We start from the raw sequence: 144,179 nt of genomic DNA, 5'->3' as shown, positions 1-144,179 counted from the left end.
TATGGAATAAAACCTATTGTTACGATGATAGTAAATTTCAGTTTTCATTATCCACGTAAAAAGAAAGAGATGCATTGTAGAATGACAAAGGGCGACACAAGACTTATGAACATCAAACCAACACAAGAACTAATTTAGCGCATTGTTTTCCACAAACATCCACATTGTAAAAATGAATGGAAAAAGGGAAAAACAGAGCCGCTGCGAATGACACAAATTCCCTCTCTCACCACGAGCAACCAGTGATAACGGATGGCAGCCACAACAGTGCATTTCCTTTTGGCCAAAACGAAACGCCTCCAGACATAAATGCCTTCTGCCGGCCCATGCTCGCAGCAATATAGCATTGGGGATAATGGGTCGTGGCAACACAAGTGCAGTTCATTTTAGGCAGAAATATAGAGAAAAATAGCCTCCAAAAGTGCAATGAAATGAAATGAAATTGTCTGCATTTATATAGCGCTTTTCAAGTCAAGACTTCCCAAAGTGCTTTACAGTGTGCTTCACATTTCCCAATAGCGGCCGTGCAGCCATGTAAGTTGCTAACCTGCTTATTGGGGGCATTAGGGGTTCAGTGTCTTACCCGAGGACACTTCGACATGTAACACGGAGGAGCTGGGATTCAAACTCCGATCTCTTGATCCCAAGACGAGCGCTCTACCTCCTGAGCCACTGCCGCAATGTGTCGGTCCCCTCCCACAGCAGTTTGGGAGTGGGGATAATGGATTGCGGCTGCTTGAGTGCAGTGTATTCTTTGTTGTACAGAATGAAAAACAAAGAGCAACCAGAAATCTGTTCTTCTTGTCCCTCATCGCAGTAATATGCTGTCAGGGATATGGATGCAGCCACAAGTGCAGTTCACATTTGGGGGGGACAGAACGGCAAAAAACAAACAACAGGCCCTACAAAAATGTGATCTTCCGGTCCCGGTTTGCAGCAGTATGCGATTAGGGAAAATGGACCGTGGCTGCACCGGGCCTGATAAAAATGTGCTGTGCCAGACCCTCCTCACAGCCATATGCGATCAGGGATACCTGATGGCAACCGCATGAGTGCAGTTCACTTTTTGGTGGTCTGGACGGCAAGAACATGTGCTCTGCTGGCTCCTGCTAGCAGCAATATGTGATAGGGATAATGAATATTGGCTGCATGAGTGCAGTTCACTTCTAAGGGTAAAGAGCGTAAAAAAGAGCCACCAGGGCTGGCAAAAGTATGCTTTGCCAGTCCCTGTTCATAGCAATATGAAATATGACATTCTGGACTGCAGCCACACAGGTTTTGTTCACTCTGGAGGTACAGAACAGCTAAAAATAACTGCTAGGCCCAACAAAAATGTGCTCCGTCAGCCCCTCTCGCAGTTCAATGCAAACAGGGATAATGTATTGTGGACTATTTTAAACCCACAATCTAGTATGGTGCGCTAAGTAGCGAGGGATTACAGTAGATGCAAAAAGAGCGTCAACCGAGGTATCTTCGCCAAACCTCCACCGAGCTCTCATTTCTCATCTATCTTACTTTCTTCGCAGAGACCTTCTCCTCCGCTCCCTCCAGACACCTTTTGACCCGAAACTCGACTCGGTGGATCCTGGCCCCACTAACACTCAATTCACCTCTTCGCCTCTCGGCAACCCCAAAAACTCTCACCCGGTTCGAACAAACTCACCCCTCCCTCCCCCTGTAACCCGAAACGCACCTTTACACATTGTCACACCCCCACTTTTCCACAACACACAAGTATGCACGGAGCGCTGCAAGTCTCCCATAACTTCACACAGGGTGTCGAACTTGTGACCTGCTTTTCTCAGAGACCTGCACCGACCCATTTAACACACACAAACACAATCGCACACGCACAAATTACTTTCACTTTAGTCAACCCGGGAGACTGAAGTGAACCAAAGCGAAAAAGAAGAGAACTTGTTGTCAATACTGGTCACTTAAAACAAGGACTGACTGGCTCAGAGAAACTTCCTTCCACAGCACCAACCTAAACAAGAGCATAGGACTGTGGAAACAAATATATATTGAAGGCGAGAGACAATTCAGATGACTCGCCACACGTTCTTCTTGATTACTAGTTCAATCATCTTTTAAGAGTGGAGGCACCTTGTTTGATAATAATGAACAAGGGACTTTTGTCAGAGCCGCACACAGCTGGATTTTGAAGGTTGTATGATAAGATAAGGGTGGAAGACCATTGCTGGGAAGGTACTAATACGAAAGAATACAGCAAGTAAATACTCCACTCAAATATGTGGATGAGCATAAGTGCGTTTATGAGTAAGTTATTATTGAAGTAATACTGTGATGAATAAATAATAAACTTAATATAGCTGAAAAACACAATTTACTCAGTGACCTTTTTTTTCCAACAATATCCTACCGATGTAAGAGATACTGAGAACTCCCATTTTTTTTACTTTATTTTTTTAAATAGCTACTGTTATTGCACTGCTTTTAATTGCACTATTGTTCTGATGCATTTACAACTTAGACCAGTCTCCAAGCGCCTTGTAAATACGTTCCTAGTTATCCAACATTCTTCTTTTATCTTATTTTTCTCTTTGAAGTATTTTATGACATGTTTATCCAGGAGTGCCACGTCTCAATTTGTTGTAAACAATGATGACAGTAATGTTATCAATGACAATAAAGATATTATCTAATTATGTCATTCGAATTTATATGTACATATATTATTGTATTTCCTGCTCTCCATTATCTGTACTGTTCATCCTCAATAGAGTCACGGTGACCCTGGAGCCCATCCCCAGGAATCTTTGGGCAGTGGGCAGGGGACACCCTAAACTGGTTGCCAGCCAGTCGCAGGGCACACAGAGACAAACAACCCACTTGCTTATTCACACCTAGGGACAATTTGGACCCGCCAATCAAACTGACAAGCATGTCTTTGGAATGTGGGATGAAACAGGAGTGCCTGGAGGAAACCCACACAAACACCGTGAGAACATGCAAACTTCGCACAAGAAAGCTGGTCGCTGGATTTGAACCCATGACCTCAGAACTGTGCCACGGACGTGCTAACCACAACTCTCTTATTTTGAAATTGCGTTGCTGCTAATGTCATTACACGATTGTTCAGATGCACTTACAACTTTGACCAGTCTGTGAACACTACCTTGGAAATATCTGTCCTCATATCCTTTTTTAAACTTATTTTTCTCTGTTAATTATTTCAGGACATGTTTATCTTGGAATGTCTCGTCTTACTTTAATAGCCATCAGGGTTGTACACTACACAAATAACTTTCAGTTCAGTTTCTTCGAGGCTCCGGTTCAAATTTTTTGGCTATATAAAAAGAGGGAAAAAACAAACCCAAGTGGATTGAACTGAACATACCTAAGAATTTGAATTATAATCATTATAAAACATGCTCATTATCTTATACAAAGGCAAGATCTCCATTATTACATCCTTTTTTTTCCCAGTGTTGTGCGCTTGTTTGGGGTGGTGATGGCCATAAGTGAGAAACTATCCCTTATCCCATTTGTCCTTTTTTAAGGGATTCGTAGTATCTGCCAGAGGGCAGGAGGTCAAGGATGTGGTACCTGGGTTGAGAGGAGTCCTTCATAATGCTGTTGGCAATGTTCTTCAGGCTGGGTGGAGAGCAGCCGATGATTTTCTGAGCTGTGTTGATGACTCTCTGTAAAGTTTTTCTCTCTTCAGCCTTGCTCCCAGCTTACCACACCATGATGCTGTATGCTACTACACCATGTACCCAGATACATCCTTGATGGACACTAATGGAACTAAACTTGTCAAAAGGAAGTAGCCGTCAACGGCAATGAATGTGCAACAAACTAAATTATCCACAGACTATAAATTAAGGGAACTTTTTGTTCTGGGTACTCAAATTTCTACAAATCTTTCAGTCCAAAAGCTCCAAAAATACAAGTCGCCGTCCGCTGCCAATTTCCCGCCAATCAACTACAACGATTCCCGTTAAGGGGACGCTAATGTTAGCAATGCTAGCGGTGTGAATGTTCCTACTATTTTTCTTCATAAAGCCACTGACAGCGGGCTTACCACTGACGACAAGTTATGCTGCGGTTTGATTCTGTGATACTCGGGCCTTGCATCGTGGTCAAAATGTTGCCACAAAAATGTTTTATATAACTTTATGGGCTCATTTCTTAAATTTAGAGCGCCCTGTCGCATCTTATGTTACCTACTGTCTGATTTCGTCGTTGCGCGTGTTGCTACAAGGTCTGTTCTTTTTATTTATTGCTCTCCGGGCTCTGCTCGAAAAGCAAATCTCTAGCTTCAGCCTCAGTCTGACCCGAGCTCACGCGCCGGAGCGTTACGTTGCGCCAGTGGTATCATCGTTACCTCGATCCGACCTGCGCGCGCCCGAAAGTCGGAATCGTTTTCACCTATTAACCCCGTCAACTCTCGACTCCCCACAGGAGCAACTTTCACAACTACGTGTTGGCATGTGTGATTTTACGTAACGCGGCTTTGTCGTTAACGCTCACCTAATCCCGACCTTGCCGCATAAAAAAAGAAAAGAAAAAGAGTGTAAAACAAGTGCTTCAAAGCAGCTGCGGTCCAGTCGCGGCGGCTTGAAAACAAAATGCGAGACTACGTACGCCAACTTCTGGGAACGTGAAGGAGATAAAACTGTCAAGACACGTTAAGCCCACACAAAATGATACTGTTTTCGTATATCCATAACCAGGTCCCGCCTGAGAAGCGGCCGTCGAACAGTAAATTATTGCTACATATGTAGAACAGTGGTTTTTAAGCACTGTGCCAGGGCATACTAGTGTGTCATGAGTCCTTGTCTAGTATGCCACAGGAAATTGCCCAATTTTATCTTTGCAAAAAGCATGCTAATCTATTCTATTCTATCTGTTCTTTTCGGCCGGTGATCAGTCCACTAACCTAAACATTTATCTATATCACTGAGGCTTTGAAAATGGAAGAAAATACCAAAAAGATGAAAGAATTGCAAACCTTTAAAAACAGGTTAAAAATATAGCAAATTCCTAAGTAATAGCCAAACTTTTAACTGCAATGATTAATCTGTTTTACCTCCTGAACCACGGTGACCATAAAACAACTCTTATTTTAGACAACATAATAATTTAAGCTTAAAAAAATAATGAACAAACAAATAAATTAAATTGTTGCTTTAACCATTTTGACAGACAGTGTGCCTTGTTACATAATTGTCAGCCATCTTGCCTCTTCCAAAATCCAATCAAATAAAGGCTGGGCAAAAAAAAGACAAAAAATGGCACGATTTGGTCATTACCATTTTCCATAGTTGGTATTCTTCAATGTTTGGTTCACAATCACTTGTGCCAGTATGAGGTCACTGTTATGCTTTTGAGAAACCCATAGAGTGATCTTGGATTGCCTCTTCTGGAAACGTGTTATTTTTTGTTGTTTAAAGGGAAAAAGGAAAAGAAAAACGCAGAACTTGAACGGCAGCACAGAAGCTCTCATTCAAATGCTCGATGTTGATCCTTTTTGGTTGTTGCATGTCATTCACGAGCTGTCTTGCTGGCGAAAAAGAGGGTACTTTGGAGGGAGAACAGCACAGTAACCATTTACGAATTAACTCATTAATTTTACTGGTGAAACCAGATGCCATCATGTTAATTTATGTTCTATGAAATATTTTTTTTATTTCAATGTATTTAACTTTATCCATCCATCCATTGTCTTCCGCTTATCCGAGGTCGGGTCGCGGGGGCAGCAGCGTTAAAAGGGAAGCCCAGACGTCCCTATCCCCAGCCACCTCCTCCAGCTCATCCGACGGGACCCCGAGGCGTTCCCAAGCCAGCCGAGAGACATAGTCTCTCCAACGTGTCCTGGGCCGCCCCCGGGGCCTCCTGCCGGTGGGACATGCCCGGAACACCTCCTGAGGGAGGCGTCCAGGAGGCATCTTTATTAGATGCCCGAGCCACCTCAACTGGCTCCTCTCAACGCGGAGGAGCAGTGGCTCTACACCGAGTCCCTCCCGGATGACTGAGCTTCTCACCTTATCTCTAAGGGAGAACCCAGCCACCCTGCGGAGGAAACTCATTTCAGCCACTTGTATCCGGGATCGAGTTCTTTCGGTCATGACCCAAAGTTCATGACCATAGGTGAGGGTAGGAACGTAGATCGACCGGTAGATCGAGAGCTTTGCCTTTCGGCTCAGCTCCCTCTTCACCACGACAGACCGGTACAGGGTCCGAATGACGGCAGACGCTGCACCGACCCGTCTGTCGATCTCCCGTTCCATCCTACCCTCACTCGTGAACAAGACCCCAAGATACTTGAACTCCTCCACTTGGGGCAAGACCTCCTCCCCGACCCGGAGGGAGCATACCACCCTTTTCCGACTGAGAACCATGGCCTCGGACTTGGAGGTGCTGATCCCCATCCCGGCCGCTTCACACTCGGCTGCGAATCGCTCCAGCGAGAGCTGAAGATCACGGCCTGAGGAAGCCAACAGCACCACGTCATCTGCAAAAAGCAGTGACGCAATGCTGAGGCCCCCAAACCGGACTCCATCCCCGCCAAGGCTGCGCCTAGAAATTCTGTCCATAAAAGTTATGAACAGAATCGGTGACAAAGGGCAGCCCTGGCGGAGCCCAACCCTCACCGGGTAAGAATCTGACTTAGTGCCGGCAATGCGGACCAGACTCTGGCACCGGGCATACAGGGACCGCACAGCCCGGATAAGACTGTGCGGTACCCCATACTCCCGAAGCACCCCCCACAGGGCCTCCCAAGGAACACGGTCGAATGCCTTCTCCAAGTCCACAAAACACATGTAGACCGGACAGGCAAACTCCCATGCACCCTCAAAGACCCTGAAGAGTGTATAGAGCTGGTCCAGTGTATTTATCTTTATCTCTCACCTTATTTTTAATTCCATGCAACCCAGAGCACCTTATATATGAAAAATATATCACTAAAGACTATTTTTGAGGTACTCCCTGTAATCCAGTGTGCCTTATAGTGCAGAAACTACGGTACATTATTTATCTGATCGTGTTAGAATGTATTAGTTTAGCTTTCAGATGATTCAATTAGTTTACTGAGCTATACGCGTCATTATAAATGTTTGAATGAACCTTCGGCTTGTAGCAAAATGCTCATTTGACTTTGACACCCCTGCAATACTGCTGCATCCAGTGGTCAATGTAATACAAAAAAAAATTCATCCCAACCCGACCCGAGTCGCTGGTATATAATACCGAACCCGCCCAAACTAGACGGATTATCTTGATTTGATAACCGAGCGCAAAATGAACCTGAAGCTTTAACTATCGCAGATTGGGGTTTACACAGGTCCAAGTCCCTCAAATGACGTATGCCGCGCCAAGATAAACAGTTTGACGCCGAAGTGTACGTTTTGGCGACATGCAGCGAACGAAAGTAAAAGAAAACTGAATGAAATGGAACCGAAAAGAAAATCATGTTCTGCGGGTTACAAGCTGCCAATTGTGAAATATGTATCCAAAAAGCAGAAAAAAAGTTTGTAAAGCTTTTGAGCTATTGGCAAGAAGCGGAAATGACGTCTGACGCAAGGGAGGTGGAAGAAGTAAGCGGCGCGTCTTTTACCCTAACACTAAGAATGAAATTTCTTTGGTTTCAGTAATTTGGAGTTTGGCAAGCATTTCATTTACCAAACTGATTACTTGAGTAAAAGTTCAAGTATGATGTTCAGATCCTTCACGAAGCGGGGAAAAACAAAACTAAAGAATAAAACAAAAAACAACGAGAGAAAACCCTGGCCAGCCCAACTTAATGTCTGACATTTTAACCCCCAAATTCTGGCCACCTTCGGGTTGGGTTCAGGCCTGGGCCCAAGAGCTTACCTTTAATACACACTGTCCCTTTAACTTTCATTTCTATGACAGACAACGCACAGTACCGGATACTAATGTTAGCATAGCGCTAAAATCTCCTGCCCGCTGCTATCAATAAACAGCAGCTTGCACACCCCAACGGAGCTTAATCGGGCATGTTTATGGACTGTACTTCCCAAATCCATTCAATACGTGGACTGAGCGATTAGGGAATAAAACACTGGACCGTGGGTACAGTAAGATCAAACATCCAGTTGGATCCCCCATCTCTGTCTGTCCCTCACCCCCCTCAGGTTAATTGGCGGATCCAAATTTTCTTTAGGTGTGAATGAGCGAATAAGTTATCTTTCTCTGGCTGGCAACCGATTCAGGGTGTCCCCCACCCACTGTCCGAAGATAGCTGGGATGGGCTCCAGCACCCCCACGACCCTAATGAGGATAAGCGGTGCAGATAATGGATGGATGGAATATTGATGGATGCGGCCAAAGCACAAATATCTCCTCAACATATTCAAATATCTTAAAAAAATATACAAGTAGGCTATTCAACTAAGAAGGGGATAAAATGGCAAAAGCTTGCTTGATTTTCCACATAGCGGATCAATGATTTATTAGCGTTAGTGCGACATGTTTTCTCACCCTTTAAATTTGGCTGAATGCTTACGCGAGCACTCCCCCTCAAATGGAAATAAATTCAAGCAGAAGACGCGAGCTTGTGGAGGCCAAATGACACACAAGTCGAGTTCTGGTGATTAACAGCTGACTTGTTTGTCCACAAAGCCAAAAAAAGTCATGCACGACTTCAGCCCAACAAACCAAAAGCAGTCCAAAAATGCAGAGGACATCAAAACAACATAACCGCACAAACATCTGCAAATGTGTGTCAGGGATGCTACGCACACACGTGTGCGCACTCACACATATTGCGTTGGCACTCGCTCGCCAAAACATCCCAAGTTACACAACATTTCCAGGAAGACATCAAAGGTTGCGACCTCTGGAGCGCACAAGCATCCTGCACGTGATCAGATACGATCTGTTTTATCTTCTCATTGTCGGCTGCAGAGGAACCCCTTGCTACTCGGCTGGGCGATGATGTCACAGGGTCAATGGAAGGTGGTGGGGCCAGACCTATGGCTGAACTTAAGTTTAGGAGGACCGATCCAGCCATATATAGAAATCATCCATCCATCCATTATCTGCACAGCTTATCCTCAGTAGGGTTGCGGGGTTGCTGGAGCCCATCCCAGCCATCTTCGGGAAGTGGGCAGGGGACACCCTCAACTGGTTGCCAGCCAGTCGCAGGGCACACAAAGACAGACAACTCAACTTGCTTATTCACACCTAGGGACACTTTGGACCAGCAAATTAACCTGACATGCATGTTTTTTGAACGATGCAGGAAAACAGAGTGTCCAGAGGAAACCCACGTAAGCACAGGGTGAACATGCAAATTCCACAGGGGAGAATTTGATCCAATGACCTCAGAACTGTGCCGCGGACGTGCTAACCACTCATCAGCCGTGCCGCCCATGTAGAAATCAATGTATGAATAAATAAGTACCAACAAAAAAATTCCGTATCGATAAATGAAAGCTTGAATAAACCACATAGTACCTGATAAATTACATAAATCAGGCATAAAAGGAGAAAACACAGTTTGTAGTCAAAATGTATAGTTCGAGGAGAAGATGTTTTAAGGGTAGGGGTGGGGTATTGTAAGAAATTCCCTGAGTGAATCGAGCATTTGAGATGGTGGTGTGAAATATATCACTGATCAAAATCACAAAATGTTGGATGCAATGGTAATCGAACCCGGTCAAAGCTGAGAAAGCGCCAAACCCCATTCAGTAGACAACCAGTGATATAGATTATGTATGCAAAGACATTCTATTTTATCTCAGTATCACATGATGTTTATTCAAGGTACCAGAGACAAATCTCAGATAATGGAGAAGACAGAAAATTGTCCGGAAAGATAGAAATAAATACAAAAAACAGCTACCAATGAGGAAAACAATGCTTAAGTGTATCTGATAAGGAATTGGACTTTGAAGGACATTAAATAAATACATAGTACATTATTTGTCAGTATTGTGTTCATAGTTGAATCATGGCCGCATGTATTTAGCAAAGTTTGTCACTTTTAATGCCTATTTGAGCTGAGAAAATTCAGACAAGTTTTCTAACCGATTTTTTTTAAATGAAAAATTAGGGTTGCATTATTCATACATAAATAAGGACAGTATATCCTCCGAACCCCTCTCACCCTTTTATGCATGATAAACGCAACTTTTGTATATATTGATGTAAGTCGCTATTTGTTACGTCATTTTTTTTATTTAGGTACCGTATTTTCAGCACAATAAGGCTCAACCTACAGAAATATTCTTTTGTTATATATCTTTCATATGTAAAGCACATCGGACTATACGACGTATGGAATTAAATCTACAGTGAGGGCTAGGGTTGCACATAAAACAAAAAAATATGCAATTGCTTAACATTGGATGCATTGGGAATCAAACTATGGTCTCCTTAGCAGCCTGGTGGTTACAATTCGGTGCTCTTACCATGAAGAAATAGTTTGTTCCCTGGTGCCACCGTTGTTATACAATTGTGGTGTGCGATAGTTTATTTACTAATCAATATACATATATATCTATATCTATCTATCTATCTATCTATCTGTACATATATATACAGTATATATCTATATCTATATATATATATATATATATATATATATATATATATATATATATATATATATATATATATATATATATATATACACACCGTATTTCCCGCACTACCATCCCAGCCATCTCCAGGCAGTGGGCAGGGGACACCCTGAACTGGTTGCCAGCCAATCGCAGGGCACACAGGGACAGACAACTCACTCGCTCATTCACACCTATGGACAATTTGGACCTGTCAATTCACCTGAAATGCATGTTTCATGTATATATATATATATATATATATATATATATATATATATATATATATATATATATATATATATATATATATATATATATATATATATATATATATATATATATATATATATATATATATATATATATATATATATATACATATATATATATATATATATATATATATATACATATATATATACATATATATATATATATATATATATATATATATATATATATATATATATATATATATATATATATATATATATAATGTTTTGAGGAAGCCAGACATCAAGACGATCGTCTATGAGATTGTGAAGCCCACTTTGGGCTTCCTTGGCACGCCCATTGGAGGAGCCGGCACACCATTTTCCCAGAGACTCCAACGTCGTTTCACTTAGTTATTTTGTTCCTGTTCATTTTTCCCTCAAGAAATGAGTGTGCATAGATTGTTGGGTGAATGTAGGTTGTGTTTGGTTAATGGAGTCAGATAACGAATTTGAACGATTTGGTAAACGGTACATTTTGATAATGAATTCCCAACAATGTCATACATTTAGAAATGATGTGACATATTTGTGCGTCCATTTCTTCCTACAGCATATATTTGTAGCTATTACATATACATTTTCTTTCTACATAATGCAGGATCGGTCCAGCATACGAAGTCACGTCTCATCCGACTTGGCAAGAAGCGGAAAAGAATTTCGAAAGAGCGTCGGAAAACCCCGCCGTGACCTTTTACATCGGGGAGATTTGCCTAAACACTGCCGGGATATTCATCGGCGTGACATTTCAAAGTGTACTTATGAAGGATGTTATGTGTACGGGCCTGTTTGCCCGGAGTGTGTGCGTGCTTGTATATGCGTGTTTGTGTCAGGTGTCAAGTTTACCCCTGGAACGACCCAAGCCGGGAATGATCCCATCTCAGCGGGGGAAGCCAAAAAGTGCTCTTCTATACAGTGTGTGCGCAAGCGTGTGTGTGCGCATCTAACCCGAGGATGACTCACGAACCATCTGGTGGCCAGATGCAAATTTCGCCCCTCCTCCCCCTTGATTTTCTGCAAGTCCCCTTAGTTAACCTGTGAACTTTGACCCGTGCTGCGTGCAACGGAGCGAATTTCTGGTCAAGTTCAATTGGAGAGGGCGAACGTCGGAAACGCTCGTCGCCGATTGATCGGAGCTCGTTTTGGTTTTGGCCATGAGGATGCCGACCTGGTATTATGAAATTGCTATCTGGTGCCCGCAACCTCTCTCCCACGATTTTTTTCAATGAGCCAAAAAATCTGACTCATGTTGTGTTAGGAATTGGCACCACTAACCATTGTTAGTCTAACTCAGTCCCGACCAACAAAAAGAAAGGAGTATCCCTCAATATAGTTAATAAATCATCTTAACAAACATTATATGCATCCAAAATCATATATTCCCATTGTAATCCCTAGCTTCTTCGGACTTCTTACTTGGTGGCCTCAGTTCGTCTATCCATTTACCCTGATCGCATATTGCTACGAGCGGTAGAGGGCAGACCACACTTTTGTCAGGCCAGGCAGGTCTTTTTTGCTGTGATTCCCAAAATGAACTGTACACATGAAGGCTACAATCCATTATCCCCTATTACATATTTGTGCAAAAATGGGCTGCCTTTTTGGACCTGACAGCTCATTTTTTGTCGTGATTTCCACCTAAAACGAGGTGCACCTGTGCAACCGTAATCCATTATCCCCAATTCTGTATTTTTGCAAGGGGGGACCGGCAGAAGCCACTTTTTGGGGAGGCCTGACGTTCTGTCCTGCCTAAAATGAAATTAACATTTGTGTCAGAAGTTCAATATTTCCAATAAACTATGGCTGAGAGAGATAATTTGTGTCATGTGTGGGGGGGTTCTGTTTTACGTTCTTTTTGCCCTAAATGGAAAGCAATTTGATATTATGGGCCCTCAGACACCTTAGATATTACATTTTATAACCTTAAAACGGGCCACTAGAGACCCTGCTCATTTTTTCTGTTCTTTCTTCTTGAAATGAACTGCACCCATTTGGCCGAAATTCATTATTCCGGCTCGACTACTGCTGTGAGCAGGGACAGGCAAAAGGCACTTTTTTCGGAAAGCGTGCGGTTCTAAAATAAAATTTGTTTTGGCCGCTATCCATTATCCTCAGTCAACTACGGCTGAGAGCAGAGGCAGAGAGAAAACTTGTTTGATGCGTTGGGTCGCTTTTTTTCCTGTTCTTTTTGCCTAAAAAAAAAAAAAACAGCACCTGTGTGTGACCAAAATCCATTATCCTCACTCCACTATTGCTGCGGGCAAGGACCTGCAAAGGCACTTTTGTCACAAAGCGTGCCGTTCCGGCTTGCCTAAAATGAATCACACAGTGTCTGCCAATGCCCATTATTCCCAGTCAACTATTGCTGAGCGCGTGCGCAGAGAGAAAATATGTATCATGCGTGGTAGTTTTTTTTCTCATTAGTTTTGCCAAAAGAGAACTGCATCCGTGAGTCCGTGATCTATCATAACCGTTCCACTTTTTCTGAAAGCAGGGACTGCCAGAAGAGACTTGCCGCATTTTGGTTTTAATAACAACTCATTTCATCATTGGTTGAAATCCAGCAAGCATGTTGGTTATGGCTTACTTAAAATGAAATCCACTGTTTTGGCAGTCAACCATTATCCCCAGCCAACTATTGCTGAGAGGTTGGACAGAGAGAGCAAATCTTTTTTACTGCATCCTGTCTCTTTTTCTCATTTTTGTAGCCTAAAATGAACATCAGCCATGAGGCCACGATCTATTATCCCCGGTCCACTATTCCTGCAGGCGAGGACCTTCATAGGCTCTTTTGTCAGAAAGTGTGCCTTTCTGGCTTGCCTAAAAGAAATTGCACTGTCTCTGCCAATATCCATTATCCCCAGTCGTCTATTGTTGAGAGCGTGGGCAGGGAGAAAATTTGTATCATGCGTGGTGTCTCTTTTTTTCTCATTTGTTTTGCCTAAACCTGTGAGGTCGCGATCTATTATAACTGTTCCACGATTGCTAAGAGCAGAGCCTGGCAGAAGGAACCGGACACATTTTGGTTTTAATAAGAACCTCTTTCATCATTGGTTGAAATCCAACAAGCAGGTTTGATATGGCCTACTTAAAATGAAATCTACTGGTTTGCAGTAAACCGTTATCCCCAGTCAAGTCAAGTCACATTTATTTATATAGCCCTTAATCACAAGAATGTCTCAAAGGACTGCACAGGATTACAATTACACAATTGCACAATTACCTGATCTTAAACCAGTCAACTATTGCTGAGAGCAAATTTGCATAGGGTCTTTTTCCCGTTCTTTCCGCCTAAAATGAACAGCAGCCGTGCGGCCACGAACTATTGTCTCCAGTGGACTATTGCTGCGAGCGTTGCCCAGCAGAGCTCATTTTGAAAATGGGGTTGGTTACTTTGCAAATTCTCGCATATCGCAAGGGTTTGTGGTCCCCATTAATCGCAACAAACGAGGATTACAGTACTGCCAATATATCACCTTAAGCACGAGCGCAAGTACTTTTGCCCTCTCGGCCCACGTCTCAGCGGGATATGAAACGGGCGATTCAGCGACCAAGGTTTGGAACTGAGAGAGATGCAAGACAGTCAATGGAAACCTCCGCGTTTTTGACCCGTTCACTTATTTTTAGACGGGACGGCGTCCAAGGAGCGTTTATGGGCCTTCAAACTCTGCGCTGTCATGTAGCGGCAAGACGAGTGGGGAAATGTATCCGCCGGCCGCCGCCAAATAGTCCGAAGCGTGCAAACACGAGAGACACACTCCGCCTTTGTGTTGCGGTGAAAACGAGCCGGTCAGCACTCGCTCGGATTCCCGTAACCAAAATGGTTTTCCTTTTTTCATTTCACGCTTTCTTCATTCCTCAAAGAAGCGTGACTGTTAACATTCCTCCTATTTTTATAATTTTTTTCGTACTTCCAACGACACGTGTCCGTGGGGATGGTTCGCTTTTTCAAGGAGTCAGTTTCCATCATGTCGCCCACGTGGCGTCAGGGGAGCGCCGTGTTTGGAGTCTTTTCAAAGGTAACCCAAATTGGGTTGAATCCGGACAGATCTACCACTTGAATTAATCTGATCAAACGTTGCTTGATAAAAAAAAAATTGTTTTTGTTTTTCTAGAAAAATAAAGCAGTTTTTGGGTCAGTTGGAGTTGTTGTAGTATGACCCATTTTTCGGGATTTTATAAAGGGAAATGACCTAATTTAATGAGTTTTTAATGAAGTCAATACATTGTTGAAAATAAATGTGGTGTTTTTTTATTCATATGTGTTTTGGGGATGATATCTTTTGGGGGGTGGATGGTTAATATAAAACAACCATTGTTTTTGTTTGTCTTATTTAAAACGATAGCCCTAACCCTTGATCCCCTGTTCATCGCTCTTTGGGTTTGTGGAGTATGGATCGCGGCAGCATTAGTGCAGTCCATTTTAGATCGAAATACGAAAAACAGGCGCCTGGCCTAACAAAAGTACACTCTGCAGTTCCCTCTCATGGCAATATTCGATCAGGGATAATGGATCACGGCCTAATGAGTGCCTTTCACTTTTTGTTGAACACATACCTGTCAACTTCAACCATTTTCTCTCCTTTATTAATGATTGCATTTCCCCTTATCAAGCAATAATAAACATTATTTACTCAAAGCCAGACAGAAAATATTAGCAATCTATGATTACATTTTTAAAAACAAAAAAAAAACGATCAAAGAACATAAAATATGGGGAAATCGTATAAGTTGACAGGTATATGGACATGACAGCAAAAAAAGCCACAAGGCCGAACAAAAATGTGTTCTAACCTTCCCACCTTGCAGCGATCAGGGATAATGGATCGTTAAATAACAGTAATGCACTGATGCCACAAGGTACAATGTGTGAGGGATTGCAGTAGGTCATTGTCAGCAATAGTAAAACAATAAGACCTTTCGAGACAGTCCTGTATTGGCAGTACAGATGTAACGCTAATAACAATAAGTGTGTTTCAATTCGCCTCAGTTTAAATCAAAAGGGATTTGCCTGTCCTGTGAAGTGACACGTTCTCCATGCAGGGCTGGAGGTGAGGAGGTCGGAAAAACCGCAACTACAAGACGCTCCCGCCTCCCTTACGCCACGCGTCCAAACCTCTTATCAGGCCTCCTGGGGTCACCAGGAGCTGCCTGCCGTAAATCAGCTCCATAATCCTCCTGTGCGTCCTCAACTTGACTCCCGTCTCCCGTCTCATCTGTTTGCTATTCCGCCCCAGTCATAAAACTGCCGCACGCGCATCATCTGCCTCACCTCCTTCCCTTCTCACCTGATCGACACATTTGTCACCACTAATAGTCAGGTGGGGAACGCCTCATCACCAAAACAAGACGGGCGACATGTATGTAGTGCGTGGAAAACATGTTCCTTTCCTAATTATTTTGGTTGTACGGGAAGACTTTTCTGAGGAAAACAACGCAGCGCCAAAAGCAAGGGTTTCAAGCTAATTTTAGCTTAGGGGCCACATGGTAGAAAAACATTCTCACAGTACTAGTGGATTAATGGCATCAAAGGTGTGCCTCAGCTCTAGGGTTGGTGGTCTTTTTGGAGGCTCACAATTAAAATATGATTCCAGGATGTAAGATTTGACTATATCTGTGTATTGTTTGTTAATGTTACATCCATTGCAACCTGGTCATCTTTTTTATTGTATTCTTTATTTTTAGTTTATTTTATACTATAATTTAATTATTTTATTCTGAATTTAATCTTTTGTTAATGCAATATCCACTGCATCAAGGAAGGGGGATTACCTCACATGCGATCCCTTCTCAAGGTTTCTTCATTTTCCTTATGCTGATGTTTTTGAGTTTTCCTTGCCCTCATGTAGGTTTTAGATCAGGAGATGGTGTAGTCCGCAATAGTCTGTGGTCTGTGCAGCCCTTTGAGACTCCTTGTGATTAAGGGCCACACAAATAAACATAACTTGACTTGACTAGACTGTAAATTATTAGAGTTTTTTTCCTTTACTAAAATTTAATCTCTTGTAGTGTTTATCAAATGTGCATTTGTTAATTCATTTTCTCTACAGCTAGTTTTAATATCTAATATAGAAAGGAGCTAAAGCTTATTTAAACTTTTGCCATTTTATTTTCTAATTTTGTCTCTTTTGGATTGCTTTGAACAATGCTTGACTTTCATTTTCAATAAAATAACATCAAGATGGGTTTCCGCAATGTTCTCTGGTTGATAAATGGTAGTCAGCAACAGCTACAGTGGGTGCTTTGCAAGAGGTGCTTGGCCTTGGCGACCTTCAGAGTACATATTTAAAAGTCATTGTGTGAGGCGATGCAGCTCATTTATCTCTTGCTTCTTTGAGCATTTTCTTGGGGGTGACATTTGGCCCTCGAGCCATAAGTTTGACAATCAGGCCTTGAGTATAAAACAAGGAAAACAGCGAGCCTCTCTTTCTCACAACTCGCTGACGCCTGAAAACATTTTAGATGTCATTCTGGGAGGATAAATTAGTTGATGTATTTGCCAACATTATTCACATAATTCATAACAGGAGGAAATGAAGAGGTTTGACTGTATTTTATTCAATATTTACAATGTACTCACGATTTTTCCTTTTGAATCTAAATTGAACAGCAAGGGAAGTTATCAATGAAACACGTGACAGTTTCTTTTTGGTATCATCTGAGTCATTGTCCAGTCACTGGAGTTCTCTTAATTCCCAAGGAACGATGACAAACAAATGAAATTACAAAAACAGAAAAAGACCACTTCTCACATCAGTGTTGCAATCCGGCAATCTAGTACGGTTCATAATGGGAATGCCAAAAGTGCCCTAGGGCACATTTTATGTGACGCTCATTTGTGATTTCCTCTGACGCAGTAGTAAACGTGCGCTAATCTTTGCAAACAATTCTGAATGTGCGGTAGTCTCAATCTTGAATGGTCTCATGATCCTAAAAAAATAACCATGACAACTTGGTGTAGAGCTGAAAACGGCTTCCTGAAGCCAATGGAGTCGATGCTAAATTCACCATGCTAATGCCGTTAATAGTGCGCCAGGCTATGAAGGTCAGTACAAGTTCAGTGACTGGATCCCTGCCCACAGGACATCCCAAAACCACAGCTATGACTTTTTGTACGCGTTCATGGCTTTTCTCGCCACACATTCAGGGACCCGGAGGAATGCCCGCCTCTCATCTGTTTGTTCAGATTGATGAGCCGGCCTCGCCCCGTCACACGCACCCAAGCCGGTTTCTCCATTTGCGGGTTCCTATGAATAGCTGCGCTGACCAGAAGCATGCAGCATCCTTGGCCTGGGCCCAACTTCAACCGAGCGTGTTTTGCTTGAGCTCAGCCATACAGACGCTCGCCAAAACAAGTGGTCTCGCTACCGCCGGCCACGTGTGCGTCGGAGCACGCGTGCGTCCGCCTGTCTGTGTGTTTTATCTTCACATCAGCCCTGAGGGTTGATTCATGCGGGATGGGAATTTGGAAAAATGACCCAGTTTTGACCTGGTTTTCCATCAAGCTTTCGATTCAACAGCATCCCGATCCATCAGAACTGTATCCCCGCTTTTGGTGCCTCCTGGTCCAGTGGCCTGTTTAAAACAGGCACCAGAAGAAGGTTCTCGATAGAAATACTCTGGTTTGACCTCTGGCTGACCTGCTGGGATTTCATGCTAACACATGAGCGTCATCGCTCCTCAACTTTGATCTCTACTCTGAAAAACCAGCCATAACTCAAGCCCCGCCCCCTTTTTACCCCACAGATATATTGCGTCACACTATTCAGGTCTCGGCTCCGGTTGGTTGTGGTGCACGCGACCGCAATATTTCTCACCAGAGTGCGCGTGTGTGTCTTTGTGTGTGTGTGTATCTTTGTGCGTTGAATGAAAGGAATAAATGAGTCATATTCGTATGTGGCGGTTGTGGTGGCATTTTCGTGCGTTGGTATCTTCCAGGAGACCGAAGATGGAACCTCATGCCCCAGCTCTGAAAACGTGCAGCGATTTTGTTTACCTATGCACAGAGCAAGAAAGTTTACTATTGTTTGGTATTCCCTCTTTTGCAATTTTTTAGCATCACTACATTTCCATTATTTTTTTGTTTTTTTTAGAACTTAACCTTTTTTCAATTGTCAGTCTTTCATCTGATTTTGAGCACGCACCCATTGTTACTTTGTCGCCCCTATTTAATGCTGTAATCCCTAGCTTCTTCGGAATTCGTACTTGGTGGCCTCTGTTCGTCTATCCATTTACCCTGATCGCATATTGCTACGAGCGGGTCCGGCCGACCACACTTTTGTCTGGCCAGGCAGGTCTTTTTTGCTGTGATTCCCAAAATCACCACATGAGGGCCACAATCTATTATCCCCTATTGCATATTGGTGCAAAAATGGGCTGCCTTTTTGGATCTGACAGCTCATTTTTTGTCGTGATTTCCACCTAAAACGAGGTGCACCTGTGCAACCGTAATCCTGTATTTTTGCAAGGGGGGACCGGCAGAAGCCACTTTTTGGGGAGGCGTGACGTTCTGTCCTGCCTAAAATGAAATGAACATTTGTGTCAGAAGTTCAATATTTTCAATAAACTATAGCTGAGAGCGGGGACAGAGAGAGAAAATTTGTGTCATGTGTGGGGGGGTTCTGTTTTACGTTCTTTTTGCCCTAAATGGACAGCACCCATGTGGCTGCGATCCAGTATACCCTATTCCTGCGAGTGAGGGGCAACGGAGCCCATTTTAGAATTGAGGAAAGGCGCCTAGTTTGCGTGGGCGTTCTGGTCCCCATTAACAGCTTTAAACTGTTAATTACAATACACTATGTATAGAGAGTTCAGTTCGGATTTCAGAAAATGTATTGTGATTGTCAGAGAACAACGACACTTCGTTTGGAGCATGCAATCATCCATTCATAATTAAAAGAAAATACAAAGATCCATGAATGTTCAGAATAAAAATAGATAAAAACCCAATACCGAAATATAACCCATCTTTTAATGTGTATTAAAGAAAAAAGTGCAGACATGGTACCATAAAAACTCAATAGAAGCATAATTAAATCAGTCAATGTTCAATTGCAATTGTGTCTGACAGTTACCATCGTTCACTTTGGAATTATGATAAAAATAAGTAGTGAGTAATGATTGAGTACTGCAGAATTGCAACCAGTTTAGCCATTGTCAGTTATATAGTCTGAATTCAGTTGTACATTACTAATGCGAACATTCATTAGACTGACAGTTCATCAGCCTAGAAATGTAGTTACACCTATAGTCAAGCGAAACAATTCTAAATCTAAGCGTATTTGAAATAATGTGAAAATCCCCTGACATTTAAGAGCCGCAGGGAAGGCCTCACTTGCCCTGACACTGACATTCTCATCGACGACACTGCCAAGTGATGACACACAATCATTAGCATGGCGGGGACAAAGTAGGGTCGGAGTTGTCTCCCGAGGTCAACAGTAGCTCAGGTTTCACATTGATCACAGCAGAATTTCTTGCCGTGTCGCTAAAAGTGTGTGTGTTGGTTTTGGGCGCCAGGGATGTGTGTATCAGAACCGCAGCATAGCCCGAAGACAACGTCACTTGGCAGGCGGACCCGAGCCCAAATGTTAACGCTTGTTGGGACTGCCATTGCTAACGCGCACACACACACACACACACACACACACACTCAGACACACTCAGGCGCAACAATCTTAGCCCCGCCACTAAAAGCAGCCCTACCTGCTTTTCTTTTTGTACACACTGCACGCATATGCACTTTTTTCCACTCCCTGATTGATGAGCGAAATAAATATTTCGGACTCGCCTGTCTCTAGCACCACAGCAAGATGAATGTCTCTGAGAAGGGACCGTTCATTTAGTAGCCCTCCATTCATTCCCACGCGCACGCTGTGGTACGTGAGCGGTGTGCCAGAAAAATCTGGGCGCATCAGCAGTTTGCGCGACGCCCGGAGCTGCAGCCAAGCAGGTCGCCTCGCGAGTGTAAATTAGCAACAGAACGACAAACGTTTCCAGGAGAATTGGAGAATTTTGGGGTTCAAGCGAGCCTGCGAGTATGATTCAAACAATCGAGTCTTGTCTTGAACTTCACACAGCACGGAGTGCATATTTGGAACTGTTGACATTAGGTGAACATCCTTATCAGTGACCCTTATTTGATTTTAGGTCACTTGGTTTGTTACGTGGTAGTTGAAGATGAGTCTTGAAAAAGTGCTGCACACCAGTGTCGGACCCACAAAGCCAGTGATTTTACCGTTTTAGAATTAGAAGTTTTTTATTGTCTCTTTTAAAGTTACTTCATAAGTAAAATAACACATTCCGCATGGCATTTTGACCATTTGAATTTCTTCTAAAATGCTCCATACATGGCTACATGAGAACAAAAAACATAAAAAGCAACATATGGCCATGTTTCAAAAAATTGACCTGACCAAGCAAAATGTCTGGTTTCAGCACCTTAGGTCAGCTGAGAAAACACAGACATAAGAACATTACATTTTGATAATTGAGTGAATTTCTTTACTAGGACGCAAACAGTTGTCCATTAATTTGATACCTGATTAGTTTTTGTACCTCTGATTTAAACATTGCGAATATTATAATAGAATTTAAAGAAATATTTGCTCTCCAGTATTCCATGACAAATATACTATTTCTTTTAGAATTTTAATTATCTTTATTGTCATTGATAACAACGTAGTGAACATTACTTACAACAGTAGTCCAGGCTAAATATATCGTAAAAACTGCATTTATTTTGTGTGCTTGTTTAGGAAATAAATTGTCTTTTGGCCTCTTAGTCATTGTTTTAAGGGATCTGTAGCATTTTCCAAAGAGCAGCAGGTCAGATAGTAGTGGCAGGGTTGACTGGAGTCCTTTACAATGTTGCCTGCTCTGCCGCAGTATCACTAGCCGGTAATGTCTGCCAAAGTGGGCAGAGAGCAGCCTATGATATGGATATCAGTTAAATATCAGTACGTGTCAACGCCATATGGGATTTGCTGCATGAGCCCGACAAAGCAACCAAGCTGTAAATCTTGCTAGGTATTAGCCACACCCCGGCCCAGACAGCAATCCTCAGCTTGCTTCTGTGGTTTTGGACCCGGTCACGTCCCGGAATATAATCCATTGATACAAGCGCAGACGGATTCACACAGAGGACAGAGAACTTTTCTTCTCTTGAAATGGACCGCGTCTAGCCGACGCCGCAGGGACGGCCTTGCCGTCGAGTCTTGGGTGTCTGCTGGTCATTTTTTTCTCTGACGCTGACTTGCAATTAGATAGCTCGTTAAAACAATACTGGACGTGCCAGGGGGAATCCTCGGCCAGCGCCGCTGTAGACTTTGGATCCAGCATCCTTGCATGAATGTCAAGTCTTTAGCTTTATTGAGCTGAAGTATACTTGGTGGAAACCAATTGAGTCTGTAATGCCAGTGAAATGGCAAATGAAGCCCTTAAAGAGAAAAACATTTGAAGATGGGATAAAGGTCCATTTTTTGTGAGGTTTATTTGCTTCTTCAAATATCTTAAATGTTTGGAATAAATCATGGCATTTGCACGTTACAGCCAAATTCACTACTCTCTGTTTGGACGCAGGGTCATGCATGCATCCAGAGCAACAATGAATGTTGACGTCTTGATCCGCGCCCCGTGGAAAAGATTGGAAAAAGATGAACTATGCCAGAAAATGAAAAAAGTCTTGGAAAGTATTTAGGAGGGAGTTGGGAGAAACTGTCAGCTGATTTGTGCGAGGAGCTTGTAGCTGTCACAAACATTTGGAGAAAGTCGTACTTACTGCAGCAAAATATTAAGGAAGTTCACAAATGTGCCAAAGGACAGGCAGAAAGAAGTCATTGTTCCCTCTGGAAGGCCGGTGAGTGTGCCCGATGACATCATAGCATCGTGTAAACATGCGCAACCCATTAAAATCCAGATTGTTGGTCAATACGCGCTCCTTCTGTCCCTTTTGTCGATTGCCTCGATTGATTTATTGCGGTGAGATGATGAGAAAAGTTACCGTAGTCGGGGGTATCCACTTTCACCTTCCTGGAAGCGCAATGCTCTGGTTACTATGGCAAGAGCCTGCGCTGATCATTTCCTGCTCGCCAGTGTCGGATGTCGTGTGTCAGGACGTGCGGTTTTCGTCATCTTGAAACACTTAGCGGCACATCTTTGAAGTGTTTGTGTGTGAAGGTACGTATGAATGTGTAGGTGTGGTTTCTCTTCTCCGTTTCCTGTCATGATGAAGAAACCTATGGAAAAACTTCCGCCCTGGATTTCTCAGCCGGCTTGACCTTGGACCGTGTTTTTGGCGCTCCCTGATGAATCTGAATATGCTCGCATGTGAAAGATTTTGTGGTAACGACCCATTTTACTCACCTGGACCTTTGATCGCACCGATCCTTAAAGTTGAGTGATATTCCTCTCACGCTGTGTTTGACAGTAAAACACATTACTGTACTTTTGCGAGTGTAAGGTTTAATCTACAAAAGGTGCAGTCTCAGTTTCTTGTGCCATTGCTTCATTTAACATACATAAAGCACACCTGATAACAAGGTGCGGGCTTTACCCACACTCCACCATTTAACGTTATCATGGGGTCCTCTACTATGTCCACCTTACACCAACAATGCACAAACACACAAGTGGGCGTGATTAAAAATAGAGCAGGTACAAAACTGATTTTGGTTCTGCTTTATCAAGTATTGATGACGAAGAACTAAAAATGTTGTAACCATCAATAGGTTTGGGCATTGTAAATAAAATAGATAATATAGACAGACAGACAGACAGACAGACAGACAGACAGACAGACAGACAGACAGACGGACAGACAGACAGACGGACGGATGGATGGATATACTGGAGATATACTATTCCCCTTGTGGGACGGGGCTAGAGTCAAGAACACATTCACATTTTTGACTCTTTCTGGGAGATTGATACAAAGGAGGGGATTCCCAGCCCCCTCGCTCAACCCATTTGATGTGTTGCAACATCTCGTTGGGAGTCACTAGGTGACCAAACCCCCCAATTCCAATCCCTAAGGCCGAGCGCCAAGCAGGGAGGCAATGTGTAAAAATGTTGTAAGTCTTTGGTATAACCCGGCCAAGCGTCGAACCGGCAATCTATCAATCTCGGGGTGGGCGCCCTACCCCCAAGGCCACCGAGCTGGTTTAAAACAGATAATACAAGCACAGAAATAGAGTGTTTTAATACAATCAAACCCAAGAACATTGTTCGGTCTTGTCATTGGTAGGGACCAAATCATAACCGAACAGCAGTATCACGTGAAATAAGAGAAAGCCCCAGCCTATCAAATTGGTTTTATGAATTAGCGCTTCAGAAACATTGATTGATTGATTTTTTTAAGTAATCACATAATGTTGGTGGTGACAAAACAATGAATGTATTTGCTTTAGTTGTTTTGTCCCATCGACTGTGAAGCCCGGCGCAGATGTGGGACCATCAGCGATACGCCGTTGGTGATCAGCACTGTCCCCTGCTCACCAGACAGCATTTTCAGAAATGCTTCAAGTTGTGTACATCACATGTTTAGGATCAAGTGACTGTTAACAACGTATGTTACGTAGCGTATTTTGGCGATTTTATTAAACGTTTTTCATGGATATGTACGTGAGAAGTAATGCATGCTACAAGAAGACAGCATGCCGATGCAAAGGATACCGTGGAAAAGTACTGTCATCATTGAAAAACTGCCACTCAGAAGTGTGACAAAAGCAAAATCAGTGGTGTTGACTGCAGATAGTCAGTTGTGGGCCGGGCCTAAGATGGTCACATAAAAAGGCACAATTAGATGGTTAAGCGTGGAAAAAAACGCGATGTTCTGAAGAACACACATGTCCGTTCTTTCGTATACAGTCAAGACCCACTCGACCTCTTTAATGCTCTCATGGTGTCCCCTACTCTCTCCGCCTCACAAATCAAGACACACGGCGCACTGCACTATGAGGCACGTCACACATTTTGAAGAAACCTCAAATACTTTAATGTGCGGTTTATACTAGTGAAAATATGGTTATGGAGTCCGATCACAACTTTTTTTACTACATGTTTTATTGCAGGAGTACATTGAACAATCACGGTTACAAAAAACAACCAAGAAAAAAGACATTCATAATTGAACTAGGCAACATAATATTTCCAACGAAAAGAAATTCAAATATATACAATGACGAACCAGGCATCGGGAAAGACAAAATGTAGTTGCTTGGCCCTTCCAAAAATAGTCTCACCCTCCAAGTGCTTTGTGTTTTTCCATAATTAAAAATTCGGCAATAAGAAGTCTGAATAATATAACGCGGCATAATTACAATAATCAATGAACACTATAAACAATTTGAAACACCGTATACACAATGGAAATGAAATACATAACATTCTATAGAAATCCAGTATTTTCCTAAAGACCTTTTTTTATTTCGGCTCAAACCTAAAATATACTCTAGTGTAGAGTTAAAAAAAAAATAGAACAGCAATAATATTAATATTAAGATACTTAGTCGATAGCTGATGTTCCCCGTGATTGCGAGAAATTGATGAAAAACAACAGTAGCATGTTAAAGTGTGTTTCGCTTTTTACAATATGCAGCTCTTAAATGTATACTTTTTCTATATTTATGTGTGAACTGTTTTAGTTTTCAATCCTGCACTAGATAGCTAGTTAGCTAGTGAGAAAACCAAGTGAGTTTGAGAAAAATATCTGGAACTCTCTGTGAGACGTCCATAAGGCAGCAGCAATGAAAATACTTGTCTTCTGTTTTCCTGAACAAGTATGAGATTTTTTGTATTTGATAAGGCTATGAGCCATTCTATTGGTCATTCTCTGTCACTTAGTCAAACCCTTTTGATCCACTCCGCATGGTTTTCGGTTTTGTTTGAGGGTTTGCTCAGATAGGGTGGTCCCGCTACGTTATTTTCTTGATACGGTCGTGTGGAGCAGCAAAGAAAACTAAACACAACGAGACAAAGGTAAGCAGCGTTTACATGTCGAGTGGCCTTTTTTTTCTATTACTGGCTGTTGTCTGTTATCAGAGCTGTGAGTAAACGAAGAAACCGGTGCTAGTTTTCGTCCGGTGCTTTACATCGTTAATAACTTCCTGACGGAGTAATCTAGAAAAGTATCGGACTGGGGGGCAGCGACTCATCAGAAATGCATTTATACCAGGTGTGTGCACCAGGTGTGGCCCGTGAAACAAAGATGGTGGAAATGTAATGATAATAAATACAGTTGTACAATAAATAGTACAAATTTGTTGTTGTTTTGGTGCCTGCCTTTTTTTGTTCCCCGTGTCCGTTCGTGTGTGTCTCATAGCCCATGTAAAATATAATTTTTAAAGAAGCAATAATGTGTATTCCGCTCAAAGCCATTGTTAAAATGGCTTGTTTCTTTTTTTTTAAACTTAGTATTTTTTAATATTATTTGTCAAGTAATTTATCCAATTTCATGCAAGAAAAAACTGGGCTGGTTATGTTGTGACTTGAGTTTATTAATGCATGATAACTATTTTAGTGCTTCAAAAATGTGACTTAACATATTTCTTTTAATTCTCAATGTTTCAGAACCAGTTTGATGAATTGGTCTATTCATAAACAAATATAAAATTAAATGCAATTATATAAACACATTGGTCAACGTGTATACTAATTAATCGATGTAGAAGTTTTCAAGCGAATGTGACCAGCCAATCAAATGGTTTGTACCCGGATTTTAACTGTTAAGTTTTCGAGGGAAAAGTAGTCAAGACAAATAATCCAGAAAATTATTTTGAAGATGTTTTGATTTGGAAATAAAGTAAAGGCGGCCCCCGGTTGACTAGATCTTTTCGTCTACGTTTAGCCTGAAGTAAGTAATTTAGATGAAGCAAATTCGCCTAGGGTTTTGCTTCCTGTTCTCAGGTACCCTGTTTGATCCGTCAACCTTATAAAAACTTTATTCCCCCCCCCTATCTCGAAAACACATTACGTGTTTCATTGATATTCCAGCACTTTTTTGGAGAGCAAAATCCTTATGGCAGCTTCCCACTGCCACGGGAACTGAATGTAGAAACGTTCCTTTTAGTCTGAAAAATGCAGGGTCCTTCTTTTTTTTAGTCCTTCAGTCAACCTGCCACCGCCGCCTTCATACGGTGGCTCCAAGCAGCTCTTCCGACTTGGCCATGATCTCGTTCTGATTGGAGTCCAATCCGTAGAACTTGACCTTCAGCCCATCCACCGGGTGGACTACGGGCACGGTGGTTATGCGGGGGAAGTTTCGCGTAGCCAACTCAAAGCGGCTCGTGCTCGCCAGCTCGATGGCCAGGATGCGGAGAAACAGCGTAGCCAGCTGCTTTCCCAGGCAGGACCGCACACCCCCGCCAAAAGGGAGGTAGTGAAAGCGCCCTTCCTTGTCTTCGCCACGCTCCTGGCTGAAACGGTCGGGGTCGAAGGTCTCCACGTCCTTGAAGACGGACGATGTGTCATGGGTATCCCGGATGCTGTACATCACGCTCCAGCCCTTTGGAATCTGCACCCCCTGCAGGCCAAAAAGCAGCAAAAAATGTTTCGAATAAGGCCAGGAAATAACCGCTGAGAAATGGGACATGATTAGTAATTTAGAGGCAATAAAGTTCCACAATTCACTCGAGACGAGCTCCATACTTACGTCGAGTTCAAAGGTCTGCATGGCGGTACGGTAGGCCCCAGAGACGGGTGTAAAGAGTCTCAGAACTTCTTTGATGACACAGTCCAAGTACTTGAGACTGACGATTGTGTCCAGACGTAGTTCAGCCTCGGGGCACAGGCGTCCATTGTGGAGGAAACCCCGTGCCCTCAGCTCCTCCCGGAGGCGCTCCAAGACAGGCGGGTGGCGCAGAAGCTGCATAATGAGTGAAGTGCTGGCACTGGCCGTGGTAGCGAAGGCAGCAAAGATCAGCTCGATGGTGGACTCCTGCAACAATGTGCCAATATTTTAGACTTCACAAGAAATGTCGTCAAAAAGGCTTTTTTTTGAGCAGGAAGACCTGGGCAACAGGATAAATAAAACTGAGACTTTTTACTGTCTACACGACAGGGCCTCCCCCATTTCACTCTTAGTGTGTGTGTACAGGAGGCCTCTTTCAGAACCCTCCAGGGGGAGTGTTGACTTATTTTTGGCCCTGGACTTAACCCAGAAACCGCAGGCAGAACGCCCGAGTTGAGTTTCCACAGAATTCCTCGGAACGGTTGAAAAGGTAAACAGAGGGTGTGTCCGTGTATGTGGGAGTGTGTCTCATGTTCTCGCGCTTGTTTGGATGATTGATGAGTGACGCGACAAGTGCGCTTGTGTGCGTCCGACGCGTGTAAAGAACCTCACCTTGAGCTCCTGCATGGTGAGCTCGGTGCCATTCTCCTTGGCGCTGTCCATGAGGACGTCCAGGGCGTCGCTGTAGTCTTTGCCATGTGTGGACAATGGCTTCTCCCTGATTGCTTTCTCGATGCTCTTTTGCAGCTTGTCGCGCGCTCGAAGACCCTGCACGAAGGCAAATGTAATTCACATCCGTTTTTTCCTTGCACATTTATTACAACTTAAGCCAGTTTCCAAGCACTACCGTGTAAATTTTTTGCCTATTTTCTGGACATTATTTTATATTATTAGGTCTTTGTTTCGTGTTTACCCTGGAGTACCATGTTTAATGTTGTTGCAAAGGCTTGTTGTTTACTACTTTGTTATCAATTACAATAATGACAATTCAATCCGTGGATGCAGTTATCTTAGCACATGGCATGTCGTACGTACTTTGCGGTAGCCGCTGAAGGGCATGTCGATGGGCAGGCTGAAGAGGTTGTTGACAAAGTCCTGGAAGGTGGAGAACAAATGCCTCATCTCTTCCTCGGAGACTCTGAATCCTAGCAGTACCCTCACTGCCATAGTGAAGGACAACCTCTGGCTTTCCCTGAAGGACACAAGCCAACATTCAGGATGGAGCTAGTCTAGATTGCCACCGATTCTGTTAGTGGGTGGGCCTTACCTGTAGACGTTGATGGGATCAGGATTGGAGCTCCAGACTCGCAAGCTCTCCTGGATCACCTGCTGGATTTTTGGAAGATATGATTCTAAGGCCTCATGGCTGAAGACTTTAGCAAAAACCTGCAGAATCATATAAAGGAAGTAGGGTTAGCATTATCACAGTAAGCAGTTAAGAGCAAATATCTGTTACTGACTCAATTTGACTCAGACTCCTTAGAATTTCACTCTAACTTGACTGAGACACCTTGGAATTTGACTCAGGCTTTACTCATACTCGACTATTGGACTGGCAACATGTTTAACAGTGACTTCAATCTTGTTTTGTGGATTTTTGTGGTCTTCCACATATAATGGAGGGTTCTGGTCCCTGTTTACCAAAATAAATGATTAAGCTTTGTGACTCAACTTGAACTTGGTAAAGGTGGACTACAGCCCTGTTTTAAAATATCTGTATCTTACTCAAGTTGTGTTGCGGATTAGGTGAGGTTGTGGGCAGAGCACTTTTTCTATCAGTCAACGGTTGCCAACAGCTTCGCCACGGCTGCTCTATCCACGGCAGCAAGCGTTTTTTCCCCTTTAAGTCAGCGCAACTAAAATGTTGTTTACCCGAGGGGATGATTTACTGGTTTGGTATCTGACACATAAAAATGCTAACGGCCTGATGGGAAATGTATAGCGTGATGGCATCGTTTCGATACATTATTGCAAAGTTTTCCACATGAGAGTTTGTGAATAATGAGTGACTAGACTCTTGGGTATGTTTGGGGTTGTAGGGATATGTTCCTCTGTTCCCACAGGGATGGGCCAAGTTTTTCAATCGCAGGCTTCATTGGGTTCGAAAACGGAGAGAAAAAAATGACTGATAGAATGATTCAATTTTTGGTCCACAAGTTAAAATTTTTGATTGATTACATTTTTTTTAATTCCCCTCTTTTCATCGGAATACAAGGTTTCAATGAATTTGAAATCAACAACTTTAAGAAACAATTGAGAAACAACAAAGAACAAAGGGTCAGCCGAGAAAAAGCTGAAGCTTATCTTGGTTCCAAGTCTAAATACTTTTCACAATCATGCTTTCAGGAAACCAAAAGGTCATATTAAAACAGAAAAGGAACCATATCTAATTTTTTTTTTGTTAAATCTAATAGTCATGTAATATTTATTGTACTTTTTTCTATAATTTCCATTTGCCATTTTAAACACTTCAAAATTATCCATACATTTATTCATTTAAAAAAAACTTTAATCAAAACGAATTAAAGCTAGATAATTTGATCATCCAAATTTGACAATTTCTTTGAAAAACTCAAAATGCAATTGGGATTTTTCCGTGTTTTTATTGCATGAAATGAATGAATAAAAGAAAAAACAATAGCAATTACAAAAATGGTAGCCAGCTATATCGTTTTTATAGGTGGACAAAAAGGGACACTGGGGATAAAAAATCCATCAAAACCAAAAACATGTTTTTTTTTTTTAGTAGTACCTTTTTTTTTCAAAATGTATACATTATTGTATTTTTATCAATTTTTATAAAAAATAGTGATTATTAGATCAAATAGAACGTCTTTGCGAACGTAATCTAGTGAATAGGATTTGGCGCTCTCTTAGCTCTGACCCGGGTTTTGATTACCATTGCGTCCAACATTTTGCGATTTTTGCTCAGTGATATATTTCAATTGATCCATCATTGCAAAATTACGGTAATGTACAATGATAAATCCTTGTGTATATTCCCACTCAAACTTTATATTCTTTTTTAGGAGAAAAAAACGTACAAAATAAGTAATCAGTTTTAGGACAAAAACACTGTTTGTTTGAAGTGCCCAAATTAAAAATCTACTCAAATTTTGAGACTTTCCAAATTTGGCATGGTACGCCGCTGTGGGGGTAGGCAATTGTTCAAAAGTCTTTCTGCTGCACCACAAAAACGTGACTGTCTTTCTGTAGCCTGAGGTGCGCACGCGCACACGCACGCACACACCAACACACACACAGTGCGGTATGGTGAGCGACACAGACACAGTGGTCCTAATAACGTCCATATGTCTTAAATTATATGCTTTAAGTGCTGTGAGCTGCTGGTTCCTCAAACATGTAAAGACTCCTTTATTCTTCTCACCGCCCTTCTTTTTCCCCTTGCTCCTGCCTCGGCCCACCTTTCCGTGATTGGTTCTTTCTACTTCTTTACTAACTCTCCTGCTCACATTTTACCTGAGTTCAGATAAACAGCACATAACCAAGAGGACAAATGTTGAAAATATAACAATGCAATAGGTGTATGCACAAATTGGTCAATATTAGGAATGTCCTAACGTAAAAAATAGAGGCCAGGTTAGGACTAGTTTGCTACCATGTGGCAGCCCCCTCTACTGGCTCAAGGCCTGCAGGTGCAGCAGCAGATCATAAATCCTCGTGCCTATTTCATCGATAACTCTCGTCAATACAGAATGGTGCCTCCGCTTATTCTCCCCTCCGTGGTGATTTGCAAGTCCAGAAACGCTTGGGTGAACAAAACGAAATGTCCTGAGTTTTTTTTTGCAGAAACAACCCTGCAAAAATTGAATCATGCTTTAGTTTTTCTTAAGTACAAGAGATATCTGCAAAAAATATTGGTTTCAAATTGAAACAAGAAGAAGGATTCTTCCTACTAAACGGTTTGGGTCAATTTGTTGAGAACAACCCTAAAAAATGTGGAAAATGTGTCCATATGATTAAGAAGATAATTCAAGGTTGTAAAAAAGAGTAATTAATTCGCTTTTTTTTTAACCCACTTTCTAGGTAATTTTACACAAAACAACCCAGTTGTTTGAGTTGTTCTAAACAAGATTAAACAGAATGCTTAGTGCAAATTGTGCCAATTTCCGATCTACCCAATGCTTGGGTTAATTTGACCCAATGTCATAATTTGTTTAGCAGAAACACCCACACAACAATTGAATCATGTTTTTTGTTTTTGAACAATAGAAATATTTTTTTCCTAAAAAGTACTTGTTTCAAGTAAAGAATAACAATTGGTTTATTCATAATAATCAGTCTGGGTCCTTTTGTCTGGAGCAACCCAAAATGTGGTTAGTTTTGTGTAAAATCATCTAGAAAAACAGGTCAAAATGAGCCAAAAAATAATCCAAGTTTGGGTCTAAAATGTGACCAATCCAATACAGTTGTTTTTTTACCCTTTGTCTCAGACTAAACGACCCAAATATTTGGGTTGTTCCAAACCAAATGACCCACACTGTATTGCACAAAATGAATATTTTTTACATTTTTATTTTAAACGAAGTTACTCTTATTTGCAGAATTGTCTTGAACCAAAAGGACATGATGCCATTTTTGAATGAGTGAATGTTTCTGCAAAACAACACAGGACATTGGGTCAAATCTTACCAAGTATTGAGTTGGTCCATTTAACCCAACTTATTTGCAAATCCAACTGTTTCTAGAGTTAATTTTGAGGTTGTAGTTCCTGCCTGCATGTTAAACGCCTCCTGAGAAAGCCCCTCTTTGTCCCTTGCTAATCAGGGGACCATTACATAAAGTAAGTGGTGTGGTTGGAGAGCCTAAATTAGAACCCTAACTTCAATGAAAACCCTAACCATTGTTTGAAACCCAACTTTGAAACACCGCACACTTTGCAGGGCCCGGATTAAAGAAGGCTGAACTCTCAGGTCCTGGTTGTCCCGCTGTTACGCCACAGCCGACCCCACCCACCTCTTGCGCCAGGGGTGGGAAGTGAGAGGATTATTTACGGGAAATTCATGGGTTGCGCTTTTGCTAATTTGGGCATTTATGTGTGAGTGTGAGCTAGGTAGACATTTGCCCTGGGGATGAGGGGATAATGTCAGTAAGTGGCTGATTACTTGAAATGGACCCATCGAAGAAAAGGAGATAATAAGTGGCGTCAGTGAGAAATTAGAGGGGAGGTCAAACCAGAAAGGTTCTTTCCACTAATTTTCTCTAAAAACTGATTGAAATATACAGTGGCCCCTCTACATACAAGCTACTCTAGTTACAGGTAATTCAAGATAGATCTTGCCCGGCATTCAAGAGAATACAAGTTCCGACAATTTCCAGATGCTACCACTAGAGGGCAAAATGCTAGAGACGGCTTTTGTTAGCATGTGTTTTTCCCACCAACAGGAACAAAGAGAAAAAATGGAAAGAGAAAGATAAACAGAAAAAGAAAAACAAAGAGAGGGAGAGAAAGAGTGGGGGAGAGGACAGAAAAAGAAAAGGATAAAGAGAGAAGAAAAGGGTGACAAAGACAGAGAAAAGAGAGAAAAGGAGAAAGAGACAGAGAAAAAGAGTGAGAGAGAGAGATAAAGAAAGACACAGAAAAGGAGAGAAAAAGAGAGAAAAAGAAAGGAGAAAAAGAGGAGTGATTAAATAACAGAGAAAGAGAAAATTAAAAATAAAAGAGAGAGAAAAGGAAAGAAAAAAGTATGAGAGAGAAAAAGAAAAAGAGAGAGACACAGTGAGAAAAGGAGAGAGATTAAAAGCGAGAGAGAAAGCGTGAGTGTACAGGGTACGATAAAGAGAAAAAGAGAGAAAGAGAGGGAAAAATAAAAAGGAAAGAGAAAGAAAAAAAATGGGAGAGACAAAATAGAGAGTCAGCACTTTATTGACAGGGATCTTGAAAGAGCTAGCTCGTAGAGCCGTTTCGTTCACGAAGGACCCATCACTCGTACACTCACCTTCCTCCTCTTGCGGTGGATGTCGCCGATGCTGTTGGCGAGCGAATTGGGTCCGAGCAGGGCGGCTGTGCTCTGCGGCCAGTCCACCGTCACCAAAGTGTGCTCGCCCATCAGCACTTTGCGCACGTTTTCGGCGCCCGTCACGCGGATCAGCGGGCGGCCCAGCAGGTGGGTCTTGAACACGTTGCCGTACTTCTGCCTCCGGGACGCGTGGAAGCCCGAACCCTGTCGCAAGGGAAAGGTTAAACATCGGTGTTAAGCGGGGGTCACACGGACGCCGTTTTTCGACTCCTGTCCTGTAAAAAAGGGCCGAGTGTGGGCGTCCGAGGCAGTTCAGCATGTTACACACAGGCGCGTTATTCACACACACGTGCGGTGACACGTATGCTAGCAGTAAATTCATAAAATTCACAAAAACGTGCAAAGTAAACAAACATGGCCAGGCCGAGCTGTGACAACACTAACTGGTTTGACCCTGGAGGCCTCTCGGGGGAAGAGATATGCGTGAGAGTTACACAGAAAGTACACGACGACTGCGAAGTGCCAAACATATTTCTTGGTGGGTTCGTGTTTCTGGATCCGTAATTGCGTCTCTCAAATATTTGGAAAGATAACACTCCAGAACAGCAGAGGGCGGTAGACTGTAAACCCTTGGTCTCAAACTCGATTTCCTTGGGGGTCGCCGGAGCTTGGGTCTGATTGAGTAACCCTATCTATCTATCTATCTATCTATCTATCTATCTATCTATCTATCTATCTATCTATCTATCTATCTATCTATCTATCTATCTATCTATCTATCTATCTATCTATCTATCTATCTATCTATCTATCTATCTATCTATCTATCTATCTATCTATCTATCTATCTATCTATCTATCTATCTATTTATGTCTGTTTTTCCACCCAGGAAAAGGGGGGGGCGGAGTTTTCATATGACCACCATCTTTTACAGGCAGTCAGGTAAGTCACCTTAGATGTGAAAAACAAAAAAAGCTGACTAAGCAGTTTTGGGTTTGTTGACTCGGCATTTTTTCAGCAAGGGGGTGACTCATGAGCTGCTTTTAAACTTCCATTCTCCAGTTTTCATTTGTTTTTTCCCTGGATTCTCTGCATCGTGAGGTTAATGTTTTCCAAACTATATGTAGACAACAACACATTTGGGCTGTCGGTACCCAAATTTCAGGCTTTTAGTCTCCATCTATACTCAGTCTTACACTTAAGGGTTTCCATTCTCTTGTGACAAACAACCCTATACTGCATTGTACTTTATTTGAAACGTATGAATTAAATTTACTGTAATTGATTACTAGAAGAATAGTATTGTAATCCCTCGCTACTTCTCGCTCTGGTCTTGGCGGCCTCAGTGTATCTTGGGTTGAAAAATATTACACCATCCATTATCCCGAATCTTTAATTGCTGTGAGCGGGGGCCGGCAGGGCACATTTATTTGTCCGTCCTGGTGGCCTAATCCACTAACAAGTGAACTGCACTCATCCGTCTGCGATCCAATATATTGCTGCGAGAAGGGACTGGAAGGGCGCACTATTCTCAGGCCTGGCAGCTCTTTTTTTACCGTGATTTACACATACATTGGAGTGCACCCCTGCGGCCATAATGCATTCTCCCCAGTCCCATATTGCTGCGAGCCAAGACTAACAGTGCACATTTTTGTTGGGCCTAGAGACTCTTTATTTGCTGTTATTTGCATTCTTACCATAATTTCTAAAAGATTCAAACAAAAATTCAATATTGGCGCAAAGGTTGCCTACCCACTACAGAAATAAGGTCACCAATCAAATATGTGCACACATCTCCTGAAAGAAAAAGAACACATCACAGAATCTGCATCTATGATTTGGTTGCCCAGTATTCACCATTTGCAACCAGCAAAGCTTGATTCGGATAACAGTGTGTATTATTCTAAGACTAGATGCCAAAGTATTGTGTCATACAACTGAAATCGAGCGCTACAAAAAGGCACAAACTACATAGAGTGATCAAATCACACCATTCTTCTTATGCTTTTGCCAAACATTTCGCAAGGTTTTATGGTTTTTGGGTACACGTAGCAGAAGCAGAATGGCTAAAAACTATGTCCTGTAGCATCACCAATGTAGCAGCCACCATTAATGGTTATTGCCACTTGTATTAGAAATGCTGAATAAGTTTTAGAGGCCTTCATATACAGTTATGGATTTATGCTAGGAGCAACTACCATAACTAGGATTAGAAATTAGCATTATGGCTTATAATTATGTCGTTTGAACGTTTACAAGATAGTTCATGTACTTTTCGTTATCATCAGTATCAATACTGTTTTTTGTTTGTTTTTTAATAATTACACAAAAAGACGCTAAAAAATATACACTTTAAACATAAATAAACAAAGAACATTGGGAAATTATTAAAAATGTCAGAATTTGACTCAAATGAGTTAACAGCAGCCATTTACTTAATAATACCTTAATTTTGTTTTGGAAATGCTTACCAAGCAGTTCAGGAAGAGGGCAAGTACTTCTTCACAGGCCATTTGAAACATTACAGGGGTGAGGGGGGTTTGGTCCCTTAACCCCTGTGGATAGCAAGACTTCACTATTTTTTCCGTGACGCGCACGTTCTTGTCGCCCACTATTGAGGCCAGATGCGGCTAATTAGCATTTTGTAATTGCGCTAACCCGCCTCAGATGTGGGCGCCTTTGCCGAGGTGTTCGGAAAGATGACCCCCGCAACCGCTCCCAGTGCCGGAAAATTGACATTTTAGGAATTGCCGCACAAGAAAATGATAAAGAGCACAATGATTGAGTACTGTAATCCCTTCTTTATCACGGTTACTGAGGACCAGACCCCCCCGGTATGCGAAAAACCGCCCCCCACACCGCTTTCAGTAATAGTCGACTAGAAATAATTTGTCCCTACCAAAGCAGTGCAGTTCATTCTAGGCAGCTCACAATGGCATACTTCAGCTTTCTCACAGCCACTGGTCTCAGCAACATTCGACCGGTAATAATGGATCACAATATGTGTGTATTTCTTTTAAGCCAGTCCAGAACGACACGCCACCCGACAAAAGAGACTTGTACTGGTCCCCACTCGCAGCAATATGCAATCGGAGATAATTCATTGTGGCCGCACGAGTGCAGTTCATTTTAGGTGGAAGGAACGTCAAAAAAGACCAGCTATGCATGACGTACTTTGGCTCCCTTGGCAATACTCCACTGAAGATAAAGGATCCCAGAAAAACGAGTACAGTTCCTTTTAGGCGGTCAACAATGCCACACCTCAGGGGCCCGTATCGAATACAAATGATTTATGCCAGCCCCGGCTCTCAGGAATAGTCGACTGGGGCTAATGGCTCGCAGCCACATCTGTGCAATCAATGTAGCCAGGTAAGAACAGCACACCTCCTGGCAAAATTGCCTACTGGTCCCCGTTCGCAGCAATATGCGATTGGGAATAATGGATTGCGGGCGCAAAAGTGCAGTTAAATTTGGGTGTAAAGAACGAGGATGGGTAAAAGAGCTCCTACACATGACACAATTTTCCCCTTTTCCAATGGTTGACTGGATATAATGGATCGTGGCCATCGCAGTGCACGTTATTTTACGTGGGCCACAATAACACACTTGAGTGGGCTGAAACGAGGAAGAAAAAAATGCGTTCTGCCGTCCCCTGCTGTCAGCAATAGCATATCGGGGATAATAGATCTGTGCATTTTATTTTAGGCAGGTCAGAACAGCATGCCTCCTGACAAATTACCTTCAACTGGTCCCTGCTCGCAGAATAAGGCGATTCGGGATAATCCATCATGTCTGCATAAGTCCGGTTCATTTGACAAGGAAATAAAATAACGGCAAATAAGAACTGCCAGGCCCGAAAAAAACTGCCAGCCCTTGCCTGCAGGAATATGCGATCGGGGACAATCAATCACGGCTGCACAAGGTTGGTTTATTTTAGGCAGAGATGCAGTAAAGGCAAAAAAGACCTGCCAGGTTTGACAAAAGTGTGCTTTGCCTGCCTTTGCTTCCAGCAATATGCGATTGGGGACAATAGATCGCGGCCGCCTAAGTGTTGTTTATTTCAGGATGTAATACAGTGATGGGAAAAAAAGAGCTGACAGGAAAATGCGCTCTGCAGGCCCTGACTTGTAGCAAAATGCAATTGACAATGGATTGCGGCCGACTAAGTGGGGTTTATTTTAAATACACTGACGTCAAAATGATCCGCTTGGCTTGACAAAATCCGCTCTGCATGCCCTTGTCTGTAGCAATATGTGGTCCAGTTAAATTCTCGCAGCCTTACCAGTGCAGTTCTCTTTTTGGTGGACAGAACGACCAAAAAGATCCGCCAAGCCCGAAAAATGTGCGCTCCACCGGCCATCACTCACAGCAACATGTGAGTGGGGGATAGCGGTTTGGGGAATTTTTTGCTACCCGCAGTAGCGAGGGAATACAGTATAGCGGGAGTACACAATTTCAAATACAGTTTTCTTAATTAGAAAAGAATATGAAAAATAATACTTCACCAGGTCCTGTATGCTTTTTTTTTGACTACACACCCACCAGGTTGCCGACTGGCCTCTGGAGCCCTCAGGCTGTCAGTGTGTTTTCCGAGCTACATTTTGCTGCCACATGGATGTGGAGCGCTTTAGTATGTCTGCTTGGCATTCGGGCCCGCACGTGCACGCACGCACACACAAGGAGTGCAAGGGGAGTTTCTGCAGACGGCCAGACAAGGCTCCCTTTCACACTCCCGAGATACAACATCAGATTGATGCGTGTGCACGTGCGATACATTACTTTACCATTTTCCATTTATTTTGCTCCATTTTCCACACATTTTGGCAGCGTGCTCAATGTTTTCTTACTGTGTATGTGCGTGCATGTGTGCGACGTGGAGGACATTTAGCTAAAAAGGTGAGAAATTGGCTCACTCCTTTCTATGTCGCAAATCTGGCTCAAAGACGCTGGCAAGCATGGAAAAGTTGTGATGTCATGACGCAAAATAACCATGACCACATACAAAGAAGTGTTCACACGCAAAAAAAAAAAACAAAACAAAACAAAAAAAAATATATATATATATATGTATATATATATATATATGGGCAGCACGGCGGCGCAGTGGTTAGCGCGTGTGCGGCACAGTTCTAAGGTCTTGGGAACCTCCTTTGTGGGTTCAAATCCAGCTACCGGACTTCCTGTGCGGAGTTTGTATGTTCTCCCCGTGCTTGCGTGGGTTTCCTCCGGGCACTCCGGTTTCCTCCCACATTCCAAAGACATGCATTTCAGGTGGATTGGCCGGTCCAAATTGTCCCTAGGTGTGTATGAGCGAGCGAGTTGTCTGTCCCTGTGTGCCCTGCGATTGGCTGGCAACCAGTTCAGGGTGTCCCCTGCCCACTGCCCGATGATTGCTGGGATGGGCTCCAGCACCCCCGCGACCCTACTGAGGATGAGCGGTGCAGCTAATGAGATGAGATGAGATATATATATATATATATATATATATATATATATATATATATATATATATATATATATATATATATATATATATATATATATATATATATATATATATATATATATATATTCTTGTAATTCCCTACTCTTCAAACTACCCGAAAATAGATTATTGCAATTCCCTGCTCTCTGGATTTCCCACGAGTCAAGTCAAGTGATGTTTATTTGTATAGCCCTTGATCACAAGAAGTCTGAAGGTGCTGCACAAATACATACTATACGTAATGCATTATTCTTGCTTATGTATAGAAAAATGGCCCAATAAAAGAGTCATTTGTTGGACATTTCCACGAGTTTTATCTATATATATATATATATATATATATATATATATATATATATATATATATATATATATATACAAAAATTAGTATTGATATTTTATTACTTGACTTTTGTTTTAGAAAAATGTTGCTGCTAATGTCATTGGACCATTTTTCATTGCACTTTACTTCTAATGCCATCAAACCTAGGCCAATCCCCAAGCACTACCTTGTAAATATCTTCCTATTTTTCCTACATTCTTTTTCATCTTATTGTTAAGCTTTAAAGTCTTTCGACATGTTCAACCTGAAGCGCCACATCTAATCTCAATCGAAACATTGATTACTAACTTATTATCGATTTCAATAAAGACAATTCTAATTCCGCGCACTGAAACAGGGAAATGGTCACCTCCACAAAGCGTCATCCGCACCCGCTGGCCCAGGGTCCGAGCGAGGGACACTAAAAATACCAGCCTGTTCTGTTGGCCTTGGCCCGTTGGCGAACTTGCAGCGGGCCTTATAAATGTCCCCTTTGTAGCAGCGTGGAAATGTCCAACAAATGACTCTTTTATTAGGCCATGACAAAAAAACACAGCTAATTATGTTGACTTAGATCTGCGTGCGTGCATGTGTGTGAGCATGTTAGACGTCTCGGTGATGCTTAGCAGAGAGAGACAGTGGGGGGTTCAAGTTATAAGGGAGAGTGGGGGGGTGCTGAAACTGCAAATAAAACCAGCCCATAGCACAGCACCACAGCTTTATTTGTCTCCAGAATGCGCGAAGGACGTCATGTGACAGTGACAAGAAACCGAAAAACAAGTCAGCCTAAATAAACTAGAGTGATGGTTTCTCTATGCAGAGGATAAATAATACATGCCATCACACCATTTCATACACAAGGCCGGGGTTCGGAGGCCCAGAACTTCTAAAGAGCAATAACGAACCAAAAAAACATGTCTTGAGCCTCAAAAAGTAAAATCCCTGTTTTTTATATAAAGAAAAAGGGGACTGGTACATGAAAATAAGTCTAGAGAATGGGAGGCTTGGCACAAAAATGTTAAATCTCTGTAGTTTTTGTTCTTCCTCGTTTTTGTTTACACTACACAAAATAGCATATGTGTCAAACTCAGTTTGTGATGTCTGCCGGACAAACAATGACCTGCAGTATTACAAAAGTCCACTGGGTGTCACCAAAGCCGGGCACCACTTGCAAAGCACCCACTGTAGTTGTATTTTCAGACTACCATTTATTAACCTGAGAACATTGAGGAAACTCATCCAGGATGCCTGAAGAACATGCCGCCGATCCAAAAAGAGATTCCACGGTGAAAAAGAAATACAAATATATCGACCTATGATTTTATTTAGAAAGATTAACATCGTTTTGAAAATTAAAATGAATGAATTATAATACCATTTTTTTAACTGGATGAAAGTTTTTGGTACCACTAGGAGACACTAAATATTACTCATTGTCTCTTTAAAACTTCCAAATCATTAAATCAATCATTTGAATTACTATGTATTAAATTATTTATATTTATATTCCCCCAAGTTAAATCAACTGTTTTGAAAATAAATTCAAATATTTTTTGGCTTTTTTATTATTAAACACTATAAGGGATTAAAACTTAGGGAAGAAAAAAATACTTAGGAAAAAACGTCTCAATAATCAAATCTTACATCCGTAAAAACCCCAGCCCTCCAGCTAAGGTGCACTTTTTATACCATGAATTTACTAGTCAGTGAGTCTGTGAGAATGTTTTTTCCATTTTACCCCTTAATGGTAGAGTTTTACACCCCTGCAATACAGCGACATCTATTGGTCAAATATTACACTATGTCCCTTTAAAAAACTAGAGTGATAGTTTTTCTTGGCAGAAGGATAAAGAATATGACAGCCAAGCAACAACTATGGTTGGGAGTTTCAAACTCACCACTCAACCTGGATGAAACCTGGGCAGAATGTAGTTTAAATGTATTCTCTTAAACATGCAAAATGTGATGGATATCGTATAAATTCTAAATGTATTTCATCTGGATTTTACAATTATATTCAGAGACCCTGCATTTTGAAAAAGAACATGTCTTGTCGTGTGACATCATCGGAGGAAGACCATCATACAAGCAAGCCAGTCGTTTGTATTGTTTTTCGTGTTAATTAGGTTTCAATCCAAGTTTGGGTTGTTTTTGTGGAGAATGCTTAGACATTCTGTTGATGCAGTAATCATACAGCAAAGGGCGAGCGGCCAAAAAAGGAAAAAATAACAGAGACCTAACCGAGACCGGCGGAAAAACGTGATGCTGGCAGACTAAAAAATATGCAGTGAGCAGCAAGGCTAAGAGGGAACTAACAACTAAAAGTGGCAACAATGGCAACAAATGTAAAGCCAGCTGGGAATAATCAATCAAGGGACACAGCAATACAAACTGGCTGACACAAGGCTAGCCAGCCAAACAACACACAGTGGGCAGTTAACGAGCGCCAACCAAAAGACAACAAAACAGAAAAGTCCTCCGCAGCCTCGGTGCTAACGGGGACCTAGCTAGACAGTATTATACCAACCGCAGCAAACGAAAATCCAAAATCATCTACCTAAAAGGAGGCGAAGGCAAACAAGAGATGCACGCTGCAGCAGTAGAAGGTAAACTTACCCCATGCAGCTTTTGGAGGTCAAAGCATTCAACTCCGAAAAACCGGTCACAAGCACCCCAACGACAGGGTCAGCAAAGTTCCAGTATGTCCAAGCAAAAATGAGCGGTATGCAATCGCTCCTCACTACAATCGTTGTCTGTTTCGGAGCTGCCTCACATGTTTTATTAATGGAATTCCACTTTTTAAAGGGTGTTTTGTTCCTTCAATGACGTCAAACCTTAAAAGCAAACAAGTCAGATGGGCCGACTTGTAACTAAATCTCTCAAGTCCCCCGGCGTGTGGTATATTTTGAAACATATTTGCATAATTGTAAGAAGGACTTCTACTTGTTCTGTGCCTAATTTAAAAAAAAACTGTTCGCGACTTCGCGCTTAAGTTAACGCTAGGTTACTGCTTCATGGATTTTGTATTAAATAGAAATGTCTTTATTGTCATTGATATCAACGTATTGTGCATTGTGTTCTGCAGCAGACAGCACACAGCAAATGCTACCACGGGGGCAACTACTATGTGTGTGAGCTGGGTGGGTGTGACTGTGTGTGTGCGACTGTCTATGCTGGTGTACGCTGTCAGTTAAACAGTGGGGCGGGCGCACAAGTCTTTGCGGCCACCAAAACTTTTTGCGAAGCACGTCGACAGCGAGCACTTAGCAGCCCGTTGCATTGAAACGTAATTCACCAATTAAATCTGACTCTGAGGAAAGTCAGAGGAGCACAAAGAAATCCTGATCACCTGCGGGTGTTCAGTAGATTGTTATCAGCTCCGGTAAGAGGCGGTGTCAGGAGAGAAGGCAAGGTACAGCCTACTGCGGATAGGCTGCGTAAAAACTCTCACAAACTACCCCTATCGAGCCTGTATCTCACAAACGCCAGATCCATTACCATTGATAACCTGGAGCTCCAACTTGTAGCTACAATTGAGACGGTTGACTTTTAATCATTGAGAAGACCTGGGTCAATCCGAGGATATCTGATGCTAGTCTGCAGCTAACCAGCCACTCTCAAAATCATTTTTTTACACTGAAAGTAGAAGTCCTCTAATTTCTTTGTACTTTTGTTATTTTTCATTCAACTGAAGTCCTGCGGTCTGTGTTTTTATTTCTACATCTACAATAGTTATTTTGTCACAGTCATATTGTTTGCGGATTTTCACGTTTTGGGGGAATTCTGGTCCTCATTAACCGCGATAACCAAAGGATTATGTACCTTTAAAAAAATAGGAGGTGGGGGGGTTCGTTGAGGGCCAGGCAGTCTGAGGACAGGGGGCAGCCAAAGGCTGCGAGGGAATTCCTTCCATCTTTTCAGCTGTCAATCATTCAGAGATGCCAGGGAACCTGCGCTGGGGCGCACGTGTGTTGGCGCGCCTTTGAACGCGGACACGGGGCCTCAACTCCACAATGATACCCGTCACCTTGCCGTCACGCCACCGCGTCAGGAAAAGAAGAGGAAGGAAGGAAGAGAGAAAAGGAGGGAGGTGGACCGGGGAGAACACGGCCACCGATTAGCCCACAAGGGCCTCGGATAGTTGAGCCAGAACACGGCTAGAATGCGGGCTGGGGGAAGAGAGAGCCGGAGCGCCAGAGAGCTGGCCCCTGACCCGAGGACATTTCAGAAAAGGAGATTATGCTTGTTGAAAACGCTTTAAGCGCTCACCCCCGAGACCCCCGCTAATACCCCAGACACACATTCTGCGGCAGCGAGGCGTGCTCCTTCGCCGCCTCACCTCGTCTGCACAAATGCAGAAAAGACGGAGGTCAGGTGATAGGAATTCGACTTTAATCTCTAGATTCAGTTAAAATTAAAAATAAATCTGCACTATAAGGTGCACGGGGTTATAGGGCCCACGATCAAATTTCTGGTCAATTTGGGGGTTTTGGGTGCGCCTTGTAGTACGGAAAATACGGTATTTTAGAAAAATCTAGTCATAAAAAAAACTTGAATAAGGAGTTGACCGTTTCTTATTCCTATTCTTACTATAGGCAAACTGTCGTCCATTAATACGGCTAATTTAGAGCACCTTCGTTATCAACCACAAGTGCTGGAAAAAGTTAGTGCACTCAAGAAAAATATATGGGGCCAACTGAATTTCCTGGGTATTTGTGTGTATAATGTGTGTTTGGCGTGATCTAAACAAAATGACCGAGCTTTTCAGTATAAAATAAACCATTTTTTTCCTTTATTTGTTTTTATTTTTTCATAATTCTTTCTTAAGATCCAGTAAAAATGTGAGCAACCTATTACTTGATTATTTTAACAATTTTTCTGGGTCATCATGGGAAAAAAACAGCCAATTGCTCACATTGATCCGGACAAAATGACCAAGACTAAAATAAGCCGTCGTTTTCTTTCATTTTAAACAAAAAACAATTATTCTACTATTTGTTTGCTCAATTATCTCTCATTTTTGGGTAAAAAATGGAAGCAACCCATTACTTCAAGTCAATTTGAACCATTTTCTGGGTTGTGGTGTGTAAAATGACCCAATTGTTTGGTTTAATCCAAATAATTTGTTTAGTATACAATAAACGTGTAATTTTCCTTTTATTTCAAACAAAAAAATCTCTCTCGAGTTTGGAAGTGACACAATGCTTGTTGAAAATTCTACAACCACTCATCCCGAGACCCTCGCTAATACCCCAGACTCACATTCTGCGGCAGTGAGGCGTGCTCCTTCGCCGCCTCACCTCGCCTGCACAAATGCAAAAAAGATGGAGGTCAGGTGATACTAATTCGACTTTGAAAACTATATTGTTGGAAAAAATTGTTGAGGTGTCACCGTTCAGTTTTTCTAGTCTTTTTTTGGCCAACCTTTCTTGCGGCTACTTTAGAGCGACTTTGTTATAAACCACAAGTGCTGGAAAAAAGGTTGTGGAGTGCACTCGAAATACACAAATGGGACTAACCCAATACTTAAATAATTTTTTGGGGGGTTGTTTCAAAAATACAACCCTAAACAACACCCTTATAAATTGTGGGGATTTTTTTTAGAATTTTCTCCAAGATAATTCTGCCAAGAACACTTACTTGGGTTGACCCATTTTTCTGGGTCGTTGTGTATAAAACTACCCAACTGATTGAGTTCATGTAAACAAAATGACCCAGACGGTTAGGTATAAAATATTTTTTTCATTATAAACAAAAAATACTCGTTTTTTTGTGAAACTCTCTAGAGAGATGAATAAAGTATCTATCTATCTATCTATCTATCTATCTGTCTATCTATCTATCTATCTATCTATCTATCTATCTATCTATCTATCTATCTATCTATCTATCTATCTATCTATCTATCTGTCTATCTATCTATCTATCTATCTATCTATCTATCTAGGTGCCCTGGTTTTCTGGGTCGTTATGTGTAAAACAACCCAAATTTTGGAGATATTGTAAAAAAAAGTGATCCAGAATTCTTTGTAAAATAGGAATGAGGTATTTTTTTCAATTTTAAACAAAAACTTTTTTGCAGAGTTGTCTTGTACAAAAAAAACAGAAGAAGAAACTGGGATTTGATTGACAACTGACTGGAGGACCAGAGAAACAGCTTGATTTTTTTCAACTATAGTTTCGATTGTCCTTTCTATTACAGGGTTTGAAATAGTTTGAAATTTCATTATCCAGATAATGTTGGAACAGTGTTATGAAATAAATGAATTAATAGTCCAACAAGATTCCAACTATTCGTCCAGGGCTCCGAAGCACTTTACTGTGAAGTGTTAGATCTGCACATGAAACTGAGTAAGGTGGAAAGTTTAAGTAGGTTATTTTTTTCCCCACTATGATTTTGAATCTTCCTTTTTCCAGACTTTTAAAAAATTATTATTACGGGGGACCTTGAAGTCTAAAAGTTCGAGTTTTTATTATCCAGATGTCAACCCTGATTGCCTTAACTTCAATCTATTCTGTCAGATACGGTCTTAAAACTTTGTGGGCCAGTCTCCAAGCACAACCTTGTAAATAGATTTGCCTATCTATCTTAACATTCTTTTTTATGATTTTCTTTTCTCTTTTTTTATCCTGGAATGCCACAACTAATCTCATTGTACATAATGTTCACTGTGTTAGTATCAATGACAATACTGACTATTCTAAAAAAAAATAGATGATTCTAGTCCCCTGCTCTTTGGATTCCCAAGAACTATGAAGTTAAAATGGAGCACGCTGTTCCCAAGCGTACGTAATAAAAAGAACAAACACCAGCGCCAACTCCAAAAAGCCTGCGAAAGAAACACACTCAACAGGTCACGAACTGAATCTGAGACACTAATAAAAAAAATTCTGCCACACCTACGTCGTGTAATGCGGTAATGGAACCTTCCAAGGCGACGCGAAAGGTTCTGGTCCGTTTCATATATCTCCCGGTGCCCGTTTGCTTTGAATGCGTTATGCAGAGAGAAATCGACAACTTTTTCCCACAATGCCGTCCGTTTCGCCGACACACTCGTGGATCCGAAATTAAGAGACAAAGGCAACTTCATCGAGTCGAGAATTCGGAGCAATTGTATCAGTGGGTGTCAAAATTATGCAATTGTGCAGTTATATTTTTAAAGTTTGTGAAATGATGGAAAAGAATGGCGAAGAAACTGTCACGTGAGCTATTCTCACTCAAATTATTTAAGTCAAGAAAAAAAAAAATCATTTTCGTGTAGAAACAAATTCAATCCAAACAACTAAAGAAGCTTTTGTGGGAAGTATGATACAACATAAGAAATTTGAGTCATTTTTTTTGTAATTTGTGAAAACTTTTGGGTGGCGTGTTACCATTTTTGCCTATCATTCGTTTAAGCCAATGGAAGCATTGCATAGAATCGGATGCTATTGGTAGCTTGAGTCTTAAAGCATTCATAAATGTTAACAGGTTTCCATTCCGTTCCAGTTTGCCTTTAAAAACATATGTCTGGTTCTGGTCTAACGAAAAGGATTGCTTTCGTTTCATGGCCAAGAAAGCAAATTGTTCTCGAGCTACTCTTTTTTTTTTCTGCATACATTTTAGCATTTTTCCTTAGTCCGTTGGGTAACCTTTGAGCATAGGCTTAAGATTGATGGCAAGAGTTTTAAAACCTGCCAAAAAAAGAAAATCCCCTTTATTTAAAATCCCTTGTGGATGCTAGAAAATATACTTGGTGACAGGAATGAGTGGAGAGGTGTTGTAAAGGGATAGTGGGATGTTTGGACGAGTTCTAAGGGATGGGCAGGGCACCTATATTATGCGGCAGGGGTAAACCAGTGAAAGCTGTCGGGCCCTGCTGTTGAACAGAAGAGTGTGTTGTGTCACTCTGACCCGAGTGACATGGCCGCTTTCTTGTGTCCCGTTTCATCTGGAGGGACGAAAGCATGACCAACTTAGGTGCCGAGGTGCCTAACTTGTTTGGGTGTTTGGGCATTTGGGTTGGCCATGGTCCAAAAATGTTTGTGTGTTTTTTGATATTTTATTCCCTTTTTTATTTTCTTTATTGTATGTGTTTGTCTTGCTGTCGGTCACCCCTCTTAAGGGATATGACCAAGGTAGATAGATAGATACATTTAGAAAAAATACAATGCTATCCATTGAATCATGTACATTTTACACTCTAGAATATTCTGTGTTAAAAAAAAAGTCAATACTTGGGTCAATTTGACTTATTTTTCTGAGTTGATTTGATATAAAACGACCAAATTGTTTTGGTTGTTCTGAACAATTATAATCCAGACTGTATAGTATTAAATGAAGAACATTTGTGGGCGTGTTTTTTTAAACAAAAATATTTTTTTGTAGAATTCCGTCATAACAAAAAAAAAAACTAAAACATATCACATTTTTTATGGGGGTTCACACTCGAAAAAGTTGGGTTACATTAACCCAACTGAAGAAAATGGGTCAAATCATCCCAAGTAGAGGATAGTTACCATTTTTTAACCCACACCTGACTTATTTTTAGATGGTTTTAGAGTTTAGACTGAAAGGTGGTGTCCAGATTTGAACTCTGTGATACTGTGTTCTGATCACTTCAAATTGTGTAGGCCATATAACAATTTTTGTACAGGAAAAAAATAATAAACAATAATTATACAGGCAAATATCACAAACGTCAGATATTTATTTTTTAACTCGTTTTTTCAGACCTTTCTCATCTTGCTCATTTTGGCTCTATTCCTTACCATCTCGGTAACCGGTAGCAAACAATATATCATCATATATTGCTAATATCGTCAGGGTACACTAGCAAATGTTTTCCTATATTAAGCAGCACAATATTTAATGCAAGTGGGGAGAGAATTAAGAAGGATTCTGAAATGTTCATGTTGTTTATTTGGTAAATAGAATAAAGTGCAAAGGCCCCACCGTTTAAAGGATCCGAATTCAAACCCAGCTAACGGCTTCCCTGTGCTGAGTTTGCGTGTTCTCCCTGTGTCTGTGTGGGTTTTCTCTGTGTACTCGGTTTCCTGCACCCACATGCCAAAAACATGCTTTACAGGTCGATCGGTGGGTCTGAATTGTCCCAAGGTATAAGTGAGCGAATGAATGGTTATATGTCTGTGTGTGTCCGACAACTGGCTGGCAACCAGTTCGGGGTTTCCCCTGCCCACTGCCTGGAGACAGCATCCCAGCAACCCTAATGAGGATAAGCGATGCAGAAAATGGATGGATGTTTACACCAATAATCTTTGCTCTACATCAGTGGTCCCCAAACTACACCATGCCTCCACTTTCGGTCTGGTCTCCTGAACAATATCAGAGAGAAGTTTTTCGCTCATTTTTTTTTTTTTTTTTTTTACCTAAAAAGAACTCAAAGTCCTATTACACGTTTTCAGTTGTACCAGTATCCGAACCTGAGTTGCAGTGCCGGTAGATGACGAACGAAAAGACGATGTGTTTTATCTCATTATCACAGTATCTTCAGTTGTGGTGGCAGAGACCAATTTCATCGTGCATTTACCAGAGATTTGTCAATAAATATACTGTTAGTGTAACATGTGAAACAAAATAAACACTTGTCCCTCTTACCAACTAAAAATAGTGTGATAATGAGATAATATCCACTACTTTTTCACAAGTCATCTACATGACTAGTCGGCCAGTGCTCTGACAACTAAGCTGAATTTGGAACTGTTGGACTGTGCATGGCACGACCGAAAGTTGATCTTCAATGGACATTTTTTCTATGAAGAACCCACAGAGTTTATGGAATTATTATCTATTATAGTTTTATTATGTTTTTACTGACTTTTGTTCTGTTGAGAACCCTGAGAAGGTTATTTGATTATTATTTTTTTACTTTCAGTCTTTTGCTCTGTGATAAATCCTGAAGGGTTACTTGATTGTGGCTTTCTGGAAAACAATATTTTTTACATTGAGGCACAAACTGACGCCGCTTTGTGATTTTTAAGTTTAAAATGGCTTTGTACAGGGAATTGCACTTATTAATAAGGGGATCAATTGACTGAAATTGATAGGTATGATATAATAAGGTCATTAATTGCCCGAAGTAAACAATAAATGAAGAGCATTTCTAAATTAAACTAACTTGCTCGTCCTTTGTTAAACTTGAACGCGCGTAGAACCTAACCCCGGGCTCGGATGAGCCTCTTCCGACCTGTCAATGAAACCTCGCGTTCCAAGCGGCGTGCGCAGCGCGCGCGTAAAAACGCAACCAGGTGGTCTGAGGAGAGTGCCGGTGGGGGAAGCTGCTTACCTGCAGGAGCCAGTGGCACGTCTCTCCAATGAAAGGGAAGCCCATGGAGCCTTTGGGCATGGGTAACTTGCACTTCTTGTCCCGCGTGGCGATCCAGCGGAGTTGCCACAGTTGCTGCGACACGGCGAGCAGCAGCGCAACGCACAGCGCGCACGCCGCCAGCGTGGCCAGAGCCGACAGCAGGTCGAAGGTGTCGAAGAGCATGCTGGGGCCGGGGGGGAGGTTGGCTCGCTTTTTTGGGGGGGATAAGAGATGGCTCGCTCCTAGCAATCGGACCACCTCATGGCGCTTGAATGAAGATGATGAGGAGGATGCTTGTGCCGCTTCTGCTTGTGTTGTGCGCGCGCGTGTGGGCGCACTGTGCGTGTGTGCGTCAGTCAAATGAGTGTTTATATAGCGCGCGGGCAGCGGCCAAGGTCTCCCTCCCTCCCTGCCCCTCTGCTCCACCTCCTTCGGCTCCTGGAGGACCCCCACCTCACCCCTCTCTCGCAGGGGAGGAGTTTTTTTTTTTTCGCTCCCCCCGTTTGTTGCCACTTTTTTATTCTTAGCATACAAAATGCTAACAATGACAGCAGTCCTTTTCAAAAGCAACATAGGAGACTGTTGCTCCAACCCTTGCCAATAACAGAGTGGGCTGAGTACATCATTAGGAATGTCCATCTTTGATATTAAAAAGTGCAAAGGGCACCCAGTTTGATATGCATATGTAAAATTACTATTTCATCACTATGTTATTACTATGTTACTATTAGCCCAATTACAGGAGGTAGGCTTAAATAGACTAAGTCAACCACTAAGAAATATTTTTCTAGAAAATCACAATGACCCAGCACTGGTGAGCTATTTCAGAACAGGACGCCGGGGACCTCAGCTTGTACCATATTGGGGACCCCTGCCTTAGACTGCAAATTTCCCAATAGATCTTTTACAATCATAATAATTGTTATTATAACGATAATAATAACATTATTAGTCATGTATACGTTATATAAAATACAGATTTAATAATAATAATACATTATCATTTTGTTTGTAATTATTACTATTGATTAATTGTTATCATTATTATTATTATTATTATTATTGATCCCACAACACAAACGATGTATTTAATGTGGCTGCGAGCCAGGGAATGTAAATTATTGTAAAGATTAACTTACGTGTAAAGTAAGCTACCATTTTCGTCCGTTTAGCATAAAAAGGTATTTTATCCGTTATTTACCCGATTTGGACATCGGGTGAGATCACTAAATTGATGATGGCTTTGATCACTAAATTAAAGTCGGAATTTTGCTTATTGCAAATACCTTTTTGTCAATAGGTTGGTATCAACTGATACGAATTCCGTCGTTCTGCCTCAACAATGCGTGCGCATCCATAGGCTACGTCACACTTGTTTGCCAACAAAGAAATGGATCTGTAGTACATTACTGTTGTGTTACACTTTTTAATGAAACATTGCGTCATTACAAACACAATTGGCATGCACGAATACAAAGTTAATAGTTTTCAAGGGAACAGAAAGTGCTGCAGATATCCAATGAAAAATAAAATAAAAATAAAGAAAAGAGAAATATGATATTTATGACGGGGCAGACACATATGCATATTATATATAATTTGCACATTAGGAATGTTTATCATATTCAAAGATTTAACCAAAAAAGAAATTCGTTGACAACATTTTGAAAAGTGTATTTACATTTCGGATTGTTTTCTGTGGATGAAAAAGATTCCCGCAACGTATTTTTCTTTTATTGTTCTTGTTTTGTATAAGTCCGAATGTAATATGATCCCTCGATAAAGTGGTAGGAAAAGTGGAAAGGATAAGAGTGATCCAGAGCTGAATATCTTGCCAGAACTCTCGTATGAATTGGATATGAGAAGAACATGTGGTATGTGGTTTTGATATCGATGCTCCGAAATGAGCAGATGGTATCTTCAATTTGAAAACGGCATATTAATCATTCTTTTTTTTTATCTTTTTCTATCACTTGCCATCAAATGTATAACGAATTCAATTTTTGTTTTGTTTCTCTGTGTGATCTTTGTCAATATGAAGTTATTATTACATTTGCTCTCTATAATTCCCTGTAAAAGAGGTGAAGTTATGTGGGGGTTTAATTGTTGATATTTCAGAATTTCAGCTGTTATAGAGACAAATTGCTTTGAAATGGCATTCAGGGATTTGCTTGATTCCGATTTGGTTGGATTACAGTCCAATTTGCATTTAAATTTTTCACAACTGGAGGAAGAGTTAGTTGCGTGCTCGCATTATGTCAAATGTGGAAGTCATCACCTGGGCGCCGGAGTTGTGAAAAAAATACTTTCTGACTAGCTATGAATCGGAGAGAACTCGGGGAGTAACTTTTCACAAAATTTGTCTGGAGAAGGAAAACGAACAGGAATTGAAGACATCGAGGTAGGCTTTAAGACGCGCGTTGAATTCACGCGTCTTTGTGCGCTGCGCTCCTGCTTGTTCAGACTGAAGCTCAATGTCGCCGCCTCGTGGACACTAAGTGCATAGCAGCGCGCTAAATTCCTGTCCTTATTCATCGTAACTTAACATTGGGTAGCGCAGTGTGAAAGAGCCGTAACAGATCCAGAAACAAAACAAAAAAATATGCTTGAAGATAGAGAAAAAAAATCTATGTTTTAAACCTAAAAAGGGGCAGATTCATACATAAAAGATAGTCATTTAATATTTACTATGAATTCAAAATATTTTTAAAGCATTGGAAACTGTTAAGAATTGTTAGGATCCAGTCGACCAACTTCCCCCAAAGGACGCTAAAGGGGAAACAAACTGGAGGACCCCACACCTGTTCATCAACACCTCATCCAAGTAAGGGACGCAGTATTAATAGACTGTGCTGGCAGTAAAAGCTGCCGAATCATTGGTTGCCCTTGATGTCCCTGGTCTCCAACTCGAGTCGCAACTTGCTGAACCCCAGGCAGGTGGAAAACTAATACTCAAGGGACCAGGTATTGTCCACTTAATACATAGGGGAACATTTAGATGTTTTTGGTTTATTTAATACATTTGGTTTCTCCTGGCATCCATTCCTGTTTACATAATTGCTTTGGTTTCCTGGATTTTCTTACTGCTATTAATAAACCGCTTTAACTGGTTGAATACCAAGTCAAATTTAATATCTAATTTGCATTTACATTGTGAAAATACTAACGCCAGGTATTGGTATCGGTGAACCTACCAGCTTGCATGGATAATTGTCACAAGCAGATATCAAGTAATGAATTTTTTTTTTTGCAGTGGAAAGGGCATTGTAAGGACATATGGTATCTGTATTGAAGACCACTCAAGCATTGGATATAGATATCAGTCCAAAAACAATTTTGAACACCCCCATTGATTCGGAGAGTGGCCTCGGAGTAGTAAAATACCTCTTTGAGAAAAAAAACTACCATTTGCTGGCAGCAATAGTCGACTGGGGATAATGGATCGTGGCCACATGGGTGCCGTTCATTTCAGGCAGAAAAAACGTGAATGAAAGCCACCGCATCTGGGAAAAATATATATGTATGCTTCAAGCAATAGACAACTTGGGATAACAGATCACAGCCAAAATTGCAATTAACTTCAGGCCGGGCCAGAGAGGCACGCTTCCCATGTGCCTGTTCACATTTAGGTGGACAGAATGGCCAAAAAGAGCCCCGAGGCCCGGGAAAAATGCGGTTTTATGACCCCAGCTTGCAGCAAGATGCGTTTGGGGATAATGGATTGTAAAATATTTTTTCAACCCGTAATGCACTGAGCCGGTAAAGTAGTGAGGGATTACAGTGGTTTTTAAAGGCAGCCACGGTATATTCCGTTTTGATTCGACTACAGCACGGAAATCAAGTGACAGAGGACATCTTTCCCGAGGTAAGACGGGCTCCTCTTGTTCCTCAATAATAATGACAAGGGCAAACAAGTGTTATAACATTTATTGTGAAGTGAAAAGAAGCGATTCCCATTAGTGTGAGTGCATAGATGTCCCTTTATATCCGGAAGAAAAGTGTGCAGGCGTCTTTTCAGGCTTGATGCTGCGCTATGAGGTTGCGCAACTGCTTGATGACGCTTTCGATGAGCTTCTGCCGATCGCGTTCAGTCTTTCGGAACTGCGCCAAGACCACGTTTTTCCTGCTGCTCTCTCGCATTCTGTGGCACAAACACATGAAAAAGAAACGGTTGTGTGATGAGGATGTGATACATTTGCAAAGCTCCGCTACAAATTTGACATATACTGAAATCCCTCACTAATTTGCGGACGCAGTGCATCAGGGGTTTTAAAAATATTCAACGATCCAATATCCCCGATCGCATATTGCTGCAAGCTGGGCAGGCAGACTACATTATTGTGCAGCTGGGCAGGTCTTTTTTGCTGTTCTGTGCACCAAAAAGTGAACTGGCACTTGGAAAGCATGCCTTTCTGGCCCTCTAAAAACGAACTGCACTTTTTAAGGCTATGATTCATTGTCCCCCAGCCAACGATTGCTTTAAGCATTCTTAGCATAGCTATAGTTTTTTTCCCAGGTTGGGCCAGAAGGCAATTGTCAGGAAACGTGCCATCAGGCCTTATATGAAATGCAAGGTTATGGCCACAATCCATTATCCCCAGTCACCTATTGCTAACAGCAGGGCTGGTATACCCCTCTTTTTTGTTTAGGTACAATATACCAGATAGAAACGTTGCTTAACTGGCTCCCACTTCCAGTAATAGTGGACCAGGGATAATGTATCATGGCCGCATTAGTGCAGTTCACTTTTTTGGTGGAGAGAGTGGTCAAAAAAAGAGAAGCTCACCAACAAAAATGTGCTCTGCTATATTTTCCAACCCATAATGCACTGAGACCATAAATGGTAAAGGGATTAGAGTATAGGTATGTTTTGAGCAGAATATGATGAAATAAAAGTAATAGTGGCAACACTCCTGGTGAGTCATTATAACCGGGCACACTTTGAAGTTTATTAAGTTGTGTACATTTCTCACCACGCTAAGAAAATTGATCTTCACTACACAAACGCACTCATGCAGTCAGTGAACGGTGTGAGTGATCATTGCTGGCAACTGTGCACATCACCCACTCGCTAATTAGCATCACTCTTCTCTATTCTAAACAATCACATTCCATTTTTGTGGTGCCCTTTACTACCATGCATATTTTGAAAATGTGAGAGTCAGTCACAGCACGACCGGAGATCTGTGCCTCTCCTTGCTTAAAATGCGAGCTCAGCACTCCCCTCCAACGGAGCAGACAGCCCGTGATTCACACTGCTAGTGTTTTTTTTCTCACGCACTCACGCAAGACAACGATACTCACGGTTTGGGCAACCTGCCGGCGCGCGACATACAGTACCCAAGAGAAATGAAAAGGATGAGCGGAGAGAAGGGTGTGAACACGGCACGTGATCGCCACTCACTTTTCCAGCAGGGCTAGCGCGGCATGCGGGTTCACGCGCAGATACTTGCAGCTAGCTTTGCCGTAGTCGGCCAGGTAGCCCGACCAATCCCATTGCGTGAACAGCTCCAGCAGCTGAAACAACAACAAAGGATACCATCAATACTGTTTAGCAGCCTTTTTGACACTTTCTTCATTGACAAAATAACGAGGCACATTCAGGGTTCTTACACATTTTACATGACCAAATTCAAACACTTTTTAAACCAATTTTCCAAATTCTCCAGTACCATTAAAATAATCTGGTGTGAATCATGTATTTTGCAGAGCCACAAATATATATGTGATTTACATGTGCAATTTTTATTCTTGCGTGTGCGTTTAACATGACATATAGTTTTTAGATCTTGAGTATATTGCAAATTCTTCTTTGGGATCTGAACAATAAAAGTATTTTGAGAGAAATAGAATAGAATAGAATATACAAACCTCTCCCCATACAGGTGTTGGGTACACATAACAATAAGATGAAGCATACATTTTCATTTGCAAGAAGTTCTTCCCATTACAAATTACCACTAAGAGATGTAACCTTAATTTATTGCATGGCCCATAATAAATGTCTTATTGATATGTAATCCTTGCACAAATACACATGCCCTGTTCAGATGTAGCATGCACCTGTCTTCTTAGGTCAGTGCCATACAAACTAATACCATCTGCTGTAAATCAGGAGAGAAGAACTGTAATGACAAACCGAAGCTACCTAAGAGCAAGGTTGGCGTCGTTTTTAAACAAGGCAACAATTTCAAGCATTTACAAGCAATTACGGTAACCCAAAAATTCAAGCACTTTTTAATCCTTGCAAACAGAATACATTTCAAGCATTTGCAAGAAATGTAAGAATCCTTACAAAGCATGCAGAATGTACATATTAAAAAAAGGATATTTATACAGCTTCATTTGAGTATTAATATGTTGTGTACATTCTCAAATAAGGCAATTATTCAGCCTAAGTTGATTTTTTTCTGTATTTCTAGTTAGACTTTATTTTGATTGTTGATTTTTTGGGGGCGAGTGAAATAAGAATACATTTGAAAAAAATGACCACAATTATTATTTTTTTAAACTAAATTTTTCAAAACAAAGAAAAATAGAAATAATTTTTGTTTCCTCTTTAAACACATTTAGTTACCTAGCATATATTTAGATCAGGGATGTCAACCTCAGTTTGGTTCTGGGGTCAAAGTGTGGCATGGATTATTGTACAGGTAGCTTACATTTCCAGCTTGGTATTACTACCTGTCGCACCTCCTGCAGTGCCCATGGCTCAGCTGCAGGGTGGTCCGCTAAAAACCACCATTCCTCAACGTTTTGCTCCTTTAATCACTCGAACTTCTTCTAGTGGTGGCGCATTGACAGGGACATCTCCCCTTCACCGATAAATGGAAAATATTCAAAACTGCATTTTGTTTTTTCTTGGGTTGTGTCTGTGTGATATTAAAATTGGTTTGATGATATGAAACCTTTGTAACTGAAAAATATGGAAAAAACATAGAAATCAGGAATGGGCCAAATACGTTTTCATAGCACTGTATCGTAGCTGAAATGGAATCACTTCATGCGGCACACGATTGTGCCGCTGCACACGTCTTTAAAAACCTGCAATAAATGACCCACATCTGAAAGTGTTGCATAACCTTGCCCCTCCCTTAACCCCGCACGCTCCCCGCCTTGAAGAACGGCGAGCCGAGCCGGGAGCCCCAGTGAACTCTGGGTAACACCAAACACACAAGAGAGAAACCATATGTGAGCCGGGGATGAGAGAGGACGAGGGGGATGCAAAGGGACGGCGAGCGAAACCACATGTGGGGGGAAGCGAGTGGAAAGATGCAAAAAAGGGCTCGGGCCACCGCCGCCTTTGAGCAGGGCGAACCGAGGCGGCGTCGTGCCGGCGCGACCGCTTGCAAACAAAAGCGCCGCGAGGCGTGGCCCGGGGCACAGGCGCGTCCTTGTGAAACTAAAAAGCGTTTTGTTACCTTGAATCAAGCCTGGCATCCTTCAACTTTTGTAAATTGTATTACTTTGCAAAAATCAAAGCAGATTTATGTGGAAAGAATTATCTTTACATTTGTTTTATATTGCCAGGGTTGGGTTTGTTGTAATCAAATGTGTCAGTGTACAGTGAGTGGTGGATCCTTATAGAACATCTATTGACCCTTTGCACGTGACGTCACTTTGCATTACCCGCAAGTATGAGCGCCACGCCAGACGACATAAACACCTGAGTGGATGGCAGTTGAATAAGCAGTTGAGTTGAAACAAAAATCAATAACCACGACGTTTCACGAAGGTAATTTCGAGCTGTGCAAAATGGCAAGGTTCTCCGCCCAGGTTGGTATTTTATCATATCCCTTTTGATGAAGACAGAAGACGGCGATGGATATCTGAAATCAATTGGAGGGACTGGCACGACTCAAACTAGCCCAGAATTTGCATCGAGTATTTTTTCCAACGTACGTTTTCTGTATTTACGAGCAATTGTATGTTATGTAGGTACGAGTCACGTAGAAAACATTCAATGTAACTACCAATAATATAGCTAGAGCTAATGTAGCTAGAAAAAGTAATTTATGCTATGGACCATAATAATAAAACAATTTGAGCAGCTTTCGGTTACAGTCGATCTAAGATTTGATTGTACCCTGGATAAAACATATTGGCATACACAGCTAACATTAGTGTCTTACCTTTGCCATTATGAGTTACCTTCCACTGTCAATGCAGCAACGGAAGCCAGCACTGGTACGCATTCAGACTTTTATAAGCTTTTAGACCCGCATTGGTTTGCATTATAGTGGTACAGATCGTGAGGATCGATTGCAGACAGACTAGCCAATTTGGGTAGATCTTGTGAATATGTCAGGGTCAGTATGGTTCAGTATCTAGCCCTGATAATCTCAGTTTCTCTAAATACTGCTCTTTGTTCTTTGAGACAAGGTGGGTCACCTCATCAGATAAAAATAGAGTCTTAATTGGCAATAAAGTGTCTTGAATCCAATTTTTAAGTATAAAAATGTGAACACATGAATAAGATTTATATTTCTTTAAAAAAAAAATCAGTAATAGGTATCAATCGTATTTTTTAATAATTGACTTTTGTGGCGGCAGCACGGCGGCGCAGTGGTTAGCGCATGTGCGGCACAGTTAATGTCTTGGGAACCTCCTGTGTGGGTTCAAATCCAGCTCCAGACTTCCTGTGCGGAGTTTGTATGTTCTCCCCGTGCTTGCGTGGGTTTCCTCCGGGCACTCCGGTTTCCTCCCACATTCCAAACATGCATTTCAGGTGAATTGGCTGGTCCAAATTGTCCCGAGGTGTGAATGAGCGAGTGAGTTGTCTGTCCCCGTGTGCCCTGCGATTGGCTGGCAACCAGTTCAGGGTGTCCCCTGCCTACTGCCCGATGATTGCTGGGATGGGCTCCAGCACCCCCGCGACCCTACTGAGGATAAGCGGTGTAGCTAATGAGATGAGATGAGACTTTTATGGCAAAATGGCTCGTTTCAGAATGATGAGTCTATTTCTAAATTAAATTCAAAGTGTTTGTTGTCATATGCACGTTTCCCCGGACAATGAAATTCTTACTTTGCAGTCCACACAGTTGCCAGCGAAAAAGAAAATAGAAACTAAGAAATGGTTGGCATTTCTTTAATCCCAAGTTTAACCTTCCTAATGATATGTGGAATAACACATTTGATTGATTGGTGACATCGTACAGACATTGTGTTTGTACGCGTCTGAGACACGTATTTGCTTCTTTGCAAGTCGTCAGAATGTTAAGGGGTTAATAAGTTTGACTGAACTACCGAACTGTTTTGTTGACGTTCCCACTGTAGCGCTTTATAGTTTAGTGTGCCTTATGTATGGAAAATATATGACCAAAAAAAAAAAAAAAACATTTTTGGCGGTGCACCTTATAACCCGGTGTAATAAATTAGCAGGGGACCACTACAAAAACTGAATAAAACGTATCAGTTTTTAAAAACATTTTTAGTTTATCAGATTCATAGACAAATTCTCCTGCAGACCCAATTACCGTTGAAATAAGGCTAAGTGAGATTAATAATAACATGAACTTGTTATTGCAGAAATTTACGGGTTACAGGTTCACAAAGATGGCCGCCTCTGCGCAAACAGGAAGCGGGCGCGAGCAGGTGCCGTTGCGCCGGCCGATAGCACAGAACAATGACCTGATGCCGAGGAGGCCGTCTCATCGGGTGGGACAACACACAACATTCCCCTCCTCGCTGTTGTCATGACCACTGGCTGACCCGTCGTCACGGCGATAAGGCCCGGGCCACAGACGGGGCAGGAAGTTGAGGCGGGGGTCGAGAAGGACGCGGGCCGGCCTCTCCCACACCGACGCAAGCTCCCACTCGTAAATCCCGCAGATAAGCCTGCTCTTACTTTTGAGCGGGTGCGCACGCGTGTGCACGTGCGCATGTGTCCCATCAGATAAGACAGTCGCGGGGGTCTTAAAACCAGTTCTCAGTTCCCACCCACTCTGGCACCAGCGGTCCCAGTGACCTTCCACTGCACTGCTGCGTGCAGCCCTACGGTATCACACAATCAGCCCCATATAAAATCCGTGCTTATTCTTATATATGATCTATATCAGTGTTAGGCAAACTACGGCCGACGGACCACATACGATCCGTCGGCACGCCAAACGAAAAAGTTCAAAATATGATAATTCGTCGCTACACTCCAAAATGAATAACTAACTTTTGGGGGCCAAATTGAGATTTTTGCTTAAATGAACTTCCCATGGTAACCTGCGCTATACACATGTGACCACATTTGTCAACCAGTCGTATGGCAGATAACAAAACAAACAGCATTTCTGCCTATCTTATAATATTGACTTAGACCAGTGCTTTCAATTATATTTTGTCAGAAGTTTGTAAAGAAGAAATCCTCTTCCGCTGCTCCATCTTTTTTTTTTTTAGTCTGATTACGTTCCCTGGGGACAAAACAATTATTGTTAGATATTGGTGGTAACAAGTCAACCCATGACAAATATACCCCTTCAGCACATTTTTGCTAAAAAATATCTCGAGTGTCTTTTCAGCGTCATTGGGTTGTTATGTCTTGAAGTGAGAGCTTAATTTTTAATTTTTTGGGCTTCATGCCGTCCGCTGCCAGCATTTAAAACACAGCAAGCACACTCGTTTTCTTGTCTACCTTTGTGGTCGCAGTGAAGTGCTACGAACTTCCTGCAATATGTATTCTGTGTAGCACTATTTAGTTATCCTATATAACACGCTACAGAGGGCATTTGCACGTCACACTGGGTATTTGTATATTGTATTCTTTTGGCTTTATTATTGTACTGTTCTCAGCTCAGGGATGCTGCTGGAAATGTGAATTTCCCTTCGGGGATGAATAAAGTATCTATCTATCTATCTATCGAACACTTCGTCAAACTTTGTCTTTGCTTTCAGAAGGAGATTTTTGTTGGTCTCTTTACCCTGTCTCTCTTTGTCGGCCTTATCATTTTAAATTTTTGAAATTAACAATATTTTAAGGAATTCAATCAAGGGCGTAGGTTTGGTCTTGGCATTAGTGGGGACGCTTTTGGTGTTCACATAATATAAATATTGGTGGACTGTCAACGGCAAAACCACGCCCTTGGATTTAAAGAAAATACTTTTCTTTCTGCCTTTTTTCATTCATTTAACTATTTAAATGTTGTTATTTCAATTTTGACAAATAGATGAAATCTCGTGTTCTCATGCAAACAAGTATTTTTTATTAAAATAGGGGAAAAAACAATAGTAAGAGTTGTAAAAAAGGAAAGATAATTATTTTTGTCTATAAACTAGAAAAAAATAGTACCCCTGCAGTGAAATAAAAAAGTTAATAAAATGATTTAAACTACGTGCCTGGAAACATTTTTTAAAACGACACTCGAGCTAAAACCCAAAAGGACGAATAAAATCTTTTTCAAGGAGTTCTGAAAAATAGGTTAAATGATTGTGCAGTGGTCAATAATTTATCATTTTTTTGTGTATTTTTCTTAAATTACAGAAAAAGCATAACTGGAAAAAAGGGAAAAATTGTATTGTAAACTTAATTATAGGCTGATTAAAAAATGTAAATGTTAAAATATGAAGCTTAATACTCTTTTCTTTTTTTTTCATTTGCGATGTGCCTCAATATTTTTTCAATGAAAAAAAATGTGCCTTCGCTCAAAAAAGGTTGGGAGTAAGCTAGGGATAGTCGCTTGAGATTTGAAGATGAAATGTGATAAAGCCCTTCCAGGTGAACCTTTTTTGACCTTAAAACTTTTCAACGGCTCACTTTGAAGTTGTACCGCTTTCGGACGGATTGTTTGATGCTCTCGTGAAGCGAAAAACTCGAGATAAAAACATTCCTGTCGAGGCTTTTCGGCGTACGTCAAAATGTTTGCGATGGCGGTCACGTTGGGTGAGCATTTGCACGTCCGTCTGCTGCTCATCCTCACATTGGGTCTCTTTCACCCTACTATTGATGCCCCCCTATGTCAAGCGCTCACACGCTTGAAGGGAAGTGTCAGCCTCCTGAGGAGAGCGAGGGGGAAAGACCACCATGTCCGTATCACTTTCACCTGACTGGACACTTTCACTCGCCATCAACATCCTCGCCGCATTCCCAACCGGGCCCGGATTCGAAAGCGACCGCCGAGCCTTGAATAAGAAACTCATTGCCACTTTTCGCGGCCTTCTTTTGCCGTCTTGATGCAAGAGTCCAAAAATTTTGATTCGGCTACTACAAAAGTGATAGCGTATGTTTATTTAGAACTAGGGATAGCAAAACGTTATATTGGGTATTTTTGTATTCTATATCTTCATTTTATCATTTTATTTTTCAACACAAGGATACTGCTGGAAGTGTGAATTTCCCTACGGGACGAATAAAGTATATCTATTTAGATGACTAAAGGAACATCCATAAAGCACATGCTAGATAAAGAAACCTTACATCCTTGTTCATCTTCTTGACAAAGCTGATTAACGGGCAAAAACACTCCCCCGAACTAGGGATGCAGTGATTAGTATATGTTGTGGACAAAAAAAAAAAAAAGATAAAACCGACAAAGAATTCCGGTATTTTTTCCAACAGAGTGAGGTATCTCTATATGAATACAATGTCTGCTAGGATTTGTTCAGGCGGAGTAGCGTCTCTGTCATGGGTGGTAACATACAGAAATGACAGCGTCAAGGACAAGTATGCATACTTTATACCAGCTCAGTAGCCTAGATGGTAAGGCGCCCGCTTTGAGACTGGGAGGTCGCTGGTTCGCGCCTCGGCCGAGTCATACCAAAGACTTAAAACATTGGTAAAATGGCGGCGCCCTCTGTTGGCTGCGGCTGCATCGGCTCGCTACAACGGGTCAGGTGTATCGACATTTCGTTCTGTGTACATTGTTACACAGAATGACAATACAAAGGAAATTATTATTATTATTAAACTTCTAAAATTTGGGAACATTTTATCCTGGATACGACAAATGGACTACTATATACACATCATGGCATTAGCTCGGTGACACACTAACATTTGACGAGCTTGTCGGGTGGTTAACTATAAGGAATCTGATTCGCCAATTTGGTTTTGATAACAGTCACAGTAGATTTTATACGTGTAGATTTCGCTATTAAAGAGAGCTTGAGTGTTATGCCAGATTGTGCCTGACAAAACCTATTTCAAATTAAAATGGATGCAGTTAAAAACTTCAAACATCAGTTGACACTGTTCAATGTCACACACATGCAAATTGTTAAGTACTTTTGTAAAGAGTGTGCAGTTGACCACTTAATGTACTTCACAAATTGCACATTACATTTGCTTTATTCACAGTTTAACTGATGCTAATGAGTCGGTTCTTGGTCAACAAGGATAAAAAAATGTTTACCTGATATAAATGTATGATTTATTTGCCTGTCCCTAAAAATGTAGAGGTGTATGGATTGATGTCTTTACCGACTGAGCACTGTGCCTGATTTGTTTTAGACATAGCATGTTTTAATATTTGTACAAATCTGCATTATAGTTTTTTTTTTTCTCTTGACAAGCACAAAATAGTTTCTCCTTGTTTTGAGTTTCTGTTAAACAATAAACCTAACAATAAGTCCTTTGAGCCACATAGTGTACATTTTTTGAATTTTGTACAGACTTCTTGCAAGCTCAAAATTCAAATATGTGTTCTCTATTTTGGTTGTCTATCAAACTATAATCCTAATAATTTGTCCTTTGAGCCGGATATTGTGCATCTTGAGGGTTTTGTACAGTCCTCAACTGTTCTCCCTGCAAGCTCAAAATTCATAGATGTCTTCCTACCTTATTTTGGGTGTCTGTTAATCTATAACAATTGTTCCTTCGAGCCAAATATTGTACATCTTGAGGGTTCGTACGGTCCTCTCCTGTTCTTGCAAGCTCAATATTCATTGATATTTTCTCTTCTTATTTTGAGTGTTAAACTATAAGGTTTGAGCCATATATTACACATCTTAAAGGTTATTATGGTCCTTACTTGTTCTTGTTGCAAGCTTAAAATTCATTGATGTCTTCTCTCCTTATTTTGTTAAACTATTAACCAGTTGGTCATTTTCGATGCATATTGTACATCTTGAGGGTTTTGTACGTTCCTCATGTTTTTCTCTTGCAAGCTCAAAATTAGTTGATGTCTTTCATCTTTATTTTGGGTGTCTATTAAACTATAAACCTAACAATTGATCTTTTGAAGTTGATATTGTACATCTTCAGGGTTTTGTTCAGTCCTAACTTGTTCTTCTTGCAAGCTCAAAATTAATTGATGTCTTCTCTCCTCATCTTAAGTGACTATTAAATCATAAAGTACATAGAAGCAGTATTACTTGTTTTTGAGAGCGCCTTATTGATTTATAGGGGTCCATGATTGATTAATAGCAACTCAATTGGATACATACGTTCATGGTTTCTGCATCTATTCAAGTGATGCAGTTTTTTCCTTTTTCAGCTGGCCTAATCAATCGGAAAATCTAATCAGTCACGTTGATCAGCTTTACAAAATCCTTCAAACGTGACACTGACAGAGAAAAATCTCGTCCAGGGCGCACGATTAACGGCCCCGTCAATGTGATTTATCGACGTTTGCGGGCGGGCTGACCGGGTACCGGCCAAAGAATGCACGTGTGAAAAGTTGGACGCGCTGGCGCATGACACATGCGAGGTATGAAAAGCTCCTTGTGACATGATGAGAATGGCATCAAAAACAATGAGATTCGGACGGGAGGCGGGTAAAGGAGGGACGAGATGAGGATGAGGAGGATGAAGCCTAGGCACTGCATCATCCCGACAGGCGCAGAAAGAGAAGCAAGGCGGGGAGAAAGCGCGATTGTGACAGCAAGGATAAAGGGCTATCCGTCTCTGTCCGTCACCTCATTCATCCTTCCCGCTCTGTCCTGCCGACCCATCCGTCATCCCCTGTCACGCGCCACACAAGCGGACTTTACCCTCTCCGTGGTACAAAAAACGCCCAACGGCGGGTCTATTAAGACACCGGGACGGGATACTTCCTGCCGGGAGCCTCAGCGACTTAAGTATCTAGCTCCCAGTTTGTGCTAACCGAAAAGTTAATAGATTAATGGATGTAGACTTTTGGATTTTTTTTTTTTTTTTTAATTATAAAACGAACATTTTGTGAGAAATTTAAAAATGCACTTTATAATCCAGTGCTCCTTATTGACCAAAAACTACAGTAAACTAAATCTGCAATGCATAATTCCAATAAAATGTTACTACAAAAGGTTACCATTTATGAATAATTCAATCAATTTTTTAAATGTCGTATTTTGTCTTCTATAAGGGTCATTCAAATTTTTTTTCCAGAAATTTAAAATTGCACTGTATAATATAGTGTGCCTTATAAACCAGAAAATACAGGAAATGAAATCAGCAATGAAGAATTACAAATGCTACGACTGTTACCATTTATGAAAGAATACAATCAAACAATCAGTTAATGGGCCAGAAAATATGATAATTCAAATCAGCAATGCAGAATTACAACCAAATACTACAAACGGTGATCTTTTAAGAAAGAAAAAAATGCATTTAATATTACCGTATTTTCTTGTTTATAAAGGGCGCATCTAAAAACCAAAACAATTCCCAGAAATTTGAAAGTGTGCCTTGTAAATCCGGTGCACTTTATTGACCACAAAATGCATTATTAAAATGGCAATGCGTATTACACTGAAAGGCTACAACAAATGGTTACCTCTTATGAATGAATCAATTCAATTAAGTTTACCGTATTTTCCGGTCTGTAAAATGTACTTTCACAAAACAAAATATTTTCTAGAAATTCAAAAGTGCGCCTTATCGACCAGAAAATACGTTGAATATAATCGGCTGTGCCTAATTACAATGAAATGTTACTAAAAATGGTTACTATGTATGAATGAATGTATTCTTTCAATATTACTGTATTCTCCTGTCTATAAGGGTCATCTAAATCCCAAAATTCTGCATGAAATTCCAAAATGCGCCTTAAAGATCAGAAAAACGTTAAACGTGATTTTAGCAGCAATTCGTTTTAATTATGCATCAAGCGGTCATCATTTATGAATAAATCCATCAACTTGAGTTATTTGGTTTCATGAAAGGTTATTTTCTAAAATTGTCCATGTTTTTTTATAAATGCAACCCTAGCTCTTACAGTAATTTTAATTTCATGCGCCGTATATACCATAAAATTCAGATTATAAGACGCGACTTTTTTCCCAAGGTTTCAACCCTGAGGCCTATGCAACGATGCGGCCAATTTATGCATGCTTTTTAAATGGCCGTCAGGGGCGCCCAAGCAGTAAAGGTAAGAGTGAGACACACGGAATAGGTGTCAAGGAAGACGCAAGTTTAGTGTAACTTTGTGCATTAATAACACAAGCATGAACAGACCCTCATCATGGAAAAGGTGGCAATCCAAGGGGGGAGCGCTAATTACCATATTGGGAATAATTGTTTATTTGTAAACAAAAATAATGTGGCGAAAGTAGAAATAATTAAGGCTGATTCATATTTATCAGTCAGCATTATTTTATTTTTTTCAGTAAATATTTTACACGTTTAAATTCTATGGATTCTCCTTGATGTACCGAAGCCATTTCTGCATACAACCAAGAAGTTGTATTGGTAAGTTACGCCGGCTTTATAGTTTTCGAGTATCTTGTTTCAGACTGATCGTGATGTTTCTCTGATGAGTACGTTTTGAAATGGTCATCATAACTTGAATTCCAAGAGTTTAGGCATTCCAATGATATGTGGCATGCCGTATTTCAGTGACTGGTGACGTCGCCCAGACACGTATTTGTTTAACAAAAGTCCGGCAGCCCACCGGTGGGCAGGCAGAACGTTAAGGGACCGTATATTATTCAGACTCTTTCTGTGTAACGACTTTCTTTGTAAATATCTCGTGTTTTAATGTGGGCACATGTGGCTTATAGTCAGATGCGGCTTATAGTCCGAATTTTACAGTATGTCACCATGTATGCTATTTATGAATAAATCAATTCATCTTACTTTTTTGATCCAACCCACGCGCTTACAAAAGTTTTATTTTCATGTGCTTTCTATTTACAAAATATTTTGCAGACAACTATTTTTTGAGGTTACGCTATACCATCCGATGCACTTACTCAGAAAAATACGTTACCTGAAAAAAAATCCTGTGCTAAACGGTTACCATTTAGGAACGAAATCAATAATTGCAGTTGTTCTTGTTCTTTGAAAGTTTTTTTTTTTTCAATTTTACGACTTATTTTTAGCTTTTACAGTAGTTCAGATTTCATGCACCTTATAGAGGCAAAATATTTAACAGACTGCGTTTTGAGGGTGTGCTATATAATCAAGTTTACCTTAAAGTTCGGATATACGTTATTTAAAAAAAAATTCAGGGCGAAACAGTTATTATTTATAAATGAATCAATTATTTTAGTTTTTTTTGTTCTATGGCACATTATTTTGGGGGGTTTTCTGACTTTTTTTAATGCAAACCTTGCTCTTCCAGTAATGTTTATTTCATACGCTTTACATGCGTTATTTTTTTAGGGTAGACTATATGATCCAGTGCACGTTATTGTCCGAAAAATGTCGAATTTTAAAAAAACTTGTGCAATAGACCAATTTTTAATTCTAAGTATTTTTACGCTCATGTTTTGAGTTTCCCACTTAACGAAAAAAATACTAAGCAATTGTACAAAATGTAATTATAATTCTTTTTAAACAAAAATAGGAAACATGATGGTCTACATGCCATACCCGAATTGTATTTATTTATATTGTTTTTTATGTTTTACTAGTTAAGACAAAGGCAAAAAAGAATCAAATATTGTATAGTAAGTCTAGAAAAATAATAATTTAAATTAAGTAACGTGCAGTGAAGTTGGTGTCTGGTGAGGCAGTCTTTTATTCTGGTAATGGTGAATGGACTGCATTCCTTAACTTATTGATGGAGTCTGTGCACTGGTCCTTTTGAATAAAGGCACCAATAGATTCTCCTCCGTTATAATGATGTCAATGCAACAAGAAAAAATATAATAACAATAAACATGTGTTAGTATTACAGTATTTCTGTAATAAAAAAATTAAAAATCAAGATTGCAACAAAATAATGCAGGGTGTCTCAAAAAGTTTGACATCCTCTGAAATGATAATATCACAGAAAGTACGTTATTAAAGGAAAATTAAATTAATAAGTATTGAGATTTATTCTACCAAATCTGAATGAGAATTTCTAAAGCATGTGGATTATGTGAACAATTTCACAAATGTTCAATACGCGCACCGCTTGAGACACGGCATACGTTAAGTCGCTAATCCGGCCCCTGCCAAACACGCTGAAGCATATCTTGGGTAACAGTCTCCAGCAGATATTTCATAATTTTTTTTTATTTATACACTAATTTTCTGCTCGTGAGTTAGGGCAGGAAAGTATTTACATTTTTTTATAATTATTAATGTCCAAAGCAGGCATGAAAATGGGTCAGGGCTTATAATGGTGAGAAGGGTGTAGAGGACACGCCGTATTCATTTGTGTACGCACACCTCTTTTTTGGTAAATAGTATAAAATTGTGTTTCACTTTTTCTCAGCTCAAACCAAGCATTAAAAGTGACAAATGTTGTTGAACACATGCCACCATGATTCAAATATATCGACAACCATCAACAAAATTAAATTGTAAAATGTAAATGGTCTGCATTTATATCGCACTTTTCAAGTCAATGAAGACCTCCCAAAGCGCTTAACAATGTGCTTCACACTTTTCCCTTTTACACACTAACTAACCGATAGCAGCGTCAGCCATGCAAGGCAACTAACTACCTGCTATTGGAGGCATCAGGGATTAAGTGTCTTGCTAAAGGACACTTCGACATAACACGACCAACATATGATTTAAAATGTATTAATTTTATGTCCTTTAAAGTCGGACTCATCATCAGATACACCAAAGAGTTGTTTCCCTAATCATGCTTTTTTGCATTTATTATTATCTTTCAGGACAACTTTCTTTTTGATCCATTCTCTAATATCTATTTCTGGTACCATGAAAATAAATTGTGTGATAATGAGATAAAATCTAATGTGCGTTACACACAAATAAATACAGCATTCCTGCCTGTGCGACCCACACTATTCTTAATTCAAATTCACCACCTCAAACGGCCGATTCTCTGGGAAATCTAACATAACCTCTTCCCCACATGAAAACCCCTTCTCCTCGGATCTTTAAAATTTACATAGGTTCCCCTTTATGACTTCAAAACGATACATTTTTCCTAGAGGTGAGAAATTTTCATGCCAGTCAAAGATATATCAATTTTTTTAAACACCCTATATAATGCAAATATTCAGCGATGTTGAAAATAAAAATCTTTAAATTGAGACGTTATACGATACTGAAGAAATAAGAACCGGAATGGATATGAACATTTAATGTATTTTCAATTTCATATTGACATGATTCCTCACCTGCCTCCCTTGACTGCATGTCACTGTTTACAACTGGTTATCTACAGTGCGACAAAAAATATTTTGCAGTGTAGGGAAAAAAGTGCTCTGACTTTACATAGCTGCTATCTTCTAACTATATTTTAACATCCTTACTATCTTGTATGATGCCTACAAGTGCCCCCGTTACAAATACCCCCTTTTGAGAACCACGGTTTTATGTCAAGTTGGTAATTCGGCTCCCGCAAAATACGCTAAGGCATATCTGAGGTACCAGTCTACAGCAGATTACTTTTTTTCTTTTTATATACAAGTTATTTGCTCCCGAGTTCATACAGGGAAATACAAATATTTATTATAATAATTATTACTATTGAAAGGATATAAAACAAATATCTAGTCAAATGTGAAAATTCTCTGATTTTGAAAAAAATTGTGCAGTTGAAGGAGAAAACTATAACAGTGAAATGTGTAAGCATTTAATATATTATCAATTATATTTTTACACAATGACAGGTGAATCACAGCCTCTCTTGTCATCTTTCACTGCACGCCAATAATGATCCAAATGATCTATCAATTGGACAAAAAATATTTTGTAGTGTAAAGGGGAAAACAAGTTTTGATTTTACATTGATGACATCTTCTAAATATATTTTATCATACTGATTATATTTTGTGATGCCTACCTAGTACCCCAGAGGTTACCAATACGCCCCGTTTGAAAAACCTGGTTTTAAAGAACGGGTAAAGGAGGAGACGATGAGCACGATGGGAAGAAGGATGAAAACCCACCCCCTTCCAAAAAAAGACGGCGAGGAGCGAAGAAGACGAGGACGATACAGACAAAGACCTACTTGTCTCAAGTCACTGAAGGCCAGAAGCAACGTGTCACCCTGGAAGCCTGCGACCGGGCCGGCTCTGGCAAAACCTGTGGGAAAAACACAAACGGTCCACCCCCGGAGCGAGGAAAGAGAGGAGGAGGAGGAGAAAAAAAGAAGAAGAAAAGACCTGGTTAGATTCGCTATGCATCAGGACAGATTGGCAGACAAATGATGGACGGGGGGGTGCAAAGCGGGGCGGTTCGAGTCATGTCAGTGAGGGGAAGTGTGTGTGCGTGGGTACGTGTTTTGTGTCAATGGGTGCAGAATTTCATTGTGGTGCTGATGCCGGAGTGCACGCAGGGGTCTCGGCGTCACTTGGCAAACAAGCTTACTAGGAAGAAGAGATGCAACCCTAGCTCCAACATTAGTTTTAAATTCATGCGCTTTTTTTTTTGCAAAATAGTTTTCAGACTACTACTTTTTGAGGGTGCGCTATATAATGGTGATGGGAATTCCGGCTCTTTTTGGGGAACCTGCTTTTTAGGCTACCCCCACTAAAAAAACCACAACTCTTTCGGCTTCTTAAAAGTTCCTCTGATTTTTTTTTTTACTTTTAATGCTATATTACCAATAATAATGAAACATTATACACCAAACTAATTACTTTTGAAAATGTATTATGCTACTCATGTTGACCGGTCACGAGCGCCTTCTAGAGAGAGGGTAAAGAGAAATAGAGAGACTGAGAAATATGGAGAAAGAGAAAGAGAGAGGGGAAGGAGAGAAGGGTAAGGGAAAGAGAGAGAGAGGGAGAAAGAGAGATGGAGAGAGTTTGGAAAACAAATAGGGATTGATAGAGGGAAAGATGAAGAGAGAAAGTGAGAGAAAGACAGAGAAAGCGTCTCGAAGGGAGCCGGTCTCCTTATTGATGGGGGGCTCTTGTCGTCCACATCAAATAGTTGTTTTGTTCACAAATGGCCCTCCGGATGTGGGTGGGTGTGTAGCGGAGGTGTTTGGAGAGAGACGTTATTAGCTGAGCTCTTTTCCTGCGCCCCAATGCTAATTTGACTAGGTCACTTGTTTCATTAATTCAGATGGCGATTTCAAAAGCAAGGACAAACAGTATTGAGTACTACATGAAAAAAAAACAGTGAGCGCTGCTTCTTGCATTCGCTTGTAATCGTTCCACATGGATTACAGGAAACTCCAGCGACCTGACATTGACTACAGATTATGGAGAAACATATGTATTTTTTGATCGATATTTTCCAGTGCTATTAAATTTGAATTTATAAATTGAGACCCTCATTTGTAGATGCAAAAGTTGAAATATTGTGAGCACATTGTAAATATTAACCAAAGTAACTATTGCTCCTGTTATATATTATATGAATAACATCAGCAAAAACATGGACTAATTCTCTCGAAGAAATGTTTCCAGACATCACCGCAGTGTTTTGTATGCTCGCCTTTTCCTCAGTATTAACACAGAAAAATATTGCAGTTTTTTTCTGGTCAGCACCAGTTCTAAACTAGCAGCTATGCGCCAGCCCAGGTGACCCACTGAGTAAGCACCACCGGACAGGGCAAAGAGGGCCGTGGGCCTGGTGTACGTCCAAAAACCCCACCCACACCCCTACTACCACCACTTCATCCATTTTCAAGATATCGTACCCACACAAACCCTGGGTAAAGAGCTGCCGCACATGAAACAAATTTGCTTTCTCGGCTTTCGCTGTCAGCAATAGTTGGATAATGGATTACGGCTGCTGGGGGCTGTTTATTTTAGGCAGAAACAACTGAAAAGATGGGACGACACATATTTGCTCTCTTGGCCCCACTCTGAGCAATAGACGACTGGGGATAATGGATCACGGCTGAAAAAGTGCAGTTCTTTTCAGGCGGAATACTGTGGCATGCTCCTGCGACACAAAAATAATCTCAGCAATAGCCGATCGTGGATAATACATGCAGACCACAACCATGCCTTTCATTTTAGGTGGGCAGCAATGGCACGCTTCCCGACAAAAGCCTAGTGCCCGTCCCCGCTCGCAGCAATATCGGATTGAGGATAATGGATCGCGGTTGGAGGAGTCCAATTAATTTTAGGCGCAAATAGAGTAACGACATGAAAAAGCCGCCAAAAAAAAAGTGAGATTTTCCAGTCCTCACTGAGAGAGCAATATGTGATTTAAAATAATAGATCGCGGATGTAAGAGTGAAGGTAACCTTTTGGTGGACAAAGTAGCAAAAAGAGCCGCCTCGCTCTACAATCATGGGGTATTTTTCCACCCGCGAAAAACGAAGCACAGAGTATCCACGAATTACAGTACCTCCGTGTGCTCTGTGATTGGCTAGCAATCAGACCAGGGTGTCCGATGTCAGATGGGATGGGCTACAGCATCCCTGCTGCCCTAGTGAGTATAAGTACTTCGTAAAATGGATGAATGAATGTGTCAAACCCAATCAAAGGGTCACATTTCAAATGCTTCCCAAAACAAACGGTAAACCAGATTTAGTCCCCCAGGCCATCATTTGGACACCGCTGGTTTGGTGTGATGAGGCCCACAAAATGGCGGCCCCTTCGCACCGCGACGCCGATTACATGCCTGCCATCTCCAGTGACCCCGTGACACGCAACAGGCGCCCTTGCTGTTCGACGCCAACACCTCAACTTTGATTTCCCTTTTTCCGTTCTTTGTTCACTTGTTTCTTTTTTAATCCGTCTGCTGTCATTTCCTTCCTGCTCGGGGCATTATGGCGGCCATCTTTAGCCAAAGTACTTTTGAAGTTCACCTCTAATCTCCTTTAGAAAGTGCATGTTGGTTTTCATTCCCTCTCTCCCCTCACCCGTGCATGTTTCCCGCTTTTGTCTGCTGTACTCGTCTTTTTTTTTCTCATCTCGCACCTCATTCTTTTAATCCTATTTTCCCTCTGCCCCTTTCATCCCATTGCACCTTTTGTCTCCTTTTAATCCATTTTAAATTGTGTCGTCGGGAGAGAAAAGTTCCGATTATGAATTTGGTGGGAGGGGAGAGTGTTGTGTCACTGCGCACCTCTTGGGTGTAAATACAGGCTACACCTACAGTTCTGAGAATAAAGTCGTGATTTAAATTGTCTTTTTACATAGTGAAAATACAAAAAGAATGTTGTATTCAAAAGTATTTCGAATGTACATACCGTTAATTCCGGACTATAGAGCGCACCTGATTATAAGCCGCACCCACCACATTTCGGGAGGAAAACCGATTTTGTACATGCACAAGCCGCACCTGTATATTAGCCGCATGCGCCCACATTGAAAAACGCAATACAAACACGAAATTAACCCATACCCATTACATTTCTAAAAACACAGCCGGCAAAATGAACGGAAAATGATACCGGTACTTAATATTTAATGCAAACCTGCAGAGTCCGGGTGCCCATTGAAAGCAATCCAGGGAAAAAAGTGTATATTTCCAAAGGTAAGGGTGGGAAAAATATATATCCACTATTGTCGGCCGCGTCCACAAACACGTCTCATCTTTACTCCACTTCCCGTCAGCCCGCGTGTGCCCCGCCCCTTCTTTCTCATGTTAAGTCAAGTCAAGTCATTTTTATTTGTATAGCCCTAAATCACGAAGAGTCTCAAAGGGCTTCACAGATTATTACACTATATTACACAGACTATTTTTCAGCCGACGAGAAGAGTAGGTTATTCATATGCTATGGAGTAGAAGTGAGTTTTAAGCTTAGATTTAAACATGTTAAAAGAATAAATACATCCTTTAACTTTGGTAGCCTCTTTTTTTATAAAACTAACTTGTTTTTCTCTTTGAGTGTTTTGCTCGTGCAAAACATCAGAATAAGTTTCTAAAATAAATACATTACAAAAATATACAGTTGCAAATACATATTATACATGGTTACACATATTTACAAAGAAAGACAGTACACCTAGAGAGTTTTCAAAGCTTTGATAATAATATTATAACTTTCATCCCAAACCGTGCCTGTGAAGGGTAGCAAAACGCTACTAGCAACACGCTCGCAACACAGTAAACAGCTCTGTTAAAAAAAGATACCGTACTTGTAGTAAGCACGGTAAGCCGTATTCATCTTCCTCCTTATAACTGACATCATCAAAGTCGTCTTCCTTCAGTTTGGAAAAGAGACTTTGTCATATAGACATCATCCCACGCTCCCTTATTCAAAAAGACGCTAGCATCACGTTCGCAAAGTAAAGTTTACGTGTGGTAGCTCTGTTTCCTTCTATATTGGACTGCTCGATTGCGTTTAGCTTGAAAGTTGAGTGATCTATTTCAGGTGTGGTTCTGAATTTGTATACTATCTATAAGATAAGAGCTTGTTATGTCCACTCCACGCATCGGCCCGGTATTGCAGTACCTCCGGGAACGGTGCATTCGCAATGATCGCAGCAAGGCTTTAGGGCTAGGACCTTAGCTTGGCCTTTTGGCTGAGAGTAAGTGTCCCGGCTCCTAGGCTTTGTAGCGTATTATGAACTGACCGATAACAGATAATGGATAATGAATAACGAAGATAGATCAATAACCCTTAAAACCCCCCCCCCTATTGACACTAACAAAGATGTTATATAATGAAATTGTGAATATGCTTGATTGCTAATAAGATTTTCGAGAAGGTTTGTTCAAACCTCACTTTGTGTTTGCTGTTAAAAACGTAATATTGGAATATAATATTGTGAATGTGCTTAATTGCTGTTGAGATTGTCATGATTGTTTTCTGTTTTTAGTGTCAATAAATTTGTTCAAACCACAGACCAAAAATAATCGACTTTGGCCTGGACGGATCTATTGACACTAACAAAGATGTTATATAATGAAATTGTGAATATAGATAGATAGATAGATAGATAGATACTTTATTCATCCCCGAAGGGAAATTCACTTTTCCAGCAGCATCCCTAAGCTGAGAACAATCGAAAATAACTGAGAACAATCGAAAATAACACGGGAGCTGCTGGAGTGGCTGCCATTCGTGACGGCGCCGGAGAAACGATTCAATTTGAATCATGTACAAACAAACAAACAATTGAATCATGTACAAGAAACGATTCAATCTGAATCATGTACAAACAAACAAACAATTGAATCATGTACAACAAACAAACAAAATATTTATGTTTCAATAAGTGGAGTGTTAATAAAATGGGGGGAAAATAATTTCTGATACTGATATAACCAGGTAAAACTAATTTTAAGTTACCTGTCCAAATGAATGTTGTGCCATCTCACCTTTCCCACTCTCTCTGCTCGCTCCTGAAACTTTATCAAATAGTCCAAAATTTTACCTCATCTTCTCCGCTCACCTCGTCGTCCTCTTCTCCTTCCACTTCGCACTACAGAGACTTTTTAGCTGAGCCGTCTCTTATGACACCATCCCAAGTAGATTGAATATGCTTGATTGCTATTAAGATTTTCGAGAAGGGTTGTTCAAACCTCACATTGTGCTTGCTGTTAAAAAAGTCATATTGAAATATAATATTGTGAATGTGCTTAATTGCTGTTGAGATTGTCATGATTGTTTTTTCTGTTATTAGTGTCAATAAATTTGTTCAAACCAAAAAAATGTGCCTGATCGCAGCAAGGCTTTAAGGCTAGGACCTTAGCTTGGCCTTTTGGCTGAGAGTAAGAGTCCCGGCTTCTAAGCTTTGAAGCAAATTGTGAACTGCTCGATAATGGATAATGGATAATGAATAAAGAAGATAGAACAATAACCCTTAAAAAATCCCCACCCCCTTTCTTATTGCAATTTGCATGATGAGGATATGTCTACGCTAATTTATTTGTGCACAAGCTAAGAAGTTGCAGTCTAAATCACCTTTTGTTCCTCGAGCGCCGCTGGCGGCCGTTAGAAAAATTACATAAATTGGCCGCATCACTGAATAAGCCGCAGGGTTGAAAGTTTGGGGAAAAAGTAGCGGCTTATAGTCCGGAATTTACGGTATTACTTTTGTACTTTTTTTTATATTTGCCTTTTAGAGGCGCCAGTTCATTCATTTATTCATTCGTTCATTGTCAAGCTATTTTTTTCCATCTACCATTTTGTCCCCCGGTAGCATAGTGTTCGCAGGATCGGTCTAACATGATTGTGGTTAAAGAAAAAAAAGGAGCCATTCATTCCTTTTTTGTTACAACGAAGTACCATATTTTCTGGACTATAAATCATGTACATATCTGTTTATGCAGAGCTTAGCTGATTTACATCCTGGTTTTCGACATAAAAACGCATCCTTTACATTTCTTATACTTTGAGCTCGTTGTGGTTATTGCGCAACAAAACCGAGCATAGCTTTGTCCTTTGTGGAAACCAAGTGTCTTTTTTATAAGCTGAAAAAAAACATTTTATTCCAGGTCATCATCTTCTGGGCAGAATTTATCGCTGCATCCATTGTTACATTCGTTTTCCAGCCCATTCCAGCTGTCTTCGGGCAGTGGGCAGGGAACACACTGGACTGGTTGACAGCCAATCACAGAGCACAAGGAGACAGACAACCATTCAAATATTCACACACGCCTAAGGCCATTTTCGACCTACCAACAATGCCATTGATATTTTGGGGACGTGCAAGGAAATTGGCGTCTCCGAAGAAAACCCACTCAGACATAAACTCCACATGGGAAGGCTAGTAGCTGGAATCAAACCTGGGACCTCTGAACTTTGAGTTAGACGTGCTAACCAGTCATGCACCAGGTCGCCATTGAACACTGAAATAATTGATGATGACTGTGGCTCAGAAGGAAAATCGAGCCTAAAAGCATTTAGCCCAACCCGGTCAAGGCCTGTGGGTATTAAAGCCCGAGCCTGACCAATTCACTTGATTCGCGGGGCCGAGCCTAAAGGAATCCTGAAATGTTATGTGTGAGGACTCGGAAGGAGGGGAGGTGATTTGTGTCGACAAATTAAAACATGTCGTTTAAATCTAATTCAAACAAGACTGGCCCGCCACAAACACAATGATCAACATTTTAGGTCTGACCCAGCCCATTATTTGGGTTTTAGATCTTATCTCTGCTGTGGCTCATTTTTCTCATGCGCAAGTGATATCAAACAACACAGATGATATATAAAGCTGCAAATAACAGCTAATACATAACTCAAATCCACTGGATACGCTCTGTCATATTGAGCCCTATGTAATTCTGAGAACCTAAGTATAAAATATGTTGTGTGACTTTATTCAGGTATATTTAATCTGTGTAATCTAAATGTATAAAGCCTGATTTGCGTGTATATTTTGTATATCCTATATAGTCCTGCTAGCCCCTTGCCTCTGCTTTTGCTCCTAGACTCCCTCCTTGCTAAAAACCAGCGTCTCCAGACCCACACTCGCCTCACGTTTACCCCACCACCCATTTGTCAGATCCTGGTAAACTTCCTTCAGACTTTGGTTTTTACTTGCAAGCTTACACCTGGTATCATTAATTCAATAAATCCCGCCCGGTGATGTTCTGGTCACTGTGTTTTTTTAGGGTGCCTGGCACATTTGGCTACTTCTACTATTCGAATTATAACATATAGCCTGGCATTGCCGGGCATTCTACCGAGCCGGTGCACATATAGCTGTCGCTCATTGCAGAGTAGGTGGGCCCGGGTTCTGTAGCCATTAGCTCCGTGCAGCGCTTCTTTCACAGTAGAGTGGGAAGCCATACTTCAGCAAGCTGTTACTGGGCCGCACAGTGATACGAATGTCGGGCAGTAGGGGTTGTTCGTCTAGCGAGTTAGTTATGCTGGCTTTTCAGACGAGCAATTAGTGAAGGGAATCCCGGCTGTTTTTCAGAAAGAGGCTTACTAACAACTCCAACAATCTTGCCCAACAAGAATGCTCGGAAATACCGGGCCATTTTGCTTGTCCAATATGAGTAATTTTATCAATGATGCTATATTGAGATTTTTTTAAATTATTAATACTCTGTTGTAATCATTTGGTTTCCTAAATATATCGTTGCTAAAGGTGTCTAGACAGTAAAGAGGACAGGACCTAGATAACCTTTGGCCTTTTACCGTTAGCCCTCCTTTGTTTTTGTTTTTTCACAAATGTGTTAAGTTGTTGATTTTTAATTAAGTGCAACTTGGTATTTGGATGAACATAGGGAAAAGTGTCAATCTGGTCCATTATTATTAAAAAAAAAATACACTTTATACACAGACAGCGCTTGCTCACCTTCACACTCGTGCACGTCAGCGCTGAGCTGGTGCAGGGCCCCCATTGAGATCTGCTTGACCTCGGGGTCGAGAAGCAGCTGCAGCAACGAGGTGGAGATGTGCTTGCACGCCGACATGCACGCCGTCTGCGCCACTTTGCCCTGCCGAGGAAACACGCAGTTAAAAACGTGTATCAGTGCCACAGACCTCGAAACCCGATCCCCACCTCATTCACCTCGCATGGAAATCCAATTACACACGTTGGAAGAATACACACCGGATGTCCACGCACACGCAACCTTCAGGTCAGCAGTAATAGGGTGAGATTGAGCGTGAAACGAGCGAATTGTAGCGACGTGGTTTGGATTGACATGCGTGCACCGGTTAGAGGTCGTGCATTTAGTACCTGGGCATTTGATGGCAACCCTAGTACTCCAGGCAGGAGTACTAACACGTTGAAATAAGGCCAGGTATCAGTACTAGTTGCACAAGCAGCTGAAACCATTGCGGCCGTTTCATGGTCAGGAATTGATCTTTCCGTAATCATTTGTTTATCTTGGTTAATGGGGACCAGAACCCCCAAATATCCTAAAATCCGCTCAAAAATCACCTCCCCGACATGTTTAACATGCACCCAAATAGCCTCTCAACTGGGGATAATGTATTCTGTTTGTTTTTGGTGGGACACAATGGCACGTTTCCGATACATGAACTTAAAAATTTGTTCTGCCCCCCCCCCCCTGCTTTCAGGAGTAGTCGACTGGGGATAATGGATCATGGCTACAATAGAGCATTTTATTCATGGTGGGCCAAAAGGATGATTCCCGCAAAAAATGCCTTGTGTCAGTCCGCGCTCAAAGTAATATGGAATTTTAGATAATGGATTGCTGCCACATGAGACAGTTAATTTAAGGTGGAAATTACAGTAAAAAAGAGCCACCAGGCCTGACAAAATGTTCTCTGCTGGCCCTTGCTTGCAGCAACATGCGATCAGGGGTAATGAATCCTGGCAGTTCACTTGGCAGACAGAATGGCAAAAAAATACAAAAATAGAATAAATAAAAAGCCAGGGCCGCAAAGAAGCTCACAAAAGCTTGCTGTAATTGTTCCTCCAGTTTGGGGCTGCCAAACAATAACTGCACTAATTTGGCCGCAATCCATTTTCCCCAGTCGACTATTGCTAAGAGCGTGGGCCAAGAGACCAAATTTGTGTCATGTGAGGTGGCTCTTTTTTTCTGTTCTTTCAGCCTTTAACGAAAAGTATAAATGTTGCCACGATCCATCACCCCCAGTCAACTAACCTTTGCTGAGAGCGGGGTTTGAAAAAACAAATTTGGGTCATGCGCTGTGGCTCTTTTATTACCCGTTCTTTCCGCCTAAAATAAACAGTACCTGTGTGGCTGTGATCCATTATCCCTGGTCAACTATTGCGTGTTATAAATAGGGGGCGACCACTTTGCAAATTTTGGCATATCGCGGGGGTTCTGAAACCCACTAAGTGGCATGTATGAGGTATTAACAGTATTGGACATCATGATCTTATTAGAGTAACCTCCTGAACATAGAAAAAAAAGTAACAGCATGTAAAGGTGGATTATAAATAAAGCTCTAGGAATAAAATGGAGTTGTAAGACAGTCAAACATAAACGTGCATCACTGTTCTGCAGATGTTGCATGCTGCTGACTACTCTGGGGCCAGAATAGGGAGTGGGGGGTTGAGTCAAGGGGAGGGGATCACACGAATACTCACCGGCAAGATAGCATGTTCTATAGGTGCTCCCTAAATAGCAGAGACAAAGACCAAAGATACACTACTCACAAGGAAATGTGACTTTTGGATGAAATTTCGTGGAAAAAAAAATCCAAACAAATGGATTGAACATGTGCATTGAATAATTTTGTCACTGGTCAAATTAGGCTAACCTATAAAGGTTAGAGTACATTTCACATTTATCCCCACTTTAATGTGAGTAGTGTATGAATATTGGAATGTCTTCATAACGCGCTTCAACAACCACTCGATTATAAATAAATTACAATAAGAAATGACAATCTATTATTATGGAATTCGGACAGGAGGGAATTACAATCTGTTGGCCACAACACCCCAGGATAAAATTTACAAGGTAGTACCTGTAGACCGGCCTAAATTGTGGATGCATCAGAAAAAAAGGGCGATGAAAAATAGTGCAAAACTTTAACAGAAACATATTTCCAAAACAAGAGTGAATAATTTAAATATAAATACACATTTTTCTAGAAATAGACAAAAAAATCTTGTTTCATTGAGGTTTGGGGAGTCCATAGAGTAGGGGATTACAAAAATATATTTCTGGGAAATTCGTAGGGTAAGGAATTACAGTTATCTATTAGAATTAGAATTGTCTTTATTGCCATTGATGACAACATTGTTACCTTTGTTTACGAGATAAAACGTGGCATTCCAAGATTGACATGTAATAAAAGACTTAACATAAAATAAGATAACGAGAGAATGTTAAGCTAAATAGCCAAATATTTGGAAGGTAGTGATTGGAGGCTGGCCCAAGTTGTAAACTCATCAGAACAATATTGCAATGACATAAGCAACACCATACATCCAAAAATAGTCGATAAATAAAATATGAATACTAATTAGCCTATACACAGGCAAGTACTGCATTTTTTTCCATAGTCTTGAGCGCTTGGTTAAGTTCGTGAGGGCGCTCAGAGTACTTGCTTTTCTTATGACGAAACACGCGTCGTTAACCATCCACCCGGAATACTTAGTTGCAGCACCGGAATGGATTACATCTATATTTATTTTAAAGGCGGAAATCGCAGGCGTTTGCTAACAGTCGCGTAACAGATTTAAGTTTGTGAAACGATTCTACGCGATGTAACCATCTCCTCGTGGTCAAGCGCTAACACTACCAGGATGTGACTTTTGGGCCCCGAGTGTGAGCGACTCCACTTCTCTCATTTCAGAGGGTCATGCCACTCAGATTTACTGATCCGCAGCATCCGATCTGCTTAGGCGGCCCCGCTCTGTGTGTGTGTGACAGGGTCACGTCCGGGGCTCATGGGGGTGTAAAGCAAAGCTTCTTAGAAGTGCTGAAAAACACTTAGCTCAACCGCTGCGTGTGTGCAAGCGCATGTGTGTGCATATATGTCTGTGTCGGTATTTCTACTCCCTAGCGCTGCAGGAGGAGCTTTAGGTTAATTTGAAATTGGACTTTCAAATTGTAGTTCCTTGCTATAGTTCTTCATCGTCCAGCGACTGGACAATGACTCGAATGATACCAAAAGGGAACGATAGCGTGGTGCTATCTCTTCTGTATAAAACAATATATAAATTGAGAACTTTCCTAGAATTTTGGGTGAAAAAGTTTAAATATCTTGAGTACGTGGTAAAAATCTCAGTGTTTCCAAATACTACGAATCCTCACTAGTTTACAAAGCCAATTTGAAGTTAATTACAACATATGTGTCAAAACTATGAAAATAAGAAAGAATAAGAACATTTTCATTTTTGTTTTGACAGTGATTGAATTTTTTCCCCTGTGTTCATCTGATTGTTTTCTCAAAACAAAGAAAAAAGGCCTGGCAGGAAAAACTCCCCTTCCTTGACAGTCTAAACCTGGGTTCTTCAAAGTGGTGCCCATGGACACCTGGTATCCCCTTAAGAAGAACTGAGTAGTCTGTGGAAGTGTCATTGTGAATTTCCAGGAAAATTGATTCATTACTGGCAAATTCTAATAACCACCCGGTAACAACATAGTAACAACATGATAAGTTGTCATTTTAGAAATGCTTATCAAACTGGTAGCCCGTCGTGCCAATCAGTAAAAAAAAAAAAAAAAACTCACCTTCAAAAGGTTGCCAATCAGACTGCTCACAATAAGATATTCAGAAATCTACTTTAGTTCTAATCGTAAATTCAGCCAATGTTTTCCCCTTCAAGTAGAAATTTCTTCTACAGTGGAACCTCGGTTTTCGAACGCCTCTCAGTTCGAACAAATCGGTTCTCGACCAAAAATTTTGAGAAATTCTTGCTTCGCTTTTCGTTCAAAAAAATCGGAGTTCGAACGCCGGTACACTAGGGTTCGATGCTGAGCGGCGTACGAGTGTAGATCGTGTAGATTGCCCCCACCTCTCGTGAAGAACAGTTATGACGTGCGCGCGCACTTCTTTTCGCTTTCGCTTTTAATATCGGTGAACGGAGTGTTTTAGCCCCTAATTATGCCTCCGAAGAAGGTCGGTGCAAGCAGCAAAGTTGCTACAGGTGAAAAAAGAAGGGTAGTGCGTACAACTATTGCATTTAAGAAAGAAATAATAGCAAAATATGAAGAAGGAGTGCGAGTTTCTGATCTTGGTATACATACAGCATTCATAATTCTTTCCTTTATCCTTTAACCGCTCATCACTTTTTGTGGAGACCCGGGTGCTAAATGACGTGTAAACGACCTGATTTTTTTAAGTTGTACACGTTCATGTTAGCGTAATCTTTCGTACGGAAGATTACGCTAACGCGAACGTACGATTAGCCTGGGTTAGCTTCATGTTTACGTTCATGGTAAACATTCAGGGTGTTGGAACGGATTAAAAAGATTTTACATTACTTTTAATGGGAAAAACGATTTTCGGTGATCGAACAAATCGGTTTTCGAACAGGGTTCTGGAACGGATTATGGTCGAGAACAGAGGTTCCACTGTAATTTAATTATCTATGGTGCATTAGTGCAATCTGCTGGACACCTGCAGTAACAGCAGGTTTGATGTGCGGTTTATATTTGTCTAAGAGCCACTTTTATTTTAAAATGCCGCTATTAAATGACACGATGAAAACAAATTGAAAATCTGAATATTCTCTATATACTAAAATACGTTTTTTTGATGTTTGGAAGGCCTGCCTCCTGTTTTGCTCCTGTTAGAAATTATATGAATTATGTTGGCAAAATAAGCATCTAATTAAGTGATTTTCAACCACTGTGTCGTGACACACTAGTGTGCCGTGAGAGATCGTCAGGTGTGCCGTGAGAAATTATCCAATTTCACTTTTTGATATTTAAAATTGTATAAAACATTTATGAATCATTTACTGCAAATATTATGTCATTGTCAGGTGTCTGGTCTGTAAAAACTGGGGGTATTATAAATTATATAGTAATTAAAAATACTGTTCAGTGTCATTTTATAACGTTTTTGGTTAGGGGTGTGCCGCAAAATTCTTCCAATGTAAAAAACATGCCCTGGCTCAAAAAAGGTTGAAAAACACTGATCTAATTCATCCTCTATAAGGGCTCATTATTTTTTTTCAGGCGTCACCGCGGTGTTTTGTATTTAGAGAATGCACTGTGGAAAAGAGCACTTCACCGTTTTCCCCAGAGGAATTTGGCAGTCAATATGATTGATAATTGATGCCATTGGCAACGTGCCATTTTCCACCAAAAACTGTCCCCCGCATACCTGACACCAAAAAGAAAAATGCCCATAGCCATTAACTAGCGTCATGAAGATCAAGTGGACTGTGTCAGAGTTGGGGTAGTGCCAATGCGCGTCCATGGAGTCAATAACCTTAGCTGGCGTAATCCTTAGCAGCGAGCTTTAATGAGCTGAGCCTGGCGTTACAGCTTAAAGCAAAACCATCTAAAGCGGCTCGTAATGCCCTGTCGACGTGCGACGCCGACACGCGGCACAGGTTTTAAGTATAGGTACAACCAGCAATGTGGGATGGCTCAATAAACCACCATGGTATCGTTGTTCTTTCCATTTCCACTTGACAAATGCCATTTTTAAGAGGAAAACTTGATTTGGGTAAATTTAGAAATAGTTGTGCTCATAAAGCTGGAAATAGTGGTACCTTGGTAGACAAACGACTAAACACTCAAACAGATCTGTGTTTTACCCAAATATTTGAGTCATTTTTGCAGCATTGTTTGACCAAAAAGTCCGAAATCAAACACATTCGAAGCATGGCCGATTGGGAAGTCAATGATAGGGGGAAGAAAAAAAGTGAGAACAACCATTGAGTTGCTAAATATGAGAATGGTAGACGACTGCTGGCAACCGACCGCTGCTCTCAAGTACAGTAATTGCTGTCTAATTATTTGATCGTTTGTATTTAATCTGTTTCATCTGCATATTTAAATGATGATTGTTGTTTAACAACACATTTAATTAATACTTTGGGTGTTTTAAAATGCGTAAAAACCTTGAAATAGAAATCACATAAGTTCATATGGGGAAAAATGTTTATGTATTCCAACATTTCAGATGATGGTTGAGTATTGAGGTATCACTGTATGGATCGTAATTTTTAAAATCATTAGTTTTCACCGTTTTCCCGTTTTCCTTTTCATTATCAACAAAGGTTAAAAAAAAAAATCACAATACATTCTCAAAAGTGTTTTTAGACATACAACCTCTCTTGAAATAGTGCTGTTCCCAGTAGCCAAGGTGGTCACTCATCTCACTCAACCACGTGTTTGGCTGTGTTCATGTTCTGATTTTCTGTTTGAATACCAAAGCAAAATTGATTGATACCGATTTGTTCGAATGCAAAGTTCTTGGAGTTTTAAGGTATCTCTGTTGTTGATTTTGGCATAGTGTAGTGACTTACAAGTTCATTGTAGGTCTGTTTTAGTGTGCGTCTGTTTTTCACAAGTAAATCACAATTTACGAGTTACAACATGTAACGTATGATAAATCCCTACTTTAAGAACGGAACCCTTTTGCAACATCAGGAATTTAACCCCTAATTTACAATTTATATTAATATTGAAGTAAGTAAGTAAGTCAAGTAAAAAGAACATATCCCCAAGATGGCAACTCACCTCACTCGGCCACGCATTTGGCTGTGTTCAGGTAGAGTTCAAATTTTTCGTTTAAATACTGGTGTAGGAATAACTCAAATTTTTGGGTCGAATACAGTTTTGTTGTGATACTGAAGTCAAGAACCAAGGTTTAGTCATATTTCCGAGACCAAAGACATGATTTATCCCCTTCAACGCATTTGCATCCTTTAAATCGTAAGTTACGAATGTAACTTTGGTTCTATGAGTCCCGTACCAACGCCAGAGGCGGTGCTTTAGTCACTGAATGTGACCTTTGCAAATGCGCAGTTTGAGAAATGCATACCAAAAATTAGTCATTTATTCATAACACCTGTGCTACCAGGAATGCCTATCAATTCTAGTCTCACCTCATTTCCGTTCCCTTTTATCTTCTCGTGTGGCAATTGCATACTGCTCTCTTCTGCTTGGAGAAATATGGAGTTATTGCATTCCCTAATGCAAGTAGCCTAGCGACTGTCTAGTCGGAGCTGCGCGTTTTGCCCGCCAAAGCTACGTAGGGTCTGTTTGCCTGCAACCATTGCGGCTTGCTTTCCTGGCTTGCCTTTGTCTCCCTTTCGGTTGGTGGTTGTGGCCTTTCGTTTGTTTTTTTTCGCCTCGTGTCGTGGTTGATTTGGCTTTGTCCGACTCGCAGCACAGGCACGGTGCTTAGAGCGCCTAGCACGAGAGGGCCACCCAAAGGTGCACGAGCCATCATCACCAGAGGGTACTAGGCCAACAGCCCAAAGAGGCCAAACGCCAGAAGAGCTAGCAACGGCACGGTCAGCCTCAAGGCACCTAGAGCAGCACTCCCCCTGAAGCGTCCCCTGCACAACACACACACAACAAGCGGAGCCGAAGGGAGGTTGTCCAAATGCGAGAGTTCCCTGACTTGAAAGCCGTGAGAGACCTGGACAGGCCAGCAGTTACGGCCAAAAAGAGTAGTAAAAGGCAGCGGCCTGACGGCAACACGAGAATTAACAAAGAGAACGGGGGGCAACTAGCAAAAAATGACAAATGGAGAGCCGCTAATGGGGTCGAACCAACATTCAGTGCTTAAAGTACAGCCCTCTGGTAAACAATTTTGTTTCCGGTAAAACCATTTCTTCTACGAACCACATGGACTGCAAATTATATCTGGCAGGTTCTATTGACTAAGCTGTACTCACAGGCAGGTTTGTGAAGACACTGAAGGTGCTTTTCAGAAAGGCTATCAGGTCCAGCAGATAATCGCTGGGAGCTGGCGCCGCTCCGCTTGGCAGTGCCGCCATCCAGTCGTAATCTGCCAGCTGCAGGAACTGGTCGATTTTGGCATTGAGACCCGTATAGATCTCCGCTTCGGCTGCGTGGCGCGCGTCCTGCAGGAGCAGATGAAAAAAAGTGTTCATTGTCTAGCCTGAGAATATTGAATTGGTTTTGAGTAGACACCAACCTTAAACGTGGACGTCCCGTACAGTTTGGTGGCGTTGGCCGTGTCTGCAGGAACATTAGTGATGTTGGATATAAACTCTTCCAGGAAGTGGCAGCTCTGCTCTAGGTGGGTGGTGTTGATGATAACCTGCACCAGCTGGGCACAAGCAGACAATCCTCACACATGTACTAGGTATACTGAGCATACACTTTTTTTTGTACCTCAGCCAGCCCGACATTCTTCTTTTTAATTGCGTAGTGCAGACAGTGGCTCAGGGTTCGTGTTAGTAGTAGATTGGTGGATTTGCGGATCATATCATCCACCTCTGTAGAACTGGGATAGGACACACAATTGATTTTTGTAAATGAACAAAAAGATAGTTTTGTACATTGCATGGATTCTAAATCAGCGGACCAGCACCTGGACATAAGTCTTCTGCATCAATCGTTTGCTTGAAATGGAAAGTTTATCATTGCTGTCTTGGACTTCTGCACAACTTCAGTTATTACTTATGTTAATTGTTGATGTTGACTCTTTTTTATTTTTTATTGGTGCCCACGCTACATCCATTGCAGCCTAGTAATCCTGGAAAGTGAATGACCTCAAGGGCGGTCCCTTATCAAGGTTTATCATTTTTCCGCATGCAGTTGTTTTGGGAGATTTTCAATGCCCACTTGTAGGTTTAAGATCCGGTGATTTTGTAATATGGGCCTGTGCAGCTCTTAGAGACTTGAAAATTGGACCTTACTTATGACTTTTGTATCGTTTATCATATATCTCCATATATATATATATATATATATATATATATATATATATATATATATATATATATATGTGTGTTTTTTATTTTATTTTTGGTCAATTAATGTTTATATCAGCGCTTAGTGTGCTATGATGATGGTCTAAGAGCTTTTTAAGTAAATTGAGTTGAGTTCAAGGATGCAATAATTGCCATTTATAGATTTTTCAAAAACCAAGCCCGGTTTTATGCCGCTTTTTTTTCTATCCAAATTACACACAGTCACCACTACCACTAGTACTTATACTTAATAGTGTATTTGTCTGCCCCAATAAAAATGACAGATACGGACGCTCCCCTACTTACGACCATTCGACTTAAGAAAAACGGCAGATACGATCATTTTTTTCAGGATGTTGGAAAATATCTGGACATTGCTGTAAGTTAGATTTTGTATTGTGTGCACCTTCTCCCGAGTACAGGACATTACTGTAGTGCTTCTTTCCGCCGCTCACCCAGCATCCACCCCGACCAACAAATACGCTTCCTCTTCCTAGTTCATGTGTAAACATTCTATACTGTATCTCCAGCGCACTAAACACTTTGACATTTTTATTGTTTGATATCTCATGAATCAATTCAATATGGTTGGTGTAAAGTGTAAAGAAGAGGCGAGCCATTTCTTTTGAAATGAAAGTGGAATAAGAAAGCTTGATGCGGTTGAGAAAATGGTTGGATCGCTTTTTTTCGGTCACTTTCGACAACGGAGGAGGAAGTCGCCTAACTCTAAAAGCTCATCTTCCAAAAGTAAGTTAAACGTAACTACCTATCTTTTTCAAGCAATAGTCGACTGGGAATACGGTATCGCGATTGCATGGACGCTGCCCACTTGAGGCAGAAGGAAAGGGGGGAAAAGAGCCGCCCTGCATGACACAAATTTGCTTTCTAGACCAAAAAAATAGATGACCGGGGATAATGGTGCAAGACCAGAACCACGAATTTCATTTTGAGCGGGCCAAAACGACACTCCTTTCGAAGAAAGTGCCCCCTGCTGGTCCTCTCACAGCAATACGCGATGGGGGATAATGTATAATTGCCACACGAGTGCAGTTCACTTTTTGGTGGGATTAAAAAAAGAGCTGCCAGGCCCGACAAAATGCCCTCTGCCGGTCTCCACACGCAACAATATGCAATAGGGGATAATGGATTTTTCAACACTGAGGCTGCAAAAAAAGGGCATTGTTCCTCGAATTTACAGAAAACAAATAGCAATTTTATATACTCTGATAACCTTTGCTTTCCCCCAAATCCAGACTCCGGCATGTCTCCAACACGCTTTTGATTTTGTTTGCTTTAACTTGTGCTGCATGTCCAGCTGAAAAGAAACAGCCTTTGTAAGTGTGTTCAAGGTTCTTCGAAGGTTCTGGGCCAAAGCTGGCGCCCCAGGACAAAAACAGCAACGAGATCCTGATCAAAAATAACAGCCTGATTCAAACACGATAAGAAGGAATACAAAAATACATTTGGTTTTGTTCCTTGCTTACATGTGCGGTGGTGAGTTCAATTCCAAAGATCCTGTGGCTAATACACACATTGCGGCCAATTCATTCAATTGTCTGTCCCTGGAACTCAAAGCGCGTACACACACACAAACTTCTGCTCACTCTGCACTTCTCTGAGATTTTTCCCCCTGCTTTGAATTGTTGGAATGTATTTAGGATTCTTTTACTTTTTTGGAAACGCTGCAAGTTTTAACTGTAGATCACCCCAGGCGGCACGGCGAGGGAGCACGTGTCAAAAAGTCAATGCCCGTGAGTGAACCCTGCAAAGAGTCATGCCGCAGAACATTGATTTAATTTCAGTACCTTTGCGTTGCCGTCAGCCGCAACAGATGTGAGAGAGCAATTGGGGGGGGCACAGCATCAAAAGGTCAAAGGGCACGTAAGCACTACTTAAACACTGCATATGCTTTCCTAAACTGGAGTAAGGGCTCGTCTGGGATGGATTTCGGGGGAGAACGCGACAACAGTAGCCACATCGAAAAAGCGCTCTGAACTCTTTTGTGGGGCCCTCGTTTTTTCGCCTACCCCTCAAGGCCGTATGTACTCTCTCAGCGACACCGCGCTCGGCTTTGGCAGCTTAATGCGTTAGCGACCGCAAAGCACATCCTTTTTCGCCTTCCACCCTTTCTTCAAGTAGCACAACAACTTCACTGGGCTGCTGATTAAATTACAAGATGGTCACGGAATGGATCAACGATCCCCTCGACCTGGAGAGCTGACGCAGCAAATTGTACTTGAACTTCAACCTATCAAATCGAATCAATGCCTGATTCTTGTTCATTATTCAACTTTATTTGTGTCATCTGATTAATGTCAGTCAAATAACTTTCTTCATTACGATACGAAATCGACAGCAGGTGGCAAATTCACCACCCGTTGGGATGGATTAAAAATGTGTTCTACAAATACAATATTAATCAAATTGGATTAAAAAGATTAAAAAAAAATATTTTCATTTTCCAGCTGCTTATCCTTACTACGTTCACACGGGTATTGGAGCCAAACCCAGCTGACTTTGTGCCGGCGGCAAGAGAGACACTGGACTGGTTGCCAACCAATCAAAGGGATTACAGTGACAAACAACTATTTATACTATTTTGCTGTAACTATTATTCTGCAAATTAATAAATATTTGAATCAACTCCTAATATTCACTTGTCACAGTCTGAATAAGGTGGCTGGAGAATTCGTAGAAATATTCATTTACAAGCAGTAAACTATTATTCTCCTAATCGATTGTTTTCTAATTGGCATAACCAATGAATAACTAAAATAAACAAAACAAGCAACTCACAATAATAATATGTTAGTCTAAAAAAAGAGGGCTTAATATTTTGAGGAATTATTATATTTCATTCATGCAGAGACCCATACTTGTAAAACTACAATTCAGCTGATTGATGAACAGCTAATGAATCAGGAGAATTGAAAAATGAATCAACCCCTAAAAATGTTTTGTCATAGTCTGAACAAAGAGGCCTGATATAGCGATGGGATATTTATATTTCATTTATGCAAGGGCTTGTACTTGTTCACTATCAACTATTGTAGTGGTGAAACCTTTCTCTGGCTTGGTCATAGAGAGAAATTTTGTAAAGAATACGCAGGAGTAGGCCTGAGAGTCTCTGGGGTGCGGGAAGAATTTTGATGAATGGGAGAAAAAAAGAGGAAAAGAAGCAACGAGTACCTGAGGTGCAGGTCTTCAGAGTACTTGAGACAAGCGTAAATGAACTCTTTGAGCTGGCAGTAGACTTTTGGCACAAACTCAGAGAAGGGAAGCTTCTTAGGGAAGGGAAGCTGCACAAAACACAGCACATATTCATGTCAGTTGGACCCCTTGGACGCTGCCTTTTTGTAACTCCAATGCCCTCTACCTTTTCCAGCTCGGGGTCTTGCAGGGGAAACTGTAAGGTGTAGTGTCTGTACTCTTGTTCTGTTGATACTGGGATTGGACTGAAGTTGTCCTGGTCCAACACCTGTCTGTGGAGAAGATGAAGGTAAGGTCAGCAAATGTGAGCTCTGCCGCCCCTGCTTGCAGCAATATGCAACATGGGATAAGGGATTGCAGCCGCATGAGTGCTGTTAATTTTAGGTGGAAAGAACGGAAATAAAGACCAGCGACACATGACACAAATTTGCATTCTCTGATTTCAGCAAAAGATGACCGGGGATAATGAATCGCGGCCATGCCCATGCATTTTATTTTATATGAGTCAGAACGGCACGCCCCCTGACGAAAGTGACTTCTGTTGATCCATGCTTGCAGCATTATGGGGTTAGGGATAATGGATCGCAGTCACACGAGTGCCGTTCATTTTAAGCTGAAAAACAGCGGCGGCAAAAAAAGGTGACAGGCCACACAAAAGAGCCTTCTGCTGCTAACTGCTGGTAAAAATTTGCGATTGGGGATAATGGGTCATAGTTTCATAATGCAAATTATTTTGGGTAGAAATAACAGCAAAAAAAGAGCTGCCAGATCCAACAAAAGCGCACTGTGCCAGCAATTTGGGATTGAGGGTAATGGATCACAGCTGGACAAGGCAGAAATAATGGCAAAAAAAGAGCTGTCAGGCCCGACAAAAGTGTACTCTGACGGTTACCCGCTCACAGCAATATGGGATAAGGGATAATGGATCACGGACAAACAAGTGCAGTTAAGTTTTTGGTGGTTCACGGATCTCTTAACCAATGCCCCCTGGCGAGTTTCGGATAAAACATTAAGAGATCCAAAATGCCCAACACAAGTGTGCTCTGCCGGTCCTCGCTCACAGCAATATGTGATCAGGTATTATAGATCACGGAGGCACGAGTCCAGTTCACTTTTTGGTGTACAGAACAGCAAAAAACGCAGGGCTCCAGTAAATATGCGCTCTGCCTGCCCAGGCCCTAGTATGAAATTGGGAATAATGGGTCCCAGAATATTTTTTAAACAGTCAAACACCTGCCTGTGGATGAGATGCAGGTGAGGTCAGCAAATATGTTATCTGCTGAGGGAAGGCGGCTACAAACAGCCCACTGGGGTAAAAAGCGGCGGGGGGGGGGGGGGGGTCATTCTACTGCTTGAGGTTTTCCTCCCCCCACCCTCCAGTCCTCCTCTTTCATCACCCCCTTTCTTGTTTGGCTCTCGAGACTTCGGACGTTCCAACGTTCCATGGTGAGGCCATGAACCAGAGAGTGCTCCCTCTTCAACAATGCAGCACATTCCTGTGGCTTTCCCGTGTGTGTGTGTGTATACGGGGGGAGCTGAGAGTTTTGCGTATGTTTGTTTGTGCGCCGACTCTCAAAAGTCCCACTGGTGACACCGCAAGGACCAAGAAACAATGGCTTAACGTGCCCTCGCACACATCTTGTGAGTGGCACTACCCATCCTGAACAGTAGAGAATGTTCCGGACATGGCTTTAAAACACTTCCTGCTTCGGCACCCTCGTTAAACCCACAAAAAAAAGGGGGGGGGGTGATATTTCCCACATACTGGTGAGTGGATGCCCTTTTGACCGGGAAACCTCCTGAGGGTCATGTTAGCTCACAAATCCCAAGGCACCTGAAGGTGACGTTCCATTTCTTGAGGAGGATTTCACTGTACTGCTCCCTCATCTCCAGCAACATGTCGAAGAGTTGGGACACCGGGAAGCCGTAGCCCTGCAAAGCCAGCGGTTAGTCACCATTTTGAAACCTACCATACGCCCAACAAACTTCTTCGGTACCTGAAGCGTGTCGGCAAAGAGGACGATGAGGTTTTTTAAATCCAGAACCAGATCTGGGTCGTTGCAGTAGGACTGGGGACAAAGACATTTGCGTTACCAATAGTATCTTTGCACCATCCGACATGCGTGTTCCTACAGAGTGCGTCCTCAACGCAGCCACGATCTTGGACAGTGCCAGGTCCCAGAGTTCTTCCACATAGGCTCTGTTCACTAAACCTTGGGTTGTGTGAAGCACGTGATCCTCCACAACAAAGAACCTGAGGCCAGAAATATTTCAGGTGACATCCCCATGTTTGTGTCACCACCACTCTTCAATTGTGACAAACTTACCCGACGATCTGATTGAAGTATCGTCTGTAGCCTTCCAGAGTCTCATGCTGGAAAAGAAAAAAATCTTCGCAACAAATATTTTGCAATTTCAGACATTTAAAGAGGGAAAGCATATTTTGTAAATGTCCCCTTTAGGATTAAGGATTAAGTTTTGGCATTTAATTGATTCAAATGTCATGAGTCAGTGGTCCCCAACTAACGGGGACTTCTGGGCATATGTCGTTTGCAGCAGTCCAATAGAAAAAAATGGAATAAACACAAAACCAAACAAACATTGAATAATTTATTCATCAGCGGCCCAGTACCAAAAAGGAGATTGCTTAAAACTCACTTCTACTCCATAGCATATGAATAACCTACTCTTCTCGTCGGCTGAAAAAATAGTCTGTGTAATATAGTGTAATAATCTGTGAAGCCCTTTGAGACTCTTCGTGATTTAGGGCTATACAAATAAAAATGACTTGACTTGACTTGACTTAGGATGTCATGTTTTTTTTCATTATTTTGACAATTATTGTTATTATGTTATTATAGTGTCTTGTTATTCTGAATCGTCGAAAACCACACCCTTTAAGGTGGATCTGCTTTTGTAACCTAAAAGATTTAATAAAATGAACAGTGGTGTTTCCTTTTCTTATTTTAAGTGTCTAGTAAACTTGTCAGCTGCAGAGAAAGAAAAATGAGTCCTATTCTGCTTATTATTAGAGTAAGAACAGGAGGCTCCTCCTGTAGCTGGTAAACATGTAAACCAGTACTATCTGTTTCATGTTGGGGAGCAAACCCCTACCCCAAAAAGGGATGGCCACCGCCAGGCTGTACTTGCCCAAGAAACACCACAAGAAGTGGTGCCCCCACGACTATAGCAGCTAGGGGATCGTGAACTGCAATTATTAAACTGACACCACTACTGTCAGTAGGAAAGTGAAGCGGGTGTTTGAGGCAGTGCATTTGAATTCAAATCAGAGTGGTTGGCATGGGTAGGTGGAGTTGCGTGTCGGGCGTTGGAAGCAAAAACCCCAGTTTGCGGAAGATACAGTGGGTGATTTATCAACCAAATTTCTGTGCTTATAGCCAATCAGGGTCTAGAATGGTCAAGTGCAGCCTATAAGGATGGTAAAAAACTTTAGGCAACAAAATTTGTTGGATGTATGGTTATATCAAGAACATGCAACCGCGACCACATAACACCAACACACTTTTTGCAAGGGATGATTTGTTAATTGAGTTTGTATTTTTGAGTACTTGGCTTGGGATCATATTACATTTCGCGTTAGATGTAACAGTGACCAGAGTGCTTTGCAGTGATTTGGCTCATGTTTTAGCATGTCATGTGATGTGATTTTGGTGCCATGATAGGAGGACACCCAAATATTGCATCATTGTTATTATTATTGTCATTGCTACCAAAAACTAAGAGTCTTCCTTGTTCACCGTGCATTTTCTTTGAAAACTACGAAAGTTTAAGTAAAATAAAAGCAAGCAACGTTCACTTTTTTTCTCCTTCGGTGCTATTGGTTCATATACAAAGGCTAGTTGAATACGTTTTTAGTGCATTTGTAAACGAAGAGTGCCATCTAGAGGAATTAATATCACAAATACTTTATGACGCTTCAGTCACCCATTACTGTTTACATTTTAATCACTAAACATGAAACTGAAACAATAACACATTTTTACATTAAAAAACATTTGTCCTCCATTCAAATTTAGAATTGTTCGGGTGTCATAAATCAATCGAGATAACTCAAATATGGTGCCAATTTTGGAGTTTTAAACACATGAAACAAAAAACAAGTCCCATTTCACCTCTTACATACATTATTTTTTATAATTGCTTAATGAACTAGGAATTGTTCTGTAAAACACAGTGGAACATTGATGACAGTTCCACCTTAAAATAATGCAAAATCCTAATCACAAAAAACAAGGGACAGTATTTGCTCAATGTTAACGCTTACCTCAAACCATTCCCACCGTAAATTAATTTCAGCCAAGTAAGAACTGTGTGTGTGTGTGTGTCTTCTGGAGTATTCTACTCCAAGTTTAGAGAAAATTTCTAATAACATTTTTTAGACAATTTTCCACCTAAAAACTTATCTCTTGAGGGGCATTTCTTTCCAAATCTGAAAATTCTCTTCGGTTCTCAATATTTGGCAGCTGTATTAATGCTGCGAACATATTGTGAGAATTTAAACCAGTCCGTGGTACCGTAAAGGTTAAGGGATCACTGATATACATAACGTGACAGTGCTCTGAGGTTAGCGTAGTGTAGACAAAAAACAAAGTGAGGTGATACCATGTTAGAGTGAGGTTGGAGCACGAGGCGGGCCTGTTTCCGCCGCTGCTTTCGATAGTAGTTCTCAAACACGTCACGCAAACCCTGCAACACATTACAGGTTACAAGTGGGACTGTGCTGTGATGTTAAAACTCTTTTTATTTGTGCGTTAGTCAAACATAAGGAATATGGCAACAACCGAAAACAGGACGGTAGAACGGTTGAAGGATGGGAACGTCGAGATAATGCGCACCGGCCGTTCAAATAGCCGACCGACATCAAAATAAAAGCCCCCCTGCTCTCTGAACATTAGTATCTCTTCCTTCCATGACGCAGCACCTTATCGCGGAGATAACAACGGCGAGTAGATAACCAGGTCAAGTGGCAGGCAGGGATGGGGGAAAGTTGTGTGTCTTGTCAGGACAAGGTGCTGAAAGATTTAACCTTCTTCACCTCAGAGGTCTGAAGGGGGAGCGGCAGGAGGGGGGCGAAGGAAAAACAACAGGGCATTAGTGGCACTAAATGATGTTAGTCTACTGTCAGCTACTAGCGTGTTGGCTAGCACTCTCGCTTGCACTAAACCTTTCGCTGACCTCTTTCCCTGCCTTCATGTCACCCATTTAGCCTCCTCCTAACCCCGTTCTTCCCTTGGCTCCCTCCCGCCATCGCTCACTTTCTCCTTCCTGTCAAAATTCGTGCATTTCCTGGTTCCCCCCACCACACACATACGGTGAACAGAAACAGTTAACCCGGTGGATGTGTTGGCCCGGTCACAACCCCAAAAAAGCCTGCAGGCGCTGTGGCGAGTCGCTCGCGAACGAAACGCCTCTATGAGCCGGCTCTATGAAGTGGAGAGCGAGAGACGACTCTTTCTATATTTCTGTTTACCTTTTTATCTATTTTTTTTCCTCTTTTTTTCATCCCTCTTTCCTTCTCCCTTTCTCTCGCTCCCTCTTTCTGTCTCTTTTTATCTTACACTCACTCACTTTACTTTCCTCCTCTCCTCTTTCTATCTCTCTTTGTCCTCTCTCCCTCTCTCACTTCCTCTTGCTCTTTCAGTCTCTTCCAATTTTTTTTATATCTCTCTCCCTATCTTCTTCTTAGCTTCCCTTTCTCTTCATTTTTGTTTCTCTAGCTCTTTTTTGTCTCTCCTTTCTTTTTTATTTGTCTTTAGTTTCCCTCTCTCTTTTTCTCCCTTGCTTTTGCTCTTTTGCTCTTAGATTTTCACTTTTTCCCTCTGTCTTACTCTCCCTATCAAATTGGCTAGTGACTGATCAATGTGTGGCGTCATTTGTGGTTTTTTCGTAGTATTGTATACAAAAAAAGTTTAAATTAGGTAAAAGTTTACTGTATATTAAAACAATAATGGCAGTTATAATATAGTAGCATAATACCTTTTCAAATACCGCAAATTCCGGACTATAGAGTGCACTTCGTAATAAGCAGCACCCAGTCATTTTTAAAGGAAAAAACATTTTGTACACACACAAGCCGCACCTGAGTATAAGCCGCATGTGCCCACATTGAAATATCAGATATTTATAAAGGAAGACAGTACAAAGTAAGAGTTTTAATAATATACGGTACCTTAAACCCTTAATGTAGCGATGGCCCGCCGGCAGGCCGCCGGACATTTGATAAACAAATACATGTCTGTACGATGTCACCGGTCACTAAAATATGTCATGCCACACAACATAGGAAAGCTTAAACTGTTATGACTTAAGATATGACGACTCAGGTAAACATCACAATCAGTCTGAAACAAGAATCCCGAAGAACAATAAACCCGGCGTAATTCATCGTTACGTCCCTTGGCTGTCTCCAACTTCTTGGAATGCCCACAAAAATGGCTTTGTTTCATCAAGGACAATCCATAGAATCAAACCGTGTAAAATATTTATTCCACACGATAATGCCGACAGATAGAAATAAATCTGCCTAAAACATTTCTGCTTTTTTTGGACGTTGCTTCTTGTAATCCGTTCGTTTCGCCACATTATTTCCATTTACAAATAAACAGACTTGTAAAATTATTCCCAATATGGTAGTTAGCGCTCCCTCTTCGATTGACACCTTTTTCCATGATGAGGGTCTGTTCATGCTAGATTTATTCATGCAAAGTACCAAGTCACATTAAACTTGCATCTTCCTCGACATATATGCTCATGTGCCCCTGGCGATTAGCCGCATCAATACATAAACTGCATGGTTGAAAGCTTGTGACAAAAGTCGCGGCTTTTAGTCCGAAATTTACTGTAATTCATTTGTTATCATTGTTAATATATTATTTAGACCAATCTGAAGAACCGTTTGGGAGTTGAGAGAGAAAGACGACTTTTTTCAGTGTGAAAGGCCAAAAGAGCCAGTTCTTTAAAAAGAGCCGAAGTTCCCATCACTTGCAGGCGCATGATATGTGGAGCTAACCCAGGCAAAACCTCCACCAAGTTACAGAAACTGATGGGACACACTGAAGCCACCTGGTTGGAGCTCTGCCAGGCTCTTCTTCTCCTGTTTTTCCCCCCATCGGGTTGCAATATGTGACGTGACGGTTTTTAAGAAGAAGCTACCAAGTGTCATTTCGCAACGACTTTCTTGGGCTGCCAAGAACTTTGTCACCAGTTTGGAGTGATGAGCTCACCAGAACAGTGTAGATATGTAGACAGCGGTACACCGGTGAAAAGTCCACCAGATCCTGAGCACTGGTCACCTGCACAAAGGCAAACAGGGAATGCATGTTAGGGTCATCAGTGCTACTGAATACTATGAATCTAGTTTATAGAAAATTAGGAAAATCAAAGAAAATAACTTTATATTAAAAATGTTATCGTTTATGGTTATGGTGCATTAGTGCAGGTTTGGTGTGCGGTTTTTGACATTGTCTAAGAACCACATTTGACTTCAAGGGACACTTTGTACCTTAGCACCTCCAAGTGGTAAAAAAAAAAATCAAACATGAAAAATAAACTATATTGACTTAAAAAAAAAGAAAGAAATACATGAACCATCATATAAACATGACTTTTTTAAACACTCATATGTCAACAACAGTGCATCTATTGACATGAAGTGAGCCTCACCTAGAAGCAGGTGACAATATCGTTCGCCATTTTGCTCTAAAGGGTACATGAAACCCTAAAAGGTTTGGCAAAAAAATAACAAAATTGTATTCTTTATTCTGCTTTTTTCTTTTCGGTTGCACGGCACAATACAGCAACATCTAGTGAATAAATAGTCCACACTGTTCCTTTAAAAACATCATTTACAGGATAGCAAAGAGTGCCTGGTGGATTTTCAATGTCTGGCAGCTCTGCAGTATGTGTATTGTGATTAATTTTTAAAAATCAAAAAAGTTTTTTTTTTGTTTTTTTTTTTAAATGAAATACATTTTTTTCCACTAATAGGTGCTAAATAGTACACTCTGTGCCAGTAAATTGTCATATGCTATCATTTGCATGTTTATGACAAGATTTTGCTTGGATAGACTATAAATAGACGTGGCAGTCCCAGATATACAAGTAGTTCAACATTTTAAAGAGAAAAATGAGATGAGAAAAGAATGCTAGCTAGCGAGACAATCATATCTATCTATCTACTATCGATCAACCCGTCTATCAATCATCCAATCAATCAATTAATACTTCTAAATGTAATCTATCTAAACATAATCTAAATCTCAACAACTTTATAAATCCTGATTGGTTTGCGTGGGCGTGTGCGACCTATGGGCCTCGAAAAAGCCGAACAGATTTTCGTGTACATGTACACAATGGTACTTTAGGCCTCTGCGAGTGTCTCTAGCTAAGTTTTGTGTCAAGGCACCTCCAATAAATACCAACAAAATGGATAAACATCTGCTTTTAAGTGGTCGTCTTTCGTTTGGTCTCCAATGCCCTCTGGCGGCCAAATTCGGTGCTATAGCTCCCAACCACCGACCACTACAAGCTGCCAAAAAGCAATCTTCCATCTGGCAATTTTGGTTGTCTAATCTAAAGTAATCTAAACTAAATCATTTTACAAATCACAATTTGTGCGTGCATTTATATGTTATTTATGGGCTCTGAAAAGGCTGAACCGATTTTCATGGAAATGAACAGTTTTACTTTAGGCCTCTGCAGGTCTTTTTAGCTGAGATTAATTTCAAGGCTCCCCCCAAAAATACCAAGAAAATCAATAAACATTGTTTAGGATGGTGATGGCCTTTATCCATATAAAAATTATTTTAATGTTTAATGTCCGAACCATTCAACAAGGAGGCACAAGGAGTTCCTGAGTTGCGGAAGAGCAGGTAAAGAAAATAAAAAACAACTTAAGGAGTACAAAGAGAGCAGAGCAACATAGGAAGAAGAGACTCAGGGGGACAGCCGTGAATGACGGGAAGGGGAAGACGTGCCAGGGGCAAGGACGGCGTAAGGCTGGCATCGTCAACCAGGGTCAAGCCTTTGTGGGAGCCAAGGTTTTGAGCCGCTTTACAGGACGTAAATAAGCCAAAAGGGACCAGTGAGGAGAATGGCAGCACCAGGGTGACAAGTTCAGTCGCATTGTGCTTGGCCTTCCTTAAACGCCAACACGTCGGCGGCATAAAAGAGCTTGGATCCCGTCGGGGGCAACTCCAGGAGTTCATTGTCCTGATACTTTGGCGATATTGGCACGGGTTGGGAGTAAACATCCTCGTTAATTCCCACATTCCCATTAATGCCTCACCATTTATTTCTGCTTTTCACTGGAACACGCATTTAAAAATTTAAACAAGCTAGCCCAAATGCGTGTGTTTGTGTAAGGCTCACTTGGTCATCCTCCTCTTCATCCCCCAAATCCAGGACGCCAGGGTCCAGTTCTTTCCAGTCGGCCTGCCCGTTGCTCCGTGCCATGTCAGCGCCGTGGGCTCTGGGCTGTGTGGTGCTGTCAAGCGAGCGCTGCAGCTGGGCCTTAGACCAAAAAACATACCGGCAGCAATGAAAACTTGACTAGTGTAAGGACTAAAATGTTACAAAGGAACGCAATAACCATACTTCCCACACTATAAGGCTTACCAGACTATGAGGCGCATACATTTGAGACTACAGTAAGAGCTACCGTGTTTATTTATGTAAGACAGTTGGGCTCTTTATACACTTATGGCATATAAAAGTGCAACTATTGATCAATTGTTGTACAGTCTATTTCCGATTAAAATCGCAAAACAGTGTTTGCAACAGAATTTGGACCTAGATCGTGGCGTAAGGGCGCTGACACTTTATTACAGGACAACCAGTGGTACAGATTACAGACAAAAAGGCATTAGAACTTCACATTATCACACTATTTTTACGGGGACAGAAACACTGATTAGCATAGTGCATTCTGATAGGTAAACAGTTTCTCCACTCCCTTAAATGTATATCAATAACCTCTTGGTTTATTATGTGTACATATGTAAGCTTTTTTTGAAACAGTTTTCGGTTTTTGTCTTTCGCAACATCATTGACGTGCAGGAATGGAAAGACTGTTTAACCTGTCAAAATGCACCATGTAAATCACTGTTTCTGGCATTGAAAGTAAAAATAGTGTGATACGGATTTATAATCTAATGCCTTTTCGTATGGCATCTGTACCAATAGAGGTCTACTAGCACTCTAACGCCATAAATCCCGTTACATACAATGTATTCTGATTTGGGCCAATGATGATTATCGATAGATCATTGCTCAAATACGAAAGTATACTGTAAAACCTCATGTAGTAACGCACACCTAAAAATAATGAATGTGATTCCAATCTTATCCACCGTATTTCTGTGGCATAAAATGCGCACATAATTATAATTATCTTAAAATTTCTGGAGATTTTGGGGTTTTTAGGTGCACCTTAAAAGTCTTTAAAATACGGTAAGTTTCTGTAACGTGTTAATGATACCCTTTGTAACTACATGTTTCGTTACTACCTGGTGCGTTACTGCGTTATTCCATTACACATTAAATGCAGATCATTAACGACAGTCTCCTCTGACTGCTGAATACTCCCTCACATGCACTTTCACATATAACCCTCAACATTCTCTGAAGGGTGGACACATTTATATTTCTTTACAAAGTACATCTGAATACAGTTATCGTGGCGCCTACTCAGGCAAGGAGTATGAGGATGCCGGGTTTCTCCTCATGGAGGTATTTTCCACACCGTATATACTCGTATCTATCACATTTACAACTATAAAATAAAATACCGAAATCGGGTTATATGCGTCAATTTGGTTGTTGGTCCCCAGCAGTGTTGCAAAGGAACGAGATACAAAGGAAAGCAATTACTTTTCTCCCCAACGAGTATTGAAACGCATCATTAATGAAATTTTGTAACTACTGTCACTACTATGTGGTGCATTACTGCCTTGTGTCACAACTTATTAAATGAAGATTATGAACTACAGCGATTTCTCCTGCACCTCATCCACCCCACGATCTGCGAGCAGAAACAAGGGTGGGGATGTTTATATATACATAGAAAGTACAACTTAATACAGTATACAGATGGGACCGCTGTCTCAAACAGTAACGCCCAACACTGAACGTGACGCAGCGGCCAAACGAATGCGGCGGGTCAGAAACCGGAAACCCCCCGGTGCTCTTGTTGAGGCGGATGACTCAGGCGGCCGTTCCATTTTTCTGGACGGTGGTGCGCCGACCCAGCGGGCGCACTCCACCACGCGCGCACGCATGTGTGTGTTCAGTAACTAAATACAGGTAATCAATCTTCTTCCACATCACAGACCCAAAAATCTGTTTCCCATTAGCGTGCGCGCGTGTGCGTTCTGACTACCGAACACTCAGAAGTCGGAGCTGCTGCTTTTTCGGGAATACATAGAAAGATGAGGACATGGAAAGCCTGAAATGAAGACGTTCCGGCAAAGACATGAGTGAATGAACGATAAATTGAAGCACACTGAACGTTTTAAGAAACAACGACCCCCACCCTGTGTTTTCTGTACGGTAAACTCTTGTTTTTTGGAGGGTTACATATAAAAAAGAACCCATTATAAGTACAATCAGCGAAGTAGAAACTTTTTTTAACAATTATTATAAAATTAAACACTCAAAAAACAAAGTGATTCATGTGTGTCTGACAGCCCTTTTCAATAAGCCACTTCATCCAGACTCCACTCTTCAGCGTTTTATTCTTCTGAAGTCCCCAGTGCAGGTGTGTTTTTTCGAGGAAAAATGAGAATTTGTACGTGCATGATGTAAATTCAGCAAGTAGTTTTCCGTACGTGTACACATTAAATGGCAACGTTATTGACACACAGGTAGAGAGAGGCAGAATGATTGTTTAACCAATCCAAATTCAGAACACAATGGTGTATGCAAATCTGTGAAGTAGCAAAACCGTGAAAAGTAAATCGCGTTCTAGCGAGGGACCACTGTATTTGTTTATTTTCGCACTCCAGCACATCTGGACTGATGCGAAGCACCGGAAAGATTAAATTTCCGAACGTGATCATCTGATAGCGTATCTCTACCGTCTTATCCTGCTGTGTCGCGGTTACTTGGGTGGAATTGGGACAATCTTTCAGCATAACCGCTGAATCCGCTCGTGGTGCAGAGGATTCTACTAGGAGGGGCTGGAGGTGATTTGAGTGTTTGGAACAAAAACGCTCTTGTATGGAAGACCGATCCTGCCATTTGTAAAATAAATACCGTAAAATTTGGACTATAGAGCTTACCTAATTATAAGCTGCACCCAAAATATTTTAAAGGATATTGAAACATGAGACATTTAAAAAGAAAGATGGTACACAAAGAGTTTAGAAAATATACGGTACCTTAAACCTTTTACGTTTTGCCGGCAGGACGCCAGACTTTTAAAAAACAAATACGAGTCCGTACGATGTCAGCAGTCACTGAAATAAGTCATGCCACATATCATTGGAAAACTCTTGGGATTCAAGATATAATGACCATTTCAAAATATACTCATCAGAAAAATATCACGATCAGTCTAAGCCCGAAAGAAACCCGAAAACTGTAATGTTAATACGTCCCCTGCCTTTTTTGAATTTCCACGAGAATTGTTTGGTTACATTAAGGACAATCAATAGAATCCAACCATGTAAAATATTTACTCCAAAACGCACAATAATTCAGACAGTTTATAGAAATCCACTTAAAAGATTTCTGCTTCATTGGACGTCGTTTCTTGTAATCCATTCGTTCCGTCACATTATTTCCGGTTACAAATGAACAGACTCGTAAAATTATTCCCAAAATGGTATTTAGCCTACCCCTTTAGATTGACACCTTTTCCATGATTAGGGTCTTTTCAGACTAATTTTATTCATGCAAAGCGCCAAGTTACATTAAACTTGCGTCTTCCTTAAAACATATATTCCACTGTACATTATTAAAACTCTGTCTACTGTCTTTCTTTGTAAATATCTTTTTCCTTTAAAAATCTACTGGGTGCGAATTTTATGGTACAAATATATGTATGTAAAAAACGAAACCCTAAAAAAAATTACGCAATACCTGAATATATGACATAATGTAATTTATTCATTTATGTAATGCATTTTGTCACAAAATGTTATTCAAATGAGGAGGTGGGTCAAACTGGTTGAGCTATTCACCGATTGGTTGATCGGCGAGCATACCGATCAAATGCAATGCCTTTTCTACCTCTTGTCACTGATCAACCAATAGGTGAGAAGCTCAGGCAACTGGACCGCTTCCTCATTTGAATAACATTTTGTTGTGACAAAATATACCACTAAATAATTATCGAAATAAATAATTGACAAAATAACTGACCAAATGCATAAATAAATATGACATGAATGCAATTTATTCATTTGGGTACTACATTTTATATGTGTTCATTTATTTATATGGCATTTAAATGTGCCATTTGCACAGTTTTTGGACTTTGTCGTAGGAGTGCGGCATCGAATATAGAGGATCTTTGATAACTGATGAGAGCGGCCTTAATGAAAGATTGTCAAGCCTTTGCTGCCAATCAAGCTTTTTTGTGTCTTTGTCAAGTCAATCATATATATTTGTAAAGCCCTTTACCACAAAAAGTCTCAAAGAGCTGCACAGACTACCGACACAACATCCCCTGATCCGAAACCTTCCTTTGTTATTTTTTCACATGTTTATATCCACATATGACAGGATTGGTCCTCTTTATCTTGGATGTTTTCGGAAACATGCAGATGAGAATCCATCTATTAAGGGTTGGCCCGCTTCTCCTTTAAGAATCGTCTGTCTCTCGTATTCCTTGCCTGTTCCCTTTGCCCCCACCTACTCCTCATCCTGCACTTTTCACCCAACAACATTCCCCAAATAAACAAGAGGCCTCACTTAGAGCTTCCTCGGCCTTGGAAAACACAAAAACAATGAGCTAAGTGCTGAAAAGCAGGATTTCTGTGCGCGCATGTGTACGTGTGTGCGGTTGCGCAAGACAGCATTGTTCCATATGAAAAATATGGGAGGACGCTTGATAAATGGCGTGTGTGCGTGCTCCCTTTTCAACACAGGCAGAGGAAATCCAGTGTCAGATGACCGTCATCTTGTCTCGACACATACCTGCCTGATAGCCGTCTCTCCAATCTTGTCCGAGTGTTTTCGGATGCTCTCCAGGAAGTCTTTGAGCTGGGTCATGGCCGTGTCACGGATCTGCGTCCGCAATTTGGGCAGGTTTTCCGCCATGATGCCACAGAAGCGGTACTGGCCCGCTTTAGGAAGACACGTCTGCTCCAGCTGTTCCGAGGTGCGCAGCGCCGGATAGTATCTAAAACGCATAGAGCTTTTTAAAAACACTCAAACATGGTGGAAAATTAGCGCAATAACAGAATGCGAGCACACACACACACACATATATATTTGTGCATGTGTCAACATTGGCTGACCTTACACTGCTCTGCGTTTAAAAAAAAAAAAGCACACAAAAAAGCTTTCATTTACCAGCAAGGAAACTTATTACTTCAGGTCACGGCCAGGCCATTTGAAAGAAATTCCCAAGTGCTCTATCGCCATCTTGTGGATGTCTGGCCAACTACCTCACAGGCACACCCAAATACAAAATAATGATAGCACTTATCAATTGCCTGATTTTTAACATTTGAAATTTGAAAATTGTGAATTTGTTGAAAAACATAGAAGAGTCACGCAACATAACTGTCTCTGTTGCGTTTAAAGTGGATTAAAAGTTTTTTTAAACAGACAAACTCAGATTTGATACCGCAGCGGAGTCAACAGAACAGTGCCTAGCAACAACTGCGCCCAGACCAAAAGCCGGCCGCACGTAAAAAATATGAAGTTGCCTGATTTTAGAAAAAATCTTGCCTATTATTTTGCTTTTACCGTAAATAACGTACACTTTTTTACTGAGTTATGGTAGTATATTACCATAATTAAGCAATGACTGAAAAATATCACTGACCACATTTGCACATCATTAGATGCAACGGGAATCAAACCAGGATCGCAGCAGTGGGATCGCCGGATCTTAACCCCGAGACAACTGGGAATGAAGGCGACACCGATTTTATCTGGTCATAACACTATTTTTAGGCACGGTGCCATGTTGTTGAATGCATGAGGCCATGATTAAAATAATTTATTGACAGCATACACTACAAACACAAAACCTAAATAAAACAATTGTGTAACCATAACATTTGTTGTAAGGTTTATTTTGGTTGTGCGTTCATACGGTGGGAATAAATGATTCTAATCATGGTCTCAAATATTCAACAATGGGGTATCGTAAGTAAAAGTAGTGCTATGACGAGAAAAAAATCGAATGCATTTTCTAATTCCATCGACTGATTAGACAGTGGATAAGGCTTATTCATTTTATCATCTTTGTAGCTGTTATTATTACAAATGTTATCAATGGGCCAGGCCACGAGAATCTATCTACCATGGTCATATCCCTCGAGAGGGGTGACCGACAGCAACACAAACACATACATAAAAACAAAGAAAATAAAAAAATAAAAATAAAAAGGAAATTTAAAAAAGGGGGTAAAAGTACTAAAAAACACACAAAAAGTTGTTTTGACAAAGGCCAACCCAAATGCCCAAACACCCAAATAAGTTAGGCACCTCGGCACCCAAGTTGGTCATGCTTTCGTCCCTCCAGATGAAACGGGACACAAGAAAGCGGCCATGTCACTCGGGTCAGGGTGACACAACACACTCTTCTGTTCAACAGCAGGGCCCGACAGCTTTCACTGGTTTACCACTGCCGCATCATACAGGTGCCCTGCCCATCCTTTAGAACATGTCTAAACATTCCTTTATCTTTTTACAACACCTCTCCACTCATTCCTATCACCAACAAGAGCTTTAGCTTCCACTATATTTAGACCTCTTTCCTGCAGTGCACTCATGACACTATCCATCCACGTCAATCGCTGCCTTCCTCTTGGTCTCCTTGCATTTACTTCTGCTCTGAAGATCCTCTTCAACATTTGCTCTTCATCCCTCCTCTCCATGTGTCCAAACCAACTCCTCAAACACTTCATCTCAAAAACATTTAACTCCTTTCTCAAATCTGCATTCAGGCTCCAAGCCTTTGCACTATACATTACAGTCAGGACAATGACACTCTCATACAGTCTCCTCTTAACATCCATACTTACACTTTGGTTGCTCATCACTCTCATCAGAGAGCCCCAAACCTTGCTTTCTTGATTTACTCAGTGCAATACATTGCACTCCATTCAACCAACTGCAGCCACATCACAACCCAAGTACCAAAAGCTTTTAACTTCTTCCAGCACCTGTCCATGCAACCTTATTGCTAACGCCATGCCCACTCCATCACCTGAACACTTCATCACCTTATTCTTCCCAACATTCACACATAACCTACGCCTATCACACACTATTCCAAACTCCATTACCAATCTTATCAATGTTTCCTTAGAATCAGCCACAAGCGCTGTGTCATATGCAAACAACAACTGACTTAGCTGCCGCACCGTTCCAGTGTTATGCATCATCTCTCCACCTCTGCCAAATGCTCTTGCATTTACCTCTCTCACCAAACCATCCATGTACACATTAAACAGCCATGGTGACATCACACACCCCAGTCTCGCACCAGTCAACACAGGGAACCACTCACTTGTCTCACACCTTACTCTTACACATGCTCTGCTGTTCACATAAAAACTCTCAAATACTTCAAACAACTTTCCACCAACTCCATACATTATCATCACCTGCCACAACGCCTCTATCAACCCTCTCATAAGCCTTTTCCCAAGTCCATGAAAGCCAAATAAAAATCCTTACCTTTTGCTAAATATTTCTCACACACCTGTCGTACTGCAAACACGTGATCCACACATCCTCTTCCTTTCCTGAAACCACTCTGCTCCTCCATCACCACGAGAATATTTTTAGATATTGAACCAGTCCGTGGTACACAAAAGGTTGGGAACCACTGTTATAAAAGGACTCTCTCACCCCAGCAACTACCTCTTTGGTCTAATGCCCTCTGGCAGACGCTGGGTTGTATGTTTGACATATGTTTGCAATAGAGCATTAGTTGAGCAAACAGCGCCCAGGGGTCCATATATGGAATTTCAAACATTTTAATATGGCCCGCCAAACAAAAATTGGTAAAAATATAATGACTAATTTTATATATATATATATATATATATATATATATATATATATATAAAAAAAATAGTTAAGTACGACAAAAACAAATTGCTGTTGTTATCTTGGTGCCTCTCTTCTCCCCAGTTTCTTTGTGTGTCTCCCCTCCACATACATTTTTCAAGGCCAATAGCCAAGTTTGGTACTTTCAATATTTTTATCATGTATTTTTTTGTTTATTTCTTTTTAAAAAAATCTATGTGATAGCTCAATTTTATTCTGAGGTTTTCAATGCATAATATCGAATTTAGTGCCTAAAAACTGGGACCTAATCAGTGTTCTCGTTTGCCCGCGTCCCTGCGTCCTAGACGAAATCATTTTTGCTGGGGACGCATAGTCTCAAATCAACGTGCGTCCCCGGGATGCAACTTTTTTGACACAAAATTGTGATTATTACCCGATTACATTTCTTTTTAAACAAAGATTTACCGCACTCCAAACTTTTCGTCAGGCAGATCCGGCAGATGTTGTTTTGGTCTCACGGTTCGAATTTTCGTCTACATGCCAATCTCGAGTTGTGTAGAGAAAAGTCCGTCTCTTTTTAGAGAACCGGCTTTTTCGGCTCAACTCATTATAGAGAGCCGGCTCTCAAATGGCTCACTTGCTTTGATGCATTATATTACGAATGATGATGTTGTATAAAGAAGTTAAGAAAAAAAGGAAGTATAAAATGAGAAAATGGAAAAAAGACAGGTTTGTGGTTATCCCTTTAATAAGTATATTACCAACAATAATTTGATGCAGAAAATGAATTAATAATTTGATGATTAAAACTGAATGAATATATAGATTTTATTATATTATTTGTCACCGATTTAAAATTTCAACCTCGATAACACTAGATTTTGGGGACCCATAGATCTCTGTTGGGACCCATAGATTTTTGAGCATGCGAGTACCCGGGACCCATCACTTTTCAGAGGTAAAATGAACACTGCCTAATTAATGATTTTGCTCTAGCACGGAGGGTTTCAAAAACTGATTTTGGTAAATTAATATATTAAGAAATATATAGTATAACATGTACTTTTGGAAGATGCTCTTCAAGAGTTAGTATTTATTATTATTCAGCCAGTATCAACCATCAACATGATATCTACCGGAAATCATTTTGTCACGCAAAGCTATCGACGTGACTCGTCGCCTTCGATCGGCGCCGGGTTTTTGGACCCAACTGCTGTGTTGGGAGTCATTAGGTGACCAAACCCCCCAATTCCAACCCTTAATGCCGAGCGCCAAGCAGGGAGGCAATGGGTACCAATGTTGTAAGTCTTAGGTATGACTCGGCCGAGGCTTGAACCAGCGACCTCCCAGTCTCGGAGCGGGCGCCCTACCATCTAGGCTACCGAGCTGGTCTTTTTTTTTTTTTTTTTTTTTTTTTTCCTAAATTACTCTAAATGGCTGTATGTATATTCATTCAGAAATACATTTTAGAAGAACGGGTTAACTTTTTTCTAATGCATTGCCAAGGTATTAAATCAAGACAGTAGTTACAAAAAAATAAAATAATAATTGTTATTTGTCAAGGCCTAGCCCCTCAACCAAAAATCTAATCCCATGTGATTCAAAAAGTTTGGCCACCCATGCACTTGAGGCTTGGCCGTCATACCTTTTGTTGTCCATTTGCTCCAGAAGACGCCCGTACATCTCCAAGACTGGCACACAAAAACACTGTGTGTTAAACCTTGATGGATAATGGTTTTTTTTGGGTGTGCGTCACCTGGCAAGCAGTGAGTCAGTTTGTCGACGGTGGTCGCGATGTTTCTCTGCTGGACTCGACATTGTCTCAGCTCCTCCATGGAGTTCATGAGCTGCGCACGAGTAAAACGGGTGAGGACGACTTCTGCGGTTGATGAAGACGGTTATGCGACTTGCCTCTTTGCCGTCACCCTGAATGGACCTGTTGGTTTCGGTCACCTGACTCTGTAGAAGGCAGAAAAAGAATCAGCAGGTTTGAAGAAGGCCAAATACATCCTCGTTTTTTACGCCCGTCTTGCTTGGATGTTACCTTCAGTTTCTGCGCCTCGCCGCGCACCTTCAGCAACTCAGTAATGGAGTCGACGAAACCCTGGAAGTGGTGGTTGCACATCTTCTCAATTTCCCGGTCATGGTTCCTGATCCGGGCGTCCAGCTTAGCCATAAAGAGGCTGTGTTCCTGGCCATCGTATACTGACCTGGACCACAATAGACAAAATCCCAATATGTTTTCCTCCAGGTATTTGTTTTTTTAATCTATGCTCAGTGCATCTGGGCTGAACCGACAACTCATCTCCGCATGTGGAGTTTACATGTTCTGTAGTTTGCAATTATTTGGTGACCTCCCCCCCAATGCCTGTTTGCGTTTGCTGAACATTGTGTTGAGCCCCACGCACACCTGCCATCAGGTGGGCTGGGAACTTTTTGGAGAAAAACGATGCGGCGCCAAAGGCGTCAAGTATTAAACATCTTGCTGTAATTATTTTCTTCACCAAATTCCTCTTGTGTGTGGGGGACCGGGGAAACGGCCTAGCTGCTTTTTTCCACAACGCATACACTTTAAATACAAAACACTGCAGTCAAATTGGAAAACATTTTAGAAGCCCATCAGGATAAATGAGTTGACATTTTTGCTTAATTCAACATTTACAAAGCAATTTCAATTTTTTTCACTCACCAATAAGGTCCATCCATCCATCCATTATCTGCACCGCTTATCCTCAGTAGGGTCACGGAGGTGGTGGAGCCCATCCCAGCCATCTTTGGTCAGAGGGCAGGGGAAACCCTGAACTGGTTGCCAGCTAATCGCAGGCCATACAGAGACAGACAACTCACTCGCTCATTCACACTTAGGGACAATTTGCACCGGCCATTTAACCTGACATGCATGTTCTTTGGAACGTGGGAGGAAACCGGAGTGCCCGGTCGAAACCCACGCAGGCACGAGGAGAACATGCAAACTCCACATGGGGAGCTGGACTTGAATCCTGAACCTCCGCACGTGGGGCTGCGCTCTAACCCTCCTGCGGCCATGCCGCCCCCCAATCAGGTCCACATTTATACATCTGATACAAACAACAGGGAAAGTTATCAAACACATTACACTTCCTTTCAGTATCTTCAAAATTATAGTCTAGTGGCTGGAGTTCCTTTTAATCCTTAAGAACGATGACAAGCGAATGCAATTTGGTCTGTTCCTGAGGCAACCACCAATGACAACAACAGAAAAAAATGACTTCTCACCTGTGTGTAAAATCTGGCTCTGTTCTCAACAATGTTGTGCATTTAGAGCCCTGTTGTCCACAGATATAGTACTTAAGCCACATTTGACGCGATGCAGCTCTCATTCGTCTTTTCCTTCGGCGCAGTGGTAAATATGAGCTCATCTTCGTAATTGCTATCCGACTCTGTGGTAGTCGCCATCTTAAATGGTCACATGATCTGAAAACATGTGAGCTAGAAAGCTTCAGTCGAGCTAAAAGCGGTGCAGCTGAAAACAGCAATAGGTGCGCGGCAGACAGCGCCTTATGTGTTCTGCAGTCGCAAAATTCCACACGCAGTTGGCGTCAGGTGTTTGATGATAATAAAGCAATTTTGGCGCCAGTTGGATGTAGATTGGATGCATCTGATGGATGTTGGGTAAAAAAAAACGCAAGCTTAAAGCTTCTTTTTTGGGCTACAAAGGATGCATTTCTTCCTGTGTTCTTTTCCTGTGTACACCTGTATACAGTGTAAGTCCCCTACTCTTGTTGACCAGGAAGTGGCTCACTTGTTGTAGAATACAATAGAGTGAGCCATGTGTGCTTTTTTTTGTCACTCCTCTCGGATTATTCAACACATTTACCTTGATCATGAACACACCAGTTGACTGAAAAGTGTACAATGACTAGGTTGCCGAAAATCCACCGTTTCAGGCAGGCTGAAGAAAGAGCTGAATACAAACGACATTGGTGCAGTTTAATTGGCCATCTCCCAAACCCATCAGAGGAATGTTGCCACTTGTCTCATCCTGCTCTTGCAAGCTGAACACAAAGTTGTTTGGAAGATTGAGGACTTGAATCGGCTGTAAGGCTGCAGATAGGAAAACCCTTACAGAAGGTCATCAACATAGCCCAGAACATCAACGTCTGCTCCCTGCTCGACAGCCAAATTAGAATGACACAAAATCTAAACTCAATTACAAGATTTTAGATTCACCTAATGATAGTTTCAACGAGAACCTAACCTTACCGAGAGTCATCAACACATCCCAAGAAAATCTTGAGTTTCTCCCTGTCCAGTATGAAGAACATCGCCCTGGTCACCATCTCTTTGACCTGCTGCACTCTTGCAGACCTTACACTTTCCGTAAAACAAGATCCATTAGGCTCAGAGACAGCTTCTTTCTCAGGGCCATCACCATCCTAAACAAGACTGTTAAAGTATATTTAAATCTTGCCTAGGTTCAGACAAAGGTGTATTAATATTATCTTCCCATTCTTATTTGGTAAAGACTAATATAAAAGTATAAAAGTTCAGAGACCATTTCTTCCCCAGGGCCAACACTGCTATATACAGAAAACAATGTGTTCATGTTTTATTTCTTGACTCTTATTTTGGAAATATGTTGCTGATAATTTTACATACATGCTGATCTTTGGATATTAAAAAACCGAGATGTTCTCGTGCACTCTATTTTAATATGTAAAGCACAATCATTATATATATACTGATAATATTATTAAAAACAAACATTTTCTTGTTTAAAACCGGAAGTGGCAATCTTTTACCAAAACGTAAATCTAAAGCGATCATTGGTTTATTCACACACAGAAACTTCAAAATAAAGCAGTCGTAGACTAAAATACTGGTCTCAAGTAGAGATTCTTTGTTGTTGTTTGAATTTGAAACAGCATTAGATTAGATTTTTTTTGGGGGGGGGGGTAAATAAGTAGCCATTTTTAAGAGGAGAAAAGCGATGGTCTATGGCAGAGGTCGGGAATCTTTTTGACTCAAAGAGCCATAAAAGCAAAAAATATTAATTTTATTTTGGGAAAGAGCCACACCATATATTATGAGACAAATTTACAAAATTGCTAAACCCGCACCCCAGACAAAAGCTTAGTCTTCAGCACATTTATTTTTGATGATTTGATAAAAATTATGAAAAGAGAATAATGCCAGAGCCCCTGTCCCAAAATCAACAAACATACCACTTTAAACTTGTCTCTTTCTTGCAATTACTCAAGATCGGTTAAACTCCTTTTGACCCTTTTTTTCATACATATTGGTTTCAAAACCAGATGCAAGCTGTTATTGTGTAAAAACGTCACAACATTCTGCAAATAGGGAGCCTGATGAGCTCACTTTTGGCGCAGATGGCGTAGGGCGAGAGATGGGAGGGAGTGCTTGCGCTTTTTGCATGGCTCCACCCATCCCTCCCACTCACCCAATCAAAAGACTAAGTTCTCTTCCGGTGTTTTGGCGTATTTACAGTGTGTTCTGTGGATTCATCATAAGGTATCTGAACACTGAACACAGATTATATAGTGAACTTTTATATAAAGGATTCTTTAGCGTTGTACAGCCAAAACGAGTTTTTTTCCCACCTTTTTTGTGTGCCACCTTGACTGTAAATTGTAGTGAAAAACGTGTCCTATATATACTGCGAAGTAACGCCATGAGACTTAGTTCTGGATTGGCTTTGCGTGTACCTGAATAGGACGAACTACTCAAGTTTCGAATAGGATGGAGAAATTTTGCATGCAATCAAATTTGTCTTTGAGCCATAGATATTCATAGAAAGAGCCATATATGGCTCGCGAGCCATAGGTTCCCGACCCCTGGTCTATGGCATAAATGTTAGTAGGTATGATCTACTCTGATTTTGGAAATACTTGATTGTGCTGCTAATGTCATTGCACTATTGTTCTGATGCACATGAAACTCAAGCCAGTCTCCAAGCCCTATGAGGCGCTTAAGAATACACACTGCCCCTTTAAATGCCTCTGACAATACTAGTTTGTTCTAAAATTGCAGGCAATAGCGCCGCATTCCTATACAGAAGTTGACTAAATCAGATGTCAACTAGTCGCACTTAACATTTTTTAACTACTAAAAAGCGCAAAATAACACATATTAACCCTTTAATTTCCCCTGACGGCACCAATTTATTCCAAAATAGGTGAGAATAGCGACGCATTCCAATACAGTACTTGACTACATCTGAGGGAAACCAGTTGCACTTGACACCTACTCAGACAAGTAGATCAGTGGCAGATCAGGCGTCACTGAATGTTTTCTGTTCGCGGTTCGATTCCTGCATAAATTACAGCTTCGATCGGTGTGACCGGAATCGCAATCAGTTAGCATAAACAGCTAATATTAGCTTGCCGGCATCCAGGCGTGTTTGCTAGCTGTCCGATAATGGACGCATGCGTCTCGAAGTTTTGGTGGCGAAGAAAGCCGGGCCACTTACCGCAGCGTGGGCCCGATACAGTTGGTGTCAGTGCTCTCAATCTCGCGCAGAATTCGCTCATGTTCGGCAGCCGTTTCTACGGTTGCCATAGCGCCCAGTCGCTCCAGGCAGAACCAAGCTGAAGTTCAGCCGAACTGGGCAGAGCGGATTCGGAGACTGGTTCCTTGCGTCACGTCGCGCCGCTTGGGGTTGCTTTGATTTGAGAGGTCGGTACAGCACAAATGGGCGGTGCTAATGCCTTCTTACGGACAAAATAGACGGTTAGCGTCAATAATCGAAATTGTTCGAATAACTTTGATTACAGTGAAATATGAAGGCAGAGGGAACTGATACACAGACATCTTTATTGCAAACCCAACTGATTTGTGACTGTTTCTGTTTCAGAGTTAAACGATCTGTAAAACAGATGAAGTCTGCAAAATCCTGCTCGATTACGTATAATAAACAACTTAATTCACCGTGAGTGGGGAAAGATTTAAGAATGATGTTTAAATAATTGTATTGTTTATCTGGTGACTACAGTAAACTCCATCCATTATCTGCACCGCTTATCCTCAGCAGGGTCACGGTGGTGCTAGAATCCATCCCAGCTTTCCTACCCTGATATGGTTGCCAGCTAGAAACATTCAACTCACTCGCTCATTCACATTTTGGGACAATTTGAACCAGCCAATGAACCTGACATACATGTTCTTGGAATGTAGGATGAAACCGGAGTGCCCAGAGGAAACTCACACAAGCACAAGGAGAACATGCAAACTCCACACAGGAAGGCTAGTAGCTGGATTTGAACCCATGACCTCAGAACTGTGCCACAGACATGCGCTGTGCTGTCTTTACAGTAAACTCATTTCCACAAATTATCTTAGTTTTTATTCCAGTCCATCTCGCTGTTGGTAAATAGGTGTTGTGTTTTCAAGGTTTATCATCCCTTAATGAAGGGAATTGAAATCATTAATAAAGGGAGCGGTTGGCTGAGGTTAACCATACCTGTCAACCTGTACAGTTTTGCAGCACAAAGTACGTTTATAATGCATTTTAAGACGTGTACGACGTACAAGAAAATCTATACGGAAAAACGCAAATTTGTCAACTATGGGTACCATCCGGTATACATCGACGATCACAAAACGGCAAATCAATCAAGTCAAACGAGTTCGCCACGGTAGCCTCTATCTCTGTATCGTTTGATTACATTGCAAACGAAGCGAGCAGTCTGATGTATTGAAAGGAAGTCCATCCCTTTTTAGAGAACCGAAATTTTCGGCTCAACTCAAACGGCTCACTTGCTTTGATGCATTATATTACGAATTATGATGTTGTATAAAGAAGTTAAGAAAAAAAGTATAAAATGAGAAAATGAAAAAAGACAGGTTTGTGGTTATCCCTTTAATCAGTGTATTACCAACAATAATTTAATGCAGAAAATGAATTCATAATTTCAATAAGAAAATGTATTATTCTACTTGATTATATTTGCATGCATTTTTTCCTTCTACAGTACAGTGAACGTCCAAGCTACTTCATTTTTGAACTTTTTTTATAATAAACCTCATTCATGTCGAGCAACTCAGGATCTCACAACAAAATGTTATTGAACAATATATATGATATAACGAAACACATGTACAATATTACATGTTAAACAACATAAATAAACACGTTTGGAAAAAAATATGGTGTAAGATTATTTTGTATTTTGTAAGGGAAAATACGACAGTTTGCAAGGGCATGGAGCAGTGGAGTTTCGACATACTGTATATGTGTAACCGCGGTGTACGTGTCCCACCAAAGATCCACATTCACGCTGGACTGGATGATGAGGTTTTTTCTTATTACAGTTTCTGCAAATGGATGAGTCACAACATTAGCTTTTTCTGCTGGGTCTGATCTCTTTGATCTCTTTGTAGTACTCTGGTAAAACTGACAACAAAGCATATCAAAGAGCTTTCTTTTCACTTTACAGAAAATACATTTTAGAATATCACAATACATTTTTAAATCTTTACATTTTAGCAAGATACTTTTAACAAGAGATCGTATAGTGGATTTTTAACGTTTACAATGAATTTAACATGTTTTTCTTTACTCTGAATTTTAACCAACATCATCCTTTTTTTAATGTACATGAGATAATAGGAATAAAAACAATAATGAGTATAAAAATGGGTACAATTTACCTGCAAATGGATGAGTCACAACATTAGCTTTTTCTGCTGGGTCTGATCTCTTTGATCTCTACAAGGGGAATTAATATTTAGTAAAACAGAAACAAAACGAAAATAAATCAAAACAGCTTGACAATATCAATCACATTACTATGCATGGTGAGAGATTTGTCAGCTGGGGTTATAATGTTTAAAATTAACTTATTTTGTGGAGCACCAAAAGATATGTCTTACCTTTGTAGTACTCTGGTAAAACTGACAACAAACCCCGCCTCCTGGTCACATGTTAGAAGCCAAAACCAAACCCCACCCCATACCAGCAGATGGCACTGTTGGACTCAGCATTGCAGGACATTTACCAAAAACTATACACATATTTTAGCAGGAATTTCAATAAAATAAAAGTTATTATTACACCCGTTACATACACCCCCCTGAAATTCTGCTAAATATGGGAGTGCTACACTAAACAGAAAAAAAAATCACAGCCAAAACGGCAAATACTGATGAAAAAGACACGAAAACTGGTACAGTATTACAAGGAACAAACTGAAGTGCATGTCAGTTCTAAAACTCTCCCAAAAAAGGAGTGTGAAAAGAAAGGAGGCGATCAAACTCCTATCTAAGCACAGACTCAAAGATGCCTGTTACATCTCTGAAATATCAAACATTGTTCCTGTAGTTGTAAGTGCTCACATAGGCACAATTCTTGTTTCTTACTCAAGCTTTGTTACTTAAACTGAAAGTGTATCTCTACTGAACTTAAATTAGGAACTAGCAGATATTGCAGACAGAGGATTGTCACCTACCAACTGGTCATTCATCTGACAAATTAGACGACTAGGAGGCCTGATGGACTGGCGGACCCTAAGACCATAACGGTCAGGTTGAGCACACTTAACCTGAGCTTGAAGGTCTGGGACAGTCAAGTCTAAACAGTCAGTATCAGGGGAGTCTGCGTCCGGATGGTCAGGGTTCAATGGGGTCTCGTCTGGGAGACCCATACCCAAAGGGATCATGTTTTCAGAGCACTGTGATGGGCTTTCCGTATTGTCACTTGAAGTATGGTCAACATCTTGTTCGGGGATGTGCTGACTTCCTCGACTGGATGTATCAACACTGCGAGAGTCGGACTGGGCATCAGATCTGCTGTCTAGTGAGTTATCCTCTACCTCTGGATGAACTTGCTCTTCATCTGCCTGTATCACCCAGTTTACTGTACGGACATCAGTGTCTTCAACCGCGTCAGGTAAATCAGGGCATACATAACTTCCATGCATAGCAGCGTCAGACTCTGAGTGTTCAGATTCGCTGGCCAGATCATCCTCTAAGGGCAAGAAGCTAACAGAGAGCAGCAAATTCCTGTGAACTACCTTTTCTTTGCCCGTCAGACAATCCTTGACTCTATAGACATTGAGATCAGGCTTGAGTGATATAACTTCATACGGGGTCGACTCCCACTTGTCTGCAACTTTGCGTTTCCCCGGGACACCTCTGTTGGCGATCAACACCCGGTCTCCCACGACGAGGGGTGATCCTTTGGCCCTACGGTTGTACAGCTTGGCATGACGAGTCTGTTCTCTGAGAGTATTCCTCTGTACAATCTGAGCAGCTTCATGTAGATCTTTCTTCAGATGGCGTACAAAGTCAGAGTAGCTGACAACAGCATCATTGGTATTAGCATGTTGAAACATGACATCGACAGGGAGACGAGGGATCCTACCAAACACTAGGTAAAACGGTGCAAACCCTGTTGTCTCATGCTCTGTGCAGTTATAGCAGAATGTGAGCTGCTGCAGCATTTGTGGCCACTTTGCTTTGGGCTGAGGGGGAAGGGTTCTGATCATATCTCCCAATGTTCGGTTGAATCGTTCTGCGATACCATTTCCCATGGGTTGGTACGGAGTCGTATGGGATTTCTGCACCCCTGCCATCTCTAGAAGCTCTTTGATCAGTTTGCTCTCAAAATTAGCTCCCTGATCAGAGTGGATACGCCGTGGGAAACCATAGACAAGGAAGAAATCCTGCCACAGACGGCGAGCAACTTGTTTGGCGGTTTGATTCCTGCAAGGGAAGGCGTGCGCCATCTTGGAGAAATGATCAGTTACGACCAGGACATCTACAGACTTGTTCTCTTGCTCAGCAGTCCAAAAGTCTATACAGACCAACTCCATAGGCTCAGAGGTGACTATGTTCTTGAGTGGTGCACGGTTGTGTGGTTCCGGTGTTTTCCCTACTACACAACGCTGACAGGATTTGACATAATTCACAACATCACGTTCCATGCCATTCCAGAAAAATCGTTGCCTCACCAGAGACAAAGTACGGTTCTGGCCTTGGTGACCTGCTCAGTCATGTAAACCTTGAAGGACTTTCTGTTTCAATGAATCAGGCACCACAAACTGGAAGATTTTCTTGGCCATGTGAGGATCTTTCCTTATTTTGTAGAGCATGCCATTCTGTATGGTGAGTCTGCTCCAATGTTTCAGTAGTTTCATCACACTAGGCGACTCGACAGCTCTCTCACGCCTGGTAGGTCTCTTGTGTCTATGCACAAAGTACATGGTTCTGCTTATTGTGTTGTCCTGTTCTTGTAAACCAACAAGCTGACTCTGTGGGAGTGCCGTTGACTGATCTCCCTTCTGCAGAAGATTGAGGTTGGCATCTGTTCCCATCACTTGACCCACGCCACCAGTGGACTGAGCACTGAAGACAGCAGCAACTTCTTCTGATGTCACAGAACCATTGGAGCCTGATGGAATTGCCCTTTTACTGACCAGCACTCTCGTCTACAACAGCGTGACAATTGTTGGATACTCTGAACACCTCTTGCACAGTACTGTTGTTCACCCCGTTGACTTGGTCCAAGAGCGACGTATAGGGCTCGGTAACAAGGCGATGACCCACACATGACCGTACAAATGGCTCACGGCTCAGAGCGTCGGCTACGATGTTCTTTGGGCCGGGAATGTACTTCAGGTCAAAATTGTATGCAGCAAGCTTCGCTACCCACCGCTGTTCACACGCATCAAGTCTTGGTTTGGTCAAAATGTATGTCAGTGGGTTATTGTCGGTCCACATGGTAAAGTGTCTTCCTTTCAACCAATGGCTGAATTTATCACATACCGCCCATTTCAAGGCAAGAAATTCGAGCCTGTGTGCAGGGTAGTTGAGCTGGGAGCGAGAGAGCGTCTTACTTGCAAAGGCGACTGGTCTGGCTACTTTTCCACCAGGTGGCAGCTGTGAGAGGACTGCTCCAATCCCATCAAAGGATGCGTCGACAGCCAGAATAAACGGCGCATCAAAATCTGGGTGGGCCAGAGTGACACCTGTCACAAGGTCGTGCTTCAGTGTTTCAAAGGCGTTCTGGCATGCATCGGACCAATCTGCAGGCGTCAGCTTCACTTGACCTTTCTTGCGGGCTCTCTTGCGCTTATGCTTGTCACCAGATTCAGATGTGAGCCTGAACAGAGGTTTTGCCTTCGCAGAACATGCTTCAATGAAGCTTTGGAAATACATCACCATGCCTAGAAAAGATCTGATTTTACTAGGGCATGGCGTCTTGCCATCCGACTCCATTAGATCAGCGACTTGTACGTCATTTATCGCTCTCACCTTCTCGGGGTCAGTCCGAATTCCATCCTCACTGATGACATGCCCAAGAAATTTCACAGTCCGTCTGAGGAAAAAACACTTTTTGGGTGCGAGCTTGAGGTTGTGTTCCTTGAGGCGAGTAAACACCATCTGCAGGCGTTGGAGTGCAACTTCCTCTGTGGGGGCAAACACCATCAGATCGTCGAGGTAACATAATAGGCTCATGAAATTCTGATCACCAAATATCGACATCATCATCCTCATAAATGTTGCTGGGCTGTTGCAAAGTCCCTGAGGGAGCCGGTTGTACTCGTGAAGCCCGAATGGTGAGGAGAATGCCGTGTACTTTTTGTCGTCTGGGTGCAAGGGGACATTGTAGTAGCCTGACGTCAGATCCATTGTGGAGAAAAAGGCATTTCCCCCAAGTGCGGCCAAAGCATCAGCTTGATGCGGTAGTGGGTAGGCATCCTTTATGGTTCTTGCATTAAGCCTTCTGAAATCAGTACATACCCTTAGTTCTCCATTCCGCTTCCATATGAGAACAAGCGCAGATGCATAGTCGCTAGTCGACTTCTGAATAATTCCTTTCTCTTCCATCTCGTTCAGAGTTGTCCTCAGTTTTTCATACTGACTTGGTGGTATACGTCTGTAGGGTAGACGGAACGGCTTATCATCAACAAGGTGGATACGATGTACAAACTCTTTGGCCTCTCCACAGTCCATCTTATGGCGAGAAAAGATTGACTCGAATTGTTCGATGATATGAAGGAGCTTGTCTTTACACTGCAGCGAAACCTCACATGACTTCAGGTCAATGTCTTGCAGTCCCAGAGCTTCCAATGTACGCATCATGTCCTCTTCTGACCTGGGTCGGACCTCTTTGCTCTGTACACTCTGCACGTTGCACTTGACCTCCTCTGCATTGGGCAGGTCTTCCGCTGTGATACAAGGAGACACATCTGCAATTTTCCTGTTTCTCCTCAGCACCACAACTCTGTCCGTGGGATTAAAGACTTTAACAGGCACCCATCCATCTCCCCAGAGTGGAGTAACAACTCGTCCGACAAGGACTTGTCTGGGCCCAGCCTTTGATTGGGTTGGCTCAACAACCACTGTACTTCCCGCAGACGTCCCGGCCAACTCAGGTAACTTGCCCCAAATAACGTACTCGGTCCGTGGATTCAGCGTCACGCAACTCTTGATTTTTACTGTCCCTACCTTGTCTGGAATGCAATCACCTCTCCATCTCTCTGTGTTGGAAAGCATTGACAGGAATTGACTGTGGTTATCGGACAGACCGTTGTCAGGAGTGGAAACTAATCTCCAATAGCCATCAGTACTTTTCAATTGAGTCAAAATCTATTTGATGGCATTGCTGCCAAGGATCATCTGTTCTGTCTGGCCTGGCACCACCATTACTGGTATTATCATTTGGCACCCGTAAACTGTGACGTGAATGTCGTACATATCTCTGGGAGAAACTTGGTGTCCACCGCAGCCTACAATGACATAATCATCGGCCGTGTAACTCATCATATCAGGGAATTGCTGCAGGAGGGACTTAGCCGTGTCCTCACTTACTGTACAAGCCATCGACCCACTGTCCAACAGCGCTCTGAAAGTGGGGCCTTCTTGCACAAGTACAGGTGTGTAAAACAGTTCGTCAGTCTCCGCTATTCTCTGAAACCCCTGAAAGATCAGCTTCTTCGATGGAGGTATCTTGTTGCTATACATCTCATAAATTGATTTATTATCTTGCATGTCAGGCTTCACATTAGTGGTGGGAGGTATACTCAGTTGATCTGCACTGTTCTCCCCTAAGCGCAGATCAGTTAGTTTCCCTGAGGCAGCGGGACAACTTTCGTCACTGGACAATCACGTCGAGAATGCCCTGGGGCATGGCAGTGAAAGCAAAGGTTTTTGTCTCGGCAATGAGAGAGAGCACTGTGTTCGACCTCTTTGCAAATGATACATGGCTTGGCAGTGAAACCATTGATTCTGGCTCCAGGTCGCCTGGTTGGAGCTCCCCCTCTCTCTTGAAACTGGTTCGAGGTAACACGTATCAGAACTTTCTCCAACATACTAATAACGTCCGTTAGAGAGACATACTGTGAGCTCGAAGTCTGAGGTGGCTCGTGCACGAGGGTTGGACCATGGTTCACCTCAGCTTTGTGTACTGCAATTTCCGCTCTATTCGCAGGTTGTTGTAGGGAATTTGCTTTGTAGCTCTTCTCAGCGTGGTATTCATTCAGCACCTCTAGTACCTCACATGCTGACCACTTTTCGATGGTTTTTGATCTGTAAGTGAGTGCCAGTTCCTTGCATAGGCAGTTCCTAATAAACATGCGAGTAACCTCTATTTCAGGGTTGTCAAATGTTTTGCCCTGCTCACTCAAGCACTCAGAGGCAAGGTCAGCTGCTCTGTTTAGTCTCAGCCAGTAGTCATAGGGGTCTTCCTGGTCTTTGGGCAAAGTTGAATAAAAGTCAGCTAAAGGGACAGCAGAGTACTTGGTACAGCTAAAGTATTTCCTGAGAAGACTATAAATCATGTCAGGGCGGGTATAGACGTCTATATTACTGTTTCTAATGCCAAACCTAACTACATCTTTAGCTTTTCCTCTCAAATGTATAAGGATTTCCTCTGCTTGCTCTTCAAGTCTCACATTACTCCTTTTAATAAATGTCCTCATTAGATCTTCCCACTCATGTATTGTTATTGAGTCTGAGCCATCCCCAATAAATGACGGCGGTTCCTTAACCTTTCTCTGCGTAACCACCTGACTCAATCTGTTTGCTACATCTTGTGTGGCAGCAGTGTTAGGAGCTACTATATTATGTGACTGAATATTTGAGAATATGCTATCAGCCAATTTATGTCCTATCTCCTGAATAATATTTTTCATCTGATCAGCTACACCCTCAGAAATGTCACTCGTGCTCTGATTAAACATGTTTCGAATATGTAAATGAGTCAAAATCACAAAATAAATCAGTAAATATAAAATAAATCAGTAGCCTGAGTAACACGTCACTGTATAGCAATTTTAAATACTGTGAGCTGATGGCTTCATGAAACGATGTGGCAGGTAGGACAGTCCTCGGTTCGGAGAGTTTGAATGAAGTCACGGGTCACGGCACCAATGGTAGGGACATGTTAACCCGTGGTTAACATAAAAAAAATCGGTTTAATTCAACCCAAAACATTGCGCTATCGTTGCTTAAAGTACCATACAGGACTGTTTAACAAAATGAGAATATCGAGATAAAATTCTTAATTTTTTTGCAGCGCTGTTAACCCCACAGGAGCACAACAGGTCAAAGACCCAGCCGGATATCGCCCCTTCACAACAAAAGCATCAAAAGACGTGATTAGAGACAAAAATCACTTTCTTACAAGACTTTGGTGGAAAATGGGAATATTGCGTTAAAGGTTTTTATTTTCTGTAATGCAATTTAAAAAGATATAAAATATCATTCTTTTTGGATTCCTCTCAAATCAACTGAAATATTGCAAGCCATTTGATATTAGGATGTATCTAATGATGGCTTACAGCCTATTGACAGGCTTTTCGTGATATTCACATATTTTGAGATGGGATATTTACATTTTTGCTATAATCAGCGGGAATAAAAAATGAAACACTTCAGTTGATATGTAGTGTCAAGTCACCTCAAGTCATGATTATTTGTATAGCCCTTAATCACAAGGAGTCTCAAAGGGTTGCACAGACCACAGACTATTGCGAACCACAAACTATTATTACACCATGCCCTGATCTAAAACCTACATGAGGGTAAGGATAAACTCAAAAACCTCAACATGAGGAAAATGAAAAAACCTTGAGAAGGGACCGCACATGAGGTAATCCCCCTTCCAGGATGACCAGGCTGCAATGGATGTTGCAATAACGATTAATACACAGATATCGTCAACAGAAAATATAGGTCATTCATAAGCTTTAGAATAGAAGTGTGTTTTAAGCCTAGATTTAAACAGTTCTACAGAGGTTGCAGTTTGAATTTTGGGGGCAGAGCATTCCACAGCCCTATGGCCCAGTTAGAGGATGCTCTTGAACCTGCGGTTCTCCTTTTGGCTCTTAGGATCACTAGTCGACCAGCATTTCCAGAGTGAATGCATGTGGGTCTAAGTGGTACACGTAGTGATTTATTTATTCTATTTTATTTTTTCGTTTTTTTTAATTGTAATAAAGAAAATAAAGAACTTTACCACAATAAGATCGTTTTCTGAGACAGTCCTGGAAGACAGGAGTGGTCTTTCTTTGGCCAGCCTCACGTTTTGGATGCTTTTGTTTTAAAGGGGCAACATCCGCCTAGTTATGTGACGTCATACGTTACACTTGGAAGTGAAGCGCCCGCCGCACGAAAGTTGTCAACTTGTTATGGAGGTAAGAAAGATTAGAAAATATTTACGTCGAACCATTTAGCCTTGTCTGACTTAAGTGCACAGTATTTTGTATTATTTTATGGTTAATTAAGGCCTCCGAGAAGTAAAATTCGTACTTTTACCTAAACAGCTCAAAGTCCAAGTCTCTACTGTTCATTTCACAATATTGACTGATGGGGCTAAGTTAGCTAACATAATTATTTTCGAGTGGTGCTTCAAAGGGACTGTGTGTATTATTTAGCTCCTTCCTGTGATTTGAAAAAAAAATATATATATGTAACCGCGTTGTACGTGTCCCACCAAAGATCCACATTCACGCTGGACTGCAAATGGATGAGTCACAACAATAGCTTTTTCTGCTGGGTTTGATCTCTTTGTAGTACTCTGGTTAAACTGACAACAAAGCATATCAAAGAGCTGTCTTTTCACTTTACAGAAAATACATTTTAGAATATCACAATACATTTATAAATCTTTGCATTTTAACAAGATACTTTTAACAAGAGATCGTATAGTGGATTTTTAACGTTTACAATGAATTCAACATGTTTTTCTTTACTCTGAATTTTAACCAACATCATCCTTTTTTAATGTATATGAAAAAATAGGAATAAAAACAATAATGAGTATAAAAATGGGTACAATTTACCTGCAAATGGATGAGTCACAACAATAGCTTTTTCTGCTGGGTTTGATCTCTTTGATCTCTACAAGGGGAATTAATATTTAGTAAAACAGAAACAAAACGAAAATAAATCAAAACAGCTTGACAATATCAATCACATTACTATGCATGGTGAGAGATTTGTCAGCTGGGGTTATAATGTTTAAAATTAACTTATTTTGTGGAGCACCAAAAGATATGTCTTACCTTTGTAGTACTCTGGTTAAACTGACAAAACCCCGCCTCCTGGTCACATGTTAGAAGCCAAAACCAAACCCCACCCCATACCAGCAGATGGCACTGTTGGACTCAGCATTGCAGGACATTTACCAAAAATTATACACATATTTTAGCAGGAATTTCAATAAAATAAAAGTTATTATTACACCCGTTACATACACCCCCCTGAAATTCTGCTAAATATGGGAGTGCTACACTAAAAAGAAAAAAAATCACATGCCAAAAAGGCAAATACTGATGAAAAAGAGGACACGAAAACTGGTACAGTATTACAAGGAACAAACTGAAGTGCATGTCAGTTCTAAAACTCTCCCAAAAAGGAGTGTGAAAAGAAAGGAGGCGAGCAAACTCCTAACTAAGCACAGACTCAAAGATGCCTGTTACATCTCTGAAATATCAAACATTGTTCCTGTAGTTGTAAGTGCTCACATAGGCACAATTCTTGTTTCTTACTCAAGCTTTGTTACTCAAACTGAAAGTGCATCTCTACTGAACTTAAACTAGGAACTTGCAGATATTGCGGACAGATGATTGTCACCTACCACATGGTCATTCATCTGACAAATAAGACGACTAGGAGGCCTGATGGACTGGCGGACCCTAAGACCATAACGGTTAGGTTGAGCACAAATAACCTGAGCTTGAAGGTCTGGGGCAGTCAAGTCTAAACAGTCAGTATCAGGGGAGTCTGCGTCCAGATGGTCAGTGTTCAATGGGGTCTCGTCTGGGAGACCCATACCCAAAGGGATCATGTTTTCAGAGCACTGTGATGGGCTTTCCGTACTGTCACTTGAAGTATGGTCAACATCTTGTTCGGGGATGTGCTGACTTCCTCGACTGGATGTATCATCTGTGAGAGAGTCGGACTGGGCATCAGATCTGCTGTCTAGTGAGTTATCCTTCACTTCTGGATGAACTTGCTCTTCACCTGCCTGTATCACCCAGTTTACTGTACGGACATCACTGTCTTCAACCGCGTCAGGTAAATCAGGGCATACATCACTTCCATGCATAGCAGCGTCAGACTCTGAGTGTTCAGATTCGCTGGCCAGATCATCCTCACAGGGCAAGAAGCTAACAGAGAGCAGCAAATTCCTGTGAACTACCTTCTCTTTGCCCGTCAGACAATCCTTGACTCTGTAGACATTGAGATCAGGCTTGACTGATATGACTTCATACGGGGTTGACTCCCACTTGTCTGCAACTTTGCGTTTCCCCGGGACACCTCTGTTGGCGATCAACACCCGGTCTCCCACGACGAGAGGTGATCCTTTGGCCCTACGGTTGTACAGCTTGGCATGACGAGTCTGTTCTCTGAGAGTATTCCTCTGTACAATCTGAGCAGCTTCATGTAGATCTTTCTTCAGATGGCGTACAAAGTCAGAGTAGCTGACAACAGCATCATTGGTATTAGCATGTTGAAACATGACATCGACAGGGAGACGAGGGATCCTACCAAACACTAGGTAAAACGGTGCAAACCCTGTTGTCTCATGCTCTGTGCAGTTATAGCAGAATGTGAGCTGCTGCAGCATTTGTGGCCACTTTGCTTTGGGCTGAGGGGGAAGGGTTCTGATCATATCTCCCAATGTTCGGTTGAATCGTTCTGCGATGCCATTTCCCATGGGGTGGTACGGAGTGGTATGGGATTTCTGCACCCCTGCCATCTCTAGAAGCTCTTTGATCAGTTTGCTCTCAAAATTAGCTCCCTGATCAGAGTGGATACGCCGTGGGAAACCATAGACAAGGAAGAAATCCTGCCACAGACGGCGAGCAACTTGTTTGGCGGTTTGATTTCTGCAAGGGAAGGCGTGCGCCATCTTGGAGAAATGATCAGTTACGACCAGGACATCTACAGACTTGTTCTCTTGCTCAGCAGTCCAAAAGTCTATACAGACCAACTCCATAGGCTCAGAGGTGACTATGTTCTTGAGTGGTGCACGGTTGTGTGGTTCCGGTGTTTTCCCTACTACACAGCGCTGACAGGATTTGACATAATTCACAACATCACGTTCCATGCCATTCCAGAAGAATCGTTGCCGCACCAGAGACAAAGTACGGTTCTGGCCTTGGTGACCTGCTGAGTCATGTAAACCTTGAAGGACTTTCTGTTTCAATGAATCAGGCACCACAAACTGGAAGATTTTCTTGGCCATGTGAGGATCTTTCCTTATTTTGTAGAGCATGCCATTCTGTATGGTGAGTCTGCTCCAATGCTTCAGTAGTTTCATCACACTAGGCGACTCGACAGCTCTCTCACGCCTGGTAGGTCTCTTGTGTCTATGCACAAAGTACATGGTCCTGCTTATTGTGTTGTCCTGTTCTTGTAAACCAACAAGCTGACTCTGTGGGAGTGCCGTTGACTGATCTCCCTTCTGCAGAAGATTGAAGTTGGCGTCTGTTCCCATCACTTGACCCACGCCACCAGTGGACTGAGCACTGAAGACAGCAGCAACCTCTTCTGATGTCACAGAACCATTGGAGCCTGATGGATTAGCCCTTTTTACTGACTCGTCTGATGTCCCAGCACTCTCGTCTACAACAGCGTGACAATTGTTGGATACTCTGAACACCTCTTGCACAGTACTGTTGTTCACCCTGTTGACTTGGTCCAAGAGCGAAGTATAGGGCTCGGTAACAAGGCGATGACCCACACATGACCGTACAAATGGCTCACGGCTCAGAGCGTCGGCTACGATGTTCTTTGGTCCAGGAATGTACTTCAGGTCAAAATTGTATGCAGCTAGCTTCGCTACCCACCGCTGTTCACACGCATCAAGTCTTGGTTTGGTCAAAATGTATGTAAGTGGGTTATTGTCGGTCCACGTGGTAAAGTGTCTTCCTTTCAACCAATGGCTGAATTTATCACATACCGCCCATTTCAAGGCAAGAAATTCGAGCCTGTGTGCAGGGTAGTTGAGCTGGGAGCGAGAGAGCGTCTTACTTGCAAAGGCGACTGGTCTGGCTACTTTTCCACCAGGTGGCAGCTGTGACAGGACTGCTCCAATCCCATCAAAGGATGCGTCGACAGCCAGAATAAACGGCGCATCAAAATCTGGGTGGGCCAGAGTGACACCTGTCACAAGGTCGTGCTTCAGTGTTTGAAAGGCGTTCTGGCATGCATCGGACCAATCTGCAGGCGTCAGCTTCACTTGACCTTTCTTGCGGGCTCTCTTGCGCTTATGCTTGTCACCAGATTCAGATGTGAGCCTGAACAGAGGTTTTGCCTTCGCAGAACATGCTTCAATGAAGCTTTGGAAATACATCACCATGCCTAGAAAAGATCTGATTTTACTAGGGCATGGCGTCTTGCCATCCGACTCCATTAGATCAGTGACTTGTACGTCATTTATCGCTCTCACTTTCTCGGGGTCAGTCCGAATTCCATCCTCACTGATGACATGCCCAAGAAATTTCACAGTCCGTCTGAGGAAAAAAACACTTTTTGGGTGCGAGCTTGAGGTTGTGTTCCTTAAGGCGAGTAAACACCATCTGCAGGCGTTGGAGTGCAACTTCCTCTGTGGGGGCAAACACCATCAGATCGTCGAGGTAACATAATAGGCTCATGAAATTCTGATCACCAAATATTGACATCATCATCCTCATAAATGTTGCTGGGCTGTTGCAAAGTCCCTGAGGGAGCCGGTTGTACTCGTGAAGGCCGAATGGTGAGGAGAATGCCGTGTACTTTTTGTCGTCAGGGTGCAAGGGGACATTGTAGTAGCCTGACGTCAGATCCATTGTGGAGAAAAAGGCATTTCCCCCAAGTGCGGCCAAAGCATCAGCTTGATGCGGTAGTGGGTAGGCATCCTTTATGGTTCTTGCATTAAGCCTTCTGAAATCAGTACATACCCTTAGTTCTCCATTCCGCTTCCATATGAGAACAAGCGCAGATGCATAGTCGCTAGTCGACTTCTGAATAATTCCTTTCTCTTCCATCTCGTTCAGAGTCGTCCTCAGTTTTTCATACTGACTTGGTGGTATACGTCTGTAGGGTAGACGGAACGGCTTATCATCAACAAGGTGGATACGATGTACAAACTCTTTGGCCTCTCCACAGTCCATCTTATGGCGAGAAAAGATTGACTCGAATTGTTCGATGATATGAAGGAGCTTGTCTTTACACTGCAGCGAAACCTCACATGACTTCAGGTCAATGTCTTGCAGTCCCAGAGCTTCCAATGCACGCATCATGTCCTCTTCTGACCTGGGTCGGACCTCTTTGCTCTGTACACTCTGCACGTTGCACTTGACCTCCTCTGCATTGGGCAGGTCTTCCGCTGCGATACAAGGAGACACATCTGCAATTTTCCTGTTTCTTCTCAGCACCACAACTCTGTCCGTGGGATTAAAGACTTTAACAGGCACCCATCCATCTCCCCAGAGTGGAGTAACAACTCGTCCGACAAGGACTTGTCTGGGCGCAGCCTTTGATTGGGTTGGCTCAACGACCACTGTGCTGCCCACAGACGTCCCGGCCAACTCAGATAACTTGCCCCAAATAACGTACTCGGTCCGTGGATTCAGCGTCACGCAACTCTTGATTTTTACTGTCCCTACTTTGTCTGGAATGCAGTCACCTCTCCATCTCTCTGTGTTAGAAAGCATTGACAGGAATTGACTGTGGTTATCGGACAGACCGTTGTCAGGAGTGGAAACTAATCTCCAGTAGCCATCAGTACTTTTCAATTGAGTCAAAATATATTTGATGGCATTGCTGCCAAGGATCATCTGTTCGGTCTGGCCTGGCACAACCATTACTGGTATTATCATTTGGCACCCGTAAACTGTGACGTGAATGTCGTACATATCTCTGGGAGAAACTTGGTGTCCACCGCAGCCTACAATGACATAATCATCGGCCGTGTAACTCATCATATCAGGGAATTGTTGCAGGAGGGACTTAGCCGTGTCCTCACTTACTGTACAAGCCATCGACCCGCTGTCCAACAGCGCTCTGAAAGTGGGGCCTTCTTGCACAAGTACAGGTGTGTAAAACAGTTCGTCAGTCTCCGCTATTCTCTGAAACCCCTGAAAGATCAGCTTCTTCGATGGAGGTATCTTGTTGCTATACAACTCATAAATTGATTTATTGTCTTGCATGTCAGGCTTCACATTAGTGGTGGGAGGTATACTCAGTTGATCTGCACTGTTCTCCCCTAAGCGCAGATCAGTTAGTTTCCCTGAGGCAGCGGGACAACTTTCGTCACTGGACAATCACGTCGAGAATGCCCTGGGGCATGGCAGTGAAAGCAAAGGTTTTTGTCTCGGCAATGAGAGAGAGCACTGTGTTCGACTTCTTTGCAAATGATACATGGCTTGGCAGTGAAACCATTTATTCTGGCTCCAGGTCGCCTGGTTGGAGCTCCCCCTCTCTCTTGAAACTGGTTCGAAGTAACACGTATCAGAACTTTCTCCAACATACTAATAACGTCCGTTAGAGAGACATACTGTGGGCTCGAAGTCTGAGGTGGCTCGTGCACGAGGGTTGGACCATGGTTCACCTCAGCTTTGTGTACGGCAATTTCCGCTCTATTCGCAGGTTGTTGTAGGGAATCTGCTTTGTAGCTCTTCTCAGCGTGGTATTCATTCAGCACCTCTAGTACCTCACATGCTGACCACTTTTCGATGGTTTTTGATCTGTAAGTGAGTGCCAGTTCCTTGCATGGGCAGTTCCGAATAAACATGCGAGTAACCTCTATTTCAGGGTTGTCAAATGTTTTGCCCTGCTCACTCAAGCACTCAGAGGCAAGGTCAGCTGCTCTGTTTAGTCTCAGCCAGTAGTCATAGGGGTCTTCCTGGTCTTTGGGCAAAGTTGAATAAAAGTCAGCTAAAGGGACAGCAGAGTACTTGGTACAGCTAAAGTATTTCCTGAGAAGACTATAAATCATGTCAGGGCGGGTATAGACGTCTATATTACTGTTTCTAATGCTAAACCTAACTACATCTTTAGCTTTTCCTCTCAAATGTATAAGGATTTCCTCTGCTTGCTCTTCAAGTCTCACATCACTCCTTTTTATAAATGTCCTCATTAGATCTTCCCACTCATGTATTGTTATTGAGTCTGAGCCATCCCCAATAAATGACGGCGGTTCCTTAACCTTTCTCTGCGTTACCACCTGACTCAATCTGTTTGCTTCATCTTGTGTGGCAGCAGCGTTAGGTGCTACTATATTACGTGACTGTATATTTGTGAATATGCTATCAGCCAATTTATGTCCTATCTCCTGAATAATATTTGTCATCTGATCAGCTACACCCTCAGAAACGTCACTTGTGCTCTGAGTAAACATGTTTCAAAGATGTAAATAAGTCAAAATCGCCTGCGTAACACGTCACTGTATAGCAGTTTTAAATACTGTGAGCTGATGGCTTTATGAAATGATGTGGCAGGTAGGACAGTCCTCGGTTCGGAGAGCTTGATAGAAGTCACTGGTCACGGCACCAATGTAACCGCGTTGTACGTGTCCCACCAAAGATCCACATTCACGCTGGACTGCAAATGGATGAGTCACAACAATAGCTTTTTCTGCTGGGTTTGATCTCTTTGATCTCTACAAGGGGAATTAATATTTAGTAAAACAGAAACAAAACGAAAATAAATCAAAACAGCTTGACAATATCAATCACATTACTATGCATGGTGAGAGATTTGTCAGCTGGGGTTATAATGTTTAAAATTAACTTATTTTGTGGAGCACCAAAAGATATGTCTTACCTTTGTAGTACTCTGGTTAAACTGACAAAACCCCGCCTCCTGGTCACATGTTAGAAGCCAAAACCAAACCCCACCCCATACCAGCAGATGGCACTGTTGGACTCAGCATTGCAGGACATTTACCAAAAACTATACACATATTTTAGCAGGAATTTCAATAAAATAAAAGTTATTATTACACCCGTTACATATATATATATATATATTGATTTACATATAAGCAAAAACATATGAACTGTCATTAAAACTTGGATTTTTAAATACTCATCGCTTTAGAAATGTGTTTTTACTTTTTTTGTTTAAATGAGCTTCACTTATAGGGGGCTGCCATCATGCTCTACCATCTTGCAGCTACGGGTAGTAAATCACCCAGAGAAAGGCTTGGCCAAATAAATAAGAATTAAAGCGATCTAGTTTTTTTTCCCTTTTTGCACTCACATTTAGTTTGCACGACACACTACAGCAGCATTAAGTGGTAAAATCATTCTCACTGTCCTTTTAATAATAGGAAGAAGGCTGGAATTACAACCACAGTCCTCAGAAATGTTTTACTGTGCTGAAAATGTGCTTTACCAGCCAGGTGGTTGCTGACCACTTCCCTAACAAATCTGTCTCTTCTATTTCTGCCACACAGCCTCAAAAAAAGCTGATCAACTCTGTAGATGACTGCGTGGACGATGCTCTCTGTGGTCTGGTCCGGGCCTCCAGCGGACTCTCACTGCTCCGGGGCCATCGGGTTGTGCTGCGCTCGGACCTGGCTCAAATCAAGGGCAAAGTGGCTCTGGTTTCGGGAGGGGGATCAGGACATGAACCTGCGCACGCTGGTACTACCAACACCTCTCCAAGATAGAACTTGGCAACACTTAGAGGGCTTTTTTTAAACGTTGCATCCAGGTTACGTCGGTGCTGGTATGTTGTCAGCAGCGGTAGCGGGGGCTGTGTTTGCGTCTCCACCTCCCGCCAGCATCTTGGCTGCTATTTTGTCTTTGCACGAAGCAGGTGAGCTTACCTGGTGTCTTCGTTCCCCAAGCTAAAACATACATCTATATCCTAAAATTCCAATGTTTAGTCTCATATTACTTCATTCAGCACCTTGATTAATTCTACAGTGATACCAGTGACATGCGGTGAGGTTAGTGTCCGTTAAGGCACAGTCAGATTTACAAATAAATTAACCTGCACCTTATTCATCATTTCATTGGCAGAAAAAGAAATACATATATTGACTACAGTGTAGCATAGAAAAACAGTTTAATTGTCTAAACATAACGTGTAAATTAAGTCTATGCACTGCTCCTTTTGAATAAAAGCATCAATGGATAGGTAATCTTCCATTATGAAAAAAGTCAATGCAATGTCGGAAAAAAAGACTGGAGTACTTTACACACTGTTAGCTTGCTGGAAATAACACTAATTCTATTGTTTTGGGTTAAGGTGTGCATCATAACAGAATCCTTTGTCTCACTATCGCCCTGTGGCGTGAGGCGAGAGAAATGTGTGCCTCTGCATTTGCAGACGCTTACCACAGTAATATGTTACATGATACTATTAATAATAGGATGCACTCTTTGTCATGACCACTTATTTGCACTGATTTCCTGTATTTCATATGAAGTATTATATTTTAAGTATTTACGGTTGTTTATGTACACATTTTATTTATGTTATGGGTATTTTGGAATGTGGGGGGAACATATGAAAATAAATGCCATTACTTAAGGTGGGAAAAATGTTTAGGGGCTAGAAGAATCCGGTGTTGTAACACCAATCCAAACATATTATGGCCGTGGTTTGAGGTATTACTTTAAATAGATGAAGTAATGTTTGTAAATGCACGATGCTGTAAACAATGTCCTACAGGAGCGTCCGGGGTCCTTCTCATCGTAAAGAATTACACGGGAGACCGCCTCAACTTTGGGCTTGCGGCAGAACAGGCACGCAACCGTGGCGTGGATGTTGAAATGGTGATTGTCGCAGATGACTGTGCATTCACCTGCCCCGGTAAGGCTGGCAAGAGAGGCTTGTGCGGCACCATCTTCATCCACAAGGTGAAAATAAAAGCTTTGAAATTGACTGATGATAAAAATACACACACACGGTTTCAGGATCACAATGTCACTCGCTCTTTAGCTAGCTGGTGCCTTAGCAGACGAAGGCTGCTCCTTGGTCCATATTGTTTCCGAGGTAACAGAGGTTTTAAAGAGTATAGGTGAGCCCCATGCGCCGTTTCCCGTCTTTGTGACGGCAAACAGGACACGGTGTCGCTTTTGTGTTCCAGGCACACTGGGAGTCAGTCTTTCTCCATGCAGCGTTCCGGGTTGTCGGTCAGGTTTTGAGCTTCCACCAGGAGACATGGAGATTGGCCTAGGTGAATTACATTTGTCTTTATTGTCATCGCTAAAAACAAAGTGAACATTGCTTACAACTAAATTGGGTTTAACAGTCCAGGATAAAACATTAAAAAAGAAAAGGAAAAATAAGATAAAAAAAAAAAAGAATATTAAAATTTGTAGGTAGATATTTACAAAGTGCTTGGAGACCTGCCTACGTGCATCTGAACAATAGTGCTATGAAAAACTGCAATGACATAGAGTAGAGAAATAAAATGTGCATTTTCCTATGCATAGGCATGAAAATGTTTTTGGCCCAAGTCACAAGTGCATCAGAACAATAGTGTAATGAATAGAATACAAACTATGATCATTTTTTGACTGACCATGTCAAGCAATATTTTACTGATAAATGAAATAGGACAAAATCAATAATAATTCAAACTGATCACCAATACTAATTCAAGAGCACAATATTAGAAACATTTTACCCTGCAAAACAAAAATATATAAGTAGTTAGTGCAGATTATTTTTAATCAAAAACAATGTCTGTTTTAATTCCTGCAATGAGCATTTTCTTGCAATACATACACAGCTTATTAAAGCAACTCTCAGCTCCTGCTCAATTATATGATGCCAACAACGTTCGCTCGTTTACAGATATAGGGAGGCGGGATGATTGTTTGCAACCATAGGCACGGACATAAATAAATGTCACACGGTAAATACGGGAAAGATACAGCATACTGAACATAAGGATCTGGGTGTCACTCTTACTTCAAACTTAAAGTTTATCACGCATATCGCCAAAATTACCAACAAAGCCAATAACATAGCATCAAACATTTACAGAAACTTTTACAACAAGACTCCAGCATTCTTAGTTCGAATGTTTTGCGTTTATGTTAGACCCGGGTTAGAATATAACAGCGTTGTGTGGAACCCTTACTTACTCAAGGACATTAACCTACTGGAAGGAGTTCAACGACGGTATACGAAGCGGATACCTGGGATGCACAGCTTGTCATATCCGGAAAGACTACAAAGACTGAACTTGGACTTTTTGGAGCTCCGTAGAATTCGATTTGATTTAATTTTTGTGTTCAAAGTACTGCATGGAATGATCGATGTGCCTTTTGATCAATTTTTTGAGTTCTGTCGTGTTGATGGTTTACATGGTCACAGATATAAGTTACGGGTGCCTAGAACTACCAGCAACTTGCACGGAAACTTTATTTCTTTCAGGATACCAAAAATTTGGAATTTTTTGCCTGACCGGGTTATTAGTGCAAATACGGTGCAAACCTTTAAGCAAAGGTTGGCAGAAACAGATCTGTCAAATTTCCTTAGGGGAGGGGGCGTAAGGTGACCATATTTGGCCATGCTCACTCTCAGCATTAGTTTTTCTTTTTGTGTCATGTTTTGATTAATGTATCCAACAATACCTTCAATAAACATTTCATTTCAATACATTTAACTTTGTGTCAGTGCTTCAGGAGAAAACGTGATTTTATCATTTCTGCAATGCTTTGATCGATTGGTCTTTTCGACACGTCACCTCCGTCTGTGCCAAATGTATGCATTTGTTCGGGACGTTAAAAAAACAAACTTATTTGGCCTATCAGTGTGATTTCGGTGTTATGTCTTTAAGTGACAGTTTAATTGATTCGGCTCCAGGCTTTCCCTTATCAACATTTTAAAATACAGTAATTCCACCAATCTTTTCCTTGTTTGTACTCACACTTCGTCACATTTCGTCAACTTGGCTCTTAGAAGGAGGCTTTTGTTTTTCTTTTTGTTTCCGTTTCTGTCTGCCTGTCTTTTAATCCCTGTTCAACCTTTTTTCATTGTGTAACATGAGAGTCTGCAAGACTTTGCCACAGCCACAGCAAACACTCCCCCAATGAGAGCGCTACTGCCCCTTAATGTAGTGGGGGCGCAGTTTCACTTTATTCCTGGACAGTAAAAAAAAAAAAAAAGAGAGAGAGAGAAATCCCACGGTCACACGCGCCGCTCCCCTTGACAGAGTTTCGCATCCCACTATTAGAAAAACGCAGACTTATAGAGACATTTTGTATTGTTTAGCGCCTCGTAATGGTTAAAAACTTCACTAAAGAATATTGATTAAAAAAAAAATAAGCAAAAATAAATGAACTATTGTAAACATTTGCGTTTTTTAGAATACTGGTAGGTCGAGCAATTTGTATTTCTGTTTTTTTACATAACTATGAGGCTCACTTAGAGGAAGCTGACATGATTGTCTGCCATCTTTCTGCTAAAGGTAACTCTAAAAACCTTTTAAAAAGCTGTGCAAAAAATGAGAAAAAATACAGTTCCGTTTCATCACTCTGAATCTTCATTGATTGTATTCTTACTTTAGCTTTGTAGCACTCGTTTCTGGTTGCACTACACAATACAGCGACTTCTCTTGGTCTTTTGTTACAGTGTCCCTTTTAAAATAAGCTAAAATTATCTCCCAGTAATTTCTTTTTTTTTTTACTACGTTCTTTTTTTTTAAGTAAGAATAATTCAAATCAGCAAACTTATGTACAAAATGTTTACTTTATTTGATGTATTGTATAATTCTTTTGCAGTAAAATCTTAAACCGCCTCATCAAACAAAATCAGTTATCAAATATACTTCACTACCTCATGAGCAAATAATTAGAATATAAAACGAGAAGGATGAAATAGTTTGCTGCCAACCACTGATATGTATGAATGTTACAGTTACTTGGTTGAAATAGAGCAATAAAATTGAGCAACGGCATGCTTTTTTTTCCCAAAATAAGATTGGTATCTAGCGCTGCCAATTTAGCAAAATTTGATTTGATATCCTTGGACATGTACCCTCTGTTTTTGTGCAGGGATCCACGGGGAGCCAGGGGTGAAAAGAACCAAGGTGACCGTCAAGATTAACCAAGTTCTTTGTAGATGTTACTATGTGTTTTTGTACACTAGGTAGGAACAGCTGATGATGTGGTGTCAGCCATGATTGATCACATGACCAACACGGAAAATGAGTCTTGCTTACATCTGAGGAAAGGTAGCCCGGTTGTCCTGCTTGTGACTTCACAGTCAACGGGAGGGGTCTCAAACTCATGGCCTGTGAGCCATTTGAGGCATTAAGATGATTGTTTGGCCCCTTAACAATATAAAAGATTGTGAGTGCTCCCTGTGCAAGGTTGATATGGATGCTAAGTAGTTGGGCAGGGATTCACACGCTATTGCTATAGATCGATGTCTCTCTGAACTTTAATTATTGGCTAGTGTTAAAGGTGCTGTACGGAATTTAGAACTTTTTTCTCACTTACGCCACCTTCTGGTTTTGAACTCAGGTGACCATTGTTAACACGTAATGAAAAAAATATTCTACTTTCAACTTTTTAAGACACCTTAGATGACACACCCCTTCTTCATGATTATAGTTTCATACACTCAAACGAAGGAGAGAAAACATCAATGGATTTTAAAATTGGGAGGAGAACAGGAGAGAACCCAAACGTCAGATAAGAAATTCCAACCTGTTCTGAAAGCAATACCCGGAGCCCTTTCCTTTTATTAAGTATCCTAGATTACAAAAGCAGATCCGCCCTAAAGGCTGTAGAATTCCAAGAATAGCAACATGATTGGCCGATAGTAATAGTCAAAACGATGAACAACAGTGAGATCTGTAGTCAAAATGACAAACTGGCACCCTATGCAATTTCTTTTGTAGGTGTTCAATGTTAAAAGCAATAAACTTATCAGCTTGCTACTTCCTGCACATATTGCAGACCAGTAAGTTTCAACAAATTAGCCAATTCAATGAATCGTTTTTCTTGCAATCTTAATGCAATTTTTTTTTTTTTTTTTTTTTTTTAAATAAAATGTGGAACGACGAGCTCCCGGGATGGGAAAGGAGATAGTCAATGCTGTTGAAATTATTTTTAAAGGAATTTTATCATGCATATAACTTTCAGTGAGTTTATGCCTTTTTGAAAACCCTATGCGGCTCACTTCACTCAGATCCTAGTTCCATTGGCCCCCAAGTAAACAAGCTTGAGACCCTTTGTCAACGGCTTCCATTTTGGGATTTGTTTGAGCTGGTGCACCAACACTTTCCGACACAGGTGATGTGCTTGTCGTCTGCGTGAACAACCTTGGGGCACTGTCACGTCTCGAGATGGCTGTGGTCACCCGTGCCGCCATCTTCTGTCTAGGTGATGAAACTGTTCGGAGTGTGCTAACAATAAAAAAATTAGCAGCACTAATTTTCTTTTCTACACCTGTAGAAAATCGTGGGATGATAGTCGCTCGGGTGATGTCTGGGTCCTTTATGACCTCGTTGGAGATGGCTGGCATATCTCTGACCTTGATGAGGGCTAGTCAGGAAATTCTGAGACTATTTGGTAAGATATACAATCAACTTTCTTAACAATTACGATTGTTAAACAGCTTTCCTTCTTGGTGATCTGTCGTTCACAAACGTACAACTCTATAAGACGGTTCTTTGAAGGAAATGACAAAAAAACGTCTTCCTTTGAGTCATTTTTTTCCTCTCTTGCTTTCCTTTCCTTTTCTTGAAGGCACACTTAATTGGTCAATTTGCGTGGCATCATCTCTGTTTGTGCTGCTTTGCACGCTCAGCAGAGAGGGGTAAGGTTGGCAGCTTGGAGTTCGATCTGGAGGGCAAAAAGAAAGTGTGTAAAAAGGATATGAGTCAAAGCAGGAAAATGATCTAAATTTGGACACATTTGATCCTGATGACTCCAAAAGAAAGTGCATTGTCTATCGCTGAAAGAAGAGAACTATTCAGTCCCTCAAAACTGGGGCACTTTCTAAATGCTAACATTCAGAGTCTGATGACTTTTCCCTTTTTTGTTTCACATATTTTGATATATACTTTTGTGGGTTTTCCAGGGGTTCTGTGTTGCTTCAGTTTAAATTGGTTAAAAGTTGAATTGTAAAGAGTTGGAATTTATTGATAGCACTGAGTTAACATTTCTAAAATATATTCTGTTTTACTTTTTTTTCTGAAATACCATGTTTATGTTTGACTCTATTCTTGTATTCCAAAGTTTATTTTTTTGTTGATCTGAAAAGTAAATATTTTTTATTTACATTTTAGTTTTTCGTGTTTTCCAGGGATTCTGTTTGGTGTGACTTTATGGTTGCTTAGTATAAAAAAAGTTTAAAGTTTTAATAAGGTAAAAGTTCACTGGAGATTGAGCCATGTAAGGCTATTATAATATAGTAGTATAATACATCTTTTTAATAAACTACTGATTATTTTTGTGGATAATGCTTAATTATTATCGGTAATATATTGATCAAAGCAACCAAAACATCTGAAGACCAGTTTTAGATCTCCTATTAGAGAGCTGAAAAAGCTAGGTTGCTAAAAAGAGACAAAATTTCTATCACTATTCCTTCCGCTTTTCATTTAGATAGCAAGACAAGCGCTTCGGCCTGGCCAAACCAAAGCAGCGGGTTCACAAGTGATCGCAGTTACTTCATAGACCCCACCACTGTATCTTCAGAAGCGCCTGACAACAAGATGACTGAAGGTCCGCATTCAGGATGACACGTATTTGGGAGTGCCTTTAACATTTAAGCCACGAACTGAACTACATTTTGTTTGTTTACAACTTGACCAGCTTTTTGCACTAAATTTGGCATACTCTCTGGGTGCACATCATTCCTACCTGCTTTATTCCTATCCTGCTAGGTCTTCTAAGTCCTTTGTTGAGGGAGGTGTTGGAGAAAGTGTGTTCCACACTGTTAGAACATCAGGAAGAGCTCAACTCCTTGGACCGTGCATCTGGGGATGGCGATTGCGGGAATACCCATGCGCAGGCAGCCAAAGGTGAACACAAGGAAAAGAAGTCTTAAGCATAAATGCATAACACGAGTCTTCGTTTATTTAAGGGTGTGTATTTTAATTATGATTTAGTTAATTAGAAATTATTTTGGGCGTCTAGGTGGTTAGCGCACGGCCCCACGGTACGGAGGACAAGGGTTCATCCAGATCCCGCAGCCTCCCCCGTGTGGAGTTTGCATGTTCTCCCCATGCCTTTGTGGGCTTCCTCCGGTTTCCTCCCACATTCCAAAAACATGGATGTCAGGTTAATCGGCCGGTCCAAATTTTCCCTAGGTGTGAATGAGCGAGTGAGTTGTTTGTCTCTGTGTGCCCTGCGACTGACTGGCAACTAGTTCAGGGTATCCTCTTCCCGCTGCCCCAAGTTCGCTGGGATGGGCTCCAGCACCCCCACGATCCTACTCAGGATAAGTGACGCAGAAAAAGGATGGATGGATGGAAATCATTTTGTGGACCTGCAACTTATCACTTTTGGGGACCAAGGATACTAGTTCAGTCTTAACAGCTATGCTACATCGACAAAAACAAAATGCTCATTTAGCCATTCAGGTGTGGCTCCAGAGTCACGTGGTGCCTGGTTGCCCTGGACAACTGCTGTCTGCCCTAGCCGCTTTGGTGCAGGAAAAGATGGGCGGGTCTTCAGGTGCGGTAGGTGTTCGGCTTTAAGGAGAAGAAGAATGATTGTGTTTTGCTCTCAGTGACACACTTTGTGTTTCACAGTTGTACAGTTTGTTCCTCACTGCAGCAAGCGGTCAAATGACTGGGGGGCGGAGTCAAGCTGCAGCATGGGCCAATGCGGTGCATGCTGGGATGCAGGCCATGAAAAGGTGGATTTGTAAATTCCGTTTTGTAAGCAGATGCTCCTAACAGGGTTTATACGGGTGCTTGATATCCTTGAAAGTACTTGAATTTTAATGTTGTGTTTTCAAAGATTGAAAAGTTCTTGAATTCTGGGAGAGCTGCTTGTAAAGGCTTGACATTGTTGCCATGTTTCACAATAAGTCTGCTTAAAAATGACCATGACACTGCTCTCGTGTGGCTTCGCTTTGCTATTGCATTTTCCCCCTCAGCTGCAGCTGGCATTAGTTTGTAAAGCATTGTTCTATGAAGCTTCATCGCCCCCTATAGGTCGCTCCCAAGAGGACAGGTGCATGCTACACCTAAACCCGGCATTATGAAATGAGTATGTGCAAAGGTTACGTATGAATTAAGGATGGTTATAATGGGACATGCGAAAAATTAAGGTAGCGTTTCCCAGTAGTAAATTGTAATGGGAAGAACTTGCTGCAACTGAAAATGTAAGCTACATATCACTCAATTCTCTTTTTTTTTCAACACCGGTATGATTAGAGATTTCCCTCAGAAACATTTCCAAACGTATTATTAGATACGTTAACAAATATTTTCTCGATTTTTCCAAAATCTAATAAGTGATATGTTGACTCTTAAATAAATCTATTTTTCTTACAACAGGTACGGAGGTGCTGATTTGGGAGACAGAACTATGGTCAGTGATTAGTATTTTATATATTCCTCTTCAAAGTGACACTTTTTCATACAGTTGTCTAAGCTAGTGTTTTTAAAGCAGTGTGCCTGAAGACGTCTTGTTTTCCGATAGAAATTGCCCAATTTTATCTTTTCTAAAAAGCATGCCACCGTTTAGTATCTTTTCTTCCAGTGATCACTGTAACATTTTTCAAGATCAGTAGGGGGCAGTAGATTACTGTTTTCTTTGATTTTTTATATATTAATTATCTGCTCATTATGTAGCACTGAGATCAAAATCACTTAATTTGTCTGATCAAGCTGTTTAAGATTGCACTGCAAAATATTTTAAGTAATCAAATTAAGTCAACATCTTGCATTTAATGTTATTTTTTTTTCTTATTTTACAAAGTAAACTGAAAAAAAGTTGGAACATACAAAGTTTTGTTTCCATAACATATTATTTTTTTCTTTCCATGTATTTTTTTTGTTGTTTTTCGTAAAAGAAAAAAAAAAGCTTAAACGGCTTAAAAATATGTTAAAATTCAAAACGACATTTAGATTATTATCAAAAATGAATTAACCGTATTATTTCCAGAGCCACGGTGACCACAATAATAGGATAAACATTCTATAGTAATCCCCAGTTTTTGAAGGGGGTTGTGTTCCAAAAAGGGATAGTCAAAATATGCAAAGTAGAAACCTTGATTGATTTAGTTATCGAAATACCTTTATACATTGAAACCAAAGAACAAACTCAATTTACAGGTTTAAGTATTTGTGCAACAAATGAAAATACTATACTTTTTGGCGTACAAATAACTTCTGTACTGTCAAAGTATAGTTTGAAAAATAATCTTGCTGCTGTATCACACTAATGATTCCAAAAATTAGAAATTATTTCAGGACATTATCCACTTTTTTCCCCAGGTGATATTTTGTTGTCATCTTGTGGTTGTTATTGGAAAACTAAAATGTGGTGTAAAGATGCTTTTACCTTCTTTCAGCACAGGGATGACAAACTCAGTTTGGCTCTGGTCCTGGATCCAAAAGTTTTGCTTTGAGGTAGACCGGATCAGTAAAAGAATGTCAACTCCAAATCTTTAGCTTCATTTTTCAGTATCACGCTTTATCATTCAGCCTACATTAGTAACCTACCCCCTGCATATCATAATCACGGAAAACAAGGGACCTATCTAAACACAACACATTTGTTCCCAAACAATTTTGGGGGAAATAATCATGTTTGGCATTAAATGTGTTAACTGGTTCATTTTAACAGTTGAGTGAATTAAGTTTTACACCTAAACCATTTCACCACGCTATAAAACACTGTCCTCTTGTGGCCAAGAGAGCATTCGATTTGTATTTATATAGGAAAAATCATAACTTTTGATAGAAATTACCAAGAGACTAGCTTTTTTTTTACATACTCGGAGATTTATGGTGGGCTGGATTAAATTATTTAAAATGCAGAATCCAACCTAGGGGCCTCATGTTAGACATTCCTGTTGAGATAATGGCTTGAGAGAAACTCTAAATTGAAAACGATTTACAGGTATGTGTATGTAATGTAGGTCTGCCAAGCTGTTTTCAGTGTGTACAACTTAGACCGTGACGTTAGAAGAAGCGGGGTGACATTTTAGCCAATCTGAATGCATAACACATTGCACGATGACAATCCGCAAAGTAACAAAACCATGAAAAGTAAACTGTGATACAGTGTGAGATTACTGTAATGTCATTTCAGGCAATATGATAAGTTCAAAAATAAAACATGAAACTGGTGCCAGGTATTCATTTGGAAACACTTTCACCTTCTTGGTTCAAAAAGATTGAGAAACTTGTCTAAGCTGCTTGCTTTCTGTCCTTTGCCCCCCCACAGTTAGACGCTCTATGCCCCGCCGTAGACGAGCTGATGAAACTCAAAAGCACGCCCCCTGGTGGAGAAATGGCCGTGCTGATGGCAGCCGCCCAGGTGCAGCAAAACATTCTCAACCAGTTTTCTTTTTTTTTTGTTTTTGTTGGTGATTGCGCAAGCAACTTAACTGACTGCGCCGCTGTCCAGGGAGCAGCTGCCGGTGCCGAATCGACACGCAAACTGGCAGCCAAGGCGGGCCGAGCCAGCTACATTGCATCTGAGCGACTCACTCTGCCTGACCCTGGGGCCAAGGCCGTCGCCGCCATTTTCAGCGCCGTGGTAGAAGTTCTCGAGAAGTGTTCGTGGTAGAAACGCACTGCTACTGCAGTACTTCACTGTTAAATAATTCACATTTCATCAAAATAAAGTGTAGACCAGGGCTGTCAAACTCATTTTTATCATCAAAGCGGCGCCGCCATCGAGCTGCTGCCTTTCCAGCAGCTCCCCTGTTATCTCTCACTTTTTGTGATTTTTTTGTTTTATTGTCTGCTTCTATCTTCGGTATTTTTCTTCCCGTTTTGACAACTACACTATGGATTACTTCTATCCTATGGACATGGGTTTTAGCGCACAAAAAAGCGTTTATTCAAGGAATCAACTCCTTGCCCTGGAGAATTCTCGTGCCGGCGTGATGAAGGGGCCTATCTTGGAAGAAGAGCCAGAGCTAGCTAAGCGGCTAGTGGCGTTATAAGTCTTCGGTACCATCCGTACTCATGGTAAATGCGAACTCACTACCAAATAAGACCAACGAGTGCTGGTGGAAAACATCAAAGCGCACAGGGAGCGCAGTTGCTGTGTTTTGCGGAAACGTGG

The 144,179-nt window shown here is 41.4% G+C and overlaps 3 protein-coding genes across 7 annotated transcripts; 1 reads left to right on the top strand and 2 right to left on the bottom strand.

Moving 5' to 3' along the window:
- Positions 1-24,843: 24,843 nt before the first annotated feature.
- cyp26b1 (cytochrome P450, family 26, subfamily b, polypeptide 1) lies at positions 24,844-49,999 on the bottom strand. The gene is made up of 7 exons (XM_088347873.1): positions 49,633-49,999; positions 33,518-33,742; positions 28,825-28,943; positions 28,593-28,749; positions 28,170-28,325; positions 27,480-27,764; positions 24,844-27,350 (listed from the first exon to the last, which is right to left on the bottom strand). The coding sequence occupies exons 1-7, from the start codon at positions 49,834-49,836 to the stop codon at positions 26,958-26,960; spliced, it is 1,539 nt and encodes a 512-aa protein (XP_088203999.1). The 5' UTR covers positions 49,837-49,999; the 3' UTR covers positions 24,844-26,957.
- Positions 50,000-53,564: 3,565 nt separating this feature from the next.
- Positions 53,565-114,177, bottom strand: exoc6b (exocyst complex component 6B). 5 transcript variants are annotated; one of them, XM_088347046.1, is made up of 23 exons: positions 111,754-111,918; positions 110,201-111,657; positions 109,556-109,721; positions 109,423-109,470; positions 109,268-109,358; positions 109,157-109,202; positions 104,455-104,659; positions 99,685-99,825; positions 97,539-97,607; positions 94,918-95,001; positions 92,622-92,668; positions 92,428-92,548; positions 92,292-92,363; positions 92,129-92,226; positions 90,461-90,566; positions 90,274-90,383; positions 86,504-86,615; positions 86,304-86,438; positions 86,041-86,229; positions 78,079-78,220; positions 69,924-69,997; positions 55,058-55,170; positions 53,565-53,794 (listed from the first exon to the last, which is right to left on the bottom strand). In XM_088347046.1, exons 2-23 carry the CDS (start codon positions 110,281-110,283, stop codon positions 53,668-53,670), a joined length of 2,379 nt encoding a protein of 792 aa, XP_088203172.1. In that variant the 5' UTR covers positions 110,284-111,657; positions 111,754-111,918; the 3' UTR covers positions 53,565-53,667. The 5 variants fall into 5 exon arrangements, 4 of the variants coding, with proteins under 4 accessions (XP_088203172.1, XP_088203169.1, XP_088203170.1 ...); XM_088347043.1 differs by lacking the exons at positions 110,201-111,657; positions 111,754-111,918 and adding an exon at positions 113,981-114,177; XM_088347044.1 differs by having other exon boundaries at positions 110,201-111,918.
- Positions 114,178-124,066: 9,889 nt separating this feature from the next.
- On the top strand, positions 124,067-143,745 carry tkfc (triokinase/FMN cyclase). The gene is made up of 17 exons (XM_088347862.1): positions 124,067-124,148; positions 132,404-132,593; positions 132,664-132,768; positions 133,630-133,817; positions 133,900-133,978; positions 134,048-134,137; positions 136,968-137,002; positions 137,062-137,146; positions 138,213-138,302; positions 138,375-138,491; positions 139,530-139,649; positions 139,811-139,948; positions 140,502-140,608; positions 140,681-140,787; positions 141,434-141,467; positions 143,331-143,423; positions 143,514-143,745. The coding sequence occupies exons 1-17, from the start codon at positions 124,143-124,145 to the stop codon at positions 143,673-143,675; spliced, it is 1,746 nt and encodes a 581-aa protein (XP_088203988.1). The 5' UTR covers positions 124,067-124,142; the 3' UTR covers positions 143,676-143,745.
- Positions 143,746-144,179: the final 434 nt, after the last annotated feature.

This window comes from Urocampus carinirostris, chromosome 11, assembly GCF_059441175.1.
Source record: "Urocampus carinirostris isolate Australia breed hairy pipefish chromosome 11, RoL_Ucar_1.0, whole genome shotgun sequence".
In the NCBI taxonomy this organism is placed as follows: domain Eukaryota; kingdom Metazoa; phylum Chordata; class Actinopteri; order Syngnathiformes; family Syngnathidae; genus Urocampus; species Urocampus carinirostris.
Note: the sequence above shows the minus strand (reverse complement) of the source record. Positions and strands in the feature narration are given on the sequence as shown.

Coding starts and splice junctions, on each gene's coding strand:
- cyp26b1 (XM_088347873.1), bottom strand. CDS start 49,836: ATGCTCTTCGACACCTTCGACCTGCTGTCGGCTCTGGCCACGCTGGCG. Junction 27,765..28,169: donor TCACCATGCAGGAGCTCAAG/GTGAGGTTCTTT, acceptor ACATTGTTGCAG/GAGTCCACCATCGAGCTGAT. Junction 27,351..27,479: donor TGCAGACCTTTGAACTCGAC/GTAAGTATGGAG, acceptor TTTGGCCTGCAG/GGGGTGCAGATTCCAAAGGG.
- exoc6b (XM_088347043.1), bottom strand. CDS start 114,069: ATGGCAACCGTAGAAACGGCTGCCGAACATGAGCGAATTCTGCGCGAG. Junction 92,227..92,291: donor TCTTTGCCGACACGCTTCAG/GTACCGAAGAAG, acceptor CTGGCTTTGCAG/GGCTACGGCTTCCCGGTGTC. Junction 86,616..90,273: donor TCTGAAGACCTGCACCTCAG/GTACTCGTTGCT, acceptor GTCCTATCCCAG/TTCTACAGAGGTGGATGATA.
- tkfc (XM_088347862.1), top strand. Junction 138,303..138,374: donor TGCCGCCATCTTCTGTCTAG/GTGATGAAACTG, acceptor CTACACCTGTAG/AAAATCGTGGGATGATAGTC. Junction 143,424..143,513: donor TGCTGATGGCAGCCGCCCAG/GTGCAGCAAAAC, acceptor GCCGCTGTCCAG/GGAGCAGCTGCCGGTGCCGA.